The sequence below is a fragment of the Bos indicus x Bos taurus genome, chromosome 16, assembly GCF_003369695.1.
Source record: "Bos indicus x Bos taurus breed Angus x Brahman F1 hybrid chromosome 16, Bos_hybrid_MaternalHap_v2.0, whole genome shotgun sequence".
NCBI lineage: Eukaryota > Metazoa > Chordata > Mammalia > Artiodactyla > Bovidae > Bos > Bos indicus x Bos taurus.
This window is the reverse complement of record NC_040091.1, coordinates 5,698,330-5,842,508: the sequence shown is the minus strand read 5'-3', so window position 1 is coordinate 5,842,508 and position 144,179 is coordinate 5,698,330. Positions and strand designations below refer to the sequence as shown.

The 144,179-nt window shown below is 38.3% G+C and overlaps 2 protein-coding genes across 5 annotated transcripts in view; both read left to right on the top strand.

The window, feature by feature from the left end:
* The window catches only part of LOC113906361 (complement factor H), a 385,541-nt gene extending 327,736 nt beyond the window's left edge, over window positions 1-57,805 (top strand). For 2 of the 4 annotated variants that reach the window (XM_027564388.1, XM_027564385.1), the window contains 13 exons: window positions 12,948-13,130; window positions 15,011-15,187; window positions 19,262-19,438; window positions 20,324-20,509; window positions 20,618-20,797; window positions 23,177-23,356; window positions 29,003-29,185; window positions 41,233-41,442; window positions 42,140-42,313; window positions 44,127-44,303; window positions 45,353-45,526; window positions 56,778-56,960; window positions 57,396-57,805. In XM_027564388.1, the coding sequence (XP_027420189.1) occupies window positions 12,948-13,130; window positions 15,011-15,187; window positions 19,262-19,438; window positions 20,324-20,509; window positions 20,618-20,797; window positions 23,177-23,356; window positions 29,003-29,185; window positions 41,233-41,442; window positions 42,140-42,313; window positions 44,127-44,303; window positions 45,353-45,526; window positions 56,778-56,960; window positions 57,396-57,592 (2,381 nt within the window). In that variant the 3' untranslated portion in view covers window positions 57,593-57,805. Of the gene's footprint in view, window positions 1-12,947; window positions 13,131-15,010; window positions 15,188-19,261; window positions 19,439-20,323; window positions 20,510-20,617; window positions 20,798-23,176; window positions 23,357-29,002; window positions 29,186-41,232; window positions 41,443-42,139; window positions 42,314-44,126; window positions 44,304-45,352; window positions 45,527-45,711; window positions 45,876-56,777; window positions 56,961-57,395 lie in introns of those variants that run through there. The other 2 variants (XM_027564386.1, XM_027564387.1) reach the window with 2 other exon arrangements.
* A 35,367-nt stretch (window positions 57,806-93,172) lies between these two features.
* LOC113906365 (complement factor H-related protein 3-like) lies at window positions 93,173-143,508 on the top strand. The gene is made up of 6 exons (XM_027564394.1): window positions 93,173-93,303; window positions 111,120-111,308; window positions 111,759-111,935; window positions 134,951-135,133; window positions 142,473-142,655; window positions 143,095-143,508. Exons 1-6 carry the CDS (start codon window positions 93,246-93,248, stop codon window positions 143,301-143,303), a joined length of 999 nt encoding a protein of 332 aa, XP_027420195.1. The 5' UTR covers window positions 93,173-93,245; the 3' UTR covers window positions 143,304-143,508.
* The last annotated feature ends 671 nt before the right edge of the window (window positions 143,509-144,179 follow it).

Genomic DNA, 144,179 nt, shown 5'->3' with positions numbered 1-144,179 from the left:
AAGTAGTTTTTATACCTTAAGTTATGCATAGAGGATAATGGGGGAAGGGGTAGAGTCATGCAGCAAGCCAGGCTTTCTTCCTGCAAACTTATCATATGCAAAAGCTTAGGTGATTTGCATCATCTTCTGGCCCGGAGGCCTGTTAACATTTTAAGACCCTTTCTTCAGAAAACTTATTTTTCTCTAAAGGTGATAAGTCAAGCGCCACCCTCCAAAAACATTAGATAAAGTTGCATTCCTACAGAGCAAAGGTGTGGTGGGCTATAACAAGAAAAAGAATTAACTCAAGGGTCGCAGGTTACAAACATTAAAGCCACTATTTACACCAATTATATTAATCAATACACTGCCAGGGTCACAGCAGGTAAGGGATATGGAAACTTAGCAGCAAACATTGGCCCAAAAAGTGAAAACCCTTCACCAATACAATTTCTAATCAATCTTTTAACTACTCAAAAGAATCTGTGTTTAGACAGTTTAGAACATCTCCTGCCTCTCACAGTTGGGAGGCTCTGAACAATCACATGTGGCCGGAAAAAACCTATTCAGGCAGGCTAGAGGACTTCCAAAGGAGTTTGTAGGTTGAAACACTGTCACACCCAGGAATTATTAACTGGAGCTGTAAGCTAACTCTTTTTTCAGAGAGAGGTAGTGGGGGACAGCCCCCCGTAAAGTCAGAGGTGTAGGTGAAAGCACAAAGCAGAAAGTAGGCAGACTCTGGTTTTGGGGGTATATGCTCGAGAATTTCCAGGGGGACTCCTGAAGCTCGATCCCACCTTTGCGTATGCCAAGCCTCCTTCCTCATGACCTTTGTCATGGGCGGAGTTCCTCACCCTGGCTCCCGGCAGTGATAGAATTCCAGTTGAGCTATTCCAGATCCTGAAAGATGATGCCGTGGAAAGTGCTGCACTCAATATGCAATATGCACTCAATATGCAATATGCAATATGCACTCAATATGCAATATGCCGGCTCCCGGCATTGTATTACTTTTTCCTGGTCTGGATTCTGTTTATTTCTGTTTTCTCTTCTGATTTCTGTGGCTAAAACTTCCAAAATTATGTTGAATAGTAGTAGTGAGAGTGGGGACCTTTCTCTTGTTTCTGACTTTAGGGAAAATACTTTCAAGTTTTCACCATCGAGGGTAAAGTTTGCTGTGGGTTTATCATATATGGCCTTTATTATTCTGAGTTATGTTCCTTCTATGCATGGTTTCTGGAGGGTTTTTATCATAAGTGGATGTTGAATTTTGTCAAATGCTTTCTCTGCATATATTGAGATAATCATATGGTTTTTATCTTTTAATTTGTTAATGTGGTGTATCACATTGATTGATTTGTGAATAATGAAGAATCCTTGCATCCTTGGAGTAAAGCCCACTTGGTGATGGTGTATGATTTTTTTCATATGTTGTTGAATTTTATTCCCTAAAATTTTTTTTAAAGGATTTTTGCATCTATGTTCATCAGTGATATTGATCTGTAGTTTTCGTTTTTTGTGACATATCTGTCTGGTTTTGGTATTAGGGTGATGGTGGCCTCATAGAATGAGTTTGGAAATTTACCTTCCTCTGCAATTTCCTGGAAGAGTTTGAGTAGGATAGGTCTTCTCTAAATTTTTGGTAGAATTCAGCTGTGAAGCCATCTGGTCTTGGGCTTTTGTTTACTGGAAGATTACTGATTACAGTTTCATTTCCATGCTTGTGATGGGTCTGTTAAAATTTTATCTTTCTTCCTGGTTCAGTTTTGGAAGGTTAGCCTTTTTTAAGAATTCGTCCATTTCTTCCAAGTGGTCCATTTTATTGTCATAAAGTTGCTGATAGTAATCTCTTCTGATCCTTTGTATTTCTGTGTTGTCTGTTGTGATTTCTCCATTTTCATTTCTAATTTTGTTGATTTGATTCTTCTCCCTTTGTTTCTTGATGAGTCTGGCTAATGGTTTTTCTATTTTATTTATCTTCTCAAAGAACCAGCTTTTAGTTTTGTTGGTTTTTGCTATAGTCTCCTTTGTTTCTTTTTCAATTACTTCTGCCCTAATTTTTTTGAGTTCTTTCCTTCTACTAACCCTGGGGTTCTTCATTTCTTCTTTTTCTAGTTGCTTTAGGTGTACAGTTAGGTTATTTATTGGATTTTTCTCTTGTTTCTTGAGGTAAGCTTGTAATGCTATGAACCTTACCCTAGCACTGCTTTTACTGAATCCCTTAGGTTTTGTGTTGTCATGTTTTCATTTTCGTTCATTTCTATGCACATTTTGATTTTTGATTTCTTCCATGATTTGTTGGTTATTCAGAAGCATGTTATTTAGCCTCCATATATTTGTATTTTTTATAGTTTTTTTCTTCCCCCCCCCCCCCATAGTTGACATCTAATCTTACTGCATTGGGATCAGAAAAGATGCCTGGAATGATTTCAATTTTTTGAATTTACCAAGGATAGATTTATGGCCCAGTATGTGATCTATCTTGTAGAAGGTTCCATGTGCTCTTGAGAAAAAGGTGAAATGCATTGTTTGGGGGTGAAGTGTCATATAGATATTCTTAGGTCTAACTAGTCCATTGTATCATTTATAATTTGTGTTTCCTTGCTAATTTTCTGTTTAGTTGATCTATCCATAGGTGTGAGTGGGATATTAAAGTCTCCCACTATTATTGTGTTACTGTGAATTTCCCCTTTCCCACTTGTTAGCATTTGCCTTACATATTGTGGTCTGCCTATGTTGGGTGCATATATATTTATAATTGTTATATCTTCTTCTTGGATTGATCCTTTGACCACGTCCTTCTTTGTCGTTTTTCATGGCCTTTATTTCAAAATCTATTTTATCTGATATGAGTATTGCTACTCCTGCCTTTTTAGTCTGCATTTGCTTGAAATATATTTTTCCCGCCCTCTACTTTCAGTCTGTATGTGTCCCTTTTTTTGAGGTGGGTCCCTTGTAGACAGCATATATGTGGGTCTTGTTTTTGAATCCATTCAGCCAGTCTTTGTCTTTTGGTTGGGGCATTCAACGCATTTACATTTTGGGTAATTATTGTTAAGTATGATCTCGTTGCCATTTATTTTGTTGTTTTGGATTCGAGTTTATAAACCTTTATAGCTTCCCTTGTAGCTCAGTTGGTAAAGAATCTGGCTGCAGTGCAAGAGACCCGGGTTTGATCCCTGGTTTGGGAAGATCCCCTGGAGAAGGAAATGGCAACCCACTCCAGTATCATTACCTGGAAAATCTCATGGACAGAGGAGCCTGGTGGGCTGCCGTCCATGGGGTCGCAAAGAGTAGGGCATGACTGAGCGACTAACACTTACTTACTTATAAACCTTTTCTGTGTTTCCTGTCTAGAGAAGTTCCTTTATCATTTGTTGAAGAGCTGGTTTGGTGGTTCTGAATTCTCTCAGGTTTTGCTTGTCTGTAAAGCTTTTTATTTCCCCTGCATATTTGAATGAGATTCTTACTGGGTATAGAATGTGGGTTGTAGGTTTTTCTCTTCCATCACTTTAGGAATGTCCTGCCAATCCCTTCTGGCCTGAAGAGTTTCTGTAGAAAGATCAGCTGTTATCCTTATGGGAACCCCCTTGTGTGTTATTTGTTGGTTTTCCCTTGCTGCTTTTAATATTTTCTCTTTGTGTTTGATCTTCATTAATTTGATTAATATGTGTCTTGGGGTGTTTCACTTTGGGTTTATCCTGTTTTGGATCCTCTGGCTTTCTTGGACGTGGGTGGCTATTTCCTTCCATATTTTAGGGAAGTTTTCAAGTATTATCTCCTTAAGTATTTTCTTATGGCCTTTCTTTTTGTCTTCTTCTGGGACTCCTATGATTCAAATGTTGGGGTGTTTAACATTGTCCCAGAGGTCTCTGATGTTGTCCTCATTTCTTTTAATTCTTTTTTCCTCTCTGCTTCATTTATTTCCACCATTCTATCTTCTACCTCACTTATCCTATCTGCTGCTTCAGTTATTCTATTGTTGGTTCCCTCCAGAGTTCTTTTGATCTTATTTATTGCATTATTCATTATTGATTGACTCTTTTTTATCTCTTCTAGGTCTTGTTAAACATTCTTGCATCTTCTCAATCCTCGTTTCTAGTCTATTTATCTGTAACTCCATTTTGTTTTCAAGATTTTGGATCATCTTTACTATCATTATTCTGAATTCTTTTTGAGATAGACTCCATATCTCCTCCTCTTTTGTATGATTTTTTGGGGATTTATCATGTTCCTTTACTGGCTGAATATTTCTCTACCTTTTCATTTTGTTTAGATTGTTCTTTCTGGGGTGGCCTTTCTGTATGCTGGAAGTTTGTGGTTCCTCTTTATTGTGGAGGTTGCACCCTGTGGGTGTGGTTGGTCGTTTGGCTTGTCAAGGTTTCCTGGTTATGGAAGCTTGCATCCGTGTTCTGGTGGGTGGAGCTGAATCTCTTCTCTCTGAGTGCAGTGAAGTGCCCAGTAGTGAGTTTTGAGCTGTCTATGGGTTTGGTGTGACTTTGGACAGCCTGTATATTGAAGCTTAGGGCGATGTTCCTGTGTTGCTGGAGAATTAGCATGGTATGTCTTGCTCTGGAACTTGTTGACTCTTGGATGGAACTTGGTTTCAGTGTAGGTATGCAGGGTTTTGGATGTGCTCTTGTTGGTTAATGTTCCCTGGAGTCAGGAGTTCTCTGGTGTTCTCTTACCTCTGGCTTTCAGTCTTAATCTTACAGTAGCCTCAAGACTTCTCCATCCATACAGCACTGCTGATAAAACATCTAGATAAATGGTGAAAAGAGTCTCCACAGTGAGGGACACCCAGAAAGGTTCACAGTTACATGGAGAAGAGAAGAGGCAGGAGGAAGATAGAAGTGACCAGGAGGTGAAGAGGGGAATCAAAAGGGGAGAGAGCAGTCTAGCCAATAATCAATTCTGTATGTGCTGTCCACAGTCTGGAACACCCAGAGAGGTTCATGGAATTAAATAGAGAAGAGAAGAGGGAGAAGAGAGATAGAGGTGTCCATGAGGAGAAGAGGGCAGTCAAAAGGGAGAGACCAATCTAGCCTGTATCAGTTCCCTAAGTGTTCTCCACAGCCCGGAACACCCAGAGAGATTCACAGTTAAGTAGAGAAACGTATGGGGAGGGAGGAGATAGAGGTGACCCGGGGGACAATAGGGAGAGTTAAAAGGGGAGAGAGCAATCAAACCAGTAATCACACCCCTAAGTAAAAATGGGTACTGAAGATTAGATTCTTAAAGGTACACAATTGATAACAGATACTAAAAAGCAAAGATTAAAAATCTAGAGTAGAGGTTAGACTCTGAAAAATACAACATTAAAAATACAAAACCAATCACAAATTATAAAAAATACATATATGAAATTTGCTTTAAAAAATAGGGTCTTTTTTGCAAGATAATAGTAGGTTATAAAAAATGAAAATTAAAGGTGTAATAAAGAACTGAAAAATTAAAAAAAAAAGATAATAGTAAAAATATATCTAGGAATTTCTCTGGAGCTGTTGAGGGTAGTGTGGGGTCAGTTCAGTTTCAGATAGTTCCTTGTTCCAGCTTATACTTCTTTTCAAGGTCTATAGGCCCTCTCCAGTGCTTAGTCAATGCTAACTACAGGGTTTCAATCTGTTGTGCCTGTCACTTTGAGAGCAGTTCCCTGTTACTTGTTTATTTTGGCTTCCACTGTTTGTAAGTCTCTTCAGTGTCTAATTTCCACCTTGATGCAAGGGGGCGAAGGTGGTCACTTGTTTAGGTTCACTTGTTCAGTCGTGCTGTGGGGAGGGAGGAATACTGCAAACAAATATCACTGGTGTGTGTGGGGAGTGCTCACAGTGTATGGACCACACTGGGTTGCCCTAGCTCATGGTGCCTGTGCTTTCTCTGTCTACACTGCTCAGACTCCAGGTTGCTTCGAAGGGGAACTTTCCAAAGCGGGCCCTACGTTGCGTGCACTTCCCAGGTCTAAGCTGCTCAGGTTCAGGTTCTCCACAAAGGCATAGCCTCGGCTGGGCCTGCATTTTGTGCCCTTCCCAGGTCTCAGGAGCTCAGGCAACCAGGTGCTTGGAGAGCACACTGTCCCAGGTGTGCAGTGGTCTTATCACCTCTCTGGTCCCAGTCGCTTGGTTTACTGGGTGTGCCGCAAGAGCACCGTCACAGGTGTGCCGTGTGTCTCCTCTAGGGGGCTGATCTCAGGTTGCAACCCTCCTGGCAGATGTCAACCATCTAATATCCCAGGAATACGTGGTTTGCAACTGGGAGCCTGCTCCCACTTTGGTGGAGGATGCCATCTCTGGGGCCAAAGTTGCCCCTCGCCTTCCAGCTCTGGCTGTCGCCTGCCTGCCTCTCTGCCTCCGATGTGGGGGAGGAGCCGGTAGGCAGCCTGCTAGCTCTCCTTTGGCATTTGATCAATCCTTTGTTCTGTGAGCGGGCCAGGATGTGGCTTAGGTTAGAGCTTTTCTTTCTGTGTCTCTTTTCCCCTCTCTCTCTCTGTCTGTCCTACAGTTTGGGTTGCTATCTCACGTTAGCTCCCTCAGATTGTCCTCAGGGCGTTCAGGACTGGTCCTTAACCCTAAGCAATGCAACAGTGCCTCCCCCACTTGCTGGTGGCAGACGTGAGCATCTGAGCTATTTCTCCACTTGGAGTTTTGGTTAAGGCACATATTCTGTGGGTTTTTTTTTTCCCCCCCTCCCTGTTATGTTGCCCTCTTCCTGGTGGCTCAGAGGTTAAAGCATCTGGCCGCAATGTGGGAGACCTGGGTTCAATCCCTGGGTAGGGAAGATCCCTTGGAGAAGGAAATGGCAACCCGCTCCAGTATTCTTGCCTGGAAAATCCCATGGACAGAGGACCCTGGTAGGCTACAGTTCATAGGGTCGCAAAGTGTCGGACACAACTGAGTGAGTTCACTTTCTTTCTTTCTTTCACTTTATGTTGCCCTCTGAGATTCTAAAACTCCCCACAGACCCACTGGTGAGAGGGTTTCCTGGTGTTTGGAAACTTCTCCCCCTTCACGACTCCCTCCCCAGGACTGGTCTCTGTCCCTAACTCTTTTGTCTCTCTTTTTGGCTTTTATATTTTGTCCTATCTCCTTTGGAAGAGAATGGGCTACCTTTCTGGGTGCCTGGTGTCCTCCGCCAGTGTTCAGAAGTTGTTTTGGGGAAGTTGTTCAGCATTTAAATGATCTTTTGATGAATTTGTGGGGGAGAAAGTGACCTCCCCGTCCTATGCCTCCGCCATCTTAAGACCGCTCCCCACTTAGCATTTTCTTAATTGTTTTGGGTTTTTTGTAGGTCTTTCCTTTGTCTTATGCTTATTGCCTGTATGTCTCTTTAATATATGTTGTAAAGCTGGTTTGGTGGTGCTAAAATCTCTTAACTACTGCTTGTCTGTAAAGGTTTTAATTTTCCATCAATTTTGAATGAAATCCTTGCCAGGTAAAGTAATCTTGCTTGTAGATTTTCCCCTTTCAGTACTTTAAATATATCCTGCCATTCCTTTCTGGCCTGTAGGATTTCTGCTGAAACATCAGCTGTTAATTGAATGCTTTTCCCTTGTGTGTTACTTGTTGCTTTTCCCTTGCTGCTCTTAATATTCTTTCCTTGTGTTTAATTTCTATTGGTTAGTATGTGTCTTGACATGTTTCTGCTTGGATTTATCCTGTATTGGACTCTCCGTGCTTCTTGAACTTGATTGACTATTTCCTTTCCCATGCTGGGAAGGTTTTCAACTATAGTATCTTCAAAAAAAATTCTCAGTGCCTTTCTTTTTCTCTTCTTCCTCTGAGACCTCTATAGCTCAAATGCTGGTGTGTTTAATACTGTCCCAGAGGTCTCTGAAGCTCTCCTCAATTACTTTCATTCTTTTTGCTTTATTCTGCTCATCAGCAACTATTTCAACCATTCTACCTTCCAGCTCACTGTTCCATTCTTCTGCTTCAGTTAATCTATTATTGTTTCCTTCTAGAGTATTTTTAATATCAGTAATTGTGTTGTTCATCTTTCTTTGTTTATTCTTTATTTCTTCTATATCCTTGGTAATTGTGTTAATTGTGTTGATTGCTTCTTGGCATTTTATGCCTTCTATTTTCAAGGTTTTGGAACATCTTTACCATCATTATTCTGAATTTTTTTTCAGGTATTTGAACTATTTCCTCTTAGCGTTTTTTTTTTTTTGGTCTTGTGTGCTTCTAGTTTGTTCCTTTATTGAGCAATATTTTTTGTACCTTTTCTTTTTTTTCTTTTTTTCTTTGTTGCATTTGATGTCTCCTTTTCTCAGGCTTTCAGGTCGAATTCCTCCTTCCTTTTGGTTTCTGCCCTTGCTGTGTAAGGTTGTGCCAGTGGTTTGTGTAGGCTTCTTTTTGGTGTGACCTTTGTTTGTACTCTGGTGAAAGGAGTAAGTTTTTTTTTTTTTTTCCTTCTGATGGGCAGGGCTGTATGAGGTGGCAATCCTGTTTACTGATGACTGGGTTTGTGTTTTTATCTTGTTTGTTGTTTGGGTGAGGCATCCTACACTGGGTGCTGCTGGCAGTTGGGTGATGCCAGGTGTAGACAAGTGGAGGCCTTTATGGGACTTCTCACTAATAAATACTCCCTGGGGTTAGGAGTTTTATGGCAGGCTAGAGTCTGTCAGTGCTCCCACTGCAAAGGCTCTGGGCCTGATCTCTGGCCAGGGAAGTGAGATACCACAGGTGGTTTGTAATGGCATTAAAGGGGATAAAACAAACACAGTAAAACAAGAAATGGACTACAAACCTCAGACAAATGGCAGATACAAAATCAGGCAAGTACTAACAAAAACATGGGAAATATACACACATAAACAAAACCAAAACAGTGAAAAAAAAAAAAAGTAGAAGAGATTGATTCAGTGAGCATAGGAAAGTAAGAATGATATCAACTAGTTATTAACAAATCTGACTAAAAGCGTAAACTGGAAAACAAAACCAAAGCCATAGGTCAACTGGGGAATAAAACAACTAAAGCAAACAGACTAATGAACATAATGAGGAAAAGTGAGAAAAGGAAAAAAGAAAGAAAGGCTAGAAAAGCAAATTTAAATAGAGGTAGACAAAGAAGTTTTACATATATTAAAGAAAAACAACAACAGAAAAAGAATAAGAAAAGCAAGCAAAAGAATATATGTGGAAAAATAGTGATAATAATTTTTTTAAAGCTTTGAAAATTAAAGAGGAAAACAACCCTCAAAACCACAAAAGACCAATGTAGAGGCAGAAGTATTTAAAGGAAATTAAATGTGTGGTTAAAAAATTTTCTCAAAAGTGTAAATAGATTTAATTGTAGTATTAAAATCAACAGCTACAACAACAGAGAGCAAAAAACAAGTAAAAATTAAAAAACCCAGTAGCAACTACTAAATAAATTAAAATATAAGAATAATAAATATTTTTCTTGGATCATCTGTCAGCATCCTTTTCCTCAATGTGAGTAACAGTCTACCTCACCTCCCTAGGATGCCCTCCAGTTCTGGGCTGGTCTCTTACCTGTTGTGGCCGCAGCTCAGACTCTGATCTGGTCCTACTCTTGCATGTTCTTGCTCTGATGTCCACATCTGCCAGTGCCAGTGTGTTTTCTTTTGTAGGAACTCTCATTGTCCTTTATATATTCCGTAGATACAAAGTCTGCCAGGTGATTATGCGGATTCAATCTTCAGCTTGTACCACTGGTGGGAATGTTTTGGTTCTATTCCTTAGACACCTGCCCCTGGATTTCACTTGTGGTTTTATCTCCACCTTTGCATGTGACTCGTCCACAGGAGTTTACTCCTGAGGCTTCCCTGGAGGACTTGGGTGTGCCCCAGGGAGGACTGAATGTGGAGGTGGTGCAGTTGCTTGGATTGCAGGAGCCCTGGCAGTACCAGGTACTAAGGGGAGCCACTGGGTAGGAAAGCAGGAAATATGATGCCCTTAGGGTTTTTGTAGCCTCTGGTTACTCTGTCTTTGTGGGATTGAGCTAGGGAGTGACACAGGAGCTTGGATAATGGGGACCATGAAAACACCGGATACTTAGCTGTGGCTATTGTCACAGGAGGTATGTGACTATTAGGGATTTTTCTAGCTTCTGACAGCTCTGCCCAGTGAGGATTGAGCATGGAGGTGACACAGCTGCTTGAATTTTGGGAACCCTGGCAGTGCCAAGCATGCAGGGAAACCAACTGACTCAGCTGTAGAAGCGATGGTCCTATTAGAGTCGTTTCCTAGCTTCTGGCACCTGGCCATCAGAGGGCCTCTTTGGCTGGTCCTTCTCTGTTGCTTGACCCCTTCAGGCGCTTACAGGCCCCCCACTTGGGGTCACTGTCTGTTGTTCATCGTATCAGGGACTTAAAGATCACCCTGGCTGGAGTCCTTCTGTGTTACTTTGCACTTCAGGTCCTTAAAGGGCCACCCTCCCTGTGTTGTTTCAGCTGTCTGGTGCTGATATGTGCAGAGAGAGAGGCTATAGAGATGGCTGCACCCTCAGTGTGTGACTCAGCAGTATCACCCTGCCTCCAGGTTAGCTGGCTTTGCTCAGTTCCCACTGCGCTCTCCTCTCTCAGGTTCCTTCACACCATCTCCCTTCAGTCAATCCAATCGCTATGTTCCATCTCCAGCCTGAAGCACTTTCTAGGGGACTTGCATCCCTGTCTGGTGTAGGTACAGCTGTGGCAAGGATTGTCTGTGTGATCCTCATTCCATTCAGACTCTCACTGGTCAGCTGCTTCACTCTCCAACAGTCTCAGTGCTTCACCTCTGTCGCAAACATTTGCCCTCCCATGCAGCTCTGTCCCTGCTTCAGTTCCCAACCCCAGATGCAGATCCAGTTCTACTCACTGTCCTCTTTTTTTGCCCTGCTTCCTTTGTCCTGCTGAATGTTGCCTGGTTCTATATATTCTTTTCCAGCGGTCAGGTTCTCAGCTGGCGTTCTGCAAGATCTTCTGTGTCTGGAGGTGTATTCCTGATGTATCCGTGGAGAGAGATGTACTCTTCCGCCATCGTGGATCTCAGTGTATGGTATAGAGCCCACACCTCACTCCAAGTCAGGATTGCTGTGGGCGGTGTCAAACTTCTGTTGTTGGGTCAGGATAAAAAGCAATGGATATCTTGTTATTCTCATTTGAACATACTTCTCAGTTGATCATTTTTCTTGACTCTCTGTGTTGATATCTGTGCATTAGACTAAACATCCACTTGTCCTAGTCTTCACAGATTGGCCTCAGTAGTAGAACCTTTCCAAAATTCAGCCTTTTCAATCAGCTTGGCCAGAATTTTGGTTACCTCTCTAACCTCTCTGCTCATCCAAACTTCTGAGTTTGTAGTCAGCCTTCTCCAGGATTTGAGAGTATGCAGTGATCTACAAGTCAGAATACTTGGTGAAACAGGCAATTGGAGTTTATCACCTAGCTCACTGTGCACTGAACTGGGGAGAGGAGCTGTGGCAAATGCCTGCATGCTACTTCAAACCCTGTGCCTTCTGCACCATGATTTAGCTCTCTGTAGTCCCCAGGCACAAATGCAAATTTTGGGTTTCATCAGCTCTCAAGGACAGGTTAGTTAGAAGCCAATTCCTCAGGCAGAGCTGGAAAAGATGAGTGTCCAGATGTGCTATCTCATTCCTTCCATGGAGAAACTGGGAGTTGCTCACTCTTCATTAAGCTAAGGGAAGACCTGTGAGAAGTGCTGGTACAGATTCATAACTGCCCCTTCATTTCTGTTATCCTAGGAGATTGGAAATCCTAGGCCTCCCAGAGGCAGGTAAATTGGAAGCTGGACCCTGGACTAGCATTTGCAAAATCAGAAATCTAGATTGTGGATCAAACTCCTTGCTCCTCCAGGAGAAGCTGGGAGTTGAGTGTTCCCTTCAAATTGTATGGTCCTCTGCTGCATGGATTTTATTGCAGGAATGTGTCTTAGTTTTCCCTGCCACTTAGGATTTTGGCATTTTCTCACTTGCCTTGAATGCAGAACTTCTCATCTACTGTTTCTATTTTGAATCGAAGGCGCTGATACACACATAGTTGTTAATTCAGTGTGTCTGTGGAGGGAAGGAGAGGTCAAGATGGCCTATTCCACTCTCTTACTAATATCACTGCAGTGTTTCCAAATTGTATGTGTTGGGCTTGTTTGCTTTTCTATTTTCAGTTTTAAGGAAAAGCAATTATTGATTTTCATCTTTATCATTACTATTATTGCTATGTAATTTTAAAATTCCCCTCAGCACACTTTTGTGTATCTCATAAATCATATAAGACTTTAATTATCATGGTTTTATTTTCATTCAATTCAAAATATTCAGTTTTCTCTTTTGATTTCTTCTTTATCCGTGAAGTACTAAAAAAATTAGCTGAATTCTATGAAGATGTCTAGTAGGTGACAGAATTGTAGTTTTCCAAGTTTAGTTATTCATGGTTTGAAGGATCAATATTTTGTCCTTAGTAAAATGAATGGATGTATTCATCTTTGTCATCTTCGTTGAACTCCATGTACTGATATGGCTTTAAGCACCCAGTTTTGATGACAGCATTTCAAATTCTCAGAGACAAAGGCTGGGGTAACAATGGTGGAAGATTCTGTGATCGTCACCTGATCTGTGTTCTGGGTTGTGTAAGAGATCCAGACTAGACAATACTTTCAACAAGTCCCAGGAAAGGAAACCCATTGCTAAAAGATTTCTGACGTGCTGTGGGATTCCAGATCCTTTAGACAAACAGATTTCTAATAATTTCCTAGAAGGAATTTGGAGTATTTTAAATCTTGCTTTGTTATAGAAAACAGAAATCAAGTGTTTTGGTTTAATATCTTTGGAAACTCATAGTTTTGTTTTTTTTTTTTTTCTCTTACACACGACCTTAAATGATTAGAAGTTTTCTTGGTTTATAGTCATAAGTGACTCCCCTTTTTTGTATCATTACCTTATTTGGGTCCTTATGAAATGTGTATCAAATATATGCTTACCTTTTCTTTATGCTTTCTCCCTTTTAGAAACATGTTCAAAATCCAATATAAGGATTGAGAATGGATTTTTGTCTGAATCTACCTTTACATATCCCCTAAATAAACAAACAGAATATAAGTGTAAACCAGGATATGTAACAGCAGATGGTAAGACATCAGGGTTAATTACATGTCTGAAAAATGGATGGTCAGCTCAACCTGTATGCATTAGTAAGTAATTCATTATCTTAGTATTCTTTATCTTGATGATAACTATACAGAAGTATTAACTTTGTTCTTTTGTCCTTTTTTCTTTCTTTTTTTAATTTTTTTGCTGGGGCAGGGTCATATGAAGTGTTTTGTGGTTCCATGGCTGTATTTGAAAAGATCAATTACAAAGCTTTGAAAAATGTATCTTTTTTTTTTTTGCCTTTAATGATTAATTACTAGTGGAGTAGAATATCATTGTACTATTTAGTTCAACGTTTTGTCACTTTAAAACATCCTGTGACTAAAATCTAATTTTGCTAAGAGCCTTACCTCTCTTCCAGGATAAATTCATTTATTTTCAGTTGAGACCTTTGTGCTGATTGCATCTGCTTTTATTTTAGGGGACTCTTAAGCCAGAGTCTCTGCTCCTAAGCCTAAAAGTTATGTTTTTAAGCAAAGATGTGAGGCCATAGTGCATAAACTTCAAATAATATGATATATAATTCATGTTTGAGTCTCTAGGATAGATATCCTTGTGAAAAATTCTCTCTTAGGAAATCTTCATAAACATCTAGTTAGTGGAGACAGAGAAACACTTCTAGACAGGACCAAATTCTGCTGTGCTGAAGGTTTTTCTTGTAGCAACACATAGATGTTTATGAAGATTTTCTAAGAACAATTAATGAGTTTGTTTTATTCATCCCAAAGCTACACACTGATATTTTTGAAGTGATATTTTACATATTCACTTTAGGTGAAGTGGGTATTTATAATATCCCTTTCTACTGTTTTCATTTTATTTTTCCCAGTGTCTATACTTGCTACAGGCACTACACCCTCAAAATGAAAAAAGTTCACATATCAAACTTATTTTATTTTAATATATGACAGTTTTCCATTCTAACACTCTTTTATGAAAAATATCTCTGTTATTATATTTTACTAGTATAATTTTGCTTTAATACATTATGAAGTTTGAAGTAAATTATTTAAACTATTAACATCAGTCTATGGTGTTAGTGAGGAGAAGGCAGTGGCACCCCACTCCAGTACTCTTGCCTGGAAAATCCCCTGGATGGAGGAGCCTGGTGGGCTGCAGTCCGTGGGATCGCTAGGAGTCGGACATGACTGAGCGACTTCACTTTCACTTTTCACTTTCTTGCATTGGAGAAGGAAATGGCAACCCACTCCAGTGTTCTTGCTTGGAGAATCCTAGGGACGGGGGAGCCTGGTGGGCTGCCGTCTATGGGGTCGCACAGAGTTGGACACGACTGGAGCGACTTAGCAGCAGCAGCAGCATGGTGTTAGTGAAAACAGATTGTTTGTTAACATATTTTCTTATAAATAGCTATAAATAATAAAATTATGTCTGTATTCAACCTCGATAAGTATAAAATAATATACAACCATTAGAGATATAGTTGGAAAAGGAAAATCAGCATGTGAATTTTAAAAATTTTATAGCATCTTTAAAAAATTAACTTGCCTTTTGAAAATTACTTCTTTTCATTGAAGTTTTCTCTGGCAAATATGTCACAACTGCTAATTAATTGGGCATATTAATTAGGAAAATGCTGTTATGAAAATAGTATAATACTTCTGTAATGGCTTATTTTAATACTAGCTTTGGAAAAAAATGCACAAGTACAGCAACTGAGGAACATGTTCATAACGTAAATAATTCAGGAACATTAAGTGTTGAGAAAAATGTTGCATAAAAATACACTTGTTTTCACTTTGAGTAATTATTTCAGGACAGTGATATATCACTGGCATGGTTGGCTAATTTTTTATGATTTGTACATACTAATTGGTGAAGCCCTTTTCCCTTGAGATGAAACTCAATCAAATTGCCCACTAAATAATATTAGAAATAAAATCAAAATCCCATTATCCCTTAGAATCCTGTGACAGGCCAGTATTTGAGAAGGCCAGAGTCAAAAGTGATGGCATGTGGTTCAGGCTGAACGACAGGCTGGACTACGAATGTGTTGATGGGTATGAGAACCGAGATGGACGTACCACAGGCTCCATAGTATGTGGTCAAGACGGCTGGTCTGATAAAGCTGCATGCTATGGTAAGCACTCTTTTCCAGATGTTCTTAGAGATAAGCAAAATTTAACAGTAATTGTCAGAAGTGTTTTATTTGTACCAAATTACACAGATCTAGAATCATCTTTAAGGAATGATGCTTCCTTCTACTTTAATGTAAACTGGAAGGAGGGGAAGTTTTAAAGTCCAATGACTCACTCAATACAAAATGACAGGGGTCTTGCAACCTGTTCAAGTATTTGCTTGTAAGTGTCTGCTTATACCTCCTACCTTGAATGTTAACTTCTGCAGGTTTTGACAGGTGCTTTTTATTTTCTGACTTGGACAAGTTCTGAGGACAATGACATGGATCTCTTTTATTTTGCCAATCAGATGTGTTTTTTCCAGGGTTGAAAATAGGGCTTCAGTCTCTGGTAAGCTGAGTGGATGTTGAGTGTCCCAAGTCAAGGGAAGAGTTATGTGCAAACTTTGGCAGCAAGGTAATATTTGGAAAATATGAAGGTGGGCGGATTCTACTGAATGAGAGAGGATTTAATGAGCTAAAGCTGATATGAGGCAAAGGAAAGATGAGCTGGGTTATTTCAAGGCAAATAACATTGATTGATTTTATGATTCATGAAAAGCCATAGGGAATTTTAAGAAAAGGAATGATATAATTTTATTTGGATTTTTGAAGGCCATTTGTGGATTTTTCTGTATGCTGTGCTTATGATGGACAAGAGAAGATTCAAGAAACCATGTGGGGTGAAAAAGTGTGGGGATTAGATAAATTCTTGGCTGAAGTGATTCAGAGCAGAGAATAGATTTGGGATATATTCTCCTGGTAATAAATGCACATAATGTTGCTAAATGTTGGTTGTCAGAAAGAGCAAAAGTTGAAGGGACTCATGTTTTGAATACCATTTTCTCATAAGCAAGCAAGCAAATGGAAATGACTTTGTACGTGGTACTGGCAGGAGAAAGAACACTCTTGCAAGAGCATCACAACTTTGACCTGAACACATTGTGGTTGGGCCAATGGGGACCATAAACATTGGATACATCAACTGTAGTGTTGAATGCATAGGTTTAAGCAGGAGATACCCACATGAGATTATCACTCTCTAAATTATGACATCAGATTAGAAAAGAATGTAGAATGAAAATAGAAGACAGCTCAAGACTGAGTCCTGAAGCTTCCAACACTGAGGTGTCTGACAGAAGAATAGATGGCAAAGTGGACAGAAAGAAAGGAGGACCCAGAGAATTTAGGAGAAAAAAATGTCAGAATGAATGTTGCATAGATTGGACAGAGTAAAATGATTTAAGAGCAAGGGATAATAAACTGACTAATAGTAATTTCTATGGAATCAGCCTGAAATGGTTCTATATCCAATTCCACCGATTTGCTAAGTATGAATCTAAGGGCAACAACCTATTTGAAGGTTTATTCACTCCTCTGAGTCTGTAAAATGATTTAATATCTACAAATGTTCTACTATTTCAAAAGATCTTTTAGTTATTAAAATAAATTATTCATATACACTTGTCATAATGCCTGCCATACAGTTTAATCAAGGAAATTGTAAACTAATTACATTAGAATAGTTACACTAATGAATACTTCTAATTCAGTTAATAAGCCAGGTTAAAAGACTAAAAATGTGGTGCCAACATTAATTGTGAGAGAGACAGTTTCAGATGGAGTAGACAGGGGAAAACCTACTTAGAACCGGCTAAATAAATTATTAGTAAGAAATGCAATACAGCATGTGGACATAACTCTTTGAAAAGGCTTGGTTGTGACAGAGAACAAGAGGTTCAGGATAGAGATTTCAGATAGACACACAGGGGAAGCTTGTTAGAGGAACAGGCCAGGCTTGTTCAACAGTGTCCAGAGCCCAAATTTCACTTTCAGGCTGTCAGCAAGCACCTAATATATGCCAGAAGTTGCCTAAGAGTAATTGTGAAGAATACAGTGGGGGACAGTGGTATGTCTTTCAAGAGCTTTCATGCCAGTATGAGAAAAATAAAAAGATGAATTAAGGCAAATAATGAACCAAAAAGTAAAAATATTTCTATTATATTAATCCAATAAGTGTATTCTAAGAACAAAAGAATCCAAGTGCTTAGAAAGTAGGAGGGACTGCGGGTCAAGTTTATGTAGGAAGACGTCTATGCAAAGAAAGCCTGGAAACCATTCGTCAGCAGAGGCACACGCCTTTGCGGCAGCTGTGGCAGCAAAGCAATTGGCTTATTTTAAAAAGATCAGATGGTAAAGAATCTGCCTGCAATGCAGGAGACTTGGGTTCAATCCCTGGATCAGGAAGATCTCTTGGAGAAGGGAATGGCAACCCTCTGCAGTATTCTTGCCTGAAGAATTCCACAGACAGAGGAGTCTGGTGGGCTATAATCCATAGGGTCAAAAAGAGACATACCTGAGAGACTACAATTTCACTTTCAAAATTTCTGAGCCACCTGACAGTAAAATATCCACTTGCATTGCGGGAGACCTGGATTGGATCCCTGGGTTAGGAAGATCCCTTAGAGAAGGGAATGGCAACCCACTGCAATATTTTTGCCTGAAGAATTCCATGGAATTTTGGCGAGCTGCAGTCAGGGAATCACAAAGAGATGGACACAACTGAGCTACTAACAATTCTAAGTAAAGGGAAAGGCTTTTAACATGATCATGTCTTTCTTACAGTCACTCTATTGGAAGACAGCAGTTGGAAAACAGCCTAATGCCAAGACCTTTTTGTTGTTGTTAAAGCAATATTTAACACAGTATGATAAAATAGGAATTTTACATAAGATAAACATAAAATATGTAAACAAAGTCACATACCAACAGAAGTATTGCTATGTGGAAGTTTGGAATAGAATTTTAGGAAAGGAAACCCAATGATTCTCATCAATAGTAACCTCTCATCTAAGCTACAAAACTCAACATTAAAAAAAAGCAGAAACAGAAACAAACAACAACAACAAAAAAGCAGAAACAAACTTATTGATTTTGGGGGGAGGGGGCATTACTTGTAAAACTAGTTAGCTTATGTATAATTTTATGATAATGTTTGAAGAATTTTAGATAGTATGATTCTACTTTTTGGTGAGATTCTAATTCTTAAATTCCAATTGAGAAGTTTAAAAATGATTTAGCAATAGGAAGATTCCAAATAAAGAATAATGAAATTTTTGATAATATGTAGCAATCCCTGGTGGCTCAGATGGTAAAGAACCTGCCTACAATGCGGGAGACCTGGGTTTGATCCCTTGGTTAGGAAGATCCCCTAGAGAAGGGAATGACTACCCACTCCAGTATTCTTGCCCGGAGAATTCCATGGGCAGAGAGCCTGGCCAGCTATACTCCATGGGGTCACAAAGGGTCAGACACAAGGGAGCGACTAATCCACACACAGCAATGTCACAAATTTCATAGATTTTACACATTTTCAATGATAAGTTTATACATTTTTAAAATGAATCAGAATAATTAAACATATATTAATAGTTAAGCTCATTTATAGGTACAATAAGATTAGATGTTTGTGTTGTCATATACATAATCAAGACACCTAGAATATGCCTATGTGACCTTGAACATGTTTACTCATTTTGTTTCATGTTTCAGTTTGATTTCTATACTTGTAGATAAAATTAAGTGATTTTTAAAGTACCTGTAACTCAAATATAAGAGAAATGTCTCTCTTGTGTGTTCTAGTTTCCCAGGTATATTTTTTATAATACCATTTTTTCATTTGTATTCAGTTTTAAAATTGTGTATTTTTTATTCTGAGAGAATATTTCTACATTTTGAGACCAAAAAAGTAGCATTATATTTTGTAAATGTCAGTGATAAAATCAGATCCAGTATTAACAAGTTGACTTTACAAATAAATTATCAGGCATATATGTTGCTACTCAATACCTTAATATTTCTCAAAATCCCAGATGAGTGCAGAGGATGTATAAAACCTAACATGTAATGTTTTTCAAGGAAGAGCATTAATGTGTGTTCTGTGTATGCAGTATCCAGCACCTCGTTTTATGTTACACAAATAATATTTATTTTGCAATGGTTAAATATTCTCACTCAATTATTTATCTTTTTTGATAGAAAGAGAATGCAGTATTCCTGAAATGGATCCATACTTAAATGCTTATCCCAGGAAAGAAACATATAAAGTTGGAGATGTGCTGAAATTCTCCTGCAGTCAAGGCCGTATTATGGTTGGAGCAGATTCAGTTCAGTGCTACCACTTTGGATGGTCCCCTAAACTTCCAACGTGTAAAGGTAAATATTTATCTGACAGTTGTTGGAGCAAGAGTTGGGATTTCAGATATCAACCTTTTTATTTCCCTCCCTTAATTTTCTGTCCACTTCCAGTGCATCTATAGTCTAATGCATTAAGGCAGAGATATACCCACCAAGGTGGAGAAGGAAACGGCAACCCACTCCAGTATTCTTGCCTGGATAATCCCGGGGACAGAGAAGCGTGGTGGGCTGCTGTCTATGGGGTTACACAGAGTCGGATACGACTGAATGACCCACCAAGGATATGTGCTGGGTATACCTCAGTTTTCCTTCTTTAAGAAATTAAACTCCAGGTGCTTCTTGAAATATGTGGTGGAGAATCCACATAAATGCATGAGGAACCTGACACTGGCAGGATTTCTTGTTAGTTTTCCTTTTTCCTGCAATTCCACCATTAATATTGGAGAGTTTATATACTGTGGGCATCTAGTATCCTCAAGTATATCTAAAGAGTGTTCAAGTAACTTAAAATCAGTTCAGTCACATGTATCAAATCATATGAATCAAAGTTAAACTTTTCAAATGCTTCTCTCAAATGATATTTTTTTCAAAAAGTTTTCACACAGTATTTCTGTGGAATAAAAGTATTGCTGTAATTTATACTCCCAGATTGAGTAACTGGTTTGCATATTTATTTAACATGTCTGGATAATGAACATGCTTTCTGAGCATACATAGACTTCAATATACTAGTTCAAGATGAGTAACAGAATCAGTAAACACTATTCTTTTTTCATCGTTTAAGAATGCTAAAATAAATTATATAACAAATAAAAGATCATTTAGAGAAATCCATTTCTGCATTAGCTGGATTTTTCAGTTATAAGACACAATGTTACCATAATTTATGCAATATTTCTACAGTAAAGAAAGTAAAGTCCTGTGCTCTACCTCCTGAACTTCCTAATGGGAAAAGGAAAGAAATACACAAAGAAGAATATGCACACAATGAGGTTGTGGAATATGCTTGCAACCCCAAATTTCTGATGAAGGGTTCTCATAAAATTCAGTGTGTTGATGGAGAATGGACAGCTTTACCTGTGTGTATTGGTAATGTATTAAAAGTAGTAATATTTCAAGGTAAATCATTACTCTTATTTGTATCCATATACACATTTAAATAATATTTTAAAGACAAATATATTTGTGGATTTTCAGAGGAGGAGCGTACCTGTGGAAATATACCGGACCTTGATCACGGCGATGTCAAGCCTTCTGTCCCTCCCTATCACCATGGAGACTTGGTTGAGTTCAGTTGCAGAGAAGCATTTACAATGATTGGACCCAGATTTATCACGTGTATTAGTGGAGAGTGGACCCAGCCTCCTCAGTGCATTGGTCAGAATACACATCTCAAATTGACCTTTAGTATTTGCAGCCATTCTGTTGAAATTTAGAGTATCCTTGAGAATGTCAGATCTTAAAATATAATGACCCCAAACATTTGATTTTTATAGTCCAATATGTGTCTAAAGAGGAAAAATATAAACTAGCAATAGAATTTTATCCATCTTTCTGTCCTGATATGGACATTGTTTATCTTGACAAGTGTGAAACTAAATGTTACTGACAGATACTCATGTGATTAAAATGGGAGTACTAGTTACCAGGAAAATACAACTATCATTGCAGAAATGCCATTTTTGCTTTTATATGGTACTCTTTCTTTTAGAACATTGGAAACCAGGAATTATAGTTGAGGAAAATACCCATTTGATACATTTCTGTAGGAATCTTTCCTCTCAAGCTTCTAACAATGATAATTTCTCTATCTGTTTCAAATTCTGCAAAGGGAATTTACTGTGTTGGGGAGGGTGGGCTCCAGCCCTCCCTGTTAGTAGGTAACTCTGTCATGGGAGGCACTTGGGGTGGGGCCAGGAACCTGCCCTGATGCATTTCCCTGTAAGAGACTCATCCTGACTTTTGGATGATCAAGTCTTTGATGACTGACCAAGAGAATCAATGTTAGCTGCCTTCTTTCATTTTTTCTATTGGAATAGACTTTTTCCTGGAGTTTTCCTGGGCTCTGCATTCAAAGACAGCCCTGGATTTCCAGGCCTATTAACTCATTATACTTCTAGTCATTAATTATTCCAAGAAGAAGGTATGGCTTAGGTTTAGGCCCTGAGTGAGGGCAGGGACTGATAGCTGTTTTCTTTGCCGACAGTATGTCAAAAGACCCATGTCAAAAGACCAATTGACAGATGGGAGACATTCAGTGGGAGTTTATTTAGTTAAATAGTAATTTTTTTTTTGCTTATTAATCCCTGCATTTTCATGAACACATTATTGTCCTAGGTATTGCCAATTCTTCAAGATCAAACCTCATCTTTGTCCTCTTCTATCTCCTCAAATGACCTCACCTCATTTAACTTTTCATTATACCTAATTCCAAAATGTTTGCTTCAATTATTACTCTTCTGACCTCAGAGTTTTCCTTGCAAAGGTTAATCCTCTACCTGTATTCAGTTTAATGTAGTCCCCCTTTGCTATAATAGACCTTATTCCAGTTTTCTTCTCTCGAGGTTTATTTTGTAACTCTGTCTAATCTAGCTTGTCATTCTTCCTACTATGCTTATTTTCTCCTAATAAAATACGTCTGCTTTCCTTCCAGAAATCAGTCCATAATAGGATGAGGCCCGCAGCCACTATTTCTCCTTTTGAGTATACATCTTCCTTTGGCCACCATTCCTTGAAGAATACTACTGGTTTTATGTCCATCAACACCCTGAACAAAACTTAAAAACAGGGCTAATTCTCAAGGCTTTAGTGTGTTTTCAATTCAGCTTGTTATTTTATTTTTTCAGAGTTTTATTTTGATATCATCATTTTTCTTTGACTATCTACTCGACTTTTCCTTATTTTATTCATTTCACTAAACCTTTATCATAAACAAATCATTAACATATACTGCCAAAGATCTATACAGATATTTTGTCAAATTCAAAAAGAACTTCCACTTGCACTGAACTTATAAAATAGGTATATATATACATAAAGCTTTTTTAGTCCATATTTAACTTATCCTGGAGCTAGAAAAAAATTGTTATCATGGCTTTATATTGCATTATAATGATCTGATACATAACATAGTGGCTCAAAGACTCCAAGTGTATATGCAAGATAGGTTGTAACTTTAAGTACCCATCTTCTTATTTCAAGTGTTTGTTTATTTTTGGTGTCAGGTAAAAGATTTGCTTAAAAGTTAAGATTCTATACAAAATACCTTGGTGTAGTTTTCTTATTATGTTTCATATTATTTCTTGAAAAAAAATGTATATAAAGTAGCAACTTGGTATGCTTAGTCCACAGAAAATTGTTTTATTTTATTGTTTTAAGATTGTGAATTAAAAATAATGTAGAGATGCTTAAGGTCAACAAGCAAATTTATGAACATTTGCACAGATTTCAAGTTTGGGACCAAATTTATTCACATGATAGCTATTTGCTATGTAGATCATTAAAAAATATTCCAGTCAAAAAGGCAGAAATCTTTAGGATGGGTATTTTCTCTGAAATTTCAAAAACTGGACACAAGACTCAGGCTCATGTATAATTTTTCATCTCATGCAATTTGATCAGCAATAACTTGGCTGGTGCAATTTGTAGGCAGAAATTCTCACATCATTATTTTATTGACTCCATAGCTATTTTTTGTTATTAAGCTATTTGGTTCTTTAGAATTAGTCTTTTCAAGAGAATGTTTTCATTTTATAGCAACAGATGAACTTAGGAAGTGTAAAGGGTCAACATTATTTCCACCTGAGGGGAGACCAGCACATAAGATTGAATATGACCATAACACCAACAAAAGTTACCAATGTCGAGGAAAATCAGAACGCAAACACTCAATCTGTATAAATGGAGAATGGGATCCTAAAGTAGACTGCAAAGAAGGTAATCTCTTGTCCATAATGTTTTAAAAAATGTATTCTATATCTCTCTAACTTGTAAAAGTAGTATCTTTGTGTCCTTCAAGGAAATTTAGCTATTTATCATTCCAAATATTTTCCATCTGCAAGGTAATTTAGAAGCTAATCAAAATAATGTGTCTAAATATTAATTGTATAACGTGCCTTAATCAGCTATGTGACAAACAACTCAGAGACTTTGTGACTTTAACATCTGGGCAGTAGGTGTGCTCATTTCTATGGAAAAGCCATTGTTTCTGATTTTGTGTATTACACATACATGTACTTATGTTTATGCTGAACTATTATGTATTTATCAACATATCTATATGTATCAATCTATGTATCTATTTATATATATTTATGTATCTATCTAGTCATCTATTTTGGGAGAAGGCAATGGCACCCCACTCTTGCCTGGAAAATCCCATGGATGGAGGAGCCAGGAAGGCTTCAGTCCATGGGGTCGCTAGGAGTCGGACACGACTGAGCGACTTCACTTTCACTTTTCACTTTTCACTTTCATGCATTGGAGAAGGAAATGGCAACCCACTCCGGTGTTCTTGCCTGGAGAATCCCAGGGAGGGGAGCCTGGTGGGCTGCCATCTATGGGGTCGCACAGAGTCAGACACGACTGAAGCGACTTAGCAGCAGCAGCAGCAGTCATTTATTTCTCTTGTTTGTTTAACTATCTTGAGAAGTCTTGAGTCATGTTTACATGATGAATTCCAATTGAATAGGTTCATTTCAATTTTCCACTTTTAATATCTGTGTTTCTCTTCTCCAACTCTATGACTTTTGGACTCCCTATCCTCAATATGTTTACCAATTTCTACAAGCCTAGAATATCTAGAAAGAAGCTTCAAATCAATAGAAAACCAGATCTACTGTCTAATATTCCACCTCATAATTCATCCTTTTATAAAGATCCAAATATAAAAATCATACAACAATAAAGCTGTATTAATTAAGAATAAATTATTTAGAAAAACATAACTATTTAGGAATTAAACAACAAGCTTCTAAATAACTGCCATGCTGATACATAATGTACATTGTATATTATGGGCTTCCCTGGAAGTTGTGCTGGTAAAGAATCCGCCTGCCATGCAGGAGACCCCAGTTCAATTTCTAGATCAGGAATATCCCCTAGAGAAGAGTTAGGCTGCCCACTCCAGGATTCTTGAGTTTCCCTGGTAGATCAGTCTATAATCTGCTTGCAGTAGGGGGGACCTGGGTTCAATCCCTGTGTTGTGAGGATCCCATGGAGGCAACCCACTCCAGTATTCTTGTCTGGAGAAGCCCCAAGGACAGAGGAGCCTGGCAGGTTGCAGACCATGGGATCACAAAGAGTGAGACATGACATGACTTAGTCACATGATGTGACTAAGCACAGCATTGTATATTATACATTATATATTTATGATTGCTTGGTCCTTGTGAATTAACTTTTTTTAAATTATAAAATACTTCTTAATTTTTGTCATGTACCTTTTCTGGAAATATATATTAGCTTTTTAAATATAGTTAAATTACAACAATTTATTATTTCATATGATGAAGAAATTCCCCCAAAATTTCAAGGAATTCATGATTATAAATTATTCTAAATTAGTAGCAAATATAAAATTAAAAGAGCTTGCTACACAACTGCATCTTTAAAGAAGCAAGCAACATTTAGGGGTAGTGAAGTACATATGTTCTACAGTTTCTTCTAGAAACTTTATAATTTTATGTGAGTATATTTAAGTATGTTATCTGTCTCATGTTAACATTTGAGAATTGCATAAAGTAGGAGTTGATTTTTTATGGATGGATTGTCAATTATTTTAAGAATATGTGTGGAAAAGCCATTGAAGTGAAAAAATCAGTTAACCAGGAAAGTGTTGATTTATTTCTGAACTTTCTATTTAGTCACTTAACTATCTTCACTGCTGCCAAATTACCTTTGTAACTAGCTTTTTAGCAGGCTGAAAGTCTGATAATAGTCTCCAAGTATGTTCCTCTCACTCAAAATAACTTTATTTATTTTGGTTTTGAACATAGAAATTTCAGGGGAAACTTACAAACTTTTTTTAAATATAAATTTATTTATTTTAATTGGAGGTTAATTACTTTATAATATTTTGATAAAATATTGGGTTGTATATCAAATGGGATGACTTTGTAATGAGAAAAGAATTGTGGACAATTGGCTTCTTTACCATATTGAATTTTGAATTCATAAACATGGTATGTCTCTATTTATTTCTGCTTCAATATTTCCAGACATACCAATAGGCTCCCCTGGGGGCTCAGACAGTAAAGAATCTGCCTGCAATTCAGGAGACCCGGGTTCAATCCCTGAGTAGGGAAGATTCCCTGGAGAAGGGAATGGCTACCCACTTCAGTATTCTTGCCTGCAGAATCCCATGGACAGAGAAGCCTGGCAGGCTGCAGTCCATAGGGTTGCAGAGAGTTGGACACGACTGAGCACACGTGAGATCTGATATGCAGTTTGCTTCTTTGAAATATTCCCTTGATGAAGAATTCAGTTTCTTTAATAGGGAGTATGCTATTCACATTTTCTACATTGTCTTATCACTGTGTGACTGTTGCATTTTTCAAGAAATATCTCTATTTTACCTAACTTATGAAATTGATTGATGTAAAATCATTTCTAATAGTCACATAACATTCTATTTTTCTTTTAATCCTATAGTATATTGGGTAATCTCACCTCTTTCATTTTTGGTATTGAGAGTTGTTTCCCTCCTTTATTTTGTGAATAGAGTTTTGTTTTTCAAAATTATCATTTTCAAATTAACATTTTTAACACACATAGTTTCTTCCATTTCCTCTTGTGTCTAATTTGTATGTTGTTAATGTTCATGATTTTTAACTTTCTTAATTTTCTGTTTTCTCTTTTCTATTAATCTTTCTCAATTTTTTCTCTCTTGTGGACTTAATTTTCCTTTTTTCTGATCACTTCATTTTAATTTTACTCTTGATTCAAACCATCCTGCTTTTGAAATCTAAGCCTGTAAAACTACCTTTTTTTACTTCTAAGTATTGCTTTACCTGTGCCTCAAAAATTTATAAATATGTATCAATTTTATTTTCAATGAACTGTATGTGAAATATTGTCTAATATTCATAGTGGCTTCTTTGATGTAACAGTTGTTTAGAAATGTGTTGTTTAATTCTCACATATTTATGGATTTCTAAGTAGTTCAGTCTCCATTAACAGTAATACTGTGGTATGATTGTTATCTAGAGAGCTGCATATATTTACTGTACACAATTTGATGATTATCATCAGTGATTACATAGACAATTTATTCTTATTTATTTCTAATCTAATTCCCTTGTCATAGAACACAGTCTGTAAATTTTTAATATTTTGAATTTTATTCTTTCTTTGTTGCACAGCATGTTGTCTATCTTTGTGATGTTTCCATTTCATATAAAGTATATGCATATTCTAGTTTCTAGATCAGGTTAACATTGTTCATAGTGTTCTAAAATGTACCTATATCTTAAAATAGCTTTTTCTAGTTGTTCTATCCATCAGAGTAGGAATGCTCTCAGAATTGCTAACAAGTGGTTGTGGATTTGTCTATTTCTTCTTTCAGTTCTGCCCATCTTTGCTTCATGTACTCTGATATATTCTTAGATACATTATATATTTATAATGGCTTAGTCTTTGTGAATTACCTTTTTAATATTTATAAAATAGGTCTTCATAGTTTTCATAATATGCCTTCTCTGGAAGTCCACATTAATTTATTGAAATATAGCTAATTAATTTAAAACACCTGATTATTTTCATGTGATAAAAGAATTCCTCATCAATTTCATGTAATGAGTCCTCAAATTATTCTCTATAAATTAAAAGCAATTGTAAATTAAAAGAAAGCTAGATAAACAACTTATTCAACTATATCACAAAACTTGGAAATTAAAAAAAATTTTTTTCTGTGATTTACTGACAGAAAATATGTTAAATTAAGTAAAATGAAAACTGTATACTTTAGAATCTATGGTACACAGGAAAAAACAAAGATATGTATAGATTAAAACTTGATTTACAAAAAAGTGAATTAAGTAATAGGTAGTACAATCTAGAATCCAGAAAAGAACATACATCCAAAGAACATAGAAGGAAAAGAAAACTAAAATTAAAATGTCAATTTTTATAATAAGCTAAAAAGTATAAATAGCTGATTTGCAAAATATTCAGTTTATGGGGAAATGTAGTGTATAGACTAACTTTTGGAAGACTCTTAACAAATTAAAATTATTAGGACAAAAATGTTTAAACATCAGACATAAAAAAAAATAAATTCTTGAAAATACATTGATAAAAAGGTCAAAATAGTTAAAACAGAAATAAGAGAAATATTTGTGATGAAACATAAACTATTCCAAGTCTTCCCTGGTGGCTCTGATGGTAAAGAGTCCACCCGAGTTCCAGGAGACCTCGGTTCTATTCCTGTGTTGGGAAGATCCACTGGAGGAGGGCAAGGCAACCCACTCCAGTATTCTTGCCTGGAGAATCCAGAATCCCCATGGACAGAGGAGCCTGGCAGTTTATAATCCATGGGGTTGCAAAGAGTCTGACATTACTGAGTGACTAAGCACAACACAGCACAAAAAATACTCCTATTGACTTAGATCAGAATAGAAGATCTGATGATATTACTAATGATGAATAAAGTATATTCAGTCAAATATGTCCCTGAATTTAATACAAAATGTTGGCTCCCTGAAAGGATTTATGAGTTTCCAGCCTATACTTGCAGAGTGTTTCTAATGAAATAGAAATGAAGTATGACAGGAGAAAGCAAAACCAAGGGGTCATAAAGGGCTCCAAATTCTTCCAGGTGTATTCACGCAGTCTTCCCTCAGTTGAGCAGAACAGGTTTTGTCTTCAGATTATGAATTGGATATTTGAGGTATCTCTACTTGATGGACTCAGACACAGTTTACAGAGGGATCTTTTATACCCTCTGGTCACGTAGAGAAAGCCAGGCTTGCTAATCCATTAAAGAAGGTGCATTCATCAGTGTATATATCGTTTAACAGTGCAGGCAAGCTAGTGAACTGTACCTTCAGGAGAGTACTGACCTGTAAACAATACACTCTAAATCCCAGTGAACCAATCTAACTCTTACCTTGTTCAAGAATCAGCATCAAATTAATAGTTTATTAACTAAATGTAGTTTCTATCTGGCTAATCAACTCCCATGGTAGAAAAATTGGTGAGGGCTTCAATCCAAGTCCAATATATCTGATCATGAATATCTGCTAAAAAAAAAAAGAGACCCTGATAGCAGTTTTTCCTCAGTAACTATAACTGAGTGAGCAATTCAATTAGGGCATCCTAAAGGTTAGAAAAAATAAAATCTGTTTTACATAAATCATGCAAGATTGAGCACAGGAAGAATAAAAGGAAGAAACTAAGATCATGAGACAATGAACCAAATGTGATATACTGAAGTGCTAAACAAGCTTAAGAGTATAATTACAGAGTATCATATTATTTGATCATTTATGATATAACATTAGGGCTTTCTGTTTATTGAAAAATTTTCCTTTAATATTTGAACTTATGCTTTTTAATCAAGAAATCTAATTTTAATATTTTCAGAAGCAAAAATACAACTATGCCCACCTCCACCTCAGGTTCCCAATGCTTGTGATATGACAACTACAGTGAATTATCAGGATGGAGAAAAAATATCAATTCTATGTAAAGAAAACTATTTAATTCAAGATGCAGAAGAAATTGTGTGCAAGGATGGGAGATGGCAGTCAATCCCACGATGTATTGGTAAGTAGTGCATGCATAAGTTTGTTTAAAATATTCTTTAAAGAAGATTAATACTCCTCTAAGCTTTGTATCCTTCCATGGTGGCTCAGTGGTAAAGAAACTTCTTGCAACGCAAGAGATGCAGAAGATACGGGTTCGATCCCTGGATGGGGAAGATCCCCTGGGGAGGAGGGTGACAACCCACTCCAGCGTTGTTGCCTGGGAAATTCCATGGACAGAGGAACCTGTTGGGCTAGAGTCCACTGGGTCACAAAGAGTTGGACATGACTAAGTGCCTGAGCATGCACACAATCTTTGTATGGATCAGCAGGATGAAGTCCTCTCTGTCTCTTCCAATTTATCTTGAAACAGTAAATCACAGTTTCAGTTTATGAACTGATGAACACTCTTTCACTTCTGATGTGAAATGCAGACAAACTCCTTGGTCTACTGTGCAAATAACAGATAAAATTTATGTTTATGCAAATTTTATTCTTAATGATCAAAGGACAAGAATGAAGGCACAACTGGGTTGCCCAGCCTGGGAGTCATGGTCCTGAAAAATAAGCCCCCAGAAATTCTGACTTAGAAGGCCAGAGTAACTTGTGCACAAGAAAGCCAGAGGGCTTTAGGAAACAGAGTTTCTTCTGTTCTTTAAAGGCATACAAAATCTCCCATACTCTGTGTCCCAGTGAAGAGGCATCAATGGGAAAGAGGCTTGGGTTAGACTAATTTGTTTATCTTTGTGAAACTTCTAGAGAGATAGAAGACAATTGGGATCATAGATACTGGTGCCAGCCATCATGAGAGACAAGTACCACTTTAGAGTTCTCCCTAACACACACATACATAGCTTAATAGCACCAGAGACTTAACAACTCACCAGCATGACAGCACCAACCCCAGACTCCACTGGGCTCCACAGCTGCTACACCTGCATGTCACCCTGCTCGTGGGTGTGATATCACCAGCTCAAGTACGCTTAGGCCCTGAAGCCAGCTCCATCAACACTTCATCCTGCCTATGAGTGGGCTGGCAGCCACCACATGAGGCACAGTCTGTCAGCCACCTGGGGAGGAAGTGGGATCCTTTCCTACTAGTGCACCCAGAGTAGTTGGCATTGACACAACAGAAGGGCACCCCTATAGCATCTAGATCTGCTGAACACATCCTTCAGAGGGGAGCATTCTGTTGGGCCCCATAGACTTTTGCAAAAGACCACTTCTCTAAGATCAGGAATATACCTAACTCTTAGAAATAAACACAGAGTTAGGTAAAATCAGGAGACAGAGAAATGCATTCCAAATGAAGGAATAAGACAAAATCTCAGAAGAGTCACTAAACAAAGTTAAGCAATCTACCCAATAAAGCATTCAAGGTAATGACCATAAAGATGTTCAGTGGACTCTAGAGAAGAATGAATGAAAACGGACTTTTACGAATAAGAAAATATAAAGAAGGACTAAACAGTGCTGAAGGATACAACGGCTGAAATGAAAAATACACTAGAGAAAATCACTAGTAGATTAGAGGATTCAGAAGAATGGATCAGAGATCTGTAAGACAGAGTAGTGGAAACTTCCAAACAGCATAGGAAAAAGAAAAAAGAATTTATAAAATGAGGATAGGTTAACAGACATCTGGGACGACTTCAGTACCATTCTCATTATGGGGATCTAAAATAGAGAGAGATCTATCCTGGAGAAGGTTCCATGTGCGCTTGAGAAAAAGGTGAAATTCATTGTTTTTGGATGAAATGTCCTATAGATATCAATTAGGTCTAACTGGTCTATTGTATCATTTAAAGTTTGTGTTTCCTTGTTAATTTTCTGTTTAGTTGATCTATCCATAGGTGTGAGTGGGGTATTAAAGTCTCCCACTATTATTGTGTTATTGTTAATTTCTCTTTCATACTTGTTAGCATTTGTCTTACATACTGCGGTACTCCCATGTTGGGTGCATATATATTTATAATTGTTATATCTTCTTCTTGGATTGATCCTTTGATCATTATGTAGTGACCTTCTTTGTCTCTCTTCACAGCCTTTGTTTTAAAGTCTATTTTATCTGATATGAGTCTATTTTATCTGATTGCTACTCCTGCTTTCTTTTGGTCCCTATTTGCATGGAAAATCTTTTTCCAGCACTTCACTTTCAGTCTGTATGTGTCCCCTGTTTTGAGGTGGGTCGGCCATAAAGCTAGCCTTGGTAAATTCAAAAAAATAGAAATGATTCCAAGCATCTTTTCTGACCACAATGCAGTAAGATTAGATTTCAATTACAGGAGAAAAATGATTAAAAATTCCAACATATGGAGGCTGAACAACACGCTGCTGAATAACCAACAAATCACAGAAGAAATCAAAAAAAGAAATCAAAATTTGCATAGAAACAAATAAAAATGAAAACACAACAACCCAAAACCTGTGGGACACAGTAAAAGCAGTCCTAAGGGGAAAGTTCATAGCAATACAGGCACACCTCAAGAAACAAGAAAAAAGTCAAATAAATAACCTAACTCTACACCTAAAGCAACTAGAAAAGGAAGAAATGAAGAACCCCAGGGGTAGTAGAAGGAAAGAAATCTTAAAAATTAGAGCAGAAATAAATGCAAAAGAAACAAAAGAGACCATAGCAAAAATCAACAAAACTAAAAGCTGGTTCTTTGAAAGGATAAATAAAATTGACAAACCATTAGCCAGACTCATCAAGAAACAAAGGGAAAAAAAATCAAATCAATAAAATTAGAAATGAAAATGGAGAGATCACAACAGACAACACAGAAATACAAAGGATCATAAGAGACTACTATCAACAATTATGTGCCAATAAAATGGACAACGTGGAAGAAATGGACAAATTCTTAGAAAAGTACAACTTTCCAAAACTGGACCAGGAAGAAATAGAAAATCTTAACAGACCCATCACAAGCACGGAAATTGAAACTGTAATCAAAAATCTTCCAGCAAACAAAAGCCCAGGTCCAGACGGCTTCACAGCTGAATTCTACCAAAAATTTAGAGAAGAGCTAACACCCATCCTGCTCAAACTCTTCCAGAAAATTGCAGAGGAAGGTACACTTCCAAACTCATTCTATGAGGCCACCATCACCCTAATACCAAAACCTGACAAAGATCCCACAAAAAAAGAAAACTACAGGCCAATATCACTGATGAACATAGATGCAAAAATCCTTAACAAAATTCTAGCAACCAGAATCCAACTACACATTAAAAAGATCATACACCATGACCAAGTGGGCTTTATCCCAGGGATGCAAGGATTCTTCAATATCCGCAAATCAATCAATATAATACACCACATTAACAAATTGATTAATAAAAACCATATGATTATCTCAATAGATGCAGAGAAAGCCTTTGACAAAATTCAACACCCATTTATGATAAAAGCTCTCCAGAAAGCAGGAATAGAAGGAACATACCTCAACATAATAAAAGCTATATATGACAAACCCACAGCAAACATTATCCTCAATGGGGAAAAATTGAAAGCATTTCCTCTAAAGTCAGGAACAAGACAAGGGTGCCCACTTTCACCATTACTATTCAACATAGTTTTGGAAGTTTTGGCCACAGCAATCAGAGCAGAAAAAGAAATAAAAGGAATCCAAATTGGAAAAGAAGAAGTAAAACTCTCACTGTTTGCAGATGACATGATCCTCTACATAGAAAACCCTAAGGACTCCACCAGAAAATTACTAGAACTAATCAATGATTATAGTAAAGTTGCAGGATATAAAATCAACACACAGAAATCCCTTGCATTCCTATACACTAATAATGAGAAAACAGAAAGAGAAATTAAGGAAACAATTCCATTCACCATTGCAATGGAAAGAATAAAATACTTAGGAATATATCTACCTAAAGAAACTAAAGACCTATATATAGAAAACTATAAAACACTGGTGAAAGAAATCAAAGAGGACACTAATAGATGGAGAAATATACCATGTTCATGGACTGGAAGAATCAATATAGTGAAAATGAGTATACTATCCAAAGCAATTTATAGATTCAATGCAATCCCTATCAAGCTACCAACAGTATTCTTCACAGAGCTAGAACAAATAATTTCACAATTTGTATGGAAATACAAAAAACCTCGAATAGCCAAAGCGATCTTGAGAAAGAAGAATGGAACTGGAGGAATCAACCTACCTGACTTCAGGCTCTACTACAAAGCCATAGTTATCAAGACAGTATGGTACTGGCACAAAGACAGAAATATAGATCAATGGAACAAAATAGAAAGCCCAGAGATAAATCCACGCACATATGGACACCTTATCTTTGACAAAGGAGGCAAGAATATACAATGGGTTAAAGACAATCTCTTTAACAAGTGGTGCTTGGAAAACTGGTCAACCACTTGGAAAAGAATGAAACTAGAACACTTTCTAACACCATACACAAAAATAAACTCAAAATGGATTAAAGATCTAAACATAAGACCAGAAACTATAAAACTCCTAGAGCAGAACATAGGCAAAACACTCTCTGACATACATCACAGCAGGATCCTCTATGACCCACCTCCCAGAAGATTGGAAATAAAAGCAAAAATAAGCAAATGGGATCTAATTAACCTTAAAAGCTTCTGCACATCAAAGGAAACTATTAGCAAGGTGAAAAGACAGCCTTCAGAATGGGAGAAAATAATAGCAAATGAAGCAACTGACAAACAACTAATCTCAAAAATATACAAGCAACTCCTCCAGCTCAACTCCAGAAAAATAAATGACCCAATCAAAAAATAGGCCAAAGAACTAAATAGACATTTCTCCAAAGAAGACCTACAGATGGCTAACAAACACATGAAAAGATGCTCAACATCACTCATTATCAGAGAAATGCAAATCAAGACCACTATGAGGTACCATTTCACACCAATCAGAATGGCTGCGATCTAAAAGTCTACAAATAATAAATGTTGGAGAGGGTGTGGAGGAAAGGGAACCCTCCTACACTGTTGGTGGGAATGCAAACTAGTACAGCCACTATGGAGAACAGGGTGGAGTTTCCTTAAAAAACTGGAAATAGAACTGCCTTATGATCCAGCAATCCCACTGCTGGGCATACACACTGAGGAAACCAGAAGGGAAAGAGACACGTGTACCCCAATGTTCATCGCAGCACTGTTTATAATAGCCAGGACATGGAAGCAACCTAGATGTCCATCAGCAGATGAATGGATAAGAAAGCAGTGGTACATATACACAATGGAGTATTACTCAGCCATTAAAAAAATACATTTGAATCAGTTCTAATGAGGTGGATGAAACTGGAGCCTATTATAGAGAGTGAAGTAAGCCAGAAGGAAAAACACCAATACAGTATACTAACTCATATATATGGAATTTAGAAAGATGATAACAATAACCCTGTGTACGAGACAGCAAAAGTGACGCTGATGTATGGTGCAGTCTTATGGACTCTGTGGGAGAGGGAGAGGGTGGGAAGATTTGGGAGAATGGCATTGAAACATGTAAAATATCATGTATGAAACGAGATGCCAGTCCAGGTTCAGTGCATGATACTGGATGCTTGGGGCTAGTGCACTGGGACAACCCAGAGGGATGGTATGGGGAGGGAGGAGGGAGGAGTGTTCAGGATGGGGAGCACATGTATACCTGTGATGGATTCATTTTGATATTTGGCAAAACTAATACAATTATGTAAAGTTTAAAAATAAAATAAAATTAAAAAATAAAGATGAACATAAATTATCACATTTTATCTTTCACGGAACATTTCTCATAAATAGATATCCACTGCCTTGGGTTAACCTGTGTTCTAAAAAATCATTTAACATTTGAATAATTTGTCTTCTTCTGTTTGTAAGTCAGTAGTAATTAAATAAAAATTAGTTGTCTGGTGCCTGGAACACTTGAGATTTATTATCTAAAATAGATTAAAATCCTATGGAGAAAATTAAAGCAACAATAAAAACCGTTTAATTTCAAAATAAAAAAAAAAATAAAATAGAGAGAGACAGAGACTTACTTGAAGAAATAATAGCTAAACTTTTCTAACCTGGGGAAGGAAAGAGACACTCAGGTCTAGAAGTCAGACAGTCCCAAAAAGAGATGAACCTGAAAAGGTCCATACCAGGACACATTATAATTTAATGGAAAAAAAATTAATAATGTTGTTGTTCCAAAGTAAATGGCAATGGGATCATACTTATCAATAATTTCCTTAAGTGTAAGTGGGTTGAATTACCCAACCAAAAGACAAAGACTGGCTGAATGGATGCAAAAACAAGACCCCTATCAGATCAGATCAGATCAGTTGCTCAGTCGTGTCTGACTCTTTGCGACCCCATGAATCGCAGCACGCCAGGCCTCCCTGTCCATCACCAACATCACTCAGACCCCTATATATGCTGTCTAAAAGAGACCCACCTCAAAACAAGGGACACATACAGACTGAAAAAATATTTCATGCAAATGGAGGCCAAAAGAAAGCAGGAGTAGCAATATCAGATAAAATAGACTTTGAAATAAAGGCCATGAAAAAGACAAAGAGAGACACTATCTAATGATCAAAGGATCAATCCAAAAAGAGATATAACATTATAAATATATATGCACCCAACATAGGAGCAGCTCAATACATAAGGCAAATGCTAACAAGTATGAAAGGAGAAATGAACAATAACACAATAATAGTGGGAGATTTTAATACCCCACTCACACATATGGACATGTCATCCAAACAGAAAATTAGCAAGGAAACACAAACTTTAAAGGATACAATGGACCAGTCAGACCTAATTGATATCTATAGGACATTTCACCCTCAAACTGTGCATTTCACCTTTTCCTCAAGTGCACAAGGACCAGTCTCCAGGATACATCACATCGTGGGCCATAAACTTAGCCTTGATAAATTCAAAAAAATTGAAATCCTTTCAAAGATCTTTTCTGATCACAATGTGGTAAGATTAGATGTCAACTACAGGAAAAAGAAGCTATTAAAAATACAAACACATGGAGGTTAAGTAACACGATTCTTAATAACCAACAAAATAATGGAAGAAATCAAAAAGGAAATCAAAATATGCATAGAAAAAAAATGAAAATGAAAACACAACAACCAAAGACATATGGGAATCAGTAAAAAGAATGCTAAGGGGAAGGTTCATAGCTTTACAAGATTACCTCAAGAAATAAGAGAAAAATAAATATCCTAACTTTACACCTAAAGCAACTAGAAAAAGAAGAACCCCAGGGTTAGTATAAGGAAGGAAATCATAAAAATTAGGGCAGAAATAAATGAAAAAGAAACAAAGGAGACTATAGCAAAAATCAACAAAACTAAAAGCTGGTTCTTTGAGAAGATAAATAAAATAGACAAACCATTAGCCAGACTCATCAAGAAAAAAAGGGAGAATAATCAAATCAATAAAATTAGAAATGAAAATGGAGACATCACAACAGACAACACAGAAATACAAAGGATCATAAGAGTCTACTATCAGCAACTATATGCCAATAAAATGGACAACTTGGAAGAAATGGACGAATTCTGAGAAAAGTATAACCTTCCAAAACTGAACCAGGAAGAAAGAGAAAATCTTAACAGACCCATCACAAGCATTGAAATAGCACTGGAATCAAAAGTTTTCCAACAAACAAAAGCCCAGGACCAGACGGCTTCATAGGTGAATTTATCAAAAATTTAGAGACGAGCTAACACCTATCCCTCCCCGGTGGCTCAGAGGGTAAAGCATCTGCCTGCAATGTAGAAGACCTGCATTCAATCCCTGGGTAGGGAAGTTCCCTTGGACAAGGAAATGGCAACCCACTCCAATACTCTTGCCTAGAAAATCCCACAGACGTAGAAGCCTGGTAAGCTACAGTCCATGAGGTCGCAAAGAGTCAGACAGGACTAAACAACTTCACTTTCACTTTTCTTTTCAACACCTATCCTACTCAAACCTTTCCAGAAAATTACAGAGGAAGGTAAACTCCCAAACTCATTCTGTGAGGCCAACATCACCCTAATTCCAAAACCAGACAAAGATGCCACAGAAAAAGAACACTAAAGGCCCATATCACTGATGAACACAGATGTAAAAATCCTTAACAAAATTCTAGCAATCAGAATCCAACAACATATTAAAAAGATCATACATCATGACCAAGTGGGCTTTTTCTCAAGGATGCAAAGATTCCTCAATATTCACAAATCAATCAATGTAATACACCACACTAACAAAATGAAGGAAAACAACACATATGATTATCTCAGTAGATTCAGAGAAAGCCTTTAACAAAACTCAACATCCATTTATGATAAAAACCCTACAGAAAGAAGGCGTAGAAGGAACATACCTCAACATAATAAAAGCCATATATGATAAACCCACAGAAAACATTATCCTCAGTGGCAAAAAATTGAAATCATTTCCCCTAAAGTGAGGAACAGGACAAGGGTGCTCACACTCACCACTACTATACAACAGAGTTTTGGAAGTTTTATCCACAACACTCAGAGAAGAAAAGGAAATAAAGGACTCCAGATTGGAAAAGAACCAGTAAAACTCTCATGGTTTGCAGATGACATGATCCTCTACATAGAAAACCCTAAAGCCACCATGAGAAAATTATTAGAGCTAATCAATGAATATAGTAAATTTGCAGTATATAAAATTAATACACAGAAATCCCTTGCATTCCTATATGCTAACAATCAGAAAACAGAAAGAAAATTTAACGAAACAATCCCATTCACCACTGTGATTAAATGAATAAAATACTTAGGAATAAATCTACCTAAAGAAACAAAAGACCTATACATGGTAAGCTATAAAACACTGATGAAGGAAATCAAAGATGACACAAATAGATAGAGAAATATACTATGTTCCTGGATCAGGAGAATCAATATACTGAAAATGAATATACTACTCAAAACAATCTATAGATACAGTGCAATCCCTATCAGTCTCCAACAACATTTTTTTTCACAGAACTAGAACAAATAATTTCACAATTTGTATGGAAATACAAAAAAACCTTGAATAGCCAAAGCAATCTTGAGAAAAAAGAATGGCACAAAAAACCTCGAATAGCCAAAGCAATCTTGAGAAATAAGAATGCACTGGAGGAATCAACCTGCCTGACTTCAGACTATACTACAAAACTACAGTCATCAAGATCATATTTTACTAGTACAAAGCCAGAAATATAGATCAATGGAACAAAATAGAAAGCCCAGAGATAAATCCATGCACCTGTGGACACCTTATCTTTGACAAAGGAGGCGAAAACATACAATGGAGTAAACACAATCTCTTTAACAAATGGTGCTGGGAAAAGTGCTCAACCATCTATAACAGAAGAAAACTAGAAAACTTTCCAACACCATACACAAAGGTAAACTCAAAATGGATTTAAGATCTAAACATAAGATCAGAAACTATAAAACTCCTCGAGAAAAACTTAGGCAAAACACTCTTTGACATAAATTACAGCAAGATCTTCTGTGACCCACTTCACTGAGTAATGGAAATAAAAGCAAAAATAAACAAATGAGACCTAATTAAACCTAAAAGCTTTTGCACAACAAAGACAACTCTAAGTAAGGTGAAAAGACAGCCTTCAGAGTGGGAGAAAATAATAGCAAACGAAGCAACTTACAAAGAACTAATCTCACAATCATATAAACAACTCTTGCAGCTCAATACCAGAAAAACAAACGACCGAATCCAAAAATGGGCCAAAGCACTAAGCAGACATTTCTCCAAAGAAGACATACAGATGGCTAACAAACACATGAAAAAATGCTCAGCATCACTCATTGTCAGAGAAATGCAAATCAAAACCACAGTGAGGTACCATCTCCTGCCAGTCAGAATGGCTGCTATCTAAAAGTCTAATGCAGGAGAAGGTGTGGAGAAAACGGAACCCCTTACACTGTTGGTGGGAATGCAAACTACTACAACCACTATGGGTAACAGTGTGGAGATTCCTTAAAAAAATTGAAAACAGATCTGCCATATGAACCAGCAGTCCCACTGCTGGGCATACCCATTGAAAAAAACAGAATTGAAAGAGACACATGTACCCCAATGTTTGTTGTAGCACTGTTTACAATATCTAAGACATGGAACCCACCTAGATGTTCATCAGCAGACGAATGAATAAGAAAGTTGTGGTACATATGCCCAACAGAATATTTCTCAGCTATTAAAATGATTGCATTGGAATTAGTTCTAATGAGGTGTATGAAACTGGAGCCTATTATACAGAGTGATATAAGCCAGAAAGAAAAACACCAATACAGTATATTAATGCATATATATGGAATTTAGAAAGATGGTCACGACGACCCTATATGCAAGACAGCAAAAGAGACACAGATATAAAGAACAGACTTTTAGACTCTGTGGGAGAAGGCGAGTGGGGGATGATTTGATAGAATAGCATTGAAACATGTATATTACCATATGTGAAATAGATTACCAGTCTAAGTTCGATGCATGAAACAGGGCACTCAAAGCTGGTGCACTAGGACAACCCAGAGGGGTGGGATAGGGAGGGAGGTGGGAGGGGGGTTCAGGATGGGGGTACACTCTTGGCTGACTCATGTCAATGTATGGCAAAACCCACCACAATATTGTAAAGTAATTAGCCTCCAATTTAAATAAGACATTAATTAATAGAAAGTTGTTGTTCAGTTGCCAAGTCATGTCCAACTCTTTGCGACCCCATGGACTGCAACATGCCAGGCTTTCCTGTCTCTCACCATCTCCCAGAGTTTGCCCAGGTTCATGTCCATTGAAACGGTGATGTCACCCAACCATATCATCCTCTGTCACCTCTTCTCCTTCCTGAGAAAAGGCAGTAGTTACCTACAAGGAGACCCTTACAAGTATCAACGTCTTCTGAAGAATATTTTTTAGGTCATAATGGACTGGCACAACATATAGAAGGTAATGAAAAAAACTTGCAGCCAAGACTACTGTATCCAGGAAAACCATATTGAAACCATACTGTGATGTCCCTTCACACATGTCATAATGGCTACCATGAAAAGGACAACATCAAGTGTTGTCAAAGATGTGGAGAAAAGGGAATCTTTGTGCACTGTTGGTGGGATTGTAAACTGGCAGAGTTGCTATGAAAAAGAATGTGGAATTTCCTTTAAATTTTAAAAGTAGAACTGCCATGTGATCCAGCTATTCCACTACTGGATATTTATTCATAGGAACTAAAAGCACTAATCTAAAAAGATTATGCACTCCAATGTTCATTGCAGTATTACACACAATAACCAAGGTATGGAGGCCACCTAAAGAGTCCACTGATATATAAGTAGATAAAGAAGGTGTTTTATACATACACACAATATGAACTATGACTGAGCCATAAAATATGAAACATTTCCATTTGCAGCAACGTGGATGTGTCTAGGAAGTATTTATTCTAAGAGATGTAGGTGAGATAGAAAAGGACAAATGACACATGATTTCACTTATTTGTGAAGTCTAAAAACAAAAGGAAAACAGGCTCATACAGATACAGAAAATTAGTGAGTTGTTGCAAGAAAGGAGGAGGGGGTTGGCAAAGTAGGTACAGGGGATTTTGAAGTACAAACTCCAGTTATGCAATAATGAAGGCAGGGGGATGTAATATACAGCATACAAATATGGTCAATAATATTGTAATACATTTGTTAGGAACTATTGCTACTAGACATACTGGTAGTCATTTTATAATGCATGTAAAAGTAAAAGCATTTTGTAGCCCATTTGAAGCTAACATACTGTTATACATCCAACATTTCAATAAGACATTCATTTCAAAAAGGATGAAGGGGCACATGGAACAAGTGGTAGTAGCATAGTGTTTATGGAGACAAATAGCTTGCAAGTTTCAAATATCTGTCAGTTTTAGAATTCTGTAAATTGTTCTGAGTATTCTTTTCTTTTTATTCTTATTTTAAAATCCAAAGTAATATTTGATTGTATTAACATTTTTAATTTAAAGATTATATTTGTACTTTACTCTTTGACCTCTGTACTTCATACAGAAAAAATTGGATGTTCTCAACCACCTCAAATAGACCATGGAACCATTAGCTCATCTAGCTCTGCAGAAGAAAGGAGAGAAATACATGAACAAAGGCTGTATGCACATGGCACTAAGTTAAGTTATACATGTGAAGAAGGCTTCAAGATATCTGAAAATAATGTGATAATATGCCACATGGGAAAGTGGAGCTCTCCACCTCAGTGCGTAGGTGAGGACACTAGGCAAACCAAAATCTATTTTCAGTACCATTCATTAAAACTAATCAATTGTCATCAAAGTCATGAGACTTGATCCTTTAGTTTTCTAAATATATCAAGTAACATCTATTTATAGGTCATTTATATTAAAATAAAATGTATATATTTATACATTAAATCAAATTTGACATAAAATTAATCACTTTGTTATTAATAATTTTGTTAGTTCTATAGAGAATTGCTTTTCAACTTGGCAATTATTTTGTATTAACACTAGATATGCAATAAAATTAAACCTATTATATTCATAAACCTGTTTATATTCCTATCTATCTAAGATTCAAAAAAGTGTCCTATGTCTTCCCTAAAATGTCCCTTTTAATGTCTTACAATATATAGTACTTTTCCTAAGTACTTTTCCTAAGTGTGGAGTCTCAATGTGTTTTTCTTTTATTACTCATGATTGGTTAGAGCAGCACTGATGATTTCTTTCATATATTGGTAATTTCAGTTTCAAGTTCTTGCTCAAGTGGACACACACCAGACTGGTAATTTTAAGAAAAATTTGTGCACTTTCCTCCCATGTCATGGAAGTTCCTGTATAATGATTTATTATTTTCAAGTAAAACTACCAAATATGTTGACCAGGACATCAAATTAAATTTCAAAGTTAGCAAAACATGAAATCATTCTTTCATTTCTTCCCAGGACTTCCTTGTGGACTTCCACCTTATATTCAGAATGGTGTTATATCTCACAAGAAAGACAGTTACCAATATGGAGAAGAAGTTACTTATGACTGTGATGAAGGGTTTGGAACTGATGGACCTGCATCTATAAGATGTTTAGGAGGGGAATGGTCTCGTCCGCAAGATTGCATAAGTATTGTATTTTTCCTTTTTTTCTAAAGCTGACAAATATCTTTTAATTCAAAGCATAAATGGCCCAAATATGAAATTGAGCAGTAATTCTAGAATTTAACAAGGTACCTATGAAAAGTTCTGAATTCTGGTAGAGGATTAATAACCCTAGAAATAATAAAAGTTTGATTTGTTGTTGTAGTTCAGTCATTCAGTCGTTTCTGACTCTTTGCAACCCTATGGACTGTAGCAAGCCAGGCATCCCTGTCCTTCACTGTCTCCTGGTGTTTGCTTAAACCAATGTCCATTGAATTGGTGATGCCATTCAACCATCTCATTGTTTGTTGTCCCCTTCTCTTCCTGCCCTCAATCTTTCCCAGCATCAGGGTCTTTTCCAATAAGTCGGCTCTTCGTATCAGGTGAACAAAGTATTGGAGCTTCAGCTTCAGCATCAGTCCTTTGAATATTCAGGGTCGATTTCTTTTAGGATTGACTGTTTTGATCTTGCAGTCGAAGGTACTTTCAAGAGTCTTCTCCATTACCATAGTTCGAAGATATCAATTCTTTGGAACTCAGCCTGACTCTTCTTTACTATCCAACTCTCAAATCATACATGACTACTGGAAAAGTCATAGCTTTGGCTAGGTGGAGCTTTGTTGGCAAAGTGATGTCCCTGCTTTTTAATATGCTGTTGAGGTTTGTCATAGCTTTTCTTCTAAGGAGCAAGCGTCTTTTAATTTCATGGCTTCAGTGACCATCCACAGTGATTTTAGAGCTCAAGAAAACGAAGTCTGTCACTGTTTCCAGTTTTTCCCCATTTATTTGCCGTGAAGTGATGGGACCAGATGCCATGATCTCCATTTTTTGAATGTTGAGTTTTAAGCGAGCTTTTTCAGTCTCTTCTTCCACCTTCACCAAGAGGCCCTTTAGTTCCTCTTTACTTTCTGCCATTAAGGTGGTGTCACCTGAGGCATAGCTGAGGTTATTGGTATTTCTCCTGGCAATCTGGATGCCAGCTTGAGCTTCATCCAGCCAGGCATTTTGCGTGATGTACTCTGCATTTAAGTTAAATAAGCGGGATGACAATATACACCCTTGAAGTACTCTTTTTCCAATTTTGAGCCAGTCAATTGTCTGTGTATGGATCTAACTCTTACCTCTTCACCTGCATAGTTTTCTCAGGAGGAAGGTAAGGTGGTCTGGTATTCCCATCTCTTCAAGAATTTTCCACAGTTTGTTGTGATCTACACAATCAAGTGCTTTAGTGTAGTCAATGAACAGAAGTAGATGTTTTTCTGGAATTCCCTTGCTTTTTCTGTGATCCAATGGACGTTGGCAATTTGATAACACTAAACTATCTCTTTCACATCATCTTGGGTTCAGTTTTAATATCCTCTGATATACATCTCAGATTTCTGGTCTCTGTTCCTGTACTATGGCTGAACTACTCAGTTGTTGTTAATTTGTCAATCATTTCTTTGTAATATGCAATTTTCTAAGACATTTAACATAACTCAAGGTAACATATTTTGATAAAAGCAAAAATAGAAACATTCATAATTTAGGTGGGCTTTCATGCGAGAAGATACCTTAAATTTGAGAAGTATGCAGCTCTACCTCTTAGAATGTCACCATTCCCATGTTGTATTTTTGATAATATAGAGATGGTCAATGTGACATATCAAGATTTCTGACATTTGTCTCAAGGTATAAGAGAAATGCTGTAGAATATTCATTGGTTTGATATGTAACTATTTATTTTCTGGAATATAATCAGTGGTCACTATGAATCTTTAAAGATGTACTAAACAAATGCATATTCTTTTTTCTTTCAGGCACAAATTGTGTTAACTTGCCCACCTTTGAGGATGCTGTACTCACAGATCGGGAGAAGGATTTCTATAGGTCAGGAGAACAAGTGGCTTTTAAGTGTCTATCATATTATCAGTTGGATGGATCTAATACTATACAGTGTATTAAGAGCAAATGGATAGGAAGGCCAGCATGCAGAGGTACTTTGGTAAAATTTTTAAATTTATATAAGTATCTGAAATAATATAATGTAGAAAATTGCCTCCACTATCATTAAATGGACATAGATTACTTTTAGGCCAGGTCAAAACCAGTTTGTGCCTGAACATAAAAAGGGATAGACTTGTGTTCCCAGTGTTTGGTGTTGTAGCCCAATAGTTCTCAAAGCACAGTCCTGGAAGAGCATTCTCAGCACATTCTGTAAACTGTTATATGCAAGCAGATTCACAGGCTCACTCAGACTTGTTGAATCAAAACCTCTGGGGCTGCAACTCTGACAATGTCTTGATGATTGCCAAGGAATTCTGTGTGTATTTCAGTTTAGGACCCATGGCTACAGCCTCTTGTAGTTACAGCCTCTTCATCCCCTGAATCACACTGAAAAATGCACATCATTGATGATGATGACCTTAGCATTTGCCCCAAAATATCATTAAAGTATAGTTTTGTAAATTTACACTTTATTTTTCTATTATTTTTCCAGATTTTTGTTCAAATCTTTAATTAATCATCTTCTCCTTGCAACTATAGTATTCTTCAAAGTGTTTAATTCTTGATCAATCTCTAAAGAAGAACCTATTGTGTTTATTTTCTGAAAGGCCCTAAAGTCATATCTCATAAACAGGATGAATGTAAACCAAATCTTGAAGTCAAATGATATTTTTATTATGTTTTGCTTATGATTTATAAATTCATTTTGAATTTATATAATTTATAATTTTTATTTTACTAACCTCAAAAAGAGATTTCCAGGAAAACTCTTTTTTTTCAGTGCCCTAAAAATTGTGTATCACTTTTGTAGTGAAGTATAAGGGAGAGAATTAAGGTACAGAAGTTTAATTCCTGCTGAAAAATATTGCTTTATTTCCTTTCCCTTAACCTTACATATAAACTGATGACAATTAGCAGTCTTTCATGACAGATTAACTGTTGAATTGAAACAACCATGGAATATATTTGACATTCTATTTCCCCCTTGCTGTTCATGATAATCATTATATTAGAGATACTTTTTTACCTTTCTATTCAGATGTTTCCTGTGGGAATCCACCTCAAGTGGAAAATGCTATTATACACAATCAGAAGTCTAGATATCAAAGTGATGAGAGAGCACGTTATGAATGCATTGGGAATTATGACCTTTTTGGGGAGATGGAAGTCGTATGTTTAAATGGAACTTGGACAGAACCACCTCAGTGTAAAGGTAGTATCTTACTCACCCTGTCCACCCAATTTAGAGAATACAATAACAAGATATATTGAATCAAAATTAGGATGAAGTAGCCTTTCTGGAATAATTTTTGGTTGCAAAAAAAAAAAAAAATGATGCTAAAAATCCAGTTCTTTTGTGGTCTGAATATGTAATCTAACATGTTTATTTTATGACAGTGTTGACCAGATTTGAGAAGTTGGAATCATGGGACATTTCCTGTCTTAAAACATTAAGATAGTCAGTTGTTTTCTGAAGATAAGTGTGTAAAAGATTCCATAGTTACATTTAACAGCCCAAGAAATTCCACTTTGAGACATGGAATAAGCAGCTGGGGCCTGATCACAAAATCTGACATAGATGTGGGCAGCTGTACCTATGGATGATATTAAAAGGTAGGTTACTAGCTGAGTTCCAGCAGAGCTATTTAAAATCCTACAGGATGATGCTACAAAAGTGCTACACTCATTAGGTCAGCAATTTGGGAAACCCAGCAGTAGTCATAGGAGTGGAAAAGGTCAATCCTCACCAATTCCCAAGAAGGACAGTACTAAAAAATGTTCAGATCACCAGACAGTAGCAGTCATCTCCCATGCTAGTAAGGTTACGTTCAAAATCCTCAAGCTAAGCTTGATGTGAATAGCTGATTCATTGGAAGGTTGAAGGAAGACAGAGAAGAGGGTGACAGAAGATGAGATGTTTGGGTGACATCACTGATTCAGTGGACATGAACTTACGCAACTCTGGGAGAGCTCAGGGACCTGGAAACCTGGCATGAGCAGTCCGTGGGGTCACAAAGTATTAGACATGACTTGGTGACTGAACAATAACTAGCTGAACTCATGCAGGAAATGAGTGTACACATAAAAATAAAAAGGCTGAACTTGGTACTGGGATACTTCAGTGTTTAGAGATAAGACAGGATGGGAATCCAAACCAAGAAGTACATTCAGTTCAGTTCAGTTCAGTTCAGTTCAGTCGCTCAGTCATGTCTGACTCTTTGCGACCCCATGAATCGCAGCACGCCAGGTCTCCCTGTCCATCACCAACTCCCGGAGTTCACTCAAACTCATGTCCATCAAGTCAGTGATGCCATCCAGCCATCTCATCCTCTGTCTTCCCCTTCTCCTCCTGCACCCAATCCCTCCCAGCATCAGAGTCTTTTCCAATGAGTCAACTCTTCGCATGAGGTGGCCAAATTACTGGAGTTTCAGCTTTAGCATCATTATGTCCAAAGAAATCCCAGGGCTGATCTCCTTCAGAATGGACTGGTTGGATCTCCTTGCAGTCCAAGGGACTCTCAAGAGTCTTCTCCAACACGACAGTTCAAAAGCATCAGTTCTTCAGCACTCAGCCTTCTTCACAGTCCAACTCTCACATCCATACATGACCACAGGAAAAACCATAGCCCTGACTAGATGGACCTTTGTAGGCAAAGTAATGTCTCTGCTTTTGAATATGCTATCTAGGTTGGTCATAACTTTCCTTCCAAGGAGTAAGCGTCTTTTAATTTCATGGCTGCAGTCACCATCTGCAGTGATTTTGGAGCCCCAAAAAATAAAGTCTGACACTTGTTCCCACTGTTTCCCGACCTATTTCCCATGAAATGATGGGACCGGATGGCATGATCTTCATTTTCTGAATGTTGAGCTTTAAGCCAACTTTTTCACTCTCCACTTTCACTTTCATCAAGAGGCTTTTTAGTTCTTCTTCACTCTCTGCCATAAGGGTGGGGTCATCTGCATATCTGAGGTTATTTATATTTTTCCCGGCAATCTTGATTCCAGCTTGTGTTTCTTCCAGCCCAGCGTTTCTCATGATGTACTCTGTATATAAGTAAATAAGTTAAATATACAGCCTTGACGTACTCCTTTTCCTATTTGGAACCAGTCTGTTGTTCCACGTCCAGTTCTAACTGTTGCTTCCTGACCTGCATACAGATTTCTCAAGAGGCAGATCAGGTGTTCTGGTATTCCCATCTCTTTCAGAATTTTCCACAGTTTACTGTGATCACACAGTCAAAGGTTTGGCATAGTCAATAAAGCAGAAATAGATGTTTTTCTGGAACTCTCTTGCTGTTTCCATGATCCAGCAGATGCTGGCAATTTGATCTCTGGTTCCTCTGCCTTTTCTAAAACCAGATCGAACATCAGGAGGTTCATGGTTCATGTATTCCTGAAGCTTGGCTTGGAGAATTTTGAGCATTACTTTGCTAGCATGTGAGATGAGTGTAATTGTGAGCATTCTTTGGCATTGCCTTTCTTTGGGATTGGAATGAAAACTGACCTTTCCAGTCCTGTGGCCACTGCTGAGTTTTCCAAATTTGCTGGCATATTGAGTGCAGCACTTTCACAGCATCATCTTTCAGGATTTGGAATAGCTCAACTGGAATTCCTTCACCTCCACTAGCTTTGTTTGTAGTGATGCTTTTTAAGGCCCACTTGACCTCACATTCCAGGATGTCTGGCTCTAGGTCAGTGATTACACCATCGTGATTATCTGGATCGTGAAGATCTTTTTTGTACAGTTCTTCTGTGTATTCTTTCCATCTCTTCTTAATATCTTCTGCTTCTGTTAGGTCCATACCATTTCTGTCCTTTATCGAGCCCATCTTTGCATGAAATGTTCCCTTAGTATCTCTAATTTTCTTGAAGAGATCTCTAGTCTTTTCCATTCTTTTGTTTTCCTCTATTTCTTTGCATTGATCGCTGAGAAAGGCTTTCTTATCTCTTGCTATTCTTTGGAAGTCTGCATTCAGATGCTTATATCTTTCCTTTTCTCCTTTGCTTTTTGCTTCTCTTCTTTTCACAGCTATTTGTAAGGCCTCCCCAGACAGCCATTTTGCATTGATATATTTAGGACCATTTATATTTAGAGTGACTTATTAACTATTAAGGACAGTCTGCCATTTTCTTATTTGTTTTGTGTGTGTTTCCTTCAATTCTCAACGATTTTCTTTTCTTGACTTCCTTGTGGATTTTTGAACATTATAAAATAGTTTGAAATGGATCTGCATTGTTTTTGAGTATATGTCTTTGCATGGTCTTTTTAGTCTCTCTAGGTATTTAGATGCACGTAGGTAGTTTATCCGGAGAAACCAAAAAAAAAAATCTGCTTTTCATACAGGGAACTGGTATGTAAGGTAGGAATAAAAAGATACCTGGAGTAGCAGGCAAGTTTGGCCTTGGAGTACAAAATGAAGCAGGGGAAAGGCTAAAAGAGTTTTGACAAGAGAAGACAAGGGTCATAGCAAACATCTTTTTCAAAAACACAAGAGACAATTCTATGCATGGACATCACGACATGGTCAGTACCGAAATCAGAATGATTATATTCTTTGCAGTCAAAGATAGAGAAGCTCCACACAGTTAGCAAAACCAAGATTGGAAGCTAACTGTGGCTCAGATCATGAGTTCCTTATTGTGAAATTCAGACTTGAAGAAAGCAGGGAAAACCACTAGGCCATTACGGCTTTTATGATTATATAGCAGAAAGGATAAAAATATTCAAGGGGCTAGATCTGAGAGAGTGCCTGAAGAACTATGGATGGAGGTTTGTATAGGAGGCAGTGAGAAAAACCATCCCCAAGAAGCAGAAATAGAACAATGAAAAATGGCTTTCTGAGAAGGCCTTACAAAGAGATGAAAGAAAAGAAGCAAAGTGCAAAGGACAAAAGGGAAATTATACGCATCTGAATGCAGAATCCAAAGGATAGCAAGGAGAGATATGAAAGCCTTGTTAAGTGAGCAATGCAAAAAAAAAAAAAAAAAGAGGAAAGCAATACAATGGAGAAGACTAGAGACGTCTTCAAGAAAATTAGAGAGAGCAAGGGAACATTTCATGTAATGATGGGCACATAAAGGGCAGAAACAGTATGCCCCTAAGAGAAGCAGAAGGTATTAAGAAGAGGTGGCAAGAATATACAAAAGAACTGTACAGAAAAGGACTTAATGACCCAGATAACCACAAGTCACCTGGAGCCAGAAATCCTGGAGTGTGAAGTCAAGTGGGCATCACTACAAACAAAGCTAGTGGAGGTGATGGGATTCCAGCTGAGCTAGTTCAAATGCTAAAAGATGATGCTGTGAAAGTACTATACATAATATGCCAGCAAATTTGGAAAGGTCAGCATTGGCTATAGGACTGGAAAACGTCAGTTGAAGGGCAATGCCAAAGAATATTCATACTACCACAACACAACTGGGCTCATTTCACATGCTAGCAAGGTAATACTCAAAACCCTTCAAGCTAAATTTCAACATGTGTACTGAGAACTTCGAGATGTACAAGCTAAATTTAGAAAGACGGTAAAACTAGAAATTAAATTGACAACATCTGTTTGATCATAGAAAAAGCAAAGGGATTGAAGAAACACTCTGCTTCATTGACTACACTAAAGTCTTTGACTGTGTGGATCACAACAAATTGTGGAAAATTCTTACAGAGATGGGAATACTTGGCCACCTTACCGGCCTCCTGAGAAACCTGTATGCAGGTCAAGAAGCAACAGTCAGAACCAGAATGGAACAACAAACTGATTCAAAATTGGGAAAGGAGTGTGTCAAGGCTATATTGTCACCCTGCTACTTTAACATCGCACAAAATACCAGGCTGGAAGAAGCACAGGGTGGAATCAAGATTGCCAGGAAAAATACCAATAACCTCAGATACACAGATGACATCACACTAATGTCAGAAAGCAAAGAGGAACTAAAGAGCCTCTTGATAATGGTGAAAGAGGAGATTGAAAAAGCTAGCTGAAAACCACATTCAAAAAACGAAGATCATTGTATTGGATTCCATCACTGTACGTCAAAAATGGGGGAAAATGGAAACAGTGACAGACTTCATTCTTTTTAGCTTCACAATCACTGTGGGTGCTGACTGCAGCCATGAAATTAAAAGACTCCTTGGAAGAAAAGCCATAAAAACCTCGACAGCATGTTAAGAAGCAGAGACATCACTTTACCAACAAAGGTTCATATTGTCAAAGTTATGGTTTTTCAAGCAGTAATGTATGGATGTGAATGTTTGACCACAAAGAAGGCTGACTACCAAAGAATTGAGTTTTTGAACTGTGGTGCTGAAAAAGACTCTGGAGAGTCCCTGAGACTGCACGGAGATCAAGCCAGTCATTCCTAAACGAAATCAGTTCTGAATATTCATTGGAAGGACTGATGCTGAAGCTGAAGCTCCAGTATTTTGGCCACCTGATGAGAAGAACTGACTCCTTGGAAAAGAACCTGATACTGGAAAAGATTAAGCGCAGGAGGAGAAGGGACATCAGGAAATGAGATGGTTGGATGGCATGATCGACAGAATGGCCATGACTTTGAGCAAACTCTGGGAGTCAATGCAGGACCGGGAACCTGGGCTTTCTACAATCCATGGGGTTGCAAAGAGTCAGAAACAATTGAGCAACTGAACAACACAACAGGAACTGATTATGATGTATCTTGACATTAAGTTATTTGGCTCCATCCCATTTGGAATTCACTGAGCAGTTTTAGCATGTAGTTGTTTTTGGTTAGTTGCTAAGTCATATGCCCTATTTGAGAAATTATCAGCCATTATTCAAAAAAAATTTTTTTGGAGTGTATTTCCTATACAATATAGTGTTAGCTTCACTGTACATCAAAGTGAATCAGCTACACATATACACATATCCCCATTCTTTTGGATTTCCTTTCCATTTAGACCATCAGAAAATGATGGCACAGGGAACTCAGCCATTATTTTTTATCTCTTATTCTTTATTTTCAACTTCATGTTCAACCTTCTTTGCTATCTTCCCACAGATACTTGAAGCTATGTCCATTTTCTTCTCAGTCTATTTTCAAGGTTAGTTAATATTCAAACTTATTGATCATTCTGCCATCTGCGATATATTGTCAATCCATGTGGTTTTCTAATAATCTATTTTCTAGTTCTACCAATTAGACTAGATTTTTAAAAACCATCATCCAATGATTTCAATATCTGTGTCATCTCAGTGTTGTCTTCTGTTGATTGCTTTTTCTCTTTTGAGGTTTACCTGGTCTTTGGTCTGATAAAGGATTTTCAACTGTATTCAGACACTTGAGCTTTTTTATCTTGAGACTAAGGATGTTATTGGACTCCTTCATTAATCAGCCATGTAGGGTGATAAATTACTGCCATGTAGGGTGCTAGGCCAAGGTTCCCACCTGACCTCCTCAGACACCAGGAGAAAGGGCAGAGGTTTCTTGTTTCCTCATTCAGTTCAGTTCAGTTCAGTTTAGTCGCTCAGTCATGTCCGACTCTTTGCAACCCCATGAATCACAGCACGCCAGGCCTCCCTGTCCATCACCAATTCGGTGAGTTCACTGAAACTCATGTCCATCGAGTTGGTGATGCAATCCAGCCATCTCATTCTCTGTCGTCCCTTTCTCCTCCTGCCCCTAGTCCCTCCCAGCTTCAGGGTCTTTTCCAATGAGTCAGCTCTTTGCATGAGGTGGCCAAAGTATTGGAGTTTCAGCTTCAACATCATTCCTTCCAGTGAACACCTAGAACTGATCTCCTTTAGGATGGACTGGTTGGACCTCCTTGCAGTCCAAGGGACTCTCTCAAGAGTTCGCTCATTATGTGGGTGGAAATATGAGCTGCTTACTTGGACTCTGTAGATCAAGGCATGAAAAGGATTGGTCTGAGGTTTCTGCCATCGTGTGTTTCTAGACTAAATCAGTCCAATTCAGTTGCTTAGTCATGTCTGACTCTTTGCAACTCGATGGACTGAAGCACACCAGGATTTCCCATCCATCACCAACTCCCAAAGCTTAACTAACCTCATGTCCATCAAGTCAGTGATGCCCTCCTACCATCTCATCCTCTGTTATACTCTTATCCTTCTGCCTTCAGTCTTTCCCAGCATCAGGATTTTCTCCAAATAGTCAGTTCTTTTCATCTGCTGGCCAAAGTATTGGAGCTTCAGCTTCATTATCAGTCCTTCCAATAAATATTCAGGACTGATTTCCTTTAGGATTGACTGGTTTGATCTCCTTGCATTCCAAGGGACTCTCAAGAGTCTTCTCCAACACCACAGTTCAAAAGCATCAATTTTTCGGTGCTCAGCTTTCTTTATAGTCCAACTCTCACATCCATACATGACAACTGAAAAAATCATAGCTTTCACTAGGTGGAATTTTGTTGGCAAAATAATGTCTCTGCTTTTTGATATGCTATCTAAGTAGGTCATAACTTTTTTCTAAGGAGCAAGTGTGTTTTAATCTCACGGCTACACTCACCATCTGCAGTGATTTTGGAGCCCCCAAAATAAAGTCTCTCACAGTTTCCATTGTTTCACCATCTGTTTGCTATGAAGTGATGGGACTGGATGCCATTACGTTAGTTCTCTGAATGTTGATTTTTAAGCTAACTTTTCCACTCTCCTCTTTCACTTTCATTAGGAGACTCTTTAGTTCTTCACTTTCTGCCATAAGGATGGTGCCATCTGCATATTTGACGTTGTTGATATTTCTCCTGACAATATTGATTCCAGCTTCTGCTTCATCTGGCTTGGAATTTTGCGTGATGTACTCTGCATAGAAGTTAAGTAAGCAGGTGACAGTATACAGACTTGATGTGCTCCTTTCCTGATTTGGAACCAGTTTTTCTTCCATGTCTGATTCTAACTGGGGCTTCTTGACCTGCATACAGATTTCTCAAGAGGCAGGTCAGTTGTTACCATCTGTTTAATTTCCACAGTTTGTTGTGATCCACACAGTCAAAGGTTTTGGTGTAGTCAATAAAACAGAAGTGGATTTTTTTGTGGAACTCTCTTGTTTTTTTGATGATCCAATGGATGTTGGCAATTTGATCTCTAGTTTCTCTGCCTTTTCTGTATCCAGTTTGAGCATCAGGAATTTCATGGGTCATGTGCTGTTGAAGCCTAGCGTGGAGAACTTGGGCATTACTTTACTAGCGTGTAAGATGAATGCTATTGTACTGTAGTTGGAACATTCTTTGGGATTGCCTTTCTTTGGGATTGGAATGAAAATTGACATTTTGCAGACCTTTGTTCACTGCTGAATTTGCTGGCATACTGAGGGCAGCACTTAAAGAGCATCATCTTTAGGATTTGAAATAACTCAACTGGAATACCATCACCTCCACTAGCTTTGTTTGCAGTGATGCTTCCTGAGGCATACTTGACTTTGTATTTTAGGATGTCTGGCTCTAGGTGAGTGATCACACCTTTGTGGTTATCTGGGTCATGAAGATATTTTTTGTATAGTTCTTCTATATATTCTTGCCTTCTCTTCTTAATATCTTCTACTTCTGTTAGGTCTATACCATTTTTGTCCTTTATAGTGCCCATCATTGCATGAAATGTCCTTGGTATCTCTAGTTTTCTTGAAGAGATCTAAAGTCTTTCCCATTCTATTGTTTTCCTCTTTTTCTTTGCTCTGATCACTGAGGAAGGCTTTCTTTTTTCTCCTTGGATTCTTTGGAACACTGCATTCAAATCGTTTTATCTTTCCTTTTCTCCTTTGCCTTTAGTATCTCTTCTTTTCTCAGCTATTTGTAAGGCCTCTTGAGGCAACCATTTTGCTGTTTTTATTTCTTTTTATTGGGAATGATTTTGATCCCTTCATCCATACAAAGTCAGGAACCTCTCTCCATAGTTGTTCAGGCATTCTGTCTTATCAAATCCCATGAATCTATTTGTTTCTTCCACTCTAATTGTAAGGGATTTGATTTAGGTCATGCCTGAATGTCTAGTGGTTTTCACATCTTTCTTCAATTTAAGTATGGATTTGGCAACAAGATGTTCATGTTCTGAGCCACAGTCAGCTCCCAGTCTTGTTTTTGCTGACTGTATAGAGCTTCTCCATCTTTGGCTGCAAAGAATATAATCAATCTGATTTTGGTATTGTCCATGTGTAGAGTTTTCCATGGACATTTGGTGATGTCCATGTGTAGAGATTTCACTTGTGTTATTGGAAGAGGATGTTTGCTATGACCAGTGTGTTCTCTTGGTAAAACTCTGTTACCCTTTTCCCTGCTTCATTTTGTACTCTTAACGCCAAACTTGCCTGTTAGTCCAGATATCTCGACCTCCCACTTTTGCATTCCAGTCCAGTATAATGAAAAGGACATCTTTTTGCTTGTTAGTTCTAGAAGTCCTTGTACATCTTCAGAAAACCATTCCACTTCAGCTTCTTCAGCATTGATGTTCAGAGCATAGACCTGGATTACTGTGCTTGTCAATGGTTTGGGCTTGGAAATGAACAGCAATTGTTCTGTCATTTTTGAGATTGCATGCAAGCACTGCATTTCAGACTGTTTTGTTGACTATGATGGCTATTCCAATTCTCAGGGATTCTTGCTCAAAGTAGTAGATATACTGGTCACCTGAATCAGATTCACCCATTCAAGTCCATTTCACTTTGCTGATTTTTAAAATGCCGATGTTCACTCTTGTCATCTCCTGTTTGACCACTTCCAATTTGCCTTGATTCATGGACCTAATATTCCAGGTCCCTATGCAATAGTGCTCTTTACAGCATCAGACTTTACTTCGATCACCAGTCACATCCACAGTTGGATGTTATTTTTGCTTTTTCTTCATCTCTTCTTTCTTTCCGCAATTATTTCTCTGCTGATCTGCATACTGGGCACCTCCCCACCTGAGGAGTTCATCTTTCAGTGTCATATCTTTTTGCCTTTTCATACTGTTCATGGGGTGCCCAAGGCAAGAATACTGAAGTGGTTTGGCATTCCCTTCTCTAGTGGCCCACATTTTGTCAGAATCCTCTGCCATGACCCATCCAATTTGAAGGCCTTATACAGCATGGCTCAGAGTTTCATGGAGTTCTACAAGGCTGTTGTCCATGTGATCAGATTGGTTAGTTTTCTGTGACTGTGATTTTCATTCTGTCTGCCCTTTGATGGTTGAGGATAACAGGCTTATGGAAGCTTCCTGATGAGAGAGACTGACTCAGGGTAAAACTGGGTCTTGGTCTGATGGAAGGGGTCATGCTCAGTAAATCTTTAGTTCAATTTTCTCTTGATGGGTGGAGTCATGTTCTCTCCCTGTCTTTTGACCTGTGGCCAAACAGTAGTGGAGATAAGGAAGATACTGGTGACCTTCAACAGGTCTTATGCATGCACTGCTGCACTCAATGCCCCCAAACCTGCAGCAGGCCACCGCTAGCCCATGCCTCTGCTGAGGACTCCTGGACACTGATGAGCAAGTCTGGGTCAGTCTCTTGTGGGGTCACTGCTTCTTTCTCCTGGGTTCATTTGTGCACAAGGCTTTGTTTGTGCCCTCTAAGAAACTGTTTCTGCAGTCCTGTGTGGGTTCTGGCGGCTCTGTTGTGGGGTTAATTGCAGCCTCCTCCAAGAGGGCTTATGCAATACCCAGGTCTACTGCACCCAGAGCCCCTGCCCCTGTAGCAGTGCACTGCTCACCCATACTTCTGCAGGAGACACTCAGACACAATTCTGGCTTAGTCTCTGTGGGGTCTCTGGGTCCTGGTGCACACAAGAACTTAGTGTACACACTTAGTGTAGTATTTCTAGACTAATTCAGTATTGTGAAAACTGTATCTTGCTAGGCTACTCTTTTCCGGGCCTTTTCTTAAAGAGATCAACTGCTTCATGAGACTTTTTTTTCTTTCTGAACTTGTATTATTTCTGGGTTGCTGTCTCTGTGGCCCACTCAGGGTACATAGAAGGCAAAATGAAAACCCCAAAGACTCTCTTCAGTGTAACTCTTTGAATCCCAAGGTCCCTAAGCAGATTGACTTACTACTTTTTTCACAGTCTCCTGTGTTGGTTTTTATAATATGCTCAGGTCCTTTATTTGGCAGAAGGAATACCTAGCAGATGCTATAAGCACAAATATTTTTACCTCATCTTGTCCAGAAATGGAAGCCAAAGTTTCCTTTCACAGACATTACAACATGTTGTATAAAAAGGTAATTTTTTTTTTTTTTTATCTTAGCTATCCATCTTTCCTGCATATACTCTGAAAGAAAACATGTTTGAACATCAGGACACTGCAAAAGCAGACATATTTGTTAAAGTACTATATGTGCTTCCATGGTGGTAAAATAGGTCTTAAAATGTGTATTTCTGATTAAGTGATTAAAATTCCTTCAATAAATCATTTCTGTCATCAGAAATCTTAAGTTTTGGTATGACATATTTGGCTGCATTTTTATTTTATTTGTTTAAAACTGTAGGAGTTGTCTTTGAATAAAGCAAACGCCATTATTTTTAGACTCTCAAGGAAAATGTGGGCCTCCTCCACCAATAGACAACGGAGACATTACCTCACTCCTGCAATCAGTATATCCTACAGGGTCGATTGTTGAGTACCGGTGTCAGGCCTACTATGAACTTCGGGGAAACAGAAACGTAGTATGTCGGAATGGAGAGTGGTCACAACTACCAAAATGCTTAGGTAAATGCTTTAAACTTCTCTTGGATCCTGGGATAATCCTTGTACACAGCATAATGTTTAACTGTTTATAATAGAGTTTTTATGGATTAAATAACAACCAGTTAATGCTTGCACACCAAGGATTAATCTCTGTATATAGAAATAAAGTTAGAAAATTTCATGTTCAAGCAACAAATGGCTCCTTTATGAAAGCTCTTCATATGATAACTGACATTATGACTCTTATAACATTTAATGATTACACTAAACAAAGTATCTCATTCTTATAACATTAATTTTTTAAATACGATGAAACCTACATCATACATTTTCAGTGTATTGGTTTAGAAAAGGTTTGAGGAAGAATTTTTGGACCAAAGTTCTTGAAACCCTGAAATTCTGTTGAAAGTATTTGCATATTACCCAAAGGTTCATGTTTATTTTCTTTAATTTTAGAGGCATGTCTAATTTCAGAAGAAACAATGAGAAAACATCACATACAGTTAAGATGGAAACACGATAAAAAAATTTACTCTAAAACAGAGGATACTATTGAATTTATGTGTCGATATGGTTATCGTGAACTGACACCAAAACATACATTTCGAGCAACTTGTCGGGAAGGAAAGGTGGTGTATCCTCGATGTGGATAAAACATTGACTAAATGCAGTTGTAAAACTGAAATATGTACATGTATTCAGCTTTTTCCTTATTAATTCAATTCTGTTTATTTTCTCAAGTATTTTTTAACTCATCTTGAATCATAAATCAGATTTGTATTAAATATTATGGGGACAATGTAATTGAGAGATGGGTCCAATGAATCACTTCTTAAAAGTACCTCATTAAACTTGGCAAATCAAAATGTTATGTGTCCTGTTCATGAAACATTTACAGCAAGAAATTAGAGTCAATCAATTTCATGCCTCCTTCAACCCATCAGTTTCCTAAACTTCTTAAAGCTTTCTCCATTGCTTCTGAGGATTTCTGAAACTCTGTTTTAGAAAACATGGGGGAAAAGTGTGGAAAGAAATGGAAAACAGTCAAAATATTGATAATATAACTTATTAAACATATAAAAGCAAACTATGTCATACTTATTTCAGCAATTAAATATAAGTAATTTATCTTACTTTTGATCATCTATCAATAGATGAATAAACCAAAAATGATGAAATACATAATAATTTCTGTTCAATTCAGTCAAACAGTCGTGTCCGACTCTTTGTGACCCCATGCACTGCAGCACTCCAGGCCTCCCTGTCCATCAGCAACTCCCAGAGCTTATTCAAAATCATGTCCATTGAGTCAGTGATACCATCCAACCATCTCATCCTCTGTTGTCCCCTTCTTCTCCCTCCTTCAATCTTTCCTTGCATCAGGGTCTTTTCAAAGGAGTCAGCTCTTCACATCAGGCGGCCAATATATTGGAATTTCAGCTTCAGCATCAGTCCTCCCAATGAACATTCGGGACTGATTTACCTTGGCCTGGACTGGTTGGATCTCATAATATTTTACAAGATGCTTATGAAGTACACATAATTCAAATAAAGAACAATGAGAATCATATTGCATAACTACTATAACATGGCATATATGTGATTTAAAAATTGAACATTAAATACACACACAGAGATAAGACACTCTGCTTTAAACACTGAATAAAGGTTTATAGAAAAATATTGGCAAGAAATGTAAGAAACTATTTAGTATAGCTAGAGTTGAATTCACAGATCAGATCAGATCAGTTGCTCAGTCGTGTCCGACTCTTTGCGATCCCATGAATCGTAGCACACCAGGCCTCCCTGTCCATCACCAAATCCCTGAGTTCACTGAGACTCACGTCCATCGAGTCAGTGATGCCATCCAGTCATCTCATCCTCTATCGTCCCTGTCTCCTCTTGCCCCCAATCCCTCCCAGCATCAGAGTCTTTTCCAATGAGTCAACTCTTCTCATGAGGTGGCCAAAGTACTGGAGTTTCAGCTTTAGCACCATTCCTTCCAAAGAAATCCCAGGGCTGATCTCCTTCAGAATGCACTGGTTGGATCTCCTTGCAGTCCAAGGGACTCTCAAGAGTCTTCTCCAACACCACAGTTCAAAAGCATCAATTCTTCAGTGCTCAGCCTTCTTCACAGTCCAACTCTCACATCCATACATGACCAAAGGAAAAACCATAGCCTTGACTAGACGAGCCTTTGTTGACAAAGTAATGTCTCTGCTTTTGATTATGCTATCTAGGTTGGTCATAACTCTCCTTCCAAGGAGTAAGCATCTTTTTAAATTTCATGGCTGCAGTCACAATCTGTAATGATTTTGGAGCCCAGAAAAATAAAGTCTGACACTGTTTCCACTGTTTCCCCATCTATTTCCCATGAAGTGATGGGACCGGATGCCATGATCTTCGTTTTCTGAATGTTGAGCTTTAAGCCAACTTTTTCACTCTCCTCTTTCACTTTCATCAAGAGACTTTTTAGTTCCTCTTCACTTTCTGCCATAAGGGTGGTGTCATCTGCATATCTGAGGTTATTGATATTTCTCCCAGCAATCTTGATTCCAACTTGTGTTTCTTCCAGTCCAGTGTTTCTCATGATGTACTCTGCATATAAGTTAAATCAACAGGGTGACAATATATAGCCTTGATGGACTCCTTTTCCTATTTGGAACCAGTCTGTTGTTCCATGTCCAGTTCTAACTGTTGCCTCCTGACCTGCATACAAATTTCTCAAGAGGCAGATCAGGTGGTCTGGTATTCCCATCTCTTTCAGAATTTTTCACAGTTTATTGTGATCCACACACTCAAAGGCTTTGGCATACTCAATATTCACAGATAATAGGTGTAAAAGGTGTTTCACTTCTTTTTACTTACATGAATTCTTGAATTTTTCTGTCTTCAGTGTATATCATCAACATTGAACCTTAAAATATTTTCTAAAAGAAATATCCAAAGTGACACAACAGGACCTTTAGAGATCAATTTGCTAATAAACTCCAGGTCTAGTTACATTTTCCTTATTTTGCTGGTACAAAGCATTTTAGAAACATTCACCACCAGTCTGAAAGGTGATTTTTATGTTCATACATTTTAAACAGCATATTAAGCTTAAATCAGTTAACTATAAACATTTTAAATTTCTAAATATCATAAAATTTTTTTATTAAAATAGATTTAAATAATCAAGCTACAATATTTAAGGTATTATCTTATTACTTTGTACTACATCAATTGACCGTCTTAGTCTAAGAAGCATAGCCATCACCTCTGGTGCTAATTGATGTAAATCTGAATTGCTGGTAACAGCTGTTTTTCTCACCCTTAAATGAAATTGTTACAGTTAGCTTTGCTGTAAATATTAACATTTTTGTAGATATTATTTCTCCAAATTTTTCAACTAATGGTTGTAGAATTTATTTATGACCAAGGCTACAAACAGTTATTTCACTGTTGTCTAGAAAATGGTGATTTTTAAAGATCAGTTCTATCATTTTTCTGCACTTATTATCATTCTGTGTAAAGATGAGTGTTAATTTACAGACTCTGTTCATAATCAACTTTCACTTAAAAAGTTTTAGCAAATCTTTACAATACTTTGTTTTAAAATAATTTGTAGTTGACATATTTCTGGTGTAAAACACAGAGATCCACAATTTTTAAATATTATACTGTATTTAGTGTTATTGTAAAATATTGGTTATGCTTCCTATGTCCTTGGAGATTCTTTATTTTATACATAATATCTCTTAATCAAATACACCTATTGTTCCTCCCTGCTTCCTTCTCCCCACTGGCAACCATTTGCTCATTATCTGTATCTGTGAGTCTGTTGCTGTTTTGTTACATTCATTCATTTTTTAAAATTTTAAAAAATATAAATGTATTTATTTTAATTGGAGGCTAATTACTTTACAATATTGTATTGGTTTTGCCATACATCAACATGAATTCACCACGGGTGTACATGTGTTCCCCATCCTAAACCACCCTCCCACCTCCCTCCCCGTACCATCCCTCTAGGTCATCACAGTGCACCAGCCCCAAGCATCCTGTATCCTGCATTGAACCTGGACTGGTGTTTTTTTCATATATGATATTATACATGTTTCAGCACCATTCTCCCAAATCATCACACCCTATCCCTCTCTCACAGAGTCCAAAAGACTGTTCTATCCATCTGTGTCTCTTTTGCTGTCTCACATACAGGGTTACCATTACCATCTTTCTAAAGTCCATATATATGTGTTAGTATACTGTATTGGTGTTTTTCATTCTGGCTTACTTCACTCTATATAATTGGCTCCAGTTTCATCCACATCATTAGGAACTCATTCAAATGTGTTCCTTTTAATTGCCTAGTAATACTCTATTGTCTATATGTACCACAGCTTTCTTACCCATTCAACTGCTGATGGGCATGCAGATTGCTTCCATGTCCTGGCTATTGTAAACAGTGCTGCGATGAACACTGGGGTACATGTGTCTTTTTCAATTAATTTTTTTCTAATTCCACATATAAGTGATATCATACGGTTCTTGTATTGATATCATATGGTTCTTGTATTTCTCTGTATGACAAATTTCAAAAAGAATAATACCTTCCAAGTCCAATCATGTTGTATAAAATGGCAAAAATTCATTCTTTTTAATAGTGACTTAGTGAATGAAGAGTGAGTCTAAAGATGTAACCCGGACAGTAAGAACACAAAATATTTTTTCAGTTTCAGTGAAAGGTTATGATTTTCTAAGCTAAAAATGAGATGACTATGTACTGGGCATGGATCATTATATGCAAATATGAGAATCGTGAACAAGTCTCAGACTTATTTTTTTATTTTAAAACCAAATTTTATTGGAGCATAGTTGATTTATAATGTGTAGTATCAGATGCATTGCAAAGTGACTCAGTTAAAGATATACACTTTTTTTTTTTAAGGTTCTTTTCCCCTATAGGCTGTAACAGAGTATGGACTAGAGTTTCCTGTCTTATATGGTAGGTCCTTATTAGTCATCTATTTTATATATAGTAGTCTGTATATGTCAAACTTCTATTTTTTTAAATTAAAGAATTATGAACAGATCCTACACACAGTTAATTCTCTTTGAGAGAAGTGGCCTTATCCACATACTAAGATGCAAATGATAAATTATACAGCCCAAGTCTAATATCAAGAAGGAAATTTAGGTTTACATTAATGCCGTATGAGAAGTCAATCTTTTAAATCCATCAAGGATAATTAAGTCTAAGATCTTTTATTAACTATGAAAATATATTGAATAAAATAAAGTGGTTTCAGAATCACTCTTAAAAGTAATTATTTTTAATAGAGGAATTCACAAACATGAAATTAAAAACAAAACTCACAATACAATGTCCAAGGGGTTGGTGTCAAATTTGTATAAAAAGTGTAGTACACAGGTTGACAGAAAAATGCCTTGATCATTTTAAAATTTTGATATTTGGTATTTGCAGTTATTCCCTTAAAAGTAGATTCCTTTTAGAGTTACATAATTTTTCAAGTTAAATGGGAGTAATAAAACAAAGAAGTGTATTTTTACACCTGAAAAATAAAATCTGATTTTACTCAGGTAATTACATACAATAAGCTCACACTCTTTAAGCACACAGTTCAAGAAATTTTGACTAATGTATACAGTTGCATAAGAGTCATCTAGTCAAAATATAGGCTGCTGTGCATTCAGCCATGTCTACCTCTGTGCGACCCTATGGACTGTAGGCTGCCAGGCTTCTGGGTCGATGGGACTCTCCAGGCAAGAATGCTGCAGAGGGTTGCCATTTCCTCCTCCGGGTGATCTTCACAACCCAGAGATCAAACCTATGCTCTTACATCTCCTGCATTGGCCAGCAAGTTCTGTACCACTAGCACCATCTGTTCAATAACCCTGAAGAATCTTCTGCAGACAATCCTCTTCATCAAACCCTAACCTCTGAGAACCATTAATTTGGCTCTGTGACTGTAGTTTTGCCTTTTCTGAAAAGAACAGCCACAACCTGGGAATAATCTAAGTGTCACTCAGCTGGTGGGTGGATAGACCTTTGTTCTTGTCAGCCAACTCTGTTAGTCATATAGTTCACTACTAGAGGTAAAATTATTGAGACTTATTCCTCAGTTTCCGATATTAGTATATCATCATTTGAAATCTTCAAATATATAATCTTCAAATATACATTTGAAATCTTCATTAAGTACAAATCTAACCAATTCATGGCCCAAATTAACACAGGACAGCACAGTAAATATATCAATACACATAAAGAGAATTGCAGTTAACTCTTTCTTGAAGAGCTATTAACTTTGGAAAGAAGATGGAGTGAGTCCTCCAGAATCTGAATTTTGAAATTAAACTTTCTAAAGTGATAGAATTGAGGTAGAACCTTTGGATGGTGATTAGGATTAGAGGAGGTCTTTGGCATGGAACACTATACATGGGTTTGGGGCCCCTGGAACACTAACACTAGCATTTGCTTCAATTTGTTCTTCTTTATTCCATGTTCTTTCTGAGAATGAGTACAATATTCTTTGCTTCTTTGTTGCTTCTGGGTGTGGCCATTAGTCCTCGCTGGTTTTTGGCCTGAAGCTGCATTAGTCTAACTGCTGCTTCTCTGGTCACAGAACATTTTCTCTGAGTGTCTTTGTCTTTACTTGTATTTTCTTCTTCTTAAAAGACATCAGTCATATTTCATTGAAGCCGACCAAAACGATTGCATCTTAACTTGGTTACATCTGTTAGATACCTAATTCCAAATAAAGTAAGACTTTTAGGTCTTGGCTGTAAGGATTCTAAAAAAGCTTTTGAGGACACTATTTGACACATAACAGTGCACATTGCAGCCTCTCAGCTTTCTGTGTTTCCCAAGTGTCAAATATATTCACCCAATCCCAGCATCTCCCAAGGTTTCACCCTTTTCAGCATCAACACTAAAGCCCAAATTTTATTAAATGTCTTCCAAATAAGTTATGGATGAGACACAGTTTCTTGTCCATCCTTGGGCAAAATTCCTGTTCGTGTGTGACCCTATGAACCAGAAAACAAGGAATGTATTTTCAATGTTAATGTATTAACAATGTTAATACATACATAGAATAGACATTACCAGGTATGGGGAGGGAGGAGGGTTCAGGATGGGGAACGCATGTATACCGGTGGTGGATTCATTTTGATATTTGGCAACAATAATACAATTATGTAAAGTTTAAAAATAAAATAAAATTTTTAAAAAAAATGGAGAAAGAGAAAGAAAAATGAGTCTCAAGTCTTAAACTCAAAACCCATGAGAAGAAATCTCATTAAATTCCAATTGAAAGAACACTTCTCTATGAAAAAACAAACACACAAACAAACAAAAAACCATGGGGGACAGCCTCAACTTTTCAATCCACCAAAGAAGTGAGCCTACTTTCTCAGCTGAAAGAAGCCCCATTATCAGAGCTCTATCTTTGGAGGCATTCCTCCTTTATGTGTATGAATCCTGTCCCTTTCAGTCCCTGCTGAACGCATTTCTGCTAGTATAAGGTTCTCAAAAACCTTGTCAGTCTCTTGTGCTTTAATACCTATAAGTTCTCAGCCATGTGGATAAAACACAGATCATCCCTGGATAACAGCATCTCTATTTCTGTCTTGTGCTGTGCCGTGCTAAGTCGCTTCAGTCGTGTCCAACTCTCTGCGACCCCAGGGACTGTAGCCTGACCGGGTCAGCTGTCCATGGGGTTCTCTAAGCAAGAATACTAGATCGGGTTGTGATTTCCTTCCCCAGGAGATTTTCTCAACCCAGGAATCAAACGCCCATCTTTTAAGTTTCCTGCATTGTTATGCAGGTCTTTATGACTAGCTCCACTGAGAAATTTCAAATTATCTCCTTCTTAATGACTTCTTAATGACTGATGATTCATTGTTCCATTTACAACTCATCTCATGTATTTTATGCAAGCAGGGAGAAGAAATTAGATGAATCTTTCATAATTGGGTTGGCAATCTCCTGAACTAAATATCCAAGTTCAACTTGAATATTTTGTATGGTGGTTAATTTTGTATCAACTTGGCCGGGTTATAGTACTCAATAGCTTGGTCAAACCAGTTTGGCTGTTTCTCTGAAGGCATCTTAAAGATATGATTAACATTTAATCACAGACTTTGAATAAAGTAAATTACCTTTCATAACATGGGTGTTCTTCATCCATTCTGTTGAAAATTTTAAGAGAAAACACTGAGATCCTTTCAGAAAAAAGGAACTCTGCCTCTCAAGGCTTCCAAAGTAAAAACTGCAACACACACCCCTCCTGAATTTTCCAGGCTGCCACCTACCCTGCAGGTTTCAGACCTACCAGTCTTCACAATCACATGAGCCAGATCCTTAAAACAAATCTCAATCCAGGTGTGTGCGTGTGTGGTGGGGAGTTTTGGAGCTCTGTATTTTCTGCTCACATTTGCTATGAATTTAAACCTTCTTTAAAACATAGAGTTCATTTTCTAACGGAGTAATTTGTAGAATTATGTGTGTGATTTCCTAATCCAGTCTCCACTATACTCTTCTTTATTTTAGTGTTAGGAAATCGCAGTTTGTGTCTGGAGATATGACTTGCTAGTAAGAATTACGTTTCTAGCTTCCTTTGAAGTTTGTATCCCTAGGAATGTTTAGTGGTAAGATAATTGCCTAAGAAGATATAAAATTAAGAAAAGCTAAGTTTTAGTAACAACTGAATACTTATCTATACTACATTTCAAAATATTGTATAACTAATATGTGTGATCTTCACAAAGGGCCTTATTACTGGGTATGGTGGTGGTTTATTTGCTAAGTCATGTCTGACTCTTGCGACTCAATGGACTGTAGAATGCCAAGCTCTTCTGTCCATGGGATTCTCCAGGCAAGAATACTGGAGTGGGTTGCCATTTCCTTCCCCAGGAGATCTTTGCGACCCTTGAACTGAACCTGGATCTCCTGCGTTGCAGGCAGATTCTTTACTAATGAGCTATGAGGGAAGACCATAGAGAGGAAGCTCATATACTGAGTATATGATTGTTGATATTTCACAGATGAGATGGAAGCCACACAACTCATAGTATATCACTGAAGACCTCACATCTATCCCATTGTTATGACAAAACTTAAATTCTTATTAGTCTGTCTCTTAATACTGTGCCATTTACAAAAATGTTATGCTACTTCTTAAATGCACAGGATATTTTATATAGAATTCTACACAATTTTATATAATCTCACAATACATAAAAAGAAGTAGGAAAAAATGTGGAGGAGTAAGATGGGGAGGTTTCCAACTTCCCCACAAATACATCAAAAACTCATCAAGATATTGAACAATGCTTACAAAGCAGCGTCTAAGAGAGCAGAAGACCCCAGGCCTCCAGGGTGGCAAGTTAAGCTCACTGGAAAGAGGTGGGACAAAAGATAAGACATAAAAAGTGAAAAGAATAGCTGAAGAACTTCAGGATGGGAGATTGTGCCTGAGACTGAGCCACTGAGGTGGGAGCATTGAGTCCAAGATCTGAGACTGCGAGAGAACTCCTAACTGCACCCAACCCCCATAGAATTTAAGGAAATTAATTACTGAGAAAATCCACGAAGGCCTAGAACTGTAAACAGAGCCTGGTGTCACTGGGCTGCCAATGGCATACTCTGCAGGACACCTTACCCGATCAACTGGCAAGACAAAAGCACAAAAACTACACCAGCCACAGGATTCACACAGACACTCCAAATTATACTGCCTCACACAGCCTTCTCCATAAGGAAAAAAAGAAAAAGAAAATAATAAAACAACTCACTTCCTCCACTACAACACAGGCTCAAGTCACCCCTAACAAGAAATCAACACAAACCACTGAAACAACCTTTCCTACTGAAAGCAAAAACCAAAAGGAAGAAGGGATACAACCCTAAAGTCTGGGAAAAGGAGACTTCAAATGGAGTAAGGTAGAAAAAGAAAAAAAAGAAAAGACACAGAAATATAGGACAAATGAGGAAACAAGGTAGAAACTCACAAGACCAAATAAACAAGGAAGAAATAAGAAAACTACCTGAAAAATAATTCAGAATAATGACAGAAAAGATGTTCCAAAGCCTCAAAAATAGGATGTAGAATATGCAAGACACAATTAACACAATTAATACAATTACCAAGGACATAGAAGAAATAAAGAATAAATAATGAAGAGAGATGAATAACACATTACTGAAATTAAAAATACTCTAGAAGGAACCAATAGTAGAGTAACTGAGGCAGAAGAACAGATAAGTGAGCTAGAAGACAGAATGGCAGAAATAACTGTTAAGAGAAAAATAATGAGAAGAAACCTATGAAAGTATTAAACTCACCAGTGTTTGAGTTATAGGGGTCTCAGAAGAAGAACAGAAAAAGAAAGGCACTGAGAACATTTTTGAGGAGATTATAATTGAAAACTTCCTCAACATGGGAAAGGAAATAGTCAATCAAGTCCAAGAAGCACAGAGTCTAATACAAAATAAATCCCAGGAGAAAGATGTTGAGACACATACTGATCAAGCTAACAGATATTAAACACCAAGATTAAAAGCACAAAGTATAAAACAATATTAAAAGCATCAAGGGAAAAGAAACAAGTAACATACAATGGAAAAACCCATACAGGTAACAGCAGACCTTTCTGCAAGCCAGCAGAAACTCTGCAAGCCAGAAGGTAATGTCAGGATATATTTACAATACTGAAAGGAAAAAAAAAAAAAATCTACCATCAGGCCTACTCTATCTAGTAGGGATCTCATTCAAAACTGATGGAGAAATCAAAAGCTTCACAGAAAAGAAAAATTTAAGAGAATTTAGGACCACAAACCAGCATTACAACAAACACTAAAGGGACTTATATAAGTCGTAAACAAAAGAGAAAGACTTTCCAGTCCAGGTTTGATGCACGGTACTGGATGCTTGGGGCTAGTGCACTGGGACGACCCAGAGGGATGGTATGGGGAGGGAGGAGGGAGGAGGGTTCAGGATGGGGAACACATGTATACCTGTGGCAGATTCATTTTTATATTTGGCAAAACTAATACAATTATGTAAAGTTTAAAAATCAAATAAAATTAAATATATATATATATATATAAATTAAGAAAATGTCAATAGAAACATATATATCAATAATTACTTTAAATGTAAATGAACTAAATTCTTCAACCAAAAGATATAGACTGGATAAATGGATACAAAAACAAGAATCATATATTTGCAGCCTACAAGAGACCCATTTCAGACCTAGAGACACATACAGGTTGAAAGCAAAAGGATGGAAAGTGATACCCATGCAAATGGAAATCAAAAGAACCCAGAGTTGCAATTCTTATTTCAGATATAATACACTTTAAAGTAAAGAATATTGCAAGAGATAAAAAAGGACTCTACAAAATGATCAATGGATCAATCTGAAAAGGAGACACAACAACTGTAAATATCTATGCATCCAACATAGAAGCACCTCCTTGCATGAGGCAAATACTAACAAACAAAAAATGGAGCTCGAGAATAGTGCAATAATAGTAGGTGGCTTTAATGTTTAACCTATTTAACCTAATAGTAGGTAGTATAACATTGCTTATACCAATGGACAGAGCATGAAAAACTGAAAATCAATAAGAAAATACAAACCTTCAATGAAACATTAGGCCATTTGGATTAATTGATATCTTCAGAACTTTCCACCCCAAAATTCAGAAGAATACACTTTCTCTTCATGTGCACATGGAACATTCATTCTCCATGATAGACCACAGCTTGGGCCACAAATCATGCCTCAGTAAATTTCAGGACATTGAAATCGTACCAAGCAATTTCTCTGACCACAAAGCTACAGGACTAGATATCAATTACAGGGAAAGAACTGCAAAAAAACAAACAAACAAATAAACAAAAACACAAAAACAAGGATAATAAGCAATACATTTCTAAATAATAAAGAGGTTACTGAAGGGATCAGAAGGGAAGTCAAAAGATTCATAGAAAGAAATGACAACAAAAACAATGACACAAAACCTATGGGATGCAGCAAAGCAGTTCTAAGAGGGAACTGTATAACAATACAATCCTACATGAAGATACAAGAAAATTGTAAAATAGACAACCTAACTCTACACCTAAATCAGCTGATAAAAGAACAAGAGCAACAACAACAAAAAGTCAAAAATAGTAAATGGAAATAAATTATAAGGATCATTTAATTAAACTTAAAAGCTTCTGCACAACAAAGGAAACTATTAGCAAGGTGAAAAGGCAGCCTTCAGAATGGAAGAAAATAATAGCAAATGAAGCAACGGACAAACAACTAGTCTCAAAAATATACAAGCAACTCCTACAGCTCAACTCCAGAAAAATAAATGACCCAATCAAAAAATGGGCCAAAGAACTAAATAGACATTTCTCCAAAGAAGACATACAGATGGCTAACAAACACATGAAAAGATGCTCAACATCACTCATTATCAGAGAAATGCAAATCAAAACCACTATGAGGTTCCATTTCACGCCAGTCAGAATGGCTGTGATCCAAAAGTCTACAAGCAATAAATGCTGGAGAGGGTGTGGAGAAAAGGGAACCCTCTTACACTGTTGGTGGGAATGCAAACTAGTACAGCCACTATGGAGAACAGTGTGGAGATTCCTTAAAAAACTGGAAATAGAACTGCCTTATGATCCAGCAACCCCACTGCTGGGCATACACACTGAGGAAACCAGAAGGGAAAGAGACACGTGTACCCCAATGTTCATCGCAGCACTGTTTATAATAGCCAGGACATGGAAGCAACCTAGATGTCCATCAGCAGATGAATGGATAAGAAAGCAGTGGTACATATACACAAGGGAGTATTACTCAGCCATTAAAAAGAATACATTTGAATCAGTTCTAATGAGATGGATGAAACTGGAACCTATTATACAGAGTGAAGTAAGCCAGAAAGAAAAACACCAATACAGTATACTAACACATATATATGGAATTTAGAAAGATGGTAACAATAACCCTGTGTACGAGACTGCAAAAGAGACACCAGTGTATAGATCAGTCTTATGGACTCTGTGGGAGAGGGAGAGGGTGGGAAGATTTGGGAGAATGGCATTGAAACATGTATAATATCATGTATGAAATGAGTCTCCAGTCCAGGTTCAATGCACGGTACTGGATGCTTGGGGCTAGTGCACTGGGACAACCCAGAGGGAGGGTAGGGGAGGGAGGAGGGAGGAGGGTTCAGGATGGGGAACGCGGGTATACCTGTGGCGGATTCATTTCGATATTTGGCAAAACTAGTACAATATTGTAAAGTTTAAAAATAAAATAAAATTCGATGCTGGATGCTTGGGGCTGGTGCACTGGGACGACCCAGAGGGATGGTATGGGGAGGGAGGAGGGAGGAGGGTTCAGGATGGGGAACACATGTATATTTTATTAAAATTAAAATTGAATAAAAAAATAATAATAATAAAAAAATAAAAAAATAAAAAAAATAAATTATAAGGATCAGAGCAGAAATAAATAAAAAAGAAGTGAAGGGAGGCAGTCCTAAGATGGCAGAGGAATAGGATGAGGAGACCAATTTCTCCCCCACAAATTCATTGAAAGGACATTTGAACGCTGAGCAAATTCCACAAAACAATTTCTGAATGCTGGCAGAGGACATCAGGCACCCAGAAAGGCAGCCCATTGTCTTCGAAAGGAGGTAGGAGAAAATATAAAAGATAAAAAGAGAGACAAAAGAGGTAGGGACTGAGATCTGTCCCAGGAAGGGAGTCTTAAAAAAGAGAGATTTCCAAACACTAGGAAACACTCCCACTGAAGGGGCTGCAGTGAGTCTTGGAACCTCAGAGGGCAACATAACCAGGAGGAAAAATAAATAAATAAATAATTAAACCCCACAGATTACCTGCCAATGGCAACTCTCAGTGGAGAAACAGCCCAGAGGCTCCGTTCTGCCACTAGCAAGCAGGGGCTGGACAGGGAGGTGCGGGCTGCATTGCTTAGAATAAGGCCTGGGCCTGAATATCCTGATGGCAATCTGAGGGAACTAAGGTTAGATAGCAACCCAGATGTGGGATAGCCAGAGAGAGAGAGAGAGAGAGAGAGAGAGAGAGAGAGAACTATCCTCTGAAAAGCCCAAACCTAAGACTCTGCCAGGCCGGCTCACAGAACAAAGGATTGTGCACAGCTAGCTGACTGTGGACCAGCCCATCTCCAGCCAGAGACAGGCAGGCGCAGGCAGCCAGAGCCAGAACGGAGCAATCATGGCCCCAGAGAGGCATCATCTACCAAACTGCAAGCAGGCTTTGTTGCTAACCAAGACTACTTGGGATTCTGGAGGGTCAACATCTGCCGGGAGGGCTGGAGCCAGAGATTAGCTCCCCAGAAGAGACACAAGGGACACATGAGAAGGTGCATCCATTGTACACTCAGAAAAGGAGCGGCAGGGATGGGGGAGGCGATAAGACGCACCGCCTGCCTGGGGTGACTGCACTCGCCAAACACCTGGTCACCTGAGCTGCTCAGACCTGGGATGGGCATCATACGCAGGCCCAACCAAGTCTGCGCCTTTGTGGAGTGCCCAAGAACATGAAACTGAGAAACTTAAACCTGGGAAATGTATGCAACCCAGGGCCCACCTCGGATAGTTCCCGGCAGAGCAACATAGAGGTTGAGAAGTGTAGAATAAAAGCACACACGCGGTGAGCGGGGCCAAACCTAGGGCAGCAGAAACCCTGGGAGCACTTCCCACACACGCCAGTGATATTTCTTTGCAGTGTTGCTCCCTCCCAACAGCACGACTCAACAAGTGAGCCTGAGAAAGTGACCACCATCACCCCCTTGTGTCAGGGCAGAAATTAGACGCTGAAGAGACCAGAAACAGAAGAAACTAAAATAAACAGAGGGAACCACTTTGGAAGTGACAGGTGCAACATATTAAAACCCTGTAGTTAGCACTGACTACATAGGAAGGGGCCTATAGATCTTGAGAAGAAGTATAAGCCAGATCAAGGAACTATCTGAAAATGAATTGACCCTACACTGTCCACAATAGCTCCAGAGAAATTCCTAGATATATTTTTACTATTATCATTTTTTAATTTTTAAAATTTAAAGTCCTCCGTTACTCCTTTAATTTTCATTTGTATAACCTACTATTTTTATAACCTTGCAAAAAAAAGACCATATTTTTAAAGCAAACTTCATATATATTTATTATAATTTTATGGCTTTGGTTTGTTTTTTTAATAACATATTTTTGAGAATCTAACCTCTACACTAGATTTTTAATCTTTGCTTTTTGGTATTTGTTATCAATTTTGTACCTTTAAGAACCCAATAGTCAGTACCCATTTTTACCTGGGAGCCAGATTACTGGCTTGACTGGTCTCTCCCCCTTTGGACTCTCCTTTTCTCCACGAGGTTGCCGCTATCTCCTCCCTCCCCCTTCTCTTCTCTACCCAAATCTGTGAATCTCCTTGTGTGTTCCAGGCTGTGGAGAACACTTGGGGAACTGATTACTGACTGGATCTATCTCTCTCCTTTTGATTCCCCATTTTCTCCTCCTGGCCACATCAGTCTCCTTCCTCCCTCTTGTCTTCACTGTGTAACTCCATGAACATCCCTGAGTGGTCCAGACTTTGGAGAGCACGTAGGGAAGTGATTACTGGATAGCTTGCTCTCTCCCCTTTTGATTCCCCCTCTTCTCCTGGTCACCTCTATTTCCCTCCTCCTTATTCTCTTCTCCATGTAACTCTGTGAAGCTCTCTGGGTGTCCCTCACTGTGGAGAAACTTTTCATCATTAATCTAGAGTATTGTCATTGGTGCTGTATAGATGGAGAAGTCTTGAGACTACTGTAAGAATAAGACTGAAACCCAGAGTCAGGAGGCTTAAGTCCAAATCCTGAGAACACCAGAGAACTCCTGACTCCAGGGAACATTAATCAATAAGAGCTCACCAAAAGACTCCATACCTACAATGAAACCAAGCACTACCCAATAGCCAACAAGAATCAGAGCAAAACATACCATGCAAATTCTCCAGCAACACAAGAACATAGCCCTGAGCTTCAATATACAGGCTGCCCAATGTCACACCAAACCCACTGACATCTCAAAACTCACTACTGGACACTTCATTGCACTCCAGAGAGAAGAAATCCAGCTCCTCCCACCAGAACACCGACACAAGTTTCCCTAACCAGGAAACCTTGACAAGCTACCCATCCAACCCCACCCACAGTGAGAAACCTCCACAATAAAGAGGAACTACAAACTGCCAGAGTATGGAAAGGCCACCCCAAACACCACAATATAAACAAGATGAAAAGTCAGAGAAATACTCAGAAGTTAAAGGAACAGGATAAACGCCCACCAAACCAAACAAAGGAAGAAGAGATGGGGAATGTACCTGAGAAAGAATTCAGACTAATGATAGTGAAAATGATCCAAAATCTTGAAAACAAAATGGAGTTACAGATAAATAGACTGGAGACAAGGATTGAGAAGATACAAGAAATAAATACCTCCAAGAAATAAAAAAGAGTGAATACATAATGAATAATGCAACAAATGAGATCAGAAACACTCTGGAGGGAACCAACAGTAGAACAGCAGATGCAGAAGATAGGATTAGTGAGGTAGAAGATTGAATGGCAGAAATAAATCAATCAGAGAGGAAAAAAGAAAAAAGAATTAAAAGAAATGAGGACAACCTCAGAGACTTCTGGGACAATGTTAAAACCCCCAACAATCGAATCATAGGCGTCCTAAAGAAGAGTAGAAAAAGAAAGACCATGAGAAAATACTTGAGGAGATAATAGTTGAACACTTCCCTTAAATGGGGAAGAAAATAGTCACCCAGTTCAAGAAATGCAGAGAGTCCTAAACAGGATAAACCCAAGGAGAAACACCCTAAGACACATATTAACAAAGATCGAACACAAAGAACAAATATTAAAAGCAGCAAGCGAAACACAACAAATAACACACAAGCGGATTCCCATAAGGATAACAGCTGATCTTTCAATGGAAATTCCTTAGGCCAGAAGGGAATGGCAGGACATACTTAAAGTGGTGAAAGAGAAAAACCTACAACCCAGATCAGTGTACCCAGCAAGCTGCTGCTGCTGCTGCTGCTAAGTCGCTTCAGTCGTGTCCGACTCCTAGCGACCTCATGGACTGTAGCCCACCAGGCTCCTCCGTCCATGGGAGTTTACAGGCAAGAGTACTGGACTGGGGTGCCATTGCCTTCTCCATTCCCAGCAAGTATCTCATTCAAGTATGAAGGCGAAATCAAAAGCTTTACAGACAAGTAAAAGCTGAGAGAATTCAGCACCACCAAATCAGCTCCCCAACAAATGCTAAAGGATCTGTAGACGGGAAACACAGAAAGGGTGTATAAACTTGAACCCAAAACAATAAAGTGAATGGCAATGGGATCATACTTATCAATAATTACCTTAAATGTGAATGGGTTGAAAGCCCCAACCAAAAGACAAAACTGGTTGAATGGATAAAAAAACAAGACCCCTATATATGCTGTCTTCAAGAGACTCATTTCAAACCAAGGAAACATACAGACTGAAAGTGAAGGGCAGGGAAAGATATTTCATGCAAATGAAGACCAAAAGAAAGGAGGAGTAGCAATACTCATATCAGATACAATGGACTTTAATGTAAAGGCTGTGAAAAGAGACAAAGAAGGACACTACATAATGATCAAAGGATCAGTCCAAGAAAAAGATATAACAATTATAAATATATATGCACCCAACATAGGATCACCACAATATGTAAGGAAATGCTAACAAAGTATGAAAGGGGAAATTAACAATAACACAATAATAGTGGGAAACTTTAACACCCCACTCACACCTATGGATAGATCACTAAACAGAAAATTAACAAGGAAACACAAAGTTTAAATGATACAATAGTCCAGTTAGACCTAATTGGTATCTATAGCACATTTCACCCCAAAACAATGAATTTCATCTTTTTCTCAATGCACATGGACCCCTTTTCAGGATACATCACATCCTGGGCCATAAATCTGGCCTTGGTAAATTAAAAAACAAAAAATGAAATCATACCAAGCATCTTTTCTGACCACAATGCAGTAAGATTAGATGTCAACCACAGGGAAAAAAAAAAAAAAAAAAAAAACTATTAAAAATACATTGCCTTCAGAGAAGGCAGTGGCACCCCACTCCAGTACTCTTGCCTGGGAAATCCATGGATGGAGGAGCCTGGTAGGCTGCAGTCAATGGGGTCGCTAAGTGTCAGACATGACTGAGCAACTTCACTTTCACTTTTTACATTCATGCATTGGAGAAGGAAATGGCAACCCACTCCAGTATTCTTGCCTGGAGAATCCCAGGGACAGAGGAGCCTAATGGGCTGCCGTCTATGGGGTCGCCCAGAATCAGACACGACTGAAGCGACTTAGCAGCAACAGGGGGAAAAACAACAACAAAAAAAAAACTACTAAAAATACAAACATATGGAGGCTAAACAACCTAGATGTGCATTAGCAGACAAATAGATAAGAGAGTTGTAGTACATATACACAATGGAATATTACTCAGCCATTAAAAAGAATACATTTGAATCAGTTCTAATGAGGTGGATGAAACTGGAGCCTATTATTCAGAGTGAAGTAAGCCAGAAAGAACAACACCAATACAGTATACTAACACATATACATATATGAAATTTAGAAAGAGGGTAACAGTAAGCCTATATGTAAGACAGCAAAAGAGACACAGATATTAGAACAGTCTTTTGGACTCTGTGGGAGAGGGCCAGGGTGGGATGATTTGGGAGAATGGCATTGAAACATGTGTATTATCATTTGTGAAATGTATTGCCAATCCTGGTTCGATGCATGAGACAGGGCACTCGGGGCTGGTGCACTTGGATAACCCAGAGGAATGGGATGGGGAGGGAGGTGGGAGAGGGGCTCAGGATGGGGAACACATGTATACCCATGGCAGGTCCATGTTAATGTATGGCAACACCACTACAATATTGTAAGGTAATTAGCCTCCAATTAAAATATGTAAATTTATATTACAAAAAGAAAAAGAAGTGAAGGAAATAATAGTAAAGATTGATAAATAAAAGCTGGTTCTTTGAGAAGATAAAGAACATTAACAAACCATTAGCCAAGCTCATCAAGAAAAAAAAGGTGAAAATCAAATCAACAGAATTAGGAATGAGAAAAGAGCAGTCACAACATACAATGCAGAAATAAAAAAGATCAAGGAGACTAATATAAGCAACTGTATACTAAGAAAATAGGCAACCTAGAGAAAATGGACAGATTTTTAGACAAGTTCTACCTCCTTCAATTCAAGACTGAACCAGGAAGAAATAGAAATTATGAACAAGGCAATTAGAAACACTGAAGTCGAAACTGATCAGCTTGGGGCTAGTGCACTGGGACGACCCAGAGGGATGGTATGGGGAGGGAGGAGGGAGGAGGGTTCAGGATGGGGAGCACATGTATACCTGTGATGGATTCATTTTGATATTTGGCAAAACTAATACAATTATGTAAAGTTTAAAAATAAAATAAAATTAAAAAAAATAAATAAAATGCAGAATCCCAGGTCCCCCCCCCAGAAAAAAAATCTCCCCCAAGACAAAAGCCTGAGGCCAGATGGCTTCATAGGTGAATTCCATAAAACATTAAGACAAGAGCTAACACCTATCCTTCAAAACTCTTCCTAAAACTTGCAGAGGAAAACATTCCTCTATATTTGTCTATTTTGGCATTCTACGAGACCACAATCACACTGATGGCAAAACCAGATACTGATATCACACACACACACACACACACACACACACACACACACACATTACAGGTCAATATCACTGATAACTTAGGTACAAAAATCCTCCACAAAATTATAGCAAACAAAATTCAAATCAGATAAGTTGCTCAGTCGTGTCCGACACTTTGTGACCCCATGAATCGCAGCACGCCAGGCCTCCGGGTCCATCACCAACTTCCAGAGTTCACTGAGACTTATGTCCATTGAGTCAGTGATGCCATCCAGCCATCTCATCCTCTGTCGTAACCTTCTCCTCCTGCCCCCAATCCCTCCCAGCATCAGAGTCTTTTCCAATGAGTCAACCCTTCGCATGAGTTGGCCAAAGCACTGGAGTTTCAGCTTTAGCATCATTCCTTCCAAAGAAATCCCAGGGCTGATCTCCTTCAGAATGGACTGGTTGGATCTCCTTGCAGTACAAGGGACTCTCAAGAGTCTTCTCCAACACCACAGTTCAAAAGCATCAATTCTTCGGTACTCAGCCTTCTTTACAGTCCAACTCTCACATCCATACATCACCACAGGAAAAAACATAGCCTTGACTAGACGGACCTTTGTTGGCAAAGTAATGTCTCTGCTTTTGAATATGCTATATAGGTTGGTCATAACTTTCCTTCCAAGGAGTAAGTGTCTTTTAATTTCATGGCTGCAGTCACCATCTTCAGTGATTTTGGAGCCCTCAAAAATAAAGTCCTGTTTCCACTGTGTCCCCATCTATTTCCCATGAAATGATGGGACCGGATGCCATGATCTTCGTTTTCTGAATGTTGAGCTTTAGGCCAACTTTTTCACTCTCCTCTTTCACTTTCATCAAGAGGCTTTTTAGTTCCTCTTCACTTTCTGCAATAAGGGCGGTATCATCTGCATATCTGACGTTATTGATATTTCTCCCAGCAATCTTAATTCCAGCTTGTGTTTCTTCCAGTCTAGTGCTTCTCATGATGTACTCTGCATAGAAGTTAAATAAGCAGGATGACAATATACAGCCTTGACATACTCCTTTTCCTATTTGGAACCAGTCTGTTGTTCCATGTCCAGTTCTAACTGTTGCTTTCTGACCTGCATACAAATTTCTCAAGAGGCAGATCAGGTGGTCTGGTATTCCCATCTCTTTCAGAATTTTCCACAGTTTATTGTGATCCACACAGTCAAAGGCTTTGGCAGAGTCAATAAAGTAAAAAGAGATGTTTTTCTGGAACTATCTTGCTGTTTCCATGATCCAGCAGATGTTGGCAATTTGATCTCTGATTCCTCTGCCTTTTCTAAAACCAGCTTGAACATCAGGAAGTTCACGGTTCACATATTGCTGAAGTCTGGCTTGGAGAATTTTGAGCATTACTTTACTAGCGTGTGAGATGAGTGCAATTGTGCAGTAGTTTGAGCATTCTTTGGCATTGCCTTTCTTTGGAATTGGAATGAAAACTGACCTTTTCCAGTCCTGTGGCCACTGCTGAGTTTTCCAAATGTGCTGGCATATTGAGTGCAGCACTTTCACAGCATCATCTTTTACGATTTGGAATAGCTCAACTGGAATTCCATCACCTCTACTAGCTTTGTTCATAGTGATGCTTTCCAAAGCCCACTTGACTTCCCATTCCAAGATGTCTGGCTCTAGGTCAGTGATCACACCATCGTGATTATCTGGGTCGTGAAGATCTTTTTTGTACAGTTCTTCTGTGTATTCTTGCCATCTCTTCTTAATATCTTCTGCCTCTGTTAGGTTCATACCATTTCTGTCCTTTATTGAGCTCATCTTTGCATGAAATGTTCCTTTGGTATCTCTGATTTTCTTGAAGAGATCCCTAGTCTTTCCCATTCTATTGTTTTCCTCTATTTCTTTGCATTGATCACTGAAGAAGGCTTTCTTATCTCTTCTTGCTATTCTTTGGAATTCTGCATTCAGATGTTTATATCTTTCCTTTTCTCCTTTGCTTTTCGCTACTCTTCTTTTCACAGCTATTTGTAAGGCCTCCCCAGACAGCCATTTTGCTTTTTTGCATTTCCTTTCCATGGGAATGGTCTTGATCCCTGTCTCCTGTACAATGTCACGAACCTCATTCCATAGTTCATCAGGCACTCTATCTATCAGATCTAAGCCCTTAAATCTATTTCTCACTTCTACTGTATAATCATAAGGGATTTGATTTAGGTCATACCTGAATGGTCTAGTGGTTTTCCCTACTTTCTTCAATTTAACTCTGAATTTGGCAGTAAGGAGTTCATGGTCTGAGCCACAGTCAGCTCCTGGTCTTGTTTTTACTGACTGTATAGAGCGTCTCCATCTTTGGCTGCAAAGAATATAATCAATCTGATTTTGGTGTTGACCATTTGGTGATGTCCATGTATAAAGTCTTCCCTTGTGTTATTGGAAGAGGGTGTTTGTTATGACCAGTGCATTTTCTTGGCAAAACTCTATTAGTCTTTGCCCTGCTTCATTCCGTATTCCAAGGCCAAATTTGCCTGTTACTCCAGGTGTTTCTTGACTTCCTACTTTTGAATTCCAGTCCCCTATAATAAAAAGGACCTCTTTGCGGGGCGTTAGTTCTAAAAGGTCTTGTAGGTCTTCATAGAAGCGTTCTACTTCAGCTTCTTCAGTGTTACTGGTTGGGGTATAGACTTGGATTACTGTGATATTGAATGGTTTGCCTTGGAAACGAACAGAGATCCTTCTGTGGTTTTTGAGATTGCGTCCAAGTACTGCATTTTGGACTCTTTTGTTGACTATGATAGCCACTTCATTTCTTCTGAGGGATTCCTGCCTGCAGTAGTAGATATAATGGTCATCTGAGTTAAATTTACCCATTCCAATCCATTTGAGTTTGCTGATTCCTAGAATGTCGACATTCACTCTTGCCATCTCTTGTTTGACCACTTCCAATTGCCTTGATTTATGGACCTGACATTCCAGGTTCCTATGCAATATTGCTCTTTACAGCATTGGACCTTGCTTCTATCACCAGTCACATCCACAGCTGGGTATTGTTTTTGCTTTGGCTCCATCCCTTCATTCTTTCTGGAGTTATTTCTCCACTGATCTCCAGTAGCATATTGGGCACCTACTGACCTGAATTCAAGAACACAATAAACAGAATTCAAGAACACAATAAAAATATTATACACCATGATCAAGTTGAGTTTATTCCCGGATGCAAGGATTCTTGGATATATGCAAGTCAATTAATATGATACACCATTTTAACAAATTGAAAGCTAAAACCATATGATAATTTCAATAGATGCAGAAAAAAACTTTCAACAAAATTAGCACCCATTTATGATTAAAGGACATATACAACAAGCACACAGTAAACATTCTCAATGGTGAGACACTGAAAGCATTCCCTATAAGATCAGGAACAAGAAGAGGGTGCCTACTCATGCCACTAATATTTAACATAGTTTGGAATTCCTAGCTACAGCAATCAGAGAAGAGAAAGAAATAAAAGAAATCCAGATTGGAAAGGAAGAAGTAAAACTCTCACTATTTGCAGATGACATGATACTGTGCATTGAAAACCATAAAGATACTATTATTAAATTACTAGAAATTATCAGTGAATTTAGTAAAGCCACAGTTAATAAAATCAATACACAAAAAATCACTTCTATACCTATAGAATAACAAAGAAAAATCAGAAAGAGAAATTAAGATATCAATCCCATTTACCATTGCAACGAAATGAATAAAATACCTTGGAATAAGCCTGCCTATGGAAAGAAAAGAATTATATACAGAAAATTATGAGAAACGGATGAAGGATGACATAAAGAGATGGAAGGATATTCTATGCTCCTGGGTTGGAAGAATCAATATGGTGAAAATGATTGCATTTTCAAAAGCAATCTAGAGATTGAAAGCAATATCAAATTATTAGTGACATTTTCCACAGAACTAGAACAAAAAATTTCACAATTTATGTGGAGACACAGAAGACCCCCAAAAGCCAAAGTAATTTTAAGAAGGAAGAATAGACATTATCAGAGAAATTCAAATCAAAACTACAATGAGGGACCATCACACACCGGTCTGAAAGGCTGCTATCCAAAAGTCTACAAGCAATAAATGCTAGAGAGGGTGTGGAGAAAATGGAACTCTTTTACATTGTTGGTGGAAATGCAAATAATAGAGCCACTATGGAGAAGAGTGTGGAGATCCTTAAAAAAAAACTGAAAATAGATCTGCCATAATACCCAGCAATCCCACTGCTGGGCATACACACTGAGGAAAGCAGAATTGAAAGAGACATGTGTACCCCAATGTTCATCACAGTGCTGTTTATAATAGCCAGATCATGGAAGCAACCAAGATGTCCATCAGCAGATGAGTGGATGAGAAATTTGTGGTACATATACACAATGGAATATTACTCAGCTATTAAAAAGAATGCATTTGAATCAGTTCTAATGAGGTGGATGAAACTGGTGCCTATTATACACAGTGAAGTAAGTCAGAAAGAAAAACACCAATACAGTATACTAACCCATATATATGGAATTTAGAAACATCTTAATGATAATCCCATATACAAGACAGCAAAAGAGACACAGATGTATAGAACAGTCTTTGCACTGTGTAGGAGAAGGTGAGGGTGGGATGATCTGAGAGAATATATTGAAATATTTATATTATCATAGGTGAAACAGATCATCAGTCCAGGTTTGATGCATGAGACAGGGTGTTCAGGGCTGGTACGCTGGGATGACAGAGAGGGATTGGCAGGGAGGTGGGAGGGGGGTTCAGGATGGAGAACACATGTAAACCCATGGTTCATTAATGTCAGTGTATAACAAAAACCACTACAATATTGTAAAGTAATTAGCCTCCAATTAAAATAAATTAAAAAAAAAAAAAAGAATGGAGAATAGAGCTGGAGGAATCAATTTCTGTGATTTCAGCCTATAGTACAAAGCTATAGTCATCCAGACAGCATGGCACTGGAAAAAAAAAATGTATAGAACAACAGAACAAGATAGAAAGCCGAGAGAGAAACCCATGCATCCATGGGCACCTTATCTCTGAAAAAGGAGGCAAGAATATATAATGGGGAAAATATAGTCTCTCCAATAACTGATGCTGGAAGAACTGGACAACTATGTGCAGAAGAATGAAATTAAAAGATTTCATAACACTATACACAAAGATAGACACAAAATGGGTAAAAACTAAATGTTTTCAATTTAAGACCAGACACCATAAAACTCTTAGAAGAACACGTAGGCAGAATAGTGTATGACATAAATCACAGCATGATCTTTCGTGACTTACCTCCTAAAATAAAGGAAATAAAACCAAAAATAAATAAGTGGGGCCTAATTAAACTTATAAGATTTTTCACAGCAAAGAAATCTATAAACAAAGTGAAAAGACAACCCTCAGGATGGAACAAAGTAATAGCAAAGGAAACAATTGCTTAATTATTAATTTCCAAAATATACAAGCAGCTCATACAACTCAATACCAGAAAAATAAACAAGCCCAGCAGAAAGTGGGCAAAAGACCTAAACAGACACTTCTCCAAAGAAGACCTACAGATGGCTAATAAATCCATGAACAGCACTCATAATTAGAGACATGTTAATCGAAGCTACTATGAGATATCACCTCATACCAGACCAAATGGCGGTAATCGGAAAATTCATAAAGAAGAAATGTTGAAGAGGGTCTGGAGAAAGGGAAAGTTTCTGGACTTCTGGTGGGAATGTACATTGATACAGCCACAATGGAAGATAGTATGGACATTCTTTAAAATAAAACTAGGAATAAAACCACCCTATGACCTAGCAATACCATTAATAGGCATATACCCTGAAGAAATCAAAACTAAAAAAGACACCTGTACTGTTCATTGTAGCACTGTATGCAATAGACATGCATGCAGACAACCTAGATATCTGTCGACAGTTTAAGACAAAGAAACTATAGTACATATATACAATGAAATACTACTCAGTCATATAAAGGAGTGCATTTTGAGTCAGTTCTGATGAGGTGGATGAACCTAGAGCCTATTATACAGAGTGAAGTAAGTTAGAAAGAGAAAAACATATATTGTATATTAATGTATTTATAAGCATGGTACTGATGAACCTGTTCACAGAGCAGCAGTGGAGATACAGACATAGAGAACAGGCTTATGGACAAGGGTGGGGGAGAAGAGGGAGCGGGTGAGATGAATGGAGAGAGCAGCATGGATGCATGTACACTAACATATGTAAAGAGATACCAACGGGAATTTGCTGTATGACTCAGGGAACACAAACCAGGGCTCTGTGTTGTAGGCCCATAACCTAGATGGGGTGGGAATGGATAAGAGATGGCAGGGAGATTCATGAGGGAGGGGATATACGTACAACTATGGTTACTTCATGTTGATGTATGACAGATTCAAACCAATATTGTAATGCAATCACGAACCAATTAAAACAAATAAATATTTTTAAAAAAGAAAAGAAGCAGGAAAGTCTCCCCTAAAACTTTAAGAAGTGGTACAGTTCAGTTACTTATATAAGGTCAGGTTTCAGGTTTGCTGTTGGTCAATCACTAACCAGTGTCTGACTCTGTGACCCCATGGACTGTAGCATTCCAGCCTCCTCTGTCCTTTACTGTCTACTGAAGTGTTTCATGTCCATTCAGTCTATGATGCTATCTAACCCATCTCATCCTCTGCTGCCCCCTTCTTTTGCTTTCAATCTTTCTCAGCATTAGGGTCTTTTCCAATGAGTCAGCTCTTTGCATCAGGTGACCAGAGTATCAGAGCTTCAGCATCACTCCTTCCAATGAATATTCAGGATTGATTTCCTTTAGGATTGACTGGTTTGATCTTACACTTCAAAGACTCTCAAGAGGCTTCTTCAGCATTGCATTTAAAAGGCATCATTTCCTCAGTGCTCAACTTTCTCTATGGTGCAACTCTCAGATCCATATATGACTACTGGAAAAACCATAACTTTGACTGAATGGGCCTTTGTCAGGAATCTGATGTCTCTGCTTTCAGTACACTGTCTCGATGACTGCAGCCATGAAATTAAAACATGCTTGCTCCATTAAAGTGAGTTACAACAAACCTAGACAGGTGTCAAGTTAGTAAATGGTACTTAAGAAGGACAGGGATGCCTGGTATGCTGCAGTTCATGGGGTTTCAAAGAGTCAGACACGACTCAGTTTACTGAACAACAACAACAACAACAACAATATATGAAGGAAACAGAGGGAGGGAAGACAAGAAGCTTAATTGAAACTGCAAAATTCAGTTTGTGAAATTGAAGTTTATTCCCAGTGAGGACAAGACTATTTGTTATCCCAAATGAAATATATTATTCAAGTAGTTTGATGATCTTTTCTATCATGATGTGTATGTTTTTTTCTCCATCAGTTCAGTTCAGTCGCTCAGTCGTGTCCAACTCTTTGCGACCCGATGAACTGCAGCATGCCAGGCCTCCCTGTCCATCAACAACTCCCGGAGTTCACTCAGACTCACGTCCATCGAGTCAGTGATGCCATCCAGCCATCTTGTCCTCTGTCGTCCCCTTGTCCTCCTGCCCCCAATCCCTCCCAGCGTCAGAATCTTTTCCAATGAGTCAACTCTTCGCATGAGATGGCCAAAGTACTGGAGTTTCAGCTTTAGCATCATTCCTTCCAAAGAAATCCCAGGGCTGATCTCCTTCAGAATGGACTCGTTGGATCTCCTTGCAGTCCAAGGGACTCTCAAGAGTCTTCTCCAACACCACAGTTCAAAAGCATCAATTCTTCGGCGCTCAGCCTTCTTCACAGTCCAACTCTCACATCCATACATGACCACAGGAAAAACCATAGCCTTGACTAGACGAACCTTTGTTGGCAAAGTAATATCTCTGCTTTTGAATATGCTGACTAGGTTGGTTATAACTTTCCTTCCAAGGAGTAAGCGTCTTTTAATTTCATGGCTGCAATCACCATCTGCAGTGATTTTGGAGCCCAGAAAAATAAAGTCTGACACTGTTTTCACTGTGTCCCCATCTATTTCACATGAAGTGATGGGACCAGATGCCATGAATGTTTTCTGAATGTTGAGCTCTAAGCCAACTTTTTCACTCTCCACTTTCACTTTCATCAAGAGGCTTTTTACTTCCTCTTCACTTTCTGCCATAAGGGTGGTGTCATCTGCATATCTGAGGTCATTGATATTTCTCCCAGCAATCTTGATTCCAGCTTGTGTTTCTTTCAGTCCATAATTTCTCATGATGTACTCTGCATATAAGTTAAATAAGCAGGGTGACAATATACAGCCTTGACATACTCCTTTTCCTGTTTGGAACCAGTCTGTTGTTCCACGTCCAGTTTTTTTCCATACCTCCAAGCAATTCTCCAACACAAGCTTAGTGTCCTATAATTTAGTACATACTAATACCATCTACCTGAAACAGCTTCAGATCCCAGAGGTTAAGGGCTCAGTCCCACAAACATGCCACCCTCCCCACTTCAGAAGCCTATGACAAATCCATGTTACCCTGCACTTCTGGTCTAATCATTAAGATTGGATGTAGCTACAACTTCATCTTCAGGTTCAGTTTTTGCTAGTGTGGCTCATGGAACTCAAAAGAAACTCATTGGATTAACTCATGTCCAGTCATATGGAAGGGAGGCCCAGGGCAAGGTGTGCTAGAAGTTAATAGAAGGCAGCAGGAATCTACTAAGTGCAGAGCTTCCATGCTCTCCAGGGCTCCACACTGCCAGTTCCTCTAAGCTATGAGTCCTTCAGGTTGTCAGAACCAAGGCATCACCACATGGGCATTAATTATTTATTTATTCACCATTTCTAACTGATGAAACCTCCAGGCTCTTGCCCTTCGCTGGACATCAGGAGGGGAGGATTGTTGTTTCAACCATCTAGTCATATGGTTGGTTTCCCGGGCAACTAGCCTCCATCATTAGAAGATTTCCAAAAGTCACTGTGTTAATATAGCAGAAGACATATAGGAAATTCCAAGAGTTTCTAGAGTTCTGTGCCCAAAAAGGGGACAAAGACCAACTATATCTTTTTTATTGAAAATCATATTCCAAACCTTAACATTGTTGGAAATTTGTTGGGATGGTAGCATATTGGCACTGTATCGTATCAATGGCTATAAAATGATTGAACAAAAAAAATTTTTCTATTTATCTTTGCAAGAACTTGATTTCTTGTATTTCTTTTTTTAACCACGTATTAGTGTTAGGTTGTGTTGATTACAATTTTGTCTGCATTTGTTAAGATGTACAATCACTAATAACACTCTTTTTCCAGGCTTACAATTTCTTATTCTGCCAAAGTGCAAGGTTTAGGTCGTAGTATAAGGTCTTTTCACCAGAAAAATGGATATTTCCCTTTCCTGGAAGTGGAAAGTAACTATCTGTTATCTTAAGCCTCTTATGTCATTGAACTGTCAGGCACAGAGATTGATATGAACACAGGCTGGGGACATTGAACTCAGCCACCAAACGGTCATTGTCTATTGCTACATAATGTGGACAGGAAACTAGATTTGGATAAGGATATTCTCTGAGGCTTCTCCTTTGCACTTTTCCATGTTCCTATAAAGGTTAATAGAAGACAGCAGGAACTGATTAAGTGTGAGATCCCTCTAGATTCTGACCACTTGGAAATGAAGTTTAGGTTAACCCCACAAGGAAAGGGACATGGACTTTTCACTGCTGGCTGAAGACAAGGCAGATATATTATCAGGTGTAGAAAAACGAATTTATATTTTCAACAGAGTCTACTTTCGAATCTGATTTGAGGATTGTTTCACTGTGCTTTCTAGTTTGACTCTCATAAATACACTTGTAAGTTTTTAACTACATTTTCCTCTTTGCCCTTATGGTTTTAAAGAAAAATCATTCCCTTTTTCAAAATACAAGACACCTGTGTGGAGTTGTGACTAGATTAAAGAAGGTAGTAATGTCACCAAATATAAATATGGTGACTCTTGGAAGTTTTAACTTCAGTCTGTAGAACAAGAACAAAGGAATCTTCATTTTAGGAGACAGATTTAATATTGTTGTGTAGAAGCATCATTGTTGTTATTGTGGTGGACAATGGTGAACTACACTGATTATGTACTGGTGTTACCAAGTACTGCATCCACCTTCTACACACTGCTATGCCATCTTAGAGGTTAGCGCTTATAAACTATGTTTAACACTCTTTTGGTTTGCAGGTTTTCCCTTTTTGCCCATAGAAATTAGAGTGGGAAATCAGAAACAAGAAGATTTCTCCAGCTCTACTAGTGAGACAGTTGCCCACTGTAGTTAGAGACAGAAATCTGGTGAGAGATCTCCATGTGGAGATCTGGAGATCCACAGGGAAAATCCTGTTTGATTCCTGCTAGCCTGTTCCTCTTCTTCTCTAGACCCAGAACTAACTGCAAAACCGTATCTCTAACAACAAAGGTGTGGTTGCAAGCTGAAGGTACATCCAGGAGGAGTAGAACCTCGTGTTTCTGGATCGAGCACTTTCCCCAACCTGGTAAGTTTATATTGTGATTTGGACTTTTTGCATTGAGCAATGTCCTTTGTTCCTCTGTGTGCTTGGTCGTGAGCTTATTTGCTCAGTCCCCTCAGACTCCTTGCAACCTCATGGACAGTAGCCCGCCAGGCTCCTCTGTCCATCGAATTCTTCAGGCAAGAGTACTGCAGTGGATTGCCATGCCCTCCTCCAGGGGATCTTCCCAAGCCAGGGATCCAATCTGTATTTCCTGTGTCGCCTTCATTGAAGCCAGATTCTTTACCTGCTGAGCCATTTGTTCCTTTCAGTTCAGTTCAGTTCAATCGCTCAGGCCTCCCTGTCCATCACCCACACCCGAAGTTCACTCAAACTCATGTCCATCGAGTCAGTGATACCATCCAGCCATCTCATCCTCTGTCATCCACTTCTCCTCCTGCCCCCAATACCTCCCAGCATCAGAGTCTTTTCCAATGAGTCAACTCTTTGCATGAGGTGGCCAAAGTATTGGAGTTTCAGCTTCAGCATCAGTCCTTCTAATGAACATCCAGGACTGATCTTTAGAATGGACTGGTTGGATCTCCTTGCAGTCCAAGGGACTCTCAGGAATCTTCTCCAACATCACAGTTCAATAGCATCAATTCTTAGGCGCTCAGCTTTCTTCTCAGTCCAACTCTCACATCCATACATGACCACTGGAAAAACCATACCCTTGACTAAATGGACCTTTGTTGGCAAAGTAATATCTCTGATTTTCTATATGCAATCTAGGTTGGTCATAACTTTCCTTCCAAGGAATAAGTGTCTTTTAATTTCATGGCTGCAATCACCATCTGCAGTGATTTTGGAGCCCCAAAAATTCTTGTTAAATCTAAATTCTAACTTACCTCATAATACTCTGTCTCTTTCTCCATGTCTCTCCCTGTCTCTTTCTCCCCCAAGCCTGGCCAATTGCAGTGCATAAATCTGGTTTAGCTTCCTAGGTCACTCTGAATAGGTGCACTCCTTGTATGTGGAGAGAATAAGGTTATGTCAGTTGAAGGACCCTTTCTTTAATAGACAGTTTCACACTGTACATGTTTATAGATATGACTCACGTTTGGTGGAAACTTTGCTATAGCATCTTACGTTGAAATATATACACTCCTCTTTCCTTTTGTGCTTTTACATTTACTTTGTTATATGAGAAAGTTTTGTGTCTTTTTTATATGTCTAAACCTGTGTAGTACATTTCATAAAACACCATTCCTGTTTTCATTATACTAAACTATTTGACATCTTACTGCCAGGTGTAAGTGGGATGTTTGTACACTCACCTACTTCTCAGTGGTCAGTGTTTATATTCCCTTCATCTCTTCCTTCTCCTTCCATGATTTGGTTACATTTTTTCTGATTTGCAGAATATTTAATTCTTACAAATATAAGTCTATCCATGCCCCAGTTCTTATTTCAGTCTCAGCTCTGGAAAAAAATATACAAAATGTTTAAGATCATGATATTGCCTATTTCCCACATCATCTTTTGAAATATATATTAAAACAAAAAGAGTCTCAGAATCTTCAAGGCCCCTTCCTACCTTGCCCACAAAATAATTTTTAAAAAAACCTTCTTCAGAGACTGAACAGTGCCATCTGGTGGAATAAGCTTCATTTTGTTGTTCAGTCACTTGTGTCCCACTATTTGCAACCCCTTGGACAGCACCTCACCAGGCTTTCTTGTCTCTCACTATCTCTAGGAGTTTGCTCAAACTCATACCCATTGGGTCAATGATGCCATCCAACCATCTCATCCTCTGTCAACCCCTTCTCTTCCTGCCCTCAGTCTTTCCCAACACCAGGATCTTTTCCAATGAGTTAGCTCTTCACATCAGGTGGCCAAAGTATTGGAGTTTCAGCTTCAGCATCAGTCCTTCCAATGAATATACAGGATGCATTTCCTTTAGGATATACTGGTTTCATTTCATTGCTCTCCCAGGGACTCTCAGGAAAACACACTGTTTGAAAGCATCAATTCTTTAGCACACAGGATCCTTTATGATCCAACTTTCACATCCATCTGTACATGATTACTGGAAAAACCATAGCTTGACTATACAGGCATTTTTTTTGGCAAAGTGATGCTTTTTAAAATGCTATCTACATTTGTCATAGCTTTTCTTTCAAGGAACATGCTTTTTTTTTTTTTTTTTTTTTTTTAATTTTGAGGCTGCAATAACTCTTGTCAGTGATTTGGGAATCCTCAAAAATGAAGTCTGTCTCTATTTCCATTGTTTCCCCCTCTATTTCCCATGAAGTGATGGGACTGGATGCCATAATCTTAACTTTTTCATGTTGAGTTTTAAGCCATCCTTTTCACTCTACTCTTTCACCTTCATCAAGAGATTCTTTAGTTCGTCTTTCTTCTCTGCAAAGAGCTGGTGTCATCTGCTCATCTGAGGTTGTTAATATTTATCCAGCAATCTTGATTTCAGCTTGTGAGTCATCCATCCCAGCATTTCACATGATGTATTCCGCATAAAGTTAAATAACAGTGTGACAATATACAGCTGTAGTACTCCTATCCCAAATTGCAACTGCTCATTATTCCCTGTCTGGTTCTAAGTATTGCTTCTTGACCTGCGTACAGGTATCCGAGGTGGTGTGGAATGCCCATCTCCTGAATTTTCCAGTTTGTTGTGATCCACAAAGTCAAAGGCTTTGGTGTAGTCAGTGAAGCAGACATATATGTTTTTCTGGAATTCCCTTGCTTTATCTATGATCTAACAGATGCTGGCAATTTGATCTCTGGTTCTTCTGCCTTTTCTAAATCGAGCTTAGAGATCTGGAAATTTCAGTTCAGTTCACATACTGTTGAAGCTTAGCTTGAAAGATTTTGAGCATTATATTGCCAATATGTGAAATGAACGTAATTATGTGATAGTTTGAACGTTCTATGGCATTGTCCTTCTTTGAGGCTAGAAAGAAAACTGAACTTTTCCAGTCCTGGGGCCTCTGCTGAGTTTTCCAAATTAGCTGGCATATTGAGTGCAGCACTTTATTGGCATTATCTTTTAGGATTTGAAATAGCACAGCTGGAACTCCATCACCTCCACTAGCTTTGTTTGCAGTAATGCTTCCTAAGGCCCACTTGACTTCACACTCCAGGATTTCTGGCTCTAGGTGAGCTATCACACCATCATGGTTATCCGGGTCATTAAGACCTTTTTTTTGTACAGATTTTCTATGTATTCCTGCCACTTCTTCTTAATATCTTCGGTTTCCATTAGATCCAACTGTTTCTATCCTTCGGTGCCCATCTTTGCATGAAATATTCCTTATGTATTTGTAATTTTCTTGTAAAGATCTTTAGTCTTTACCATTCTATTGCTTTCTTCTATTTCTTTGCATTGTTCACTTAAGGATGCTTTCTTATCTCTTCTTTCTATTCTTTTGAACTCTTCATTCAGGTGGAATAAGGTAGAATTCCATATTTAAGGTGCCCCTTACATGCACAGAGGCCGTTCCCTGATGGCTCGACATTTAAAGAATCTGCCTGCAGTGCAGGAGACACAGGAAACATTAGTTTGATTCCTGAGTTGTGAAGATTCTGTGGAGGAGGAAATGGAAAGCCTCACCCTTATTCTTGCCTGGAAAATCTCATGGGCAGAGGAGACTGGTGGGCTAAAATCCAAAGGATGGCAAAAGTCAGACACGACTGGGTGACTAAGCATGTAGCTATAGCCACGGAATGTGTGCATCTGTATATCAATAGTGTCCTATGAGTTCTTGCACATTTAAAAGTATTTTCTGTAGTTTAATAGTTGGATGTCTGGTTGTATGGATACAAAACTCTTGGTTTTCATTTTCTTTTCTTAACTTTTATGAAAATGCTCTTCTATTATTGCCTTGGTCTTTTAGTTTCTTTGGAGAATTCTAAAGTCCTTCCATTTCCCCCTTCCTTTTAATCACCTAGAGCTCTGAGGAACTTCCCATTACCTTTACAGAGAAGACATTTTTAACTTGTCTATTCTAAATATGCAATATGATGAGTCTCATAAAATATATATAGTTATGTCTTGGTTTAGTTGACAGGCTGTGTCCAACTCTTGCAATCCCATGGACTGTAACCTGCCAAGCTCCTCTGTCCATGGTATTTCCCAGGCTAGAATACTGGAGTAGGTTTCCATTTCCTTTTCAATACATCTATACAACTACTCTATAATCAAGATGTAGAATATTTTCATCATTCAAATATTCCATCATGCCTTTTGAAGTCTCTTCATATTCCATAATTACACTATTTCTTTTTGGAGTGGAGGTTTGGGTTCAATGAGAAATGAACTTTTGAAGAAAAACAGTAACTTTTAACTTTACATTTTATTCTGAAAATGGTAATTTTTAAAGCAAAGTTAAACTTATAAATAGCTAAACACTGAAAGTTAATCTTAATCTGATGGATAATTTTTTTATCTTTATAATTTTTTAATCTTTATCTGATGGATAATTACACATGTATGCCTGTGTAACTATTATCCAGGACTAAATTGAGCAAATGTCCAGCACATCATCACGTTTCCTTGTGTCTCTTCCCATTCTGTACCACACCTTACCTCGTAGGCATTACCTTCATGATGAGGTTTTCCACCTCGTGAAATGCCTACAAATGAAGTTATAAGATATGTACTTAATGAGTGTGTTCAATTTTTTCCATTTACAAGAGCCGTGAGATTATCTCAAACTTTATAGCAGTACTTCATTTTGTTTTCTAAATTAGTGAATATTAATCCATTGTAAGAAAATGCTACAAATGTTTTATCCATTCTCTGAATGTTCATGGGAACAATGTGCATTTTTGCCATTTATGAATAAAACTGCAATGAACAATTCTGTATGTGTCTTTTTAAGAGGATGCAATCCAGATCCTCTGGTGAGGGAGAGGTTAAGGGGAGAAACTTCCAGGTGCAAAATAGATGAGTCATACACATGAAATATTCAGTGTGGAGAATATAGGCAATAATTATGTAATTTTTAAAATCTTGCTAGATTTTAACTAGACTTACTGTGGCAATTATTTTGAAATGGACAGAAACATGGAATCACTGCACTCTGTAACAGAAAGTAACACAATGTTGTAGGCCAACTGTACTTAAAAGAACAAACAAATACTTTGAAAAAGAGGTCTCATTTGTTGTTACCATAGGCTAGGGCTGGAGATAGGGGAACTGGATGAAGCCAGTCAAAAGGTACCAACTTCCTGCTGTGAGATAGATTAGTACTAAGGATGTAGTGTACAGCATGGTTAATATGACTAATGCTGCTGTATCTGAAGTATGAAAGTTAAGAGGATGTTAAGTCCTGAGTTATCACAAATTCTTTTTTTCTTTAATGTTATATCTATATGAGATGATGGATATTCACAAACCTTATTGCTGTAATCATTTCAGGATATATGTAAATGACATCATTAGGCCATACACCTTAAACTTATGCAGTGCTTTATGTCAATTATATGTTAACAAAATTGGAAAAATTGATAATTATAAAACCCACACATAAATAACATGTAAATGAAGGGATTGTGCTATAATTGATATGATTGGTTTTAAGCGCTACTATACTTTTTTTTTTTTTGATCTATTCACTTTCCTAAGTCCATGAAAATATGGATGACCCAAATGGCTGGGAAAAACCTCACCTACTCTCTTGAAATACATTATTGAAAGTTAGTATCTGATATATGGCTTTGGAGCCAGTCCATATTAGCCACAGAAAGTTGTGCACATAGATATCAGGTGATGAATACAATAACTTTTTGTGAAACTACCAACAGAAACAAGTTAGGGACATTTCAAAACTTTGAACTTTGATATTTACTAAATGGCACTAATTAACTAGCTTCATTGTAATGCATAAATTCAGTGACACTAGGTAACTGCAAAAGAAGCAGATTTTTGAACCCTAAACAGTGCAACTCGAGTATTTGTGTGAATGTACCATTGGGAAAATCTAACATGTTGTTGTTAATCAATGTCCTTCTCACCTTGTGGTTTTACACTGCTCATGGACAGGGTGAGTTGAAACAGATGTGAACACTCAGCCTTCCTCCTAAATATAACTATCTACTTTCCTTTGTGTGTATTTCTGATTGAATCGACGGGTTGAAATAGTCTGCACTGTCAGATAACCATAAGAATACCTTAATGGAAAAATGATCAGATATTCACCTAAAAGGGGAAAACAAAATGAATACTTTTCTATGTCAGCTGAGTTCCACAGTGCAAAAAGGTACTCTGTGTAGATTATGGGGTCATGTGAATATGCTCATGGAAATGTGGATAGAAAATGTGTCACAGACAATTATATTATAATTCCAGAATATTTAAGAGAGTCTTACTTGTAATATGAGGAAACTTTGGAGAACAATGCTTATTTTTATAATTTTACAGGTTCAAATATATTTTTTCCAGGTTCAAATCTCATTTTAAATATGTTCAGTTTACTGTATTGCAATTATAGTTTAATAAATCTATTAAAGGTCATTAACATCACTGTTAGTTTTAAAAGACCAGCTTAGGTACAAGATATATTTTCCTTTTACAAAATGTGGAATACAGTCTTAATTTCCAGTGTAGTGCCAACACATTTAGAATTATTTTCAGAGAGAAATGTAAATGTTGACAACCTTAAAAAAATCTTGTCACTTTTATTTTTAAACTTATAACTTCTTTTTTTTTCTTTTAAATTTTATTTTATTTTTAAATTTTACATAATTGTATTAGTTTTGCCAAATATCAAAATGAATCCACCACAGGCATACATGTGTTCCCCATCCTGAACCCTCCTCCCTCCTCCCTCCCCATACCATCCCTCTGGGTCGTCCCAGTGCACCAGCCCCAAGCATCCAGTATTGCGCATCGAACCTGGACTGGTGACTCGTTTCTTACATGATATTCTACATGTTTCAATGTCACTCTTATAACTTCTTTTCATTAGTTATCTATTACATGTCAGGCTCGATCTCCCAATTCATCCCTCTACTCTCGGGCCCCCTTGTATCCATACATCCATTCTCTATGCCTGTATCTCTATGTTTGCTTTGCAAATAAGTTCATCTGTAGCATTTTTCTAGATTCCATATATAAGCAATATTATACAATATTTATTTTTCTGTTTCTGATTTTCTGCACTCTATATGACAGTCTCTAGGTCTTTTCACATCTCTGAAAATTGCACAATTTCATCAATTTTAATGGCTGAGTAATATTTCATTGTATATATGTGCCACTTTTTCTGCATCTATTCTGTTGATGGACATTTAGGTTGATTCCATGTCCTGGTTGTTGTGAATAAAATAGATAACTAATGAGAACTTATGGTGTATCATAGGCAGCTCCACTCAATGCTCTCTGGTGACCTAAATGGGAAGGAAATCCAAAAAAAAGGGATATATATATATATATATATATATATATATATATATATTCATATAACTGATTCATTTTGATGTAGAGCAGAAGCTAACCCAACATTATAAAGCAACTCCAATAAAAATTAAAGAAAAACAAAAATTAAATTGTATATATTGGCAAAACCAATACAATATTGTAAAGTTAAAAAATAAAATAAAAAAATAAACAGCCAAAAATGCAAAAAAATTAAATTATATAAATGTATTAATATAAGTAATTAAATTATATTAAAAACAAAGATTTTACTCCAAAATATAAAACATATATGTTCTTCATTATAATGTTTTTGTCTTTCATTTTCTTTAATAATCTATTTGTCTTCAGGTTTTTTTTTTTTTTTTTTTCAGGTTTTTGTAAATGAAAACTCTAATGAGTTTTATGATACCTCGTGAAATTCAAGGTGTGAATAGAATATGCATCACTCTGCATTATTCATCTCATAATTTGTTGCATGTTACTTTAGTCCATTAGGCAATTTTCTTCATCAACAACATTTACAGCACAATAAATCTCCCTGTCCAGTCATTAGTGTTACAATTAAGAGCAGCTCAGGCCCCAGATCACTTAAAAGAAAGGCTGCATCTTCATTATTCTTGCTGAGGAGCAGGCAGACATACATTGTTTCTCCTGATTCTCAGGTATATGAATAACGGTTTATTAATCAACTAGAATAAGACTACAGACATGTTTCCAAACAAGAGAAGAAAGATTATACAATACGAAAGAGAAATGTGAAACTGACAAATCTTCACCGGATATTCCAGTGCAACACTTGTCTTCTCATTAACAGCTGAACTCTTTCCAAAAGTGGTCTTAAAGCTAAATGTTTGAATATTTGAGCAAAGTTTATTTTCATAATTTATGGATGCACTTATGAAATTTTTAGCTTGCAAAATAATTGTAGTATCAGATTCAAGCCATTAAGTAAAACTCACATCACTTAACACCTATTGTTGTAGATGCACGCATGCCTGCATGCTAAGTTGCTTCAGTCATGTCTGATTCTTTGCCTCCCCATCTACTGTAGGCCACCAGGCTTCTCTGTCCATGGGATTTTCCAGGCAAGAATACTGGAGTGGGTTGCCATGCCCTCCTCCAGGGGATCATCCAAACCCAAGGATCAAACCTGCCTGTACTATGTCTCCTGCATTGGCAGGCGGGTTCCTTCTTTACCACTAGCACCAACTGGGATGCCCATTGTATTAGATACATAGTCCTAATTAACAAATTTTCCAGAGAACATATTGGCCTAAGACAATACACCTCCATATTCTTAGAGCTCCTGTGAGTCAGGAATAAGGAAAAGGCTTTGTTGGCTACTTATGCGTCACTCTGTTTAGGGGGCAACTGGGTAATGACCTGGGCTGCTGTCGCCTGGACGCTCAGCTTGGCTGGAAGATTTGCTTGCAAGTTGGCTCACTCCTCTGGCTTTTGGGGGAGGCTTCAGCACCTGACCATTGGGCTTCACCACATCTTGCTTGAGAGACAGCTAGCTTTCCTCAAGGCCAGTGACCCCACACAGGGAGGAGAAAGCCTCCACAGAAAGCATAATTTCTTTTTTAATTTCTTTTAAAATGAAGGTGTTAGCAGTATTAAACAGATTTCAATCCACATAAGAATTATACTAAAGATATTTAATCTTGTTTAAGATAGATTTATGAAAATGGTGCTGCGTGCTTAGTCCCTCAATCATGTCCAACTCTTTGCGACCCTTTGGATTCTAGCCCTCCAGGCTCCTCTGCCCATGGAATTCTCCAGGCAAGATTACTGGAGTGGGTTGCCACTTCCTTCTGCAAGGGAATATGAGTGACCCAGGGATCAAACTTACAGCTCCCTTGTCTTCTGCATTACAGGTAGATTCTTTACCCACTGAGCCATAGGGGAAGCCTATGAAAATGGCAGATCAACCCAAATGTATTTATATCACAGCAAAGTTATCCCACAAGGGACCTTGTAAAGTTCTTGTAGACAAGATGAGGAAATTGGCCAGTTAAATAGCTTATCAGGTATTCATAATTTCATTAAATAAGCTGATTATCAGATGCAGGATTTTGTTCTCAGGCCTGCTCCATTGATGTTTTGTATCAACAACCAGTTTAATGGAGCAGAGGAGATGTGCCTGGAATGATACTGAGGTACTGAAAGTGAACCCGCATTAGGACAGGTTCATCACTCAGAAAGATGCCCATGTGTGAGGTTGGACTCAATAACGGGATATTTAGCTGTGATAACTATAAGATGCTGGGCCTGGATCATAGGAATAAGCAGCACAAATACAGAAAGACTAGAAACACTTTTAAAATTTAGTGAATACTTTTCATCAATTTTGAGATCAATTTGAGCCAACACTATGATGGACAGCCAAGCCTGCTCATGAGACCAGAACTTGTATTGGTAGAAGTGTAAGAGGAGAATGAGGTTGTTCTGAGTCCTGACACAGTCAGTGCCACTCTGACCATAGTGGGCTATTGTATGTGCTTCAATAAATGATCTGGTGAGAAAGACAAATACAGATTCACATGTGACCAAATAAAAGAGAGGATGAAAATAGCTCAGGCCAGTAATAGTAATGATATTTATTATTAATTATGCCCTCTTTGTTTACCTTTTGTAAGTGAGTCTCAGTGGATTATTTTACTGTATTCATGTCCTATGAACAATCAAAAGGAGGTGAATAAATGTACGAGATCTGAACTCAGATAATCAGGACTCAAATCTCTCTACAATGTAATAACAAAGTTAGTTGAGTCTTCTTCACTTGACTCCTGCAAATACGGACACTCAAGCTTACCCAACATGGTATTATTGTTAAATACACATATCTTGACATACATGGTGAAATTTGTAAAATTCAAGGATGAAGAGAAATTATTCTAATCTCCATAAAGTAATGGGAATAAACCTAGACTGTTACTTAAGAGGAATCAAACTAAATAAGCATTTCACACTAAAAAAATGTAGAGTAGCTTCAAAAAAGTGTGGGAAATCTATTAGTGATGAGAAATGCAGACTATAGGCCATGAGATTGTATAATAGACAAGTCTTTGTTAAAAGGATTAAGATATGCAAAGATTCAAAGTTTATAATTCACTTAGTAAGCATATATGTGAAAATTACTCAAAATATATTAAAATAAATTGTAATTATGTTATACCTCATTTAAAATATTTGTAAGAAATCCTGGAAAATGCATCATTCTCCAATTAAAATTAGACACAAGCATTCAAGGGTTTCCCTTAATCTTAACCATTTGGAAATTAAGAATTATTGATTGTTCATTTCTCCGATTAGACAAGCAAGGAAAAAGATGCCTAATATCTAGTTTGAGTGATAAACGATAATGTTACTTTCCTGTGTGATTAGATCCATGAAAATTATTGTGGTTTAAGGGTTTTTCCAGTAGTCATGTATGGATGTGAGAGTTGGACTGTGAAGAAAGCTGAGCTCCAAAGAATTGATGCTTTTGAACTGTGGTGTTGGAGAAGACTCTTGAGAGTCCCTTGGACTGCAAGGAGATCCCACCAGTCCATTCTAAAGGAGATCAGTTTTCGGTGTTCTTTGGAAGGAATGATGCTAAAGCTGAAACTCCAGTACTTTGGCCACCTCATGGGAAGAGTTGATTCATTGGAAAAGATTCTGATGCTGGGAGGGATTGGGGGCAGGAGGGAAGGGGATGACAGAGGAGGAGATGGCTGGATGGCATCACTGACTCGATATATATAGAGAGTCTCGATGGACATGAGTTTTAGTGAACTCCGGGAGTTGGTGATGGACAGGGAGGCCTGGTGTGCTGCAATTCATGGGGTCGCAAAGAGTCGAGATACTGAACTGAACTGAGATACTGAACTGAACTGAACCGAACTGATAAATATCTCGTTTCCAATAAACAGAAAATTAATAATGAATGTTAACTGGCAAAAAAACAAAAACAAAAAATGGTTTTCTTTCTACATTGACTTGGTGTGAGAAGAAGTGTCAGGATTTTGGTTTCTGATGAGAATGGAAAAGAAAGAAAAAGAAGTCAGTTGAGCCACAAGATAAAATCTGTATTTTCATCTCTTGACTAAGATGCTAATTTAGTCAACCACTGTTAGCACTTCTGCACTTAAGGAGAATTCATTTAATAAGTCTCTATAGTTTTCTACCAAGAGAATCCACATACAAATTTTATCTGATATGACTCACAAGACATAATTTGGCCTTCAATATCAAGACCTCTTTTCATACATCAATCATCTGAATTTTCCTTTTTTTCTGTTTTTCTTTTATTTATTTTATTATTATTATTATTATTTGGAAAATAAGAAGGTGGGTGGATTCTACTCAGTGAGAGAGGATTTTATGAGCTTAAGCTATGAGGCAAAGGAAAGATGATCTAGGATATTTCAAGGCATATTAACACTTGGATTGATTTTATGATTGATGAAAAATCATAGGGAATTTTATGAAAAGCAATGATATCATTTTATTTGGATTTTTGAACACTGTTTGTAGTTTTTTAGTATGCTCTGCTTATGATGGAAAAGAGAAGACTCAAGAAGCCAGGTAGGGTGAAAAAGTGTGGAGATTAGATAAATTCTTGGCTGAAGTGATGTAGAGCAGAGGATAGATTTGCGATATATTTTCCTGGTAGTGAACACAGGTAACATTACTAAATGTTGGTTGTCAGGAAGAGCAAATGGTGAAGGGACTCATGTTTAGTAAACCATTTTCTCATAACAAGCAAAATGGAAGTGACTTTGTAGGTGGTATGATGCAAAACATGTCTAAAAGGAAGAATGAGAATCTTTAGATGAATTGAGGCAGGGAAACGCAAACCAGTCAGATGGAGAGGAAGGGGCAGTGGCTTTGAGGCCTCTTTGAGCATGAAGTCCCTTGTTCCCATGGTTTTCAGGGGCCATAACATAGGATGCAGGCAAAGAAGAAGTCAGTGATGGAGTGAATATGGGTAGTCCAAAGTTCTGAGGGGTGGCACACACCATGCTGAAGGTTTAGGCTTTTATGAAGACTAGTTTGGGAATCAGTGCAGCATTTTAAGTGGAATAGTGAAGTGACAGGAAAAATATCATTAAGTTGCACACAGGAAAGAAATGACTGAGATCAAGGGAGAATAGAATCTGGGAATTTAGTCGCTGTTGCTGGAATCCCAGCAGAAATTGTTTGAGAGAAGACAGTGTGAAAGATGATGGCCAGCTTTTGTTTGTTTGTTTGTTTTTGACAAAACTTGAAGGGATGGCAATCACAAGAGCTGGTCAGTTGCTTTTTGGAGATGCAATACAACGAGTTAAATTAATTTCTTTGATAAAGTATTTTGTTAATAATTACTCTATTATCAAGAAATAAATATATATAATTTTTACAGATCATTCACTGAAATTATGTATCAAATTTGCCCTAATTTTTAAAAAATATGGTATTTTAATTACATAGCAGAACTACATGAGTTCATGCAAGTTGAATGTAATATCTGTGATACAATTCCTTCATATTTAAAAAAAATTCCGTAGTTATTTCTATGTAAATTATTTCCATGAGAATGTTTTCCCTCAAAAAACACATATATTCTTCTTGAATATATTGATTTTTACCTTCCCGATATATGCAAGTGTTAGAACACTTATTTGGAGAAGGAAATGGCAACCCACTCCAGTGTTCTTGCCTGGAGAATCCCAGGGAAGGCGGAGCCTGGTGGGCTGCCGTCTATGGGGATGCAGAGAGTCGGACACCGCTGAAGCGCCTTGGCAGCAGCAGAACACTCATTAAGTGCCTCAGCAGTACAACTGGAAACATTATTTGGTATAAGAATATTGAATGATATGAGAAAAGTTCATTATGTATTGCTAATTATTATTTTTTTAAAGCAAGGTTAAATGATTTGGAATTGAGATCACATATTTTTGCTACTTTTATGTTTGAAAATTTTTATAAAAAGCTTTTAAAAAATGATATATGTAGAAGAGGCCTATGCACTGTCATATGGAGTGAAGTAAGTCAGAAAGAAAATCAACTATTGTGTATTAACACATATATGTAGAATCTCAAAAAATTGGTAGAGATGATCTTATTTACAAAGGTGAAACAGAGACACAGATGTAGAGAACAAACGTATGGATACCAAGGGGGAAGGGGGAGTGGGATGAATTGTAAGCCTGGGATTGACATATATAGAGATGTTATTGATACTATGTATAAAATAGAAAATCAATGAGAACCTACTGTATAGCGCAGGGAACTCAGTGCTCTGTGGAGACACAAACGGAAAGGAAATCCAAAAAAGAAGGGATATGTGTATACATATAGTTCATTAACTGTGCTGTACAGTAGAAACTAACACAGCACTGTAAAGCAAATAAACACCAATAAAAATTAGGAAAAATAAAAATAAAAACAAAGCCTAGAAAAAGTTGAAAAAAAGAGAAAGGCATTAAGTACATGATGTTTTCTAGCTTTCTACAAATGAAGGACAGGAGGCAACATTATTATTTAGTAATACCAAATGGGTAAACATCCTTTTGGTGTAATTTCCCACAGCTCTAGAAATTGATGTTCAGATTCATTCAAAATACTATAGTATATAAAATGCTTGTTACAACAAGTATCTTCTTTATATAACACTAATCTAAAATAAAGCAAAATATATGGAAAAACAGGGTACATATGAATAGGCTGTTTTACATAAATCACAATGAAACTACTTCAGTATTCAGTTTTATATATATAGCTGATGAAGTTACTAGACGTTATTTATGTCAAGAAGACTAATTTATCCCCCAACTAAATAAATCAGCAACAAGATTTAAATCAAAATTTTAACTTTCTTCCAAAATGAATGTTAAAAACAACTGATAAATTATTCATCAAGCATTCAGGTCAAAACAGGACTTTGTTTGGTGGCCTAATTTACTTAATGGAATGGAAACAAAAGTTTTATCTTTATATAACTTATGTCTGGGACACAGTACTTTGACATATAATGAACATTTTGGAATTTAATCCTGTTTGTTTAGAAATTTTCTGCAAACCACCAGTCATTTTAAATGGACAAGCTGTACTTCCAAAGGCAACTTATAAGGCAAATGAATGAGTTCAATATAGATGTGCAGCCGGTTTTGAATATGGTCAGAGAGGAGATACAGTATGCACTAAATCTGGATGGACTCCAGCTCCTGCTTGTATAGGTAATGTTACATTTCTTCTATATCTTTTGCTGTATATTTTACCAGTTGCTTTAACTCAAATACTCCTTACCACTAAGCAGTTTATTTTTTCTGAAAATGGAGTATTGATGTTTATTTGTTGTTGTTTAGTTGAAGTCATGTCTGACTCCTTTGAGATCCCATGGACTGTAGCCCGCCAGGCTCCTCTGTCCTTGGGATTTCCCAGGCAACAATACTGGCATGGATTGGCACTCCCTTCTCCAGGGGATCTTCCTGACCCAGGGACTGAACCTATATGTCCTCCATTGGATTCTTTACCACTGAGCCACCTGGAAAGCATGACTTAAAAAAAAAAAAAAAAAAGATTATTGCAAATTGATCCTTGTTGTGTACTAGCAAAGTTGATATAAATGACTGAGTAGAACTTTATAAATCAGAAAGGACTATGTCAAGGGGTAGCACACTATTGTTGTGTACACACAGTTGTTGTGCAGTCATGAAGTTGTGTCCGACTCTTTGCAACCCCATAAACGGCAGCGTGCCAGGTTTCCCTGTCCTTCACTATCTCCCAGAGTTTGCTCCGACTCATGTCTATTGAGTTACTGATGCCATTCAACCATCTCATCCTCTGTTGTTCCCTTGTCCCCCAACCTTCAATCTTTCCCAGCATCAGAGTCTTTTCTAGTGAGTCAGCTCTTCGCATCAGATGGCCAAAGCATTGGAGCTTCAGCTTCAGCTTCAGTCCTTCCAATGAATATTCAGGGTTGATTTCCTTTAGGATTGACTGGTTTGATCTCCTTGCTACCCAAGAGTCTCTCAGGAGTCTTCTCCAGAACCACAGGTTGAAAGCATCAGTTCTTTGGTGCTCAGCCTTCTTTATGGTCCAACTCTCTCATCCATATATGACTACAGGAAAACCCGTAGCTTTGACTAGACAGACCTCTGTTGGCAAAGTAATGTCTCTGGTTTGTAATATGCTGCCTAGGTTTGTCATAACTTTTCTTTGAAGGAGTAGGCGTCTTTTAATTTCATGGCTGCAGTCACCATCTGCAGTGATTTTGGAGACCAACTATAAATTCTGCCACTGCTTCCAGTTTTTCTCCTCTATTTGCCATGAAATGATGGGACCAATTGCCATGATTTAGTTTTTTGAATGTTGAATTTTAAGCCAGCTTTTTTACTCTCCTCTTTCACTTTCATCAAGAGGCTCTTTAGTTCCTCTTAGCTTTCTGCCATTAGGGTGCTATCATCTGCATATCTGAGGTTGTTGATATTTCTCCTGGCAATCTTGATGCCAGCTTGTGATTCATGCAGTCCAGTAATTCACATGATGTACTCTGTATAGAAGTTAAATAAGCACAGCAACAATATACAGCCTTGATGTATTCCTTTCTCAAATTTGAACCAGTTTGTTGTCCCATGTCTGGTTCACACCATAGCATCAGGTCAAATCCAGCCTGTCCCTTTTTTGTAAACTAAGACTTACTGGAACAGAGACATGCCCATTTCTTGTATGTATTGTCTACAGCTACTTCAGGGCAAAGGCTAATAGAGTTTTGCCAAGAGAATGCACTGGTCATAGCAAACACCCTCTTCCAACAACACAAGAGAAGACTCTACACATGGACATCACCAGATGGTCAACACTGAAATCAGATTGATTATATTCTTTGCAGCCAAAGATGGAGAAGCTCTATATAGTCAGCAAAAACAAGACCGGGGCTGACTGTGGCTCAGATCAAGAACTCCTTATTGCCAAATTCAGACGTAAATTGAAGAAAGTGGGGAAAACCACTAGACCATTAAGGTATGACTGAAATAAAATCCTTATGATTATACAGTGGAAGTGAGAAATTAATTTAAGGGACTAGATCTGATAGAATGCTTGATGAACTATGGACTGAGGTTCGTGACATTGTACAGGAGACAGGGATCAAGACCATCCCCGTGGAAAAAAATTCAAAAAAGCAAAATGGCTGTCTGGGGGGGCCTTACAAAAACTGTGAAAATAAGAGAAGCCAAAAGCAAAAGATAAAAGGAAAGATATAAGCATCTGAATGCAGAGTTCCAAAGAATAGCAAGGAGAGATAAGAAAGCCCTCCTCAGCGATCAATGCAAAAAAATAGAGGAAAACAGCAGAATGGGAAAGACTGGAGATCTCTTCAAGAAAATTAGAGATACCAAGGGAACATTTCATGCAAAGATGGGCTTGATAAAGGACGGAAATGGTATGGACCTAACAGAAGCAGAAGATATTAAGAAGAGGTGGCAAGAATACATGGAAGAACTGTACAAAAAAGATCTTCATGACCAAGATAATAATGATGGTGTGATCATTCACCTAGAGCCAGACATCCTGGAATGTGAAGTCAAGTGGGCCTTTGAAAGCATCACTATGAACAAAGCTAGAGGCAATGATGGAATTCCAGTGGAGCTATTTCAAATCCTGAAAGATGATGCTGTGAAAATGCTGCACTTAATATGCCAGCAAATTTGGAAAACTCAGCAGTGGCCACAGGACTGGAAAAGCTCACTTTTCATTCCAATCCCAAAGAAAGGCAATGCCAAAGAAAGCTCAAACTACCGCACAATTGCAATCTTTTCACACGCTAGTAAAGTAATGCTCAAAATTCTCCAAGCCCGGCTTCAGCAATATGTGAACCATGAATTTCCTGATGTTCAAGCTGGTTTTAGAAAAGGCAGAGGAACCAGAGATCAAATTGCCAACATCCGCTGGATCATGGAAAAAGCAAGAGAGTTCCAGAAAAAAAGCATCTATTTCTGCTTTATTGACTATGCCAAAGCCTTTGACTGTGTGGATCACAATAAACTGTGGAAAATTCTGAAAGAGATGGGAATACCAGACCACCTGACCTGCCTCTTGAGAAATCTGTATGCAGGTCAGGAAGCAATAGTTAGAACTGGACATGGAACAACAGACTGGTTCCAAATAGGAAAAGGAGTACGTCAAGGCTGTATACTGTCACCCTGCTTATTTAACTTATACGAAGAGTACATCATGAGAAACGCTGGGCTAGAAGAAGTACAAGCTGGAATTAAGATTGCCAGAAGAAATATCAGTCACCTCAGATATGCAGATGACACCACCCTCATGGCAGAAAGTGAAGAGGAACTAAAAAGCCTCTTGATGAAAGTGAAAGAGGAGCATGGAAAAGTAGACTTAAAGCTCAACATTCAGAAAACGAAGATCATGGCTTCTGGTCCCATCACTTCATGGCAAATATATGGGGAAACAGTGGAAACCGTGTCGGACTTTATTTTTTTGGGCTCCAAAATCACAGCAGATGGTGATTGCAGCCATGAAATTAGAAGACGCTTACTCCTTGGAAGGAAAGTTGTGACCAACCTAGACAGCATATTCAAAAGCAGTGACATTACTTTGCCAACAAAGGTCTGTCTAGTCAAGGCTATGGTTTTCCTGGTAGTCATGTATGGATGTGAGAGTTGGACTGTGAAGAAAGCTGAGCTGTGAAGAACTGATGCTTTTGAACTGTGGTGTTGGAGAAGACTCTTGAGAGTCCCTTGGACTACAAGGAGATCCAACCAGTCCATTCTGAAGGAGATCAGCCCTGGGATTTCTTTGGAAGGAATGATGCTAAAGCTGAAACTCCAGTACTTTGGCCACCTCATGCGAAGAGTTGACTCATTGGAAAAGACTCTGACGCTGGGAAGGATTGGGGGAAGGAGGAAAAGGGGACGACAGAGGATGAGATGGCTGGATGGCATCACTGACTCGATGGACGTGAGTTTGAGTGAACTCTGGGCATTGTTGATGAACAGGAAGGCCTGGTGTGCTGCAGTTCATGGGTTTCCAAAGAGTCGGACACAACTGAGCGACTGAACTGACTGATTGCTACTTCTTCCCTACAATGGTGGAGCTCAGTATTTACGACAGACACTTTTCACCTGAGTCTTTATATGAAAGAGGAATTTGAAACTTGGATTAGGTATTTTATTACAATAAGAATAATGTATTCCAAAATCTTAGTGGCTTAAAAAACTAAAGTTTAGTTTCTATGTATGCTCACTTCCAACCTTCATTGGAAGCTGCATCTGCTATGTCTCTCGCCTTGGCAGGTAGATTTTTTTACCACTTGTGCCAACTGGGAAGCCCATTGTATTAGATATATAGAATTAATTAACAAATTTCCCAGAAAACATAGATCGGGAGGGATGCTCCTCATTATTTTAAGTGTCAGAATCAGGGAATGGAGATATGACCTTCCATGTTCTTCTTTAATCACTGTAGTGGTGGGAAAGAGAACATGAAAATTCAATGACTTTTTTCAACTTCCTCCCTAAAGGAAAACTTAACTTCCATGTTCATTTCATTGTCCTATGGAATCCCTGTATTTAAGTCTACTTCAAAAGGATAGGGTGTACTATTGCAACAAGTGTCTGGAGGGAGGAGAATATTGGCCAGCAGTACTTGTGAGAAATACAGAAGCTGAGAAACTTGCAGAAAGTGGAAAGAATAGCTGAAGTGATACATCATGAATTCTTTGCCAGATGTGGAATATTATGAAGTGTGTGTTGACTGTGGAGAAAGAGGGTTCAAGAGTACTGAGGGTATAGATACATCAGATGAGAAACACAGTGAAGGGAAATGTAAGTGATACAGCAGGAGGGGTATGAGGCTGTGCTCATTTTACTGACTTTTGTGCTGTACGAAGAACAAATTAATAACATCCACTTTTGTATTTTTATATAATTGATTATTTTAATGGATGTGATTTCTATATTGTGAACATACCTTTTGTCTTTTCAGAAACAATATGTGATCCTCCTCATATTCCAAACGGTGTGTACAGACCTGAATTAAGCAAATACAGAGTTCAAGATAAAATCACTTATGATTGTAAAAAGGGTTTTATTCCTGAGATACGTGGAACTGATGCAACGTGTACCAGAGATGGCTGGGTACCTTCTCCGAGATGTACCCGTACGTTCCATTCATATCTTGATCTTCTTCTTAATTGTGAAATTTCTTTCTCTTAAACACACAACTGTGGGGCACCATGCCCTACACAGTAGGGCAAATCAAAGTATCCGTCCTACTGTGTATGGTAATTCGGGGCTTTTTAGAGACTTTATTTGCTTCTTGAAGTAGGCAATTCTAATAAGGAATAAAAACATTTTTGTAAACTAAAAACTCTTTATATTTTTGCCACTCAAAGATAAAATACGGCTGTGTTTTTGAATATATAAATCTCTAACAACCTACTCCACTATTCTTGGCTGGAGAATCCCATGGGCAGAAAAGCTTGACAGGATATAGTCCACAGGTGGTCACAAAGAACTAGACACGACTGTAGAGACTTAGCATGCAAAATAATTGTAATACTGAATCTGAGCCATTAAGTAAAAATAACACCACATAGCACCTATTGTTTTAGATGCCTGCGTGAATGCATGCTAAATTCCTCAGTCATGTCTGACTCTGCCACCCTATGGACTGTAGCCCACCAGGCTTCGCTGTCCATGGGATTTTTCAGGCAAGAATCCTGGAGTGCCCTCTTCCAGGTGTTCTTCTCAACTCAGGGATTGAAACCTGCATGTACTATGTCTCCTGCATTGGCAGGTGGCTTCTTTACCACTTGGGCTCACTGGGAAGCCATCGTGTTAGATACATAGTAAAATTAACACGTTTCCCAGAAAACGTTTTGGCTTAGGACAACATCCCTCCATATTCTTAGAGCTCCTGTGGGTCAGGAATGAGGAAGGGCCTTCACTGTCTGGTTCTGAATCACTATGCATGGGTGGCAGTCAGGGTATTGACCTGGGCCACTGTCACCTGGAGGCTCATCTGGGCTGGAGGCTTTGCTTCCAAGTTGGCTCACTGTCCTGGCTTTGTGGGGAGGCCTCAGTACTTGACCAGCTGGGCGTCTCTGCAGGACACTTGAGAGACAGCTAGCTTTCCTCAGGGGCAGTGACCCCAGAGAGGGAGGAGGAAGCCTCCACACCAGGTATGACTTGGTCACACAGTGTGTGTCAGTCATGTGTATTCTTTAGAAATGGACACTAAGTCCTGCACACTCAGTGGTGAGTACTTAGGTTCTAATGTTTGAAGAGAGGACTGTGGAAGGCATTGTGAACTTTCCTAAAACCATAAAATATAGAAAAACATCAGGTTAACTGAACAGAGTATTTTCTGGGGATGCTTCCTTTACTCCTCAACTTCCTCTAAGTTGCCTCTAAACAATTCTCTTCTTTCTAATAGTACACTGTAAAATTTCAGCATACCTAAACCAGTTATTCCATGAAAGAAAACTGTAATGGTATAAAACAGTTCAGTGGCCTTAATGGTAACTCCAAGCATACATTTAAAATGAATTTTCAAAGCATAAGTTCCATTAAAACAAAGGTATTAGCAATATGAAACAGATTTTAATCTGCATAAGAATTTTAAGGAAAATATTTAATCTTGTTTAAGATGGATTTATGAAAATGGTGCTGTGTGCTTAGTCGCTCAATCATGTACAACTTTTTGTGATCCTTTGGACTATAGCCTACCAGGATCCTCTGTCTGTGGAATTCTCCAGGCAAGAATGCTGCAGTGGGTTGCCATTTTCTTCTCCAGGGGAATCTTTCTGATCCATAGATGAAACCTACATCTCCTGTGTCTGCTGCATTGCAGGTTGATTCTTCACCACTGAGCCATAGGGAAGCCCTTTAAAAATGGTAGATCAATCCAATTCTATTTATATCACAACAAGGTTATCCCACAAGGGACCTTGTGAAGTTCTTGTGGACAACATGAGGAAACTATTTAAATAGTTTATCAATATTCATAATTTCATTACATGAGCTGATTATCAGATGCAGGACTTTGTTCTCAGGCCTGTTCCTTTCCTCTTTTGTATCACCAGCTAGTTTAATGCTGCAAAGGAGATGCATCTGGAATGATACACAGGTGCTGATAGTGAACCTATATTAGGACAGATTCATACCTCAGAATGACCTCCATGTGTGAGGTTGGACCTAATAACATGAAATTTAAAACTTAAATTAAAATATTATAAGATCCTGGGCCTGGATCTTTGGAGTAAGTTGCAGAGGTACGGAAAGACAAGAAACACTTTAAAACTTAGTGAATACTTTTCATCAATTTTAAGATCAATCTGAGCCAACATTATGATGGACAGCCAAGCCTGCTCATGAGATCTGAACCTGGGTTGATAGAGTGTAAGAGAAGAATGAGGCTGTTCTGAGTCCTGACAAAGTCAATGCCATTCCAACTATAGTGGACTATTGTATGTGCTTCAATAAATGATCTGGTTAGAGAGACAAAGACAGATTCACATGTGTGCAAATAAAAGAGAGGAGGAAAATAGCTCAGGCCAGTGAGAGTAATGATGCTTACTTTTAATTATGCCCTCCTTGTGTACCTTTTGGAAATGAGTGTCAGAGGATTATTTTACTGTATTAATATTCTATGATGAATCAAAATGATAATTTTTTAAATCATTTTATCACTAGTTCTGAAATCAGATCATCAGAACTCAAATCTCTCCTCTACAATGTAATGACAAAGTTAATTGAGTTCTTTTCACTTGGTTCTTACAAATAAAAAGACTCAAACTTGGCCAACATAGAATTATTGAAAGATGCACATATCTTAACATACATGATGAAATTTGTAAAATTTAAGGATGAAGAGACAATGTTCTAATGTCCAAAAAGTAGTGGACAGAAACCTAGACTATTAGTTAAGAGGAATCAAACTATGTATGCCTTTCAAACTTAAAAATGTAGACAAGCTTCAAAAAAGTGGGGGAAATCTATCAGTGATGAGAAATGCAGACTATAGGCCATGAGAGGGTATACTTGACAAGTCTTTGTTAAAGAAATGGATTAAGATATGCAAATAATCACATTTTATAATTCACATAGAAAGTATACACATGAAAATTACTCAATATATGCTAATAACAATAAAATGCAATTATGTTATACCTCATTTAAAATATTTGTAAGAATTACTGAAAAATACATCATTCTCCAATTAAAATTAGACCATAAGTGACAAGTGTGTCCCTCCATCTTAACCATTTGGATATTAAGAATTATTCATTGTTCACTTCTCTGATTAGACAAGCAAGGGAAAAGATATCTTAATATCTAGTTTGACGGATAAATAAGAATGTTACTCTGTGTGAGTTGATCAATGAAAAATTGTTGTGGTTCTCTATATATACCACATATTTCTAATAAACAGAAAAGTAGACTGCTGCTGCTGCTGCTGCTAAGTCGCTTCAGTCGTGTCCGACTCTGTGCGACCCCATAGATGGCAGCCCACCAGGCTCCCCCGTCCCTGGGATTCTCCAGGCAAGAACACTGGAATGGGTTGACATTTCCTTCTCCAATGCATGAAAGTGAAAAGTGAAAGTGAAGTCGATCAGTCGTGTCTGACTCCTAGCGATCCCATGGACAGCAGCCTACCAGGCTTCTCTGTCCATGGGGTTTGCCAGGCAAGAGTACTGGAGTGGGTTGCCATTGAAATCTGTTTGATTCCTGCATTCACTTGGTCTGAGAATAAATGTCAGGATTCTGGTTTCTGATGAGAATGGAAAAGAAAGAAAATGAAAGCAGATGAGCCACAAGATAAAATCTGTACTTTCATCTCTTGCTGCTGCTGCTGCTGTCTTTTCGGTCATATCCGACTCTGGGCGACCCCATAGATGGCAGCCCACCAGGCCCCCCCATCCCTGGGATTCTCCAGGCAAGAACACTGGAGTGGGTTGCCATTTCCTTCTCCAATGCATGAAAGTGAAAAGTGAAAGTGAAGTCGCTCAGTTGTGTCTGACTCTTCACGACCCCATGGACTGCAGCCTTCCAGGCTCCTCTGTCCATGGGGTTTGCCAGGCAAGAGTACTGGAGTGGGGTGCCATTGCCCTTCTCTGTTCATCGCTTGATTAAGATGCTAATTTAGTCAACCAAGGTTGGGACTTCTGTACTTAAGGAGAATTTATTTAATAGGTTTGTATAGTTTCCTACCAAGAGAATCCACATACAAATTTTACATAATATGACCCACAAGACATAATTTGATTTTCATTAGCAAGGGCTTCCTTACATACCTCAATCATCTGAATTTTCTATAACTTTTCTTTTCCTAGAAACCATAACACAATGAGTGTAACTAACTGAACAAGAATATAATTTATAGATGAAACATTAATTCTAATTTGATTGTATACTGAGGTAAAACATTATTTATACTTTTTTTTATTCCAAGGGAAACCTTGTAATTATCCAGTAATCAAACATGGACGGCTATATAATTCATATAGTGGATACTTTCCAGCAGATGTAAATCAACAGTTTTTCTATTACTGTGATCAGTATTTTGTGTCTCCTTCACAACGTTCCTGGGATTACCTGACTTGCACAACAGAAGGATGGTCTCCAGAAGAACCATGCCTCAGTAAGTAAACCTCTTTAAGTTTATATGCATAATCTTTGAAAGAGTGAAGAGACAAAAGTAGACAAGTGAGTTCAATTAAGTGTTGTGTAACAACAGTAAGGCCAAGGGATGAGTTCTATGAGTAGAAACATCCAAATAGGTTTTCCATTTACTAGAGGCTCTTCATGTAAATCCTGTGAGAGATACAGTGGCTTTACAAGAAATAAAATTAAAAAGAAAAAAAAAGAATATCTGTATCATTTATACATATTTTAATCATAAACTAAGGACAAATAATACGGAATGTTGATTTTCATTTCTAACAAACATGTGTACTAGCTTTCATTTTTTTTCTAATGTGATATATTGGAATACTAATTAATTCTCATGTAAATTCTATAAGATTAATTTTAGTGTACTATTTTCCCAAATTAATGTTTTATTCTTTCATATTAATTGTATGATCCTTAGGACAATGTATCTTCAATTATTTGGAAAATGGACATACCCCACATCGTGAAGAAAAATATTTACAGGGTGAAACTGTAAGAGTTCACTGCTATGAAGGCTACAGTCTTCAAAATGATCAGAACACAATGACCTGCACAGAGAGTGGCTGGTCTCCTCCTCCCAGATGCATCCGTGTCAGTGAGTAAACTGGGCTGAGATCCCAGTGTGTTCATAATTTTCTGAGACTCAGCTGTATCATCCACTGCAAAAGCTTTATACCAACCTCTTGTTTTGCCAAAGGACTTATTTAATTTTAGTGTTTACAAGTGTCTGTGAGTGTACCTATGGACTGCTTGATAAGTATATAACAAAATGCATGTACCTATTGATAGAGATTGCTCAAGAAAATAGGAAAAGGATCCACAAAGAAGAAGCCTGTAATAACACAGTGAGGTCAGAAAGATGGCAGGAGTCTCACTGTCTCTCTTGATATAAATGCAGACTTTGAACATCATTTGTGGATAAGAGGATCTCTGTGGGGGTCCAGGAGTCTAGCAGAGAAATGACAGCATGCTGCTAGAGCACAAAGCTTGAAGACTGGACGCATCACTGAGGGTTAGAGCAGTAGCCTCATTTTGCCCCTGAAGTGGCCCTGCTTAGTGCCAAGACAGATCCCTCAGCACAGGATTTTACCTGTGGGTAAAATAAGAGCGTATGAACAAGGGCAGGCTCCTCATCTTCCAGCGCACTTCTCTCTCATCTTATCCAGGACACTGGGGTCACCTGCATGGCTAGGGGTTGGGGAGAGGCCAGGAGCACAGCATCCAGGGCTAGAATTCTTCAAGGGACATGGGTCCTACTGACCACGTGGAGACCCCACCAGGGACCCCAAACTGTTGCAGACACTGTGCTTGTGGTCCTGCTCACCCCTGGGTCCCTCATCTCATCCACAGCCCCTTCCCAGGGCCAGGTCCCTGTGTAAGTCCCCACGATGGCCTCTAGAACTTTGTAGATGGCCTGTGGGACATCTAGAAGCCAACCTGTCCCGGTGGGCCTGTGAGAAAGCACATGAATGTGAGCATTTGGCACTGCCCCAGGGAAGCAGCCAGGAAACTGTCGGCACAGAAACTGTCTTTGCTGCATTGATGGAAGCATATGAGCTTCAAAATTCTCTCCTAGGAGGAACTGAGTATGTGGGACAGGTGTCTCCTTAAAAAAATTCTGAAAAAGTCTCAAAATCCCTATCAGTGTGACAGTGTACTTCCCTCCCCAAGTCAGTCTGTAAAGACTGGAGGGAGTGACTGCTTCTTTAAATGCAAACACAGCAACCTGAGACTTCAAGGGACACAGACACCAAAGGACTAAAATGTTAACAGAGAAACACAATAGTTTTTCAGTTACTGTCCCCAAATAACGGATATGGATGATTTGTGTAATAAGAAATTCAAAGTAATTGCTTAAGAATTTCATTGAGATAGAAGACAACAGTGGAGAAGGACATGGCAACCCACTCCAGCATTCTTTCCTGGGAAATCCCATGGACAGAGGAGCCTGGTGGGCTACAGTCCAAGGCTCAAAGAGTCAGACACAACAGTAGCTACTTAGCATTTACTCATGCTTTCCTTTACGTTTAGTGTAATTATTGATAGGGCGGCTGTGATGGGCGCGCCAAAGCGCAGGCGGCTGTGACCGGCGGGCCAAAGGGCAGCCGAGAGGAGCCACCCCCCGTCCGAGGTCAGGGGCAGCAGCCGAGAGTACCAGACTGGGACAGCACAGGAACGGCTGAGAGGAGCTACCCCGTGTCTGAGGTCGGGGCGGGGGGCTGCCACCGAGAGGAGATACCCAGCGTCAGTGGTCTGAGGCAGCGACGACAAGAGTTACCCTACATCTGAGGTCAGGGGCAGTGGCCGGGAGGAGATACCCCATGCCCCTAAGCCCGAGGCCAGGGGCGGTGGCCAGGAGGACCAACCCCACATCCAAGGAGCCATGGCTGCACAGGTGCAGGAGGGCCTAGAGGAGCTATGCCACGTTGAAGGTCAGGAAGGGCAGCGGTGAGGAGATACCCCTCGTCCAAGGTAAGGAGCAATGGCCGCACTTTGCTGGAGCAGCTGTGAAGAGATACCCCACGCCCAAGGTAAGAGAAACCCAAGTAAGACGGTAGATGTTGCAAGAGGGCATCAGAGGGCAGACACACTGAAACCATACTCAGAGAAAACTAGTCAATCTAATCACACTAGCACCACAGCCTTGTCTAACTCAATGAAACTAAGCCATGCCCTTGGGGCAACCCAAGAGGGACGGGTCATGGTGGAGAGATCTGACAGAATGTGGTCCACTGGAGAAGGGAATGGCAAACCACTTCAGTATTCTTGCCTTGAAAACCCCATGAACAGTATGAAAAGGCAGAATGATAGGATACTGAAAGAGAAACTCCCCAGGTCAGTAGGTGCCCCATATGCTACTGGAGACCAGTGGAGAAATAACTCCAGAAAGAATGAAGGGATGGAGCCAAAGCAAAAACGATACCCAGCTGTGGACGTGACTGGTGATAGAAGCAAGGTCCAATGCTGTAAAGAGCAATATTGCATAGGAACCTGGAATGTCAGGTCCATAAATCAAGGCAAATTGGAAGTGGTCAAACAAGAGATGATAAGAGTGAATGTCAACATTCTGGGAATCAGCGAACCGAAATGGACTGGAATGGGTGAATTTAACTCAGATGACCATTATATCTACTACTGCAGGCAGGAATCCCTCAGAAGAAATGGAGTGGCCATCATGGTCAACAAGAGTCTGAAATGCAGTACTTGGATGCAATCTCAAAAGCGACAGAATGATCTCTGTTCGTTTCCAAGGCAAATGATTCAGTATCACAGTAATCCAAGTCTATGCCCCAACCAGTAATGCTGAAGGAGCTGAAGTTGAATGCTTCTATGAAGACCTACAAGACCTTTTAGAACTAACGCCCAAAAAAGATGTCCTTTTCATTATAGGGGATTGGAATGCAAAAATAAGAAGTCAAGAAACACCTGGAGTAACAGGCAAATTTGACTTTGGAATACGGAATGAAGCAACGCAAAGATTGATAGAGTTTTGCCAAGAAAATGCACTGGTCATAACAAACACCCTCTTCCAACAACACAAGAGAAGACTCTACACATGGACATCACCAGATGGTCAACACCGAAATCAGATTGATTATATTCTTTGCAGCCAAAGATGGAGAAGCTCTATACAATCAGCAAAAACAAGACCAGGAGCTGACTGTGTCTCAGACCATGAACTCCTTATTGCCAAATTCAGACTTAAATTGAAGAAAGTAGGGAAAACCACTAGACCATACAGGTATGACCTAAATCAAATCCCTTATGATTATACAGTGGAAGTGAGAAATAGATTTAAGGGCCTAGACCTGATAGATGGAGTGCCTCATGAACTATGGAATGAGGTTCACGACATTGTACAGGAGACAGGGATCAAGAACATTCCCATAGAAAAGAAATGCAAAAAAGGAAAATGGCTGTCTGGGGAGGCCTTACAAATAGCTGTGAAAAGAAGAGAAGTGAAAAGCAAAGGAGAAAAGGAAAGATGTAAACATCTGAATGTGGAGGTCCAAAGAATAGCAAGAAGAAATAAGAAAGCCTTCTTCAATGATCAATGCAAAGAAATAGAGGAAAACAACAGAATGGGAAAGACTAGGGATCTCTTCAAGAAAATCAGAGATACCAAAGGAATATTTCATGCAAAGATGGGCTCGATAAATGACAGAAATGGTATGGACCTAACAGAAGCAGAAGATATTAAGAAGAGATGGCAAGAATACACAGAAAAACTGTACAAAAAAGATCTTCATGACCCAGATAATCAGGATGGTGTGATCACTCACCTAGAGCCAGACATCTTGGAATGTGAAGTCAAGAGGGCCTTAGAAAGCATCACTATGAACAAAGCTAGTGGAGGTGATGGAATTCCAGTTGAGCTATTCCAAATCCTGAAAGATGATGCTGTGAAAGTGCTGCACTCAATATGCCAGCAAATTTGGAAAACTCATCAGTGGCCACAGGACTGGAAAAGGTCAGTTTTCATTCCATTCCCAAAGAAAGGCAATGCCAAAGAATGCTCTAATGACTGCACAATTGCACTCATCTCACACGCTAGTAAAGTAATGCTCAAAATTCTCCAAGTCAGGCTTCAGCAATATGTGAACCGTGAACTTCCTGATGTTCAAGCTGGTTTTAGAAAAGGCAGAGGAACCAGAGATCAAATTGCCAACATCCGCTGGATCATGGAAAAAGCAAGAGAGTTCCAGAAAAATATCTATTTCTGCTTTATTGACTATGCCAAAGCCTTTGACTGTGTGGATCACAATAAACTGTGGAAAATTCTGAAAGAGATGGGAATATCAGACAACTTGACCTGCCCCTTGAGTAACCTGTATGCAGGTCAGGAAGCAACAGTTAGAACTGGACATGGAACAACAGTCTGGTTCCAAATAGGAAAAGGAGTTCGTCAAGGCTGTATATTGTCACCCTGCTTATTTAACTTATATGCAGAGTATATAATGAGAAACGCTGAGCTGGAAGAAGCACAAGCTGGAATCAAGATTGCTGGGTGAAATATCAATAACCTCAGATATGCAGATGACACCACCCTTATGGCAGAAAGTGAAGAGGAACTAAAAAGCCTTTTTGATGAAGGTCAAAGAGGAGAATCAAAATGTTGACTTAAAGCTCAAATTCAGAAAACTACGATCATGGCATCTGGTCCCATCACTTCATAGGAAATAGATAGGGAAACAGTGTCAGACTTGATTTTTCTTGGCTCCAAAATCATTGCAGATGGTGACTGCAGCCGTGAAATTAAAAGATGCTTACTCCTTGGAAGGAAAGTTATGACCAACCTAGATAGCATATTGAAAAGCAGAGACATTACTTTGCCAACAAAGATCCGTCTAGTCAAGCTTTTGGTTTTTCCAGTGGCCATGTACAGATGTGAGAGTTGGACTGTGAAGAAAGCTGAGTGCTGAAGAATTGATGTTTTTGAACTGTGGCGTTGGAGAAGACTCTTGAGAGTCCTTTGGACTTCAAGGAGATCCAACCAGTCCATTCTGAAGGAGATCAGCCCTGGGATTTCTTTGGAAGGAATGATGCTAAAGCTGACACTCCAGTACTTTGGCCACCTCATGGGAAGAGTTGACTCATTGGAAAAGACTCTGATGCTTGGAGGGATTGGGGGCAAGAGGAGAAGGGGACTACAGAGGATGAGATGGCTAGATGGCATCACTGACTCGATGGACGTGAGTCTGGGTGAACGCCGGGAGTTGGTGATGGACAGGGAGGCCTTGCGTGCTGCGACTCATGGGATCGCAAAGAGTCAGACACAATTGAGTGACTGAACTGAACTGAACTGAACTGAACAACAGTAAGGCCAAGGGATGTGTTTTATGAGTAGAAACATCCAAATAGATTTTCCATTTACTAGAGGCTCTTCATGTAAATCCTGTGAGAGACACAGAGGCTTTACAAGAATATCTGTATCATTTATACATATTTTAATCATAAACTAAGGACAAATAACACGGAATGTTGATTTTCATTTCTAACAAACATGTGTACTAGCTTTCATTTTTTTCTTATGTGATATATTGGAATACTAATTAATTCTCATGTAAATTCTATAAGATTAATTTTAGTGTACTATTTTCCCAAATTAATGTTTTATTCTTTCATATTAATTGTATGATCCTTAGGACAATGTATCTTCAATTATTTGGAAAATGGACATACCCCACATCGTGAAGAAAAATATTTACAGGGTGAAACTGTAAGAGTTCACTGCTATGAAGGCTACAGTCTTCAAGATAATCAGAACACAATGACCTGCACAGAGAGTGGCTGGTCTCCTCCTCCCAGATGCATCCGTGTCAGTGAGTAAACTGGGCTGAGATCCCAGTGTGTTCATAATTTTCTGAGACTCAGCTGTATCATCCACTGCAAAAGCTTTATACCAACCTCTTGTTTTGCCAAAGGACTTATTTAATTTTAGTGTTTACAAGTGTCTGTGAGTGTACCTATGGACTGCTTGATAAGTATATAACAAAATACATATACCTATTGATAGACATCACTCAATAAAATAGGAAAAGATCCACAAAGAAGAAACAGATGGTGTTTAAACAGATGGTTCTTAAACTCTGTAATAACAGAGTGAGGTCAGAAAGATGGCAGGAGTCTCACTATCTCTCCTAATATAAACGCAGACTTTGACCATCATTTGTGGGTAAGAGGATCTGTGTGGGGGTCCAAGAGTCTAGCAGAGACACAACAGCATGCTGCTAGAGCACAAAGCTTGAAGACTGGACACATCACTGAGGGTTAGAGCAGTAGTCTCATTTTGCCCCTGAGGTGGCACTGCTTAGTCCCAAGACAGACCCCTCAGCACAGGATTTTACCTGTGGGTAAAATAAGAGTGTGTGGGCAAGGGTGGCGTCCTCATCTTCCAGTGCACTTCTCTTTCCTCTTATCCAGGACACTGGGGTCACCTTCATGGCTGGGGGTTTGAGTAGGCCAGGAGCACGGCCTCCAGGGCTAGAATTCTTCAAGGAGCATGGGTCCTACTGACCACATGGAGACCCCACCAGGGAGCCCCAAACCATTGCAGACACTATGCTTGTGCTTCTGCTCACCCCTGGGTCCCTCGTGCCAGCCACACCCCCTTTCCAGGGCCAGCTCCCTGTGTAAGTCCCCACGGTGGCATCTAGACCTTTGCAGATGGCCTGTGGGATATTGAGAAGCCAACCTGTCCCCGTGGGTCTGCGAGAAAGCACAGTAATGTGAGCATTTGGCATTGCCCCAGGGAAGCAACCAGGAAACTGTTGGCACAGAGAATGTCTTTGCTGCGTTAATAGAAGCATACAAGCTTCAAAATTCTCTCCTAGGAGGAATTGAGTACGTGGGACAGGTGTCTCTTTAAAAAAATTCTGAAAAAGTCTCAAAATCCCTATCAGTGTGACAGTGTACTTCCCTCCCAAGTCAGTCTGTAAAGACTGGAGAGAGTGACTGCTTCTTTAAATGCAAACAGCAACCTGAGATTTCAAGGGACACAGACATCAAAGGACTAAAGTGTTAACAGAGAAACACAATAGTTTTTCAGTTACTATCCCCCAAAAATGAATATGGACGATTTGTCTGATTAGTAATTCAAAGAAATTGCTTAAGAATTTCATTGAGATAGAAGAAGCAGTGGAGAAGGAAATGGCAACCCACCCCAGTATTCTTTCCTGGGAAATCCTATGGACAGAGGAGCCTGGTGGGCTATAGTCCATTGAGGTTCAAAGAGTCAGACACAACAGTAGCTACTTAGCATGCACTCATGCATTCCTTTATATTTAGTGTAATTATAGATAGAAAAGGATGTATTAATACTATCTTTTTTAATGGGATGTTTTATAGTTCCCTAATTCCTTTCCTCTGACTGATTGCCTTTATGATTTCATGATTTTTGTTATAGTAGCAAAACGATACTACTATAACTTTTGTTGTAGTAGTATGCATTTAATACATTTCTCTTTACCATTTGTGAATCTAGTACAGATTCCTGCTTTGTTTACCATGAGATTTATGTAAAGCACCTTTTAGAGAGAACAGTGTGTTTTATGCTGATAATATATGAACATCAACCATATATTAAATCTCCTTCCTTTTTCCCTTCTCCATTTTATCTTTTTGATGTCATGATTTGCCTCTTTTTATAGTGTGTACTTAATTTAAAAATAATTGTAGCTGTAGTTACTTTTATATTCTTGCATTTTAACTCTTAAATAGTTAAATGTTTAACATTCCATATCCAAAAGTCTACAAGCAATAAATGCTGGAGAGGGTGTGGAGAAAAGAGAACTCTCTTACACTGTTGGTGGGAATGCAAACTAGTACAGCCACTATGGAGAACAGTGTGGAGATTCCTTAAAAAACTGGAAATAGAACTGCCTTATGATCCAGCAATCCCACTGCTGGGCACACACACTGAGGAAACCAGAAGGGAAAGAGACACGTGTACCCCAATGTTCATCGCAGCACTGTTTATAATAGCCAGGACATGGAAGCAACCTAGATGTCCATCATCAGATGAATGGATAAGAAAGCTGTGGTACATATACACAAGGGAGTATTACTCAGCCATTAAAAAGAATACATTTGAATCAGTTCTAATGAGATGGATGAAACTGGAACCTATTATACAGAGTGAAGTAAGCCAGAAAGAAAAACACCAATACAGTATACTAACACATATATATGGAATTTAGAAAGATGGTAACAATAACCCTGTGTACGAGACTGCAAAAGAGACACCGATGTATAGATCAGTCTTATGGACTCTGTGGGAGAGGGAGAGAGTGGGGAGATTTGGGAGAATAGCATTGAAACATGTATAAATGTATAATATCATGTATGAAACGAGTCGCCAGTCCAGGTTCGATGCACGGTACTGGATGCTTGGGGCTGGTGCACTGGAACGAACCAGAGGGAGGGTAGGGGAGGGAGGAGGGAGGAGGGTTCAGGATGGGGAACGCGGGTATACCTGTGGCGGATTCATTTCGATATTTGGCAAAACTAATACAATATTGTAAAGTTTAAAAATAAAATTAAAAAAAAATACTATAGTGTTCTGAATGTGAATGTGCACTTAAATTTACGAGTGTACTATGTATTTTCATGTAATTAATTAGCATTATTTTACTTTAGCTTGAATAATTCCTTTTAGTGTTTCAGAAAGGAAGGTCTGTGTGCCTGCTCAGTTACCTCAGTTGTGTCTGACTGTTTGCAACCCTATGGGCGGCAGCCAGCCAGGTTCTCTGTCCATGGGCTTCTACAGGCAAGAATACTGGAGTAGGTTGCCATGCCCTCCTCAAGGAAGGTCTAGCTGTGTTCAGTTTTCTCGGTATTTTTTTGGTCAGGTGAAGGCTGTATGTTGTTTTCTTTTCTGAAGGATATTTTCAAATATTCTTCTTTGGCAGTTTTGTCTTTCAACACTTAGAATATATCATCCCACTTTCTCCTGGCCCACTAGGTTTCTGCTGAGAAATATTCTTAGATCCAAATGAAGGCTCCTTAGTAAATTCCAGGTCAGTAAGCAACAGTTAGAATGGGACATGTAGCAACAGACTGGTTCCAAATAGGAAAAGGAGTACATCAAGGCTGTATACTGTTACCCTGCTTATTTAACTTATATGCAGGGTACATCATGAGAAATGCTGGGCTGGAGGAAGCATAAGCTGGAAAGAAGATTGCTGGGAGAAATATCAATCACCTCAGATATGCAGATGACACCACCCTTATGGCAGAAAGTGAAGAAGAACTAAAATGCCTTTTGATGAAAGTGAAAGAGGAGAGTGAAAATGTTGGCTTAAAGCTCAGCATTCAGAAAATTAAGATCATGACATCTAGTCCCATCACTTCATGGCAAATAGATGGGCAAACAGTGGAAACAGTGGCTGACTCTATTTTGGGGGTCTCCAAGATCACTGCAGATGGTGGTTGCAGCCATGAGATTAAAATATGCTCACTTCTTAGAATTAAAGTTATGACCAACCTAGACAGCATATTAAAAAGTAGAGACATTACTTTGTCAACAAAAGTCTGTCCAGTCATGGCTACTGTTTTTCCAGTGGTCATGTATGGATGTGAGAGTTGTACTATAAAGAAAGCTGAGGGCTGAACAATTGATGCTTTTGAACTGTGGTGTTGGAGAAGAATCCTGAGAGTCCCTTGGACTGCAAGTAGATCCAAACAGTCAATCCTTAAGGAGATCAGTCTTGGGTGTTCATTGAAAGGACTGATGTTGAAGCTGAAACTCTAATACTTTGGCAATCTGATGTGAAGAGCTGATTCATTTGAAAAGACCCTGATGCTGGGAAAGATTGAGGGCAGGAGGAGAAGGGGATAACAGAGGAAGAGGTGGTTGGATGGTATCATCGACTCAATGGATATGGGTTTGAGTGAACTCTGGGAGTTTGTGATGTACAGGGAGGCCTGGGTGCTGCCTTTCATGGGATCACAAAGAGTCAGACACGACTGAGCAACTGAACTGAACTGAACTAGTAAATCCCAAGGTTTTTGTTTTATTTGTTTGTTTTTTCCTCATGCGACCTGAAGACTTCTCAATTTTTCTTTGATTTTTGCAACTTTATTATAAAGTGTGTTGTAGAGGATTTTTTAAGTTGATTTTATCTGGTGACCTGTAACACCTGGAGTAACAGGCAAATTTGGCCTTGGAATACGGAATGAAGCAGGGCAAAGAATAATAGATTTTGCCAAGAAAATGCATGGGTCATAACAAACACCCTCTTCCAACAACACAAGAGAAGACTCTACACATGGACATCACCAGATGGTCAACACCAAAATCAGATTGATTATATCCTTTTCAGCCAAAGATGGAGAAGCTCTATACAGTCAATGAAAACAAGACCAGGAGCTGACTGTGGCTCAGATCATGAACTCCTTATTGCCAAATTCGGACTGAAATTGAAAAAAGTAGGGAAAACCACTAGGCCATTCAGGTATGACCGAAATCAATCCCTTATGATTATACAGTGGAAGTGAGAAATAGATTTAAGGGACTAGATCTGATAGATAAAGTGCCTGATGAACTATGGACTGAGGTTCATGACATTGTACAGGAGACAGGGATCAAGACCATCCCCATGGAAAAGAAATGCAAAAAAAAAAAAAAGGCTGTCTGGGGAGGCCTTACAAATAGCTGTGAAAAGAAGAGAAGCAAAAAAGCAAAGGAGAAAAGGAAAGATATAAACATCTGAATGCAGAGTTCCAAAGAATAAAAAGAAGAGATAAGAAAGCCTTATTCAGCTATCAATGCAAAGAAATAGAGGAAAACAACAGAATGGGAAAGACTAGAGATCTCTTCAAGAAAATTAGAGATACCAAGGGAACATTTCATGCAAAGATGGGCTTGATAAAGGACGGAAATGGTATGGACCTAACAGAAGCAGAAGATATAAAGAAGAGGTGGCAAGAATACATAGAAGAACTGTACAAAAAGATCTTCATGACCCAGATAATCAGGATGGTGTGATCACTCACCTAGAGCCAGATATCCTGGAATGTGAAGTCAAGTAGGCCTTAGAAAGCATCACTACGAACAAAGCTAGTGGAGGTGATGGAATTCCAGTTGACCTATTTCATATCCGGAAAGATGATGCTGTGAAAGTGCTGCACTCTATATGCCAGCAAATTTGGAAAACTCAGCAGTGGCCACAGGACTGGAAAAGGTCAGTTTTCATTCCAATCCCAAAGAAAGGCAATGCCAAAGAATGCTCTAACTACCACACAATTGCACTCATCTTACACACTAGTAAAGTAATGCTCAAAATTCTCCAAGCCAGGCTTTAGTAATACGTGAACTGTGAACTTCCTGATGTTCAAGCTGGTTTTAGAAAAGGCAAAGGAACCAGAGATCAAATTGCCAACACCCGCTGGATCATGGAAAAAGCAAGAGAGTTCCAGAAAAACATCTAATTCTGCTTTATTGACTATGCCAAAGCCTTTGACTGTATGGATCACAATAAACTGTGGAAAATTCTGAAAGAGATGGGAATACCAGACCACCTGACCTGCCTCTTGAGAAATCTGTATGCAGGTCAGGAAGCAACAGTTAGAACTGGACATGGAACAACAGACTGGTTCCAAATAGGAAAAGGAGTACGTCAAGGCTGTATACTGTCACCCTGCTTATTTAACTTATATGCAGAATACATCATGAGAAACGCTGGACTGGAAGAAGCACAAGCTAGAATCAAGATTGCCAGGAGAAATATCAATCATCTCAGATATGCAGATGACGCCACCCTTATGGCAGAAAATGAAGAGGAACTAAAAAGCCTCTTGATGAAGGTGAAAGAGGAGAGTGAAAAAGCTGACTTAAAACTCAACATTCAGAAAATGAACATCATGCCATCCAGTCCCATCACTTCATGGGAAATAGGTGGGGAAATGTTGGAAACAGTGTCAGACTTTATTTTTATGGGCTCCAAAATCATTGCAGATGGTTACTGCAGCCATGACATTAAAAGACACTTACTCCTTGGAAAGAAAGTTATGGCCAATCTAGATAGCATATTGAAAAGCAGAGACATTACTTTGCCAACAAAAGTCCATCTAGTCAAGCTTTTGGTTTTTCCAGTGGCCATGTACAGATGTGAGAGTTGGACTGTGAAGAAAGCTGAGTGCTGAAGAATTGATGCTTTTGAACTGTGGTCTTGGAGACGACTCTTGAGAGTCCCTTGGACTGCAAGGAGATCCAACCATTCCATTTAAAGGAGATTGGTCCTGGGTGTTCTTTGGAAAGAACTGAAACTAAAAGTTTCAACTAAAGCTGAAACTCCAGTACTTGGCCACCTCATGGGAAGAGTTGACTCATTGGAAAAGACTCTGATGCTGGGAGGGATTGGGGGCAGGAGGAGAAGGAGACGACGGCATATGAGATGGCTGGATGACATCACGGACTCGATGGACCTGAGTTTGAGTGAGCCCTGTAGTTGGTGATGAACAGGGAGGCCTGGCGTGCTGCAATTCATGGGGTCGCAAAGAGTCGGACACAACTGAGTGACTGAACTGAACTGAACTGATACTTACTTTACAGTGTAATGTTGGGTTCTACCAAGTATCAACAAGAATCAGCCATAGATTTACTCTTGTCCCCTCCTACATGAACATCTCTCCCATTTCCCTGCCCATCCCACCTTTCTAGGATGTTACTGAGCTCTGTTTTGAGTTCCCTGAGTCATACAGCAAATTCTCATTGACTGTCTATTTTACATGTGTTCGTGTTAGTTTTCATGCTAACCCTCTCCATACATCCCACCCTCTACTTCCTCCCTGTCAGCCATGTCCATAAGTCTGTTCTCAGTGTCTGTGTCTCTATTGCTGCTGTGCAAATAGGTTTATCAGTACAATATTTCTAGATTCCATGTATATGTGTTACTGTATGATATTTGCTTTTCTCTTTCTGACTTACTTGACTCTGTATACTAGGCTCTATGTTCATCCACCTCTTTAGGACTGCATCAAGTGCATTCCTTTTTATGGCTGAATAATATTCCATTGTATATATGTAGCACAGCTTCTTTATCTATTCATCTGTCAATGGACAGCAATGTTGCTTCCATGTCCTAGCTTCCATGTCCTAAATAGAACTGTGATAGGGGTATATGTGTCCTTTTCAATCTTTGTTTCCACAGGGTATATACCTAGGAGTGGGATTGGTGGGTCATATAGTGGCTTTATTCCTCACTTTGTAATGACTCTCTATACTGTTCTGTATAGCAGCTGTATCAATGTACATTCTCAATAACAATGCAAGAGGGTTCCTTTTTCTCCACACCCTCTCCAGAATTTATTTGTAGACTTTTTGATCATGTCCATTCTGACTGGTGTGAAGTGATATCTCATTGTAGTTTTGAATTGAATTTCTCTAATGATGAGTGAGGAGAAGGAAATGGCAACCCACTCCAGTGTTCTTGCCTGGAGAATCCCATGGACAGATAAGCCTGGTAGGCTGCAGTCCATGGGGTCGCACAGAGTTGGACACGACTGAAGCGACTTGGCAACAGCAGCAATAATGAGTGATGCTGCAAATATATTCATGGGTCTATTAGCCATCGTAGGTCTTTGGACAAATGTCTGTTTAGTTTTTTTTCCCACTTTTTGATTGGGTTTTTTGTTTTTCTGGTATTGTTTTGTTGAGCTGCTTGCATCTTTTGGAAATTAATCCTTTGTCTGTTGTTTCATTTGTTGTTATTTTTTCCCATTCTCAGCATTGTCTTTTCACCCTATTAATAATTTCCTTTGCTATGGAGAAGCTTTTAAGTTTAATTATGTCCCACTTGATTACCTTCATTTTTATTCCACTACTCTACGAGGTGGGTCATAGAGGATCTTGTGATTTATGACGTAGGGTGTTCTGCCTGTGTTTTCCATCCATTTTTAGTTTATCTTTGTGGATGGTGTTAGGAAGTAGTCTAATTTCATTATTTTCCACGTAGCTGTCAAGATTTCCCAGAAGCATTTATAGAAGAAACTCTCTTTGCCCCATTGTATACTCTTGCCTCCTTTTCAAACATAAGCTATCCATAGGTGTGTGGGCTTATTTCTGGGCTTTCTATCTTGTCCCATTGGTCTATATTTCTGTTTTTCTGCCAGTACCATACTGGCTGGATGACTCTAGCTTTGTAGTCAGTTCAAAATCAGGAAGGTTTATTCCTAAGCTTTATTTTTCTTTCTCAAGATTGCTTTGGCTATTCAGGTTTTTTGTGTTTCCCTATGAATTGTGGGACTTTTTGTTCTAGTTCTGGAAAAACACCTTTGGTAATTAAATACAAATAGCATTGAAACTGTAGATTATATTGAGTAGTTTAGTCATTTTCACAGTGTTGATTCTTCCAACCCCAGAATATGGAATATCTCTCCATCTGTTTATGTTGTCTTTGATATCTTTCCTCAGGGTCTTGTACTTTTCTGTATACAGCTCTTATTTCTCCCTAGGTAGGTTTATTCCTAGGCATTTTCTTCTTTTTGTTGCTATGGTAAATGGCAGGATACCTTAATTTATCTTTATGATGTTTCATTGTTAGTACATAGGGATTCAGGTGATTTTTGTGTATTCATTTTGTATCCTGTCATTTTGCTAATTTCACTGATTACCTCTTGTAATTTTCTGATAGTATCTTTTGGGTTTTCTATGTGTAGTATCGTCTGTGTGCAAACAATGAGAGTTTTGCTTCTTCTTTTCCAATCTGGATTCCTTTTATTTCTTTTTCTCCTCTGCTGTAGCTAAGGCTTCCAAACAATGCTGACTAATAGTGGTGACAGTGGGCTCCCTTGTCTTTTCCTGATCTTAGAGGGTATGCTTTCAGTTTTTCACCATCGAGAATAATGTCTGCTCTGGGTTTCTCATATATGGTCTTTATTATGTTGGGGTAGTTTCCCTCTTTGCTCATTTTTTGAAGAGTATTTATCATAAACAGGTGTTGAAATTTTCAGAAACTTTTTCTCTATTTATTTTGATTACCATATGGATTTATCTTGCAATTATTAATATAGTATATCACACTGATGGATTTGTGTATACTGAAGAATGTTTGCATCTGTGGAATAAACCCAACTTCATCATGGTGTGCTGCTGCTAAGTCGCTTCAGTCATGTCCGACTCTATGCGACCCCATAGAAGGCAGACCACCAGGCTCCCTCATCCCTGGGATTCTCCAGGCAAGAACACTGGAGTGGGCTGCCTTTTCCTTCTCCAATGCATGAATGTGAAAAGTGAAAGTGAAGTCCCTCAGTCGTGTCTGACTCTTAGTGACCCCATGGACTGCAGCCCACCAGGCTCCTCCATCCATGGGATTTTCCAGGCACGTGTACTGGAGTGGGGTGCCATTGCCTTCTCCATATCATAGTGTACTATCTTTTTAATGTATTTATGAATTCTGTTTGCTAGTTCTCTGTTGAGGATTTTTCCATCTATTTTCATCAATGACATTGGCCTGTAATTTTATTTTTTATGTTGTCTTCGTCTGGTTTTGGTATAAGGGTGATGATGGCCTTCTAGAATGAGTTTGGAAGTGCTCCTTCCTCTGCAGTTTTTGAAAGAGTTTATAGGAATATTATTAGCTCTTCTCTAAATGTTTGAGAGAACTCATCTGTGAAACTATCAGGCCCTCTGCTTTAATTTTTTGAGAATTTTTTGATCACATTTTTTATTTCAGTGCATGTAATTGGTTTGTTCATAATTTCTATTTCTTCCTGATTCAGTCTTGGAAGATTGAACTTTTCTAAGAATATATCCATTGCTTTCAGGTTGTCTATTTTATTGGCATATAATTGCTCATAATAGTTTCTTATGATCATTTGTATTTCTGTTGTAACTTCTCCTTTCTCATTACTAATATTGTTGATTTGATTCTTCTCCCATTTTTTCTTGATGAGTTTGCCTAATTGCTTGTCAATTTTGTTTGTCTTCTCAAAGAAGCAGCCTTTAGTTTTATTAGTCTTTACTATTGTTCCTTCCTTTCTTTTTCATGTATTTCTGCTCTGATCTTTAGGATTTCTTTCCTTCTACTAACTTTGGGTTTGTTTTCTGCCTTCTTTATCGAGTTGTTTTAGGTGTAAGTTAGGTTGGGTATTTGATGTTTTCCTTGTTTCTTCCTATAAACTTCCCTTTTAGAACTGTTTTGCTGCATCCTATAGGTTTTGAGTTGTTGTGTTTTCATTGTCATTTGCTTCAAGAATTCTTTGATTTCCCTTTTGATTTATTCAAAAACCAGTCTGTTATGTAAAAGCATATTGTTTAGTCTCCAAGTGTTTGTGTTTTTACCATTTCCCATCTATTTGATATCTATTCTCATAGTATTGTGGTCAGAAAAGATGCTTCATATGATTTAAATTTTTTAAAAATTATTGAAGTTTGATTTGTGACCCAAGATATGGTCTATCCTGGAAAATATCCCATGCACACTTGAGAAGAAGGTTTATTCTTATGCATTTGGATGGAAGGTTCTGAAGATATCAATTAGGTCCATTTGGTCTATGTTTCATTTATGGTTTATGTTTCCTTATTAATTTTCTGTTTTGATAAGCTGTCCATTGTTTACATCCCTTACAATTATTGTGTGTTAACATCCCTTACCATTATTTTGTTGCTGTCAATTTCTGCTTTTTTGTTTGTTAGTATTTGCCTTATGCATTGAGGTGCTTCTATGTTGGGTGCATATGTATAGAATTATGTCTTCTTCTTGGATTGATCCCTTGATCATTATATAATGTCCCTTCTTTATTTCATATAATATTCTTTATTTTAAAGTCTGTTTTGTCAGAAATGAGAATTGCCACTCCAACTTCCTTTTGATTTCCGTGTTCATGGAATATGTTTTTCCATCCTTTTAATTTTGGTCTGTATGTATCTCTAGGTCTGAAGAGGGTCTCTTGTAGATACCATATATATGGGTCTTGTCTTCGTATCCATTCAGCCAATCTGTGTCTTTTGGTTGGAGAGTTTAATCTGTTTACATTTAAAGTAATTATTTATATTTTACTATTAGCATTTTCCTATTATAATATAATATAATGCTATATGTTCAAATTAGCATTTTCTTAATTATTTTGTGTTTCTTGTAGGTCTTTCCTTTGTCTTATGCTTATAAGTCTCTTTAATATTTGTTGTAAAGCTGGTTTGGTGGTGCTAAATTCTCTTAACTTCTGCTTGTCTGTAAAGATTTTAACTTTTCCATCAATGTTGAATGAAATCCTTGCCAGGTAGAGTAATCTTACTTGTAGATTTTTCCCTTTAAGTACTTTAAACATATCCTGCCATTCCTTTCTGACCTGCAGAGTTTCTGCTGAAAGATCAGCTGTTAATTGAATGGGTTTTCCCTTGTGTGTTACTTGTTGTTTTCCCTTAATGCTTTTAATATTCTTTTCTTGTGTTTAATCTCTGTTGATGGTTATGTGTCTCGACGTGTTTCTCCTTGGGTTTATCCTGTATTGGACTCTCTGTGCTTCTTGAACTTGGATGATGTTTTCCTTTCCCATGCTAGAAAACTTTTCACTATAATATATTCAAAAATTTTCTTTGTGACTTTCTTTTCTCTTCTTCTTCTGAGACCCCTATAACTCAAATGTTGGTGAGTTAAATACTGTCCCCGAGGTCTCCAAAGCTCTCCTCAATTCTTTTCACTTTTTTTCCTTGATTCTGCTCATCAGCAACTACTTTCACCATTTAATCTTCCAGCTCACTGTTTCATTCTTATGCTTTAGATAATCTATTATTGTTTCCTTCTAGAGAATTTTTTATTTTCATAATTGTGTTATTTATCTTTATTGGTTTATTCTTTATTTCTTCTATATCCTTGGTTATTGTGTTAATTTGTTGATTGCTTCTTCGCATATTATCCATTCTCTTTTCAAGGTTTTGGAACATCTTTCCTATCATTACACTGAATTCTTTTTCAGGTATTTTCCCTATTTCTTTTTTCTTTCTTTTTTTTTTTTTTTTTTTGGTCTTTTGTGCTTCTAGTTTGTTTCTTCATTTGAGCAATATTTTTCTGCATTTTTCTTTTTTTTCATTATTGTATTTGATGTCTCCTTTTCTCAGGATTTCAGGTTGAATTCCTCCTTCCTTTTGCTTTCTCCCCTTGGTGTGTAAGGTTGTGCCAGTGGTTTGTGTAGGCTTCTTTTGGCTGTGACTTTTGTTTGTACTCTGGTGAAAGGAGGTAAGTTTTTTTTTTTTTTTTTTCCTTTAATTGTCAGGACTTTATGAGGTGGAGATCCTGTTTGCTGATGACTGGGTTTGTGTTTTTATCTTTTTTTTTTTGGGGGGGGGAGGCATCCTACACTGGGTGCTGCTGGAAGCTGGGTGATGCCAGGTGTAGATAAGCAGAGGCCTTTGTGGGAGTTCTCACTAATAAATACTCCCTGGGTTTAGGAGTTTTGTGGCAGTCTAGAGTCTTGTCAGTGCTCCCACTGCAAAGGCTCTGGGCCTGATCTCTGGCCAGGGAAGTGAGATTCCACAGGTGGTTTGTAATGGCATTAAAGAAGATTAAAACAAACACACTAAAACAAGAAACAAAATGCAAACCCCAGACAGATGTCAAATACAAAATCAGGCAAGTACTCAGAAAAATAATGGGATATATACACATGCATATACACACATTAAAAAAAAGAAAAAAACAGTGTAAAACAAACAAAGAAGAAGAAAAGTAGAAGAGATTTATCCAGTGAGTAAATGAAAGCAAAAATGATATCAACTAGTTATTAACAAAACTGGCTAAAAGCATAAACTGGAAACAAAACTAAAGCCATGTGTCAACTGGGGAATAAAGCAACTAAAGCAAAACAGACTAATAAACAGTGAGAAAAAGAAAAGGAAGGAAAGAAAGAAAGATTAGAAAAGAAAATTTAAAAAGAGGTAGATAAATAAATTTCATATATATTAAAGAGTAACAAAACAGGAAAAGAATAAGAAAAGCAAACAAAAGAATATATGTGGAAAAATAATATATATTTTTTTAAACATTGAAAGTTAAAAAGAGGAAAAAATGCACAAAACCCACAAAACACCAGTGTGGAGGAAGAAGTATTTAAAGGAAATTAAAAGTGTGATTTAAAAAGTTTCTCAAAAGCATAAATAGATTTAATAGTATTAAAATCAACAAATAGAACAAGAGGAAGCAAAAAAAAAAAAAAAGGTAAAAACCAAGTAGCTACTACCGAACAAGTTAAAATATAAAAATAATAACCATTTTTCTTGGATCAGTTGTCAGCATCCTTTTCCTCAATGTGAGTCACAGTCCACCTCACCTCCCTAGGATGCTCTCCAGTTCTGGGCTAGTCTCTGGACCTGTCATTGGGCAGATCAGAGTCTAATCTGGTCCTCCCCCTACATGTTCTTGCTCTGATGTCTACATCTGCCATTGCTAGTGTGTTTTCTTTTGCAGGAACTCTCATTGTCCTTCATATATTCCATAGATACAAAGTCTGCCAGTTGATCATGTGGATTCAATTTTCAGCTTGCAGCACTGGTGGGAATGTTTGGGTTCTCTTCCTTAACCACCTGCCCCTGGATTTCACTTGTGGTTTTATCTCCACCTGTGCATGTGAGTCATCCACAGGAGTTTACTCCTGAGGCTCCACAGGAGGACTTGAGTGTGCCTCAGGGAGGACCGAATATGGAGGTGGTGCAGTTGCTTGGATTGCAGGGGTGCTGGCAGTACCAGGTACTAAGGGGAGCCACTGGCTAGGACAGCTGGAAATATGGTGCCCTTAGGGTTTTTCGTAGCCTCTGGTTGCTCTGTCCTTGTGGGGATTGAGCATGGGAGTGACACAGGAGCTTGGATAATGGGAACCTTGGCCATGCCAGAAACATAGCTGGTGGCTATTGTCAGGAGGTATGTGATTATTAGGGATTTTTCTAGCTTCCGACAGCTCTACCCAGTGAGGATTTAGCATGGATGTGACACAGCTGCTTGAATTATGGGAACCCTGGCAGTGCCGCGTGTGCAGGGAAACCAACAGACACAACTGCAGGAACTATGGCCTGATTAGAGTCTTTTCCTAGCTTCTGGCACCTGGCCATCAGAGGGCCTCTTTGGATGGTCCTTCTCTGTTGCTTCACCCCTTCAGGCACTTACAGGGCCCCCACATTTAGGGTCATTGTTGTTTATCACATCAGGGACTTAAAGATCACCCTATCTGGGGTCCTTCTGTGTTGCTTTTACATGAGGTCCTTAAAGGGTTACCCTCCTTGGATTGTTTCAGCTGTCTGGTGCTGATATGCACAGAGAGAGAGGCTGCAGAGATGGCTCCATCCTCTGTGTGTGACTCAGCAGTATCACTCTGCCTCCAGGTTAGCTGGCTTTCCTTCATAAGCATTTTCCACTGCACCCTCCTCTCTCAGGTTCCCTCACACCATCTCCATTCAGTCAACAGCAGACCTTGCCCTGGGATTGTTTTCCAATGTCTATGTTCCAGCTCCAAGCTACAGCACTTTCTAGAGGACTTGTATCCCTGTCTTGGGTATTATGGCTGTGGCAAGGATTGTCTGTGTGATTCTCATTCTGTTCAGACTCTCACCAATCAGCTGCTTCACTCTCTAACAGCCTCAATGCTTCACCTCTGTTGCAAATATTTGCCCTCCCATGCAGCTCTGTTCCTGCTTCAGTTCCCCCACCCAAGGTACAGATCCAGTTCTACTCACTCTCCTCTTTTTGGCCCTCCTTCGTTTTTCCTGCTGAGTGTTTCCTGATTCTATATATTCTTTTCCAGTGGTCGGGTTCTCAGTTGGTGTTCTGCAAGATCTTCTGTGTCTGGAGGTGTATTCCTGATGTATCCGTGGAGAGCGATGTACTCCACGTGCACCAACTCTTCCACCATCATGGATCTCATTGTATGATATTGAACCCACACCTCATTACAAGTCAGGTTTGCTGTGGATGGATGTCCAATTTCTGTTCTTGGGTCAGATAAAAAGCAGTGGATATCTTATTCTTCTCATTTGAACATACTTCTCAATTGATCATTTTTCTTGACTCTCTGTGTGGATATCTGTACTTTACACTAAACATCCAATTGTCCTAGTCTTCAAAGACTGACCTCATATGTAGAACCTTGCCAGAATTCAGCCCTTTCAATCAGCATGGCCAGAATTTTGGGTGCCTCTCTAACCTCTCTGCTCATCCAAACTTCTGTGTTTATAGTCAGATTCCTCAAGGAGATGAGAGTATGCAGTGATCTACAAGTCAGAATAGTTGGCAGAGCAGGCAATTGGAGTTTATCACCTCGCTCACTCTGCACTGAACTGGGGAGAGGAGCTGTGGCAAATGCCTGCATGCTACTTCAAACCTTGTGCCTTCTGCACCATGATTTAGCTCTTTGTAGTCCCCAGGCACCATACAAAGTTTGGGTTTCATCAGCTCTCAGGGACAGGTTAGTTAGAAGCCAATTCCTCAGGCAGAGCTGGAAAAGATGAAGGTCCAGATGTGCCGTCTGACTCCTTCCATGGAGAAACTGGGAGTTGCTCACTCTTCATTAAGCTAGGGGAAGACCTGTGAGAAGTGCTGATACAGATTCATAACTGCCACTTAATTTCTGTAATCCCAGGAGATTGGAAATCCTAGGCTTCTCAGAGGCAGGCTAATTGGAAGCCTGACCCTGGACTATCAGTGGGAAAATCGGAGACCTAGGTTGTGGATCAAACTCTTCTCCCAGGAGAAGCTGGGAGTTGAGTGTTCCCTTCAAATTGTATGGTCCTCTGCTGCATGGATTTTATTGCAGCAATGTGTCTTAGTTTTTCTGCCACTTAGGATTTGGCATTTTCTCACTTGCCTTAAATGCAGAACTTCTCATCTACTCTTTCTATTTTGAATAAAGGAGCTGATACACACATAGCTGTTAATTCAGTGTGTCTGTGGAGGGAAGGAGAGGTCAAGGTGGTCTATTCCATTCTCTTACTAATACCACTGCATTCTTTCCAAATTGTATGTGTTGGGTTTGTTTGCTTTTCTATTTTCAACTTTAAGTAAAAACAATTATTGATTTTTAGTCTTTATCATGTTCTATTATTGCTATGTAATTTTAAAGTTCCCCTCAGATGACACTTTTGTGTCATCTCATAAATCTTATAAAACTTTACTTATCATGGTTTTATTTTCATTCAATTCAAAATAGTCAAAGTTTTCTCTTTTCATTTCTTCTTTATCCATGCATTACTAAAAAAAATTAGTTGAGTGCTATGAAGATATCTAGTAAGTGACAGAATTGTACTTTTCCAAGTTTAGTTATTCATGGTTTGAAGGATCAGCATTTTGACCTTAGTAGACTGAGGTCTACAATGCATGTATTGATCTTTGTCATCTTCATTGAACTCCATGTACTGATATGCACCCAGTTTTGATGACAACATTTCACATTCTCAGAGGCAAAGGCTGGGGTCACTATGGTGGAAGATTCTATGATCATCACCTGATCTGTGTTCTGGGTTGTTTAAGAGATCCTGACTAGACAATACTTTCAACAAATCTCAGGAAAGGAAACCCATTGCTAAAAGATTTCTGACATGCTGTGGGATTCCAGATCATTTAGACAAACAGATTTCTAATAATTTCCTAGAAGAGATTCTGAATATTTTAAATCTTGCATTGTTCTAGAATATGGAGGAGAAGGCAATGGCAACCCACTCCAGTACTCTTGCCTGGAAAATCCCATGGACCGAGAAGCCTGGTAGGCTTCAGTTTATGGGGTTGCGAAGAGTCAGACACGACTGAGCGACTTCACTTTTACTTTTCACTTTCATGCATTGGAGAAGGAAATGGCAACCCACTCCAGTGTTCTTGCCTGGAGAATCCCAGGGATGGCAGAGCCTGGTGGGCTGCTGTCTCTGGGTCGCACAGAATTGGACATGACTGAAGTGACTTAGAAGTAGTAGTAGTAGAATACGAAAATAAAGTGAATTCATTTAATATCTTTGGAAGCTCATAGTTTTTTCTTTTGTGCTTTTCTGTCTGACACAGGAACTTAAATGATTAGATTTTTCTGTTTAATAGTTATAAACCACTCTCCTTTTTTGTATCATATACCTTATTTCGGTCCTTATGAAATGTGTATCAAATATATGCTTACCTTTTCTTTACGCTTTCTCCCTTTTAGAAACATGTTCAAAATACAATATAACAATTGAGAATGGATTTTTGTCTGAATCTACCTCTATGTATCCCCTAAATAAACAAACAGAATATAAGTGTAAATCAGGATATGTAACAGCAGATGGTAAGACATCAGGCTTGATTACATGTCTGCAAAATGGATGGTCATCTCAACCTGTTTGCATTAGTAAGTAATTCATTATCTTAGTATTCTTTATGCTGATGGTAACTATATAAAAGTACTCTTTAACTATATATTTTTATCCTTTTTTCTTTCTTTCTTTCTTTTTTTCCTGAGGGATAGTCATATGGAATGTTTGTGGTTCCATGGTTGTATTTGAAAAGATCAGGTACAAAGCTTTGGGAAATGTATATCATTTTTTTAATGATTAATTATAGTGGAGTAGAATATCATTGTACCCTTTAGGTCAAGGTTTTTTCACTTTAAAACATCTTGTGACTAAAAAACAATTTTGCTAGGAGCCTTATCAGTATTCTGAGATAAATTCATTTATTTTTAGCTGAGACCTTTATGCTGATTGCATCTGCTTTTATTTTAGGGGACTCTTAAGCCAGAGTCTCTCCTCCTAAGCCTTAAAGTTATTTTTTTATGCAAAGATGTAAGGTCATGGCACATAAGCTTCAAATAACGTGATGTATAGTTCATATGTTAGAATGTCTAGGGTAGATATCTTTGTGAAAAATTCTTTCTTAGGAAATCTTCATAAACATCTAGTTAGTGGAGACAGAGAAACACTTCTAGACAGGACCAAATTCTGCTATGCTGAAAGTTATCCTGTAGCAACACATAGATATTTATGTAGATTTTCTAAGAACAGTCTGCTGAATTTGTCTTTTTCATCCCAAAGCTGCACAGTGATATTTTTGAGGTGATATTTTAATTATTCACTTTAAGATTTATAATATCCATTTCTACTATTTCTGTTTTATGTTTTCCAATGTCTGTGCTTGCTACAAGCACTACACCCTCAAAATTAAAAAAGTCACCCCATATCAAGCTTATTTTATATTAATATATGACAATTTTCCATCCTAACACTCTTTTTCTGAAAAAATGTTTCTATTATTATATGTTACTAGCATAATTTTGCTTTAACACATTATGAAATTTGAAGTAAATTATTTAAACCTTTATTAACATCAATCTATGGTGTAGGTGAAAACTAATATTGTTAATATATTTTCTTGTAAATAGCTACAAATAATAGAACTATGTTTGTATTCAACCTTGATAAGTATAAAGAATATACAACAATTAAAAATATAGTTGGAAAAAATATAGTTGGAGATGTACAAGCTAAATTTAGAAAGGTGTAGGACTAGAGATTAAATTGACAACGTCTGTTGGATCACAGAAAAAGCAAAGGAAACACAGAAAAACATCTACTTCTACTTCATTGACTACACTAAAGTCTTTGACTGTGTGGATCACAACACACTGTGGACAATTCTTAATGAGATGGGTCTAATTGAATACTTTACCTTCCTCCTGAGAAACCAGTATGCAGGTAAAGAGCCAACAGTTAGAACCAGACATGGAGCAACAAATTGGTTCAAAACTGGGAAAGTCTAATTGACCACCTTATCTGCCTCCCGAGAAACCAGTATGCAAGTAAGGAACTGACAGTTAGAACCAGACATGGAGCAATAAACTGGTTCAAAATTGGAAAAGGAGTATGTCAAGGCTGTATATTGTCACCCTGCTCATTTGACTTATATGCAGAACACGTCATATAAAATATCAGGCTGGAAGAATCACAAGCTGGAATCAAGATTGCTAAGATGTATACAAGACAGCAGAGGAGACACTGATGTATGGAACAGGCTTATGGACTCTGTGGGAGAGGGAGAGGGTGGGAAGATTTGGGAGAATGGTATTGAAACATGTGAAATGTCATGTATGAAACGAGATGCCAGTCCAGGTTCGATGCACGATGCTGGATGCTTGGGGCTGGTGCACTGGGACGGCCCAGAGGGATGGTGTGGGGAGGGAGGAGGGTGGAGGGTTCAGGATGGGGAACACATGAGAAATAAAGGAATAAAAAAAAAAAAGATTGCTAAGAAAAACACTGATAACTTCAGAAACACAGATGACATTACTCTAATGAGAGAAAGCAAAGAGGAACTAAAGAACCTCTTGATGATGGCAAAAGAAGATTGAAACAGCTGGCTTAAAACTCAACATTAAAAAATGAAGATCATGGCATTGGGTTCCATCACTGCATGGCAAAAATGGGGAAAAATGGAAACAGTGACAGACTTCCTTTTTTTCAGCTTCACAATCACTGTGGATGGTGACTGCAGCCATGAAATCAAAAGACACTTGCTCCTCGGAAGAAAAGCTATAAAAATGTCGACAGCATATTAAAAAGCAGAGACATCACTTTACCAACAAATGTTCGTGTTGTCAAAGTTATGGCTTTTCAAGTAGTCAAGTACAGCTCTGAATGTTTGACCACAACAAAGGCTGACTACCAAGGAACTGATACTCTTCAACAGTAGTGCTGAAGAAAACTCTTGAGAATCACTTAGACTTCAAGATCAAGCCAGTCAATCCTAAAAGAAATCAGTCCTGACTATACATTGGAAGGACAGATGCTGAAGCTGAAGTGCCAATACTTTGGTCACCTGATGCAAAGAGCTGACTCATTGGAAAAGAACTTGATATTGGAAAAGATTAAGCACAGGAGGAGAAGGGACATCAGAGGATGAGATGGTTGGATAGCATGATCGACAGAATGGACAAGACTTTGAGCAACTCTGGGAGTTAGTGAGGGACAGGGAAGCCTGGCTTGCTACAGTCCATGGGGTTGCAAAGATTCAGAAACGACTGAGTGACTGAACAACATAACAGGAACTGATTATAATGTATCTTGACATTAAGTTCTTTGGATCTATCCCATTTGGAATTCACTGAGCATTTTTAATACGTAGCTGTTGTTTTGGTTAGTCGCTAAGTCATATGCCCTATTTGAGAAATTTTTAGCCATTGTTTTTCAAGAATAATTTTGGAGTGCATTTCCTCTACAATATTGTGTTAGTTTCTAGTGTACATCAAAGTGAATCAACTACACATATACACATACCCTCTTTCTTTTGGATTTTCTTTCCATTTGGGCCATCAGAAAATAATGGCACAGAGAACTCGGCCATTATTATTTTATCTATTATTCATTATCTTCGATTTCATGTTCAACAGTTCTTTGCTATCTTCCCACAGGTCCTTGAAGCTATGTCCATTTTCTTTTCAGTCTATTTTCAAAGTTAGTTTATCTTCAAGCTTACTCATCCTTCTGCTGTCTGCAGTGTATTGTTGAGCCATGTAGTTTTTTAAATAACTTATTTTCTGGTTCTGTCAATTGGACTGGATTTTTAAAAGCCTTCATCCAAAATTTCCATATCTGTGTCATCTCAGTGTTTTCTTCTGTTGTTTTTTCTCTTTTGAGCCTTACCTGGTCTTGGCCTGATAAATGATTTTCAACTTTATTCGGACAGATGAGCTTTTATATCTTGAGACTAAGGATGTTATTGGACTCCCTCATTAGTCAGGCCTCCATTACTGCCATGTAGGGTGCAAGTCAAAGTTTCCCATCCAGCTTCCTCTGAATTAGGAGAAAAGGCAGAGGTTTCTTGTTCCCCCATCATGTGGGTGGAAATGAGGGCTATTTTCTTGGCTCCTGTAGATCAAGACAGGGAAAGGATTGGTCTTAGATTTCTACATTGGTGTGTTTCTAGACTAAATACGCTCAGTTCAGTCACTCAGTCATGTCCAACTTTTTGCAAACCCATGAACTGCAGCACTCCAGGCCTCCCTGTCCATCACCAACTCCCAGAGCTTACTCAAACTCATGGTCATCGAGTTGGTGATGCCATCCAACCATCTCATCCTCTGTCGTCCCCTTCTCCTCCCACCTTCAGTATTTACCAGCATCAGGATCTTTTCAAATGAGTTAGTTCTTTAGATTAGGTGGCCAAAGTATTGGAGTTCAGCTTCATCATCAGTCCTTCTAGTGAATATTCAGGACTGATCTCCTTTAGGACTGACTGGTTGGATATCCTTGTTGTCCAAGGGACTCTCAAGAGTCTTCTCAAACGCCACAGTTCAAAAGCATAAATTTTTCAGTGTTCAGCTTTGTCTGTCGTCCAACTCTCACACCCATACATGACCATGGGAAAGATCATACATGACTACTGGAAAAACCATAATTTTGACTTTGTTGGGAAAGTAATATTTATGCTTTTTAATATACTGTCTAGGTGATCATAACTTTTCTTCTAAGGAACAAATGTCTTTTAATTTCATGGCTGCAGTCACCATCTGCAGTGATTTTGGAGACCCCCAAAATAAGTCTCTCACTGTTTCCATTGTTTTCCATCTATTTGCCATGAAGTGATGGGACCGGATGCCATGACCTTAGTTTTCCAAACGTTGAGTTTTAAGGCAACGTTTCACTCTCTTCTTTCACTTTCCTCAAGAGACTTTTTAATTCTTCACTTTCTGCCATTAAAGGTGGTGTCATCTACATATCTGAGGTTGTTGATATTTCTCCGCACAATCTTGTTTCAGCTTGTGCTTCATCAGGCCCAGCATTTAGCATGATGTACTCTGCATATAAGTTAAATAAGCAAGGTGACAAAATACAGCCTTGACGTACTCCTTTCTTGATTTGGAACCAGTTTGTGGTTCCTTGGTAAGTTCTAACTGTTGCTTCTTGACCTGCATACAGGTTTCTCAAGAGGCATGTCAGGTGTTCTATTCTCATCTCTTTAAGAATTTTCCACAGTTTGTTGGAAAATTCTTTTCCAACAAAGAATTGTTTTCCACACAGTCAAAGGCTTTGGCATAGTCAATAAAGCAGAAGTAGATGATGTTCTGGAATTCTCTTTCTTTTTCTATGATCCAAAGGATTTTGGCAATTTGATCTCTGGTTTCTCTGCCTTTTCAAAATCCAGCTTAAACATCTGGAAGTTCACAGTTCAGTACTGTTTAATGCTAACTTGGAGAATTTTGAGCATTACTTTGCTAGTGTGTGAGATGAGTGCAATCCTGCAGTAGTTTGAACATTCTTAAGGATTGTCTTTCTTTGGGATTGAGATGAAATCTGACCTTTTCCAATCTGTGTCCTCTGCTTAGTTTTCCAAATTTGCTGGCATATTGAGTGCAGTACTTCAACAGCATCATCTTTTAGGATTTGGAGAAGCTTAATGGGAATTCCATCACCTCCACTAGCTTTGTTTGTAGTGATTCTTCCTAAGGCCCACTTGACTCCACATTTCAGGATGTTGCGCTGTTGGTGAGTGATCACACCATCATGGTTATCTGCATCATGAAGATCTTTTTTGTATAGTTCTTCTGTGTATTTTGGCAACTTATTATATCTTCTGCCTCTGTTAGGTCCATACCATTTCTCTCCTTTATTGTGCCCATCTTTTCATGAAATATTCCCTTGGTATCTCTAATTTTCTTGAAAAGAACTCTAGTCCTTCCCGTTTTATTATTTTCCTCCATTTCTTTGCATTGATCACTGAGGAAGGCTTTCTTATCTTTCCTTGCTATTCTTTGGAACTCTGCATTCAAATGGGTTTATCTTTCCTTTTCTCCATTGCCTTTAGCTAGCGTCTCTTTTTTTCTCAGCTATTTTTAAGGCCTCCTCAGACAACCATTTTGCCTTTTTACATTACTTTTTTTGGGGGGGATGATCTTGATCACTGCCTCCTGTACAAAGTCACTAACCTTTGTTGATAGTTCTTCAGGCATTCTTTCTTATCAGATCTAATCCTTTGACTCTATTTGTCACTTCCAGTCTATAATCATCAGGGATTTGATTTAGGTCATACTTGAATGGTCTAGGGGTTTTCCTTACTTTCTTCATTTTAAATCTGAATTTGGCAACAAGAAACTCATGATTTGAGCCACAGTCAGCTCCAAGTCTTGTTTTTGCTAACTGTATAGAGCTTCTCCATCTGTGGCTGCAAAGAATATAACCAATCTGATTTTGGAATTGACCATCTGGTGATGTCCGTGTGTAGAGTCTTCTCTTGTGTTTTTGGAAGTGGATATTTGATATGACCAGAGCATTCCCTTGACAAAACTCTGTTAGCCTTTGCCTTGCTTCATTTTGTACCTCAAAGCCAAATTTGCCTGTTACTCCAGGTATCTCTCGACTTCCTATTTTGTATTCCAGTCCCCTATAATGAAAAGGACAACTTTTTGGGGTATTAGTTCCAGAAGGTCTTGTAGGTCTTCAGAAAACTGTTCAACTTCCACATCTTCAGCATTACTGGTCGGGGCATAGACCTAGATTACTGTGATATTGATTGCTTTGTCTTCGAAATGAACTGAGATTATTCTGTCACTTTTGAGGTTTCATCCAAGCACTGCATTTCAGACTCTTTTGTTGACTATCACGGCTGCTCCATTTCTTCGAAGGGATTCTTGTCCACAGTAGTAGATATAATGGTCATTTGAGTCAAATTCACCCATTTCACTCCATTTTAATGTTCACTAATTCCTAAAATGTTGATGTTCACTCTTACCAATCCCTGTTTGACACTTCCAAGTTGCCTTGATTGATGAACCTAACATCCCAGGTTCCTATGCACTATTGCTCTTTACAGCATCAGACTTTACTTCCATCACCAGTCACATCCACAACTGGGTGTTGTTTTTGCTTTGGCTCCATCTCCTTTTTCTTTCTGGAGTTATTTCTTCACTGATCTGCAGCAGCATATTGAGCACCTACCGACCTGAGGAGTTCATTTTACAGTATCCTTTCTTTTTGCCTTTTCATATTTTTCATGGGGTTCTCAAGGCAAGAGTACTGAAGTGGTTTGCCATTCCCTTCTCCAGTGGACCATGTTTTGTCAGAACTCGCCACCATGACCCATTTGTCTTGAGTGGCCCTACATGGCATGGTTCAGAGTTTCATTGAGTTAGACAAGGTTGTGGTCCATGTGATCAGAATGGTTAATGTTCTGTGACTGTGATTTTCATTCTGTCTGCCCTCTGATGGATAAGGTTAAGAGGCTTATGGAAGATTCCTGATGGGAGAGACTGACTCAGGAGGAAACTGAGTCTTGGTCTGATGGAAGGGGCCACGCTCAGTAAATCATTAGACAAATTTTCTGTTGATGGATGAGGCTGTGTTCCCTCCCTGTTGTTTGACCTGTGGCCAAACTACGGTGGAGGTAAGGAAGATAATGTTGACCTCCTTCAAAAGGTCTTATGCATGCACTACTGCACTCAGTGCCCCCAACCCTGGAGCAGGCCACCGCCAACCCAAGCTTCAGCCAAAGTCTCCTGGGCACTCACGTTCAAGTGCTTCCATGGGGGTAAAAATTAGGTCTTAAAATGTGCATTTCTGATTAAGTGATTAAAATTCCTTCTATAAATCATTTCTGTCATCAGAAGTCATAAGTTTTGATTTTATATATTTGGCTACATTTTTATTTATTTAAAACTGTAGGGGTGGTCTTTGAATAATTCAAGCACCATTATTTTTTAGACTCTCAAGGAAAATGTGGGCCTCCTCCACCAATAGACAATGGAGACATTACCTCACTCCTGCAATCGGTGTATCCTCCAGGAATGAGTGTTGAGTACCAGTGTCAGGCCTGCTATGAACTACAGGGAAACAGAAACCTAGTATGTCAGAATGGAGAGTGGTCAGAACCACCAAAATGCTTAGGTAAATGCTTTAAACTTCTCTTGGGTCCTGGGATAATCCTTGTACACAGCATAATGTTTAACTGTTAATAGAATTTTTATGGATTAAATAACAACCATTCTTTTTCATGCTTTACAACCAAGTATTCATATCTGTATATAGAAATAAAGTTAGAAAATTTCATGTTTGAGCAACAATGGTTCCTTAATGAAAGGTCTTCATATGATAACTGACATTATGAATCTTTCATTATAACATTTAATGATTACACTAAACGAAGTATCTCATTCTTGTAATATTAAATTTTTAATATGATGAAACCTACATTATGGATTTTCAGTGTATTTGTTTGGAAAAGTTTTGAGGAGGAATATTTGGAACAAAGTTCTTGAAACCCTGAAATTCTATAGAAAGCATTTGCATACTACTAAAATTTTATGTTTATTTTCTTTAACTTTAGAGGCATGTGTAATTTCAGAAGAAACGATGAGAAAACATCACATACAGTTAAGATGGAAACCTGATACAAAACTTTACTTTAAAACAGAGGATAATATTGAATTCATGTGTCAACATGGTTATCATCCGGTAACACCACAACATACATTTCGAACAACTTGTCTGGAAGGAAAGGTGGTGTATCCTAGCTGTGGAAAAAACATTGACTAAATGCAGTTGTAAAATTGAAATATGTATATGTATTCAGATTTTTCCTTATTAATTCAATTTTGTTTATTTTATCAAGTAGTTTCTAACTCATCTTGAATCATAAAACAGATTTATGTTAAATATGTGGGAACGATGTAATTGAAAGATGGAAGACCAATGAATCACTTCTTAAAAGTACCTCATTAAACTTTGCAAGTCAAAATGTTATGTGTCTTATTCATGAAACATTTACAGCAAGATTCAATCACTTCCATGCCTCTTTCCATCCATCAGTTTCCTAACGTTCTTAAAGCTTTCTCCATTACTTCTGAAGGCTTTCTGAAACTGTTTTAGAAGACATGGGAAAAAAGTGTGGAAAGAAATGGAAAACTTCAAAATATTGATAATATCACTTAACAAACATATAAAAGCAAACTATGTCATACCTATGTCAGTAATTAAGTATAGTTTATCTTACTTTTGCTCATCTATCAATAGATTAATAAACCAAAAACGATGAAATACATAATATTTTCATCTCAGTTCATTTCAATCATTCAGTCATGTCTGACTCTTTGTGACCCCATGGACTGCAGCACCTCAGGCCTTCCCTGTCCAGTACTAACTCCTGGAGTTTACTCAAACTCCTGTGCATCGAGTTGGTGATGCCATCTAACCATCTCATCCTCTGTCACCACCTTCTCCTCCTGCCTTCAATCTTTCGCAGCATCAGGGTCTTTTCAAATGGGGCAGTTTTTTGCATCACGTGGCCAAAGTGTTGGAGTTTCAGTTTCAGCATCAGTCCTTCCAATGAATATTCAGGACTGATTTCCTTTAGGATGGACTGGTTGGATCTCATAATATTTTACAATATGTTCATCAAAGTACACATAATAA

Coding starts and splice junctions, on each gene's coding strand:
- LOC113906365 (XM_027564394.1), top strand. CDS start 93,246: ATGTTGTTGTTAATCAATGTCCTTCTCACCTTGTGGTTTTACACTGCT. Junction 93,304..111,119: donor TTACACTGCTCATGGACAGG/GTGAGTTGAAAC, acceptor TTTTATTCCAAG/GGAAACCTTGTAATTATCCA. Junction 111,936..134,950: donor TCCCAGATGCATCCGTGTCA/GTGAGTAAACTG, acceptor TCTCCCTTTTAG/AAACATGTTCAAAATACAAT.